Below are 129844 nucleotides of genomic sequence, written 5' to 3'. Positions count from 1 at the left end.
AGGCAGAAGCAAGTTGAACTCTCTGAGTTCAAGGTCAGCCTGGTCTATAATGAGAGTCCCAGGACAGCCAGGGATACACAGAGAAATTCTGTCTCAAAAATAAATAAATAAATAAATAACTACAAAGACAAAAAAAGAACAAAACAAAAAAACAGAGAAGCAAAGCTAACTGAAAAAAGCAAAGCTAGAAGGAAGTAAGGTCTTTCTAATCAAGAATTTATAATCTCCAAGAAATTATCCAATTACTTGTGCCCTTAAATAATCAGACCAAAGCCTGATGGTCACTCATCAAAGCTTTTGTGGAAAAGGAAGATTCTACGGAGATGCTGAAACTAATTGGGAGTATTCTATAGTGACCTATGAGCCTGTCTGCACAAGAAAGTATTTCTGGGGTAACTTGAAAGCTAAGTTAAAGATAAAGGTGAACATAGAGTTGCATTCATGAATTGGCAAATTTTTATTAGCATGTATTTATTATACAAAATAATGGGTCTCATCTTGATGCTTTTAAAAGCATTTATTTATTATTTTATGTAAATGAGTGCTCTGCTTTTATGCACACCAGAAGAGAGAATCAGATCCCATTACAGATGGTTGTGAACCACCATGTGTTTGCTGGGATTTGAACTCAGGACCTCTGGAAAAACAGTCAGTGTTCTTAACCACTGAGCCATCTCTCCAACTCATATCTTGATATTTTTTATGCATCTACATCACCTCCTTGATCATGCTCTCTCTTCCCCATTGTTGCTAGTTCCTCCCTCTTCCAAATAGTCCCCTTGATACTTTCATGCCATTTTTAAAAAAATTTAGATTCCTCATCTGAGAGAAATTATACAATGTTTGTCTGAATCTGGCTTACTTTTCTTAGCATCATCCAGTTCTATTCATTTTCCTGAAAATGCTATGATTTCATTCTTTTTTATGGATAAGTATATATTATCTACGCATACGCACACACACATCACATTTCATTATCCACATAACCTCTGATGGACACCTAGGGTGACTCCATAACTCACGTATTATGAATACTGAAGTAAACATGCATGTGCAGATAGTTTTGTTGTACATTGAATTAGGCTCTATCAGGAATTTAGACAGAAGTGATACTGCTGGCTTCATTTGTAGACAAGAATATTAGTGATTTTTCACCGGGTAGAGATGTTGTCAGTTGGGACAGTGAAGTCGCTCTCCGTGGTTCTGAAATATCAACCAGTTAGTTGGCCTAACTTGGTGACTTTATTCTCTAAGAATTGATGCTAAGAGTAATTATCTGAAAAAAGGGATAGATGATCTGAAGAGCTTAAAATCAAAACAATGAACCAGGGAGATTTCTTAAAATTAAGTATCTTATGACTGGAAAGAATTTCAGGACATATCCAGAATAACTCCTTAATTCTGCAACTGAGGAAACCAAAACAAATGAAGCCAACTCACTAGTTCTATGTAATAGAGATTCAGAACCCACTGGATGCGAAACAATGAGGAAGAGCTAGTTCAGTAGGCCTAATCTTAACACTGCCAACACAACAAATGTCCACCAGGTGAGTGTGGCCTTATTTGTGGCACCAGTGAAAGGACATCCACAAAACATTTTCTGGCTTGTCTAGAAATGTACCTCTACTTCCCCGGATTTACTCTAAACACCTGCAGTCAAGATCTCATGCCCTTGTGTGGAACAGAGAGCCCAAATAGAAGCTCAGAGAAACTTCCCAGGCTCTGCAGATGATTTCTCCTGCTTCTTAATGAGATGGTGAATCTAACTGGTCTGCCATGGTTTCTAAAGCTGGAATTTGAGAGAATGTATGGAATTTGAATGTATGTTCAAACATTGCCTTTCTCTTCCATGGCTGACTATGCTTAGTGGGACTGTAGATCTATCATTTGGTGACAGCTAGTGACACTGCTGAACAGGAGAAAGGACAGATGGGTGAAGCACCAAGGAAACGCATCCCGCAGAGGTTCACTGAAGCAAGGGTTCATCAACCAATTCATTATCTGAAGCAAGGGGTCATCAACCAATTCATCACTAGGTTAAAAAGGGAAATAAAATAAAAAGACAAGAATTTGCTGATACAGGTAGTTACACTGGTCAAACATTGGGGAGGGTTGTTTGTTTTGTTGTGGTGGTTTTGCTTTTGTTTTGGTCTGGTATAATTTAGATAAAGATATATCTAAGAGATAAGATTTGCATAATAAAGAAGCTACTTTAAATCTTCTTTTTGATTTTTATGAAATTTTGTGTGTGTGTGTGTGTGTGTGTGTGTGTGTGTGTGTGTAACACCAGGCACTCAGAGACATTAGTAACTAGTGAATTGCAACTGAGATACAATAAAGCTGACTGTGAGACAGAAACCAGGGAAGTTCCTGTTTGCCTTGCAGAGGCTCACTGAAACCTCAGGGCTCAGATGGAGGCCACTCAGCTGCTCCCAGAGCCAATGTCATTGGGCCTCAGGGCTCCAGAGCCAAGAGCAGGTGTAGGCTACTTGCCCGCTCTCCCCAGAGGCTACTGAGAGTTCTGCTGAGACTCACACTGTGAACAAAGGCCAGGGAAACAGGACTCTTTGGGATGTTTTGCTAGCCTGTGTCAGAGATGGAGACTCAAACACAAACAGAAAGACTACTGGTTCTTCGGCCACTCCTTCTTGCCTGTGCTCATGGCATGTCAGACCCAGAGATGCTGAGAGTGTCTTCAGTTCTGCCTTGGGGTCCTTTCTGAAATTTTTGCAAATTGCTGAAAGCTTCTACCATAGCTGCTCTTTCTACCACACAAGAAGAGCATACATTTATCTGTCTGTGCATTATCAATCACCTATCTATCTATCTATCTACTATCTATCTATCTACTATCTATCTATCTATCTATCTATCCTCTATTTCTATCATCTATTTATCTATCATCTATATATTTATCTTCTATTTCTATCATCTATCTATCATTTATGATCTATGTATCTCTCCATTCTGAATTGTTGTTTTCCACTTGAGCTAATGTATCATTTCTTGCAGTTGTAGAACATTCTTTCCTGCTGATTTCTTCCCTGACAAATGGAACATCCTGCCAAAGACCACGGCTTTAATCTCTCTCTGTTGAGAGAGAATCTAGGAGCCCAGGTTTGCCCCCCAAGAATGGCTATAATTAAGAGAGCACTAGTGCTGCCAAAACGACTCTACCCACTGAGCTCAGATTTCTTGAACTGGGGTGCGTCTGACACCTGGGAAGTTTGAGGAGACTAAATAAAGGGTTGGGGGTGGGGTCCGAAAGGTTCCCCAAGGGCTGAGCCATGTTCCTGAAAGGCCCTCCGGAGGCTACAGCAGCACCGGATCCTAAGCTGCAGGCTGAAGCCGATTTAATTGCTAGTAATTAAGGCCGGATCTATCTATCTGGGCATGCCCTGTGGGGGAGGGGCTGTGTTCCTAGCCTCCGGTGAGCTGCGGGGAAGCAATCACTGCTTCACGGAGCTTGCAGCTCCACAGCACTTGGCAGGGCCTGTTGCTGGGCGATTTTCAGCAAGACCGCTGCTCGGCTGCTCGTAAGGCTGCGTTTTGAGGGTAGACACTTGTCTTTTCAAAGGAAATCCAGATAGAGTAGAAACAGTTAATCCTATGCAGCATTTACTAAAGGTCTGGCATTGTGGTAAGCACGTTTAATTCTCAAAAGATGGTGGTGGGTGAATTTTTAATTGATGATGATAAGATTAGATAATTCAGTCAAGATCTACAGTTGGCACAGAATTAAAATCTAACTAATTGGATTCCAGAACCCCAGCTGTTAGGCACCGTGGTCTTCAGCAGAGACCGAAAACTGCAAACTTTATAAGTCTTTGAGGTGTATAGATTCGAGAATCCCACAGTCTTTTCTCTTCTTTTGACTGCCACAAATTGTTTTTTAGGTATGAATTTTCACAAGCATTACCCACATCCTATGGTTCTTTCTGAGAGCTTTAACCATTGCCCCAGTGAGGGTAACCTGGAAGACTTTCTATCTGAAATCTTTATCCACCCAGTAAGAACTCGAGACTCAAAGCCCCACTGTGGGGTCCAGATCAAGGGCAGACTGAAGAGTTCCAGCAAACTAGCTGCTTAACACCATGGTTGAAAGAAAAAGATGATGTCCTGGGTTTCGGCACCAATGTTAGGAGAAGGATGTAAAGAGTGGGGGACATATGGCCCATGGAGGTGCGGCGAGGCCTGAGGGCAAGGGAGATGCCTCTGGGGGTCCATGTTGGGAATCCCTTCCCTGAGGGACCAGCCACACAACGGTATAGTACAGAATAGTTTATTCAGGTCATGGGAAAGTTAAGAGGGTGGTAGAGGCAGAAAGAGAGAGAGAGAGAGAGAGAGAGAGAGAGAGAGAGAGAGAGAGAGAGGAATAGAGAAGTAGAGGCCGGCCATGAGCATGTGGAGGGAGAGGGGGGAAGGGAAGGGATGAGGAGGGCTAGGGGTGGAGAGAAAGGCTGCAAGAGCACAAGAGCAAGAGAGAGAAGGGGTCAAGCAGCTCCTTTTATAGTGTCAGGTCACTGGGGCGGAGCATACCTGGTTACTGCTGGGTAATTGAGGGGTGGGGGTATACTGGCTGTTGCTAGGTAACTGAGGGGTGGGGTTTATAGAATCCCAACAAGGATAGACAGGTTTGCCCTAAGATGCTCTTTTAAGAACTGGGAGTTTGCAGCCACCAGGGCTGCATGCCTTTATTCAGCACAGTGGGGAGGACAGTGCAGAGAGCTGGCTGTATTGCCAGCAGTGGACCCTCAGAAAGCACGTCACTGTAGGCTGCCTGGCTCTTGGACGTACTTGTGTGCATCCATTTCAGTTCACCTGATGGCTGCCCTTGATGGAAAGGAATTTCCCACAATCCCTTTAGTGACTCTACTTACATTACTTTAAAATAAGGAAATGCCCAACAAATGTTCAGATTTCTGGTGTTCATGGGGGGTTGGGGGGGACAACAACACCCCTGCCAATAATACAGGCCTGTCAGGAATGAGCTGGGTCTGAGGAGCCATGCCCTTCTCTGGAGGTAGTATCTAGCTTTTCCTGCTTGTACCACTCCTTCATCTAAAAGCTAGCCTATCTCCCGCCTTCCTTGGCCTGCTCAGATTGTGGCACATGTTCCCATTAAGCACAGTATAGTAAAAGCATGAGTGAGGGTTAGAATAAGGAGGTGGGGTCGCGAGGCTCAGACACATCAGCAGCAAGGGTGACTGCATTCAAAGAGGAAAAGCCCGATGCTGAGTCTAATTTGTCCCAGTCTCATTGCTAAGCTCACAGATAAGCAAAGACAAGCTGGCTCGGGGTGGGATGAGAGTCAGAGGAATCTCAAGATGGCCGCCCCAGACCTCGCGTCTCTCCTCATCTGCTTTTAAGAGATTACTTTTCAGAAGCCTTGGCCATAAGCTCTGCTTTATCATTCCTGCCGGAGCTTCTGACTGGAGAGACACTGCAAACTAAAAGCTTACAGAGAAGGACGTTTGGCTGCCTGCAGCTGGCCAGCTTCCCCAGCCTGCTTGCTTCTCGGTAACCAAGTTGGAAACGCTCGTTCGTGCTTTGAGTGTCTTGCAATTTCTGTCTACTCCTGGTACTGGGAAGGTTCAGGTTCATTCCTGCAGAGCCACAACTTCCCCCCATTAAAAGTCTCTGGAGACCTGGTAAGAAGAGTCCATCAAAGGCAAGGACTATGACAATTTGGGGGATGCTGAGGTACAGATTGTGACATATATTAAGGAAGCAAGAACAATCCCATCAATACTTCCTAAGAAGCAGAAGGTCACATCTAATCACCCTCCCCCCAATTTCCACCAGACTCCAAAAGGCTTTGTCTTAGAGTACAGCCTTCTACACACTGGAAGGACAGTGAAGCCTGGCACTATCGGCGACAAGACTTTTCTCTGGTGACCTGGAGGGCAGCTGACATGGTCATACTTGCCTAGCTGCAATAGTCTAGCTAATGCACATGCTCCTTTCCCTCTCCTACGGATTAGCTCAGATAAAACTGCCTTTTCCTCAGCACACTCCTCAAAGCTTCCCGGAGAATGAGCCCAGATGATGTAGCAGGGTTGCCATGGTTGGGATATAAAACCTCTCCCATGGGAGGTTCTGAACACTCCAGGTGGGACCTAACTGCAGGAAACAGGTCACTAGGAGCAGGGCCTTGGGGCAGTGGGGAAGGGGGTCTTGTCCCTGGTTTCTTCTTGTCTCTCTCTGATTTCTCCCCACTTTGAGGTGAGCAGCTGCCCTCTGCCATACAGTCCCACAATGATGTTCTTCTGCCTGCATATATTGAGCCAAGGGACAAGTCTGAACCCTCTGAGTCTGTGAGTCACTTTAGCCTACGTGAAGTGGTTGCCTCCTGACTTTTCTTTGCATTTCCCTAAAAGCTAATGCTGAGTATCTTTTCATGTACTTACCAACTGTTAATGTCTTCTTTGGAGAATATATACACAAATCTTTTACTTGTCTTAAATTCATGCAATTTGTCCTTTTAACTGAGGTGCGAGAGGTATCGTTTTTATTGATTCCTTGTGAGTTTTACATCATGCACCCCAGTCCTGCCCATCTCCCCATCCTTCATATCTTCCCTCTGGCCTTGCAGCCTCCCATTGAAAAGAAAATAAAAAGCAAATAAAGCAAGCATACAAAATAGACAAAACAGAAAACATCTCATCCTGGAAACTGCGGTGTGTCACAGCGTGTCCCAGTGTGTTCCACAGCGTGTCCCACAGTGTAATCCTTTTGTCCATACATCACTACGCTTGCAGATGGTCATGCAGTGAGTCACTGGTCTGGTTTGAGGCTTCTGGCTTCTCTCTCTCACCAGTGCTGGGTCCTCACCAGGACTCCTCCTCTCCTTCATCCTGACGATGCTGTGTCATGGAACCCTACGGCTTTGGGTCAGCAGGACCTGCTCTTTCACAGGCTCTCACAGTTCACAGATGGGGTAGATGTTGGGGTGGACCAACTCAAAGCCCTGGATCTGGGTGGCAGCTGAACTGCTCGGCCCACCACCTCTCCAGCACCCACAGCGCCAGGGCCAGCTCTCCAGCACCGCCCCTGGCTAGCCCACCCAATGCCCACATTGGCAGGGGCAGGGACGGGCCAGCCCTCCCAGTCTCTTGCCTTCACAATTATGGCTAACTCCACTGTGTTGCTCAGGCAAGGTGCAGTGTCCTCTCTCCCGAGTGCTGCCACCAGTGACGTCACACCCGGGATTGAGGTGTGATATGTAGGCCACGACACCTCAATGGCAGACGAGTGCCGGGGGCCAGTTCTCCCTCACCTCTGAGACCGCACCACCGCTCACACCACACAAAAAGTGGCTGACTCACCCTCTCATACCTTAGGGGCCAGCTTGCCCCTCCCCCCAACCAGGGCCAGCTCACTGCTGCCCCTGTGCACCCACCCGGGCCAATCACTGGAGTGCCACAGTTGGTGAGAGGTAGGGCCAGCTCCCAGGGTACCTCAAGCCAGTGAGAGGTGGGGCCGGTTCTGAACTTCTCAGCAGGCTGTTCCTTTCCATCTTCCCGTCCAGAGTTCCATCCTTCTTCGTAAAGCTCAAACTGTTCCGCGTCTCTTTCTCTCCCATCTGTCCACCACATACTTGCACGTTGTAGTGGCTCTGCCCGGGAGCAGCCACACAGTTGTCTCTGCCTGCACCTGCTAGTGAGGCAGCAAATAGGCCTCTAGGCGTCTATAGCCCGCCTGAGTGACATGGTGGTGGGAGGGTCTGAGGACATTTCCCCTTCCAGCAGCTGTGCTTCGTGGTAGTAGGTGGGTCTCTGTGTGTCTTCGGCCCACTGGTTCTGTGTGATAACAAGCAGTTCTCCGGGCGCCCAGGCATCCAGGTTACATTCTTAAAGTGCTAATTTTGCAACTCCATGGAGGATCAAGGTCCAGGGCAGCAGCCTCCCCTCCCAGTGGCGGGTCCCAGCATTCCTTAGCCCTGCTGTGCCCTGAAATCCTGCGAAATGTCTGAGAGTTTCTTAATATATTCTAGATGTAAGTGTCATATCTGATACGTGGTTATACTTGAGTGCTGAAGAGAGACTGTTGCATGTTTGTAAACTTTTAAGTATCGATAGAAGTTTTCGAGTCAACTCTCTGTTTGGGAAGATAACATTTCGACTTAATTATGAAATCCCCCCTCCCCCCACCCGGGCCAGGCTCCTGTCTTGAGTGCTGATAGGGCTTTGAGGGAGGTACTGGAAACGTTAGGAGGTGGGACCTCACTGGGGGGAGATCATTGAGACATTAACGTCCCAGACCCAAGCCTGTCACTCCGCCTGCATCCTGCCTGCTGTGAGGATGGCTTTGTGCTCCGGCCATCAAGACACCACATAACCATGAACAGAACCCGCTGAACCTGACAGCCAAAGCAAGCCTGTCCTTCCTCGGGCTCTGGGGTCACATCTTTTTTCACAGCAACAAGGAGAGTGGTTAAAAACAACACCACGCTTTGTGAACAGACAATCAGCAGCAAATGGGCTCTGAGCTAAAGCTGCGCTGGGGAGCTGAGGGGCAGTCCTGAGGAGGCACACTGGAGGACAGAATGAATTCTGGTCCACATTCAAACACGGAAGGCACATGTCATCCTGCTTGGGCTAGATGTTAGTCCATTTCTAGCACAGACCGACCATTCACGTGTTCGGAGAGGTCTCCCTGCCTAGGTGGACTGTAACTCCCGCTCCCTCTCCGTTTCCCACACCTAGTAGAGGTGGACTGGGCTCCATGGCTGTGATGAAGCTGGAGTTGGAATTCAGAGCTTCCTGGCAGGGACCAATCTGTCTCTTCATCCTGGCTCTCAGCACCGTTTAGCGGGTGGCGTCCTCATCCTTTCAGTTGTTGATCTATTGACAGTCCAGGAGAGCCTGGTGGTGACAACAGCTGAGCAAGTGACTGGGGACTGAGAAGGAGCAGGAGGCCCAGCTCAAGGTCGTCTAGGGGGCAAGCACCCGGCTGATCAGGGATTAGCATAGATGTTGGGCTGCTAAGCCCACAGAACCTAGTTTATTTAAAAGGGAGGTTTATAGCCATTTAAGGGGCAGGGGGGAATGGACTAGGTGTGTGTGTGTGTGTGTGTGTGTGTGTGTGTGTGTGCATGTGTGTGTGTGTGTGTGTGTGTGTGTGTTGGGGGGGGCAAACACATTTTTAAGAGAAGGTAACCACTAAAAAAAAAATAAAGCTAAAGAAAAGAAAGTGTTTGTGACCCCAGTAACCCTGGGACCCTCTAACATCTACTGTCCAGAGACAGAAGCAATAACCTCAATCCAGCATGGATGTTTCGTTGGCATTTCTGTTCTATTTGATTTATCATTTAATGTATTTGTTCATTTAGGCCATGACTCATTGCTTCTCAAAATTCTGTTTTTAGCTCTTGCTTCTCAGTGGGATTTTTCCACATATCAGATGATCAACCCTGTGTCTAAGGGACAGTGTCTGCCTTTGGGCTGGAAGACTGACCATCCAGTTTTATTGGATTGTAAAATGTTGTTCTAAAATGTCTTTTCCTAAATCTTCCAAGATTGTGATGTCACACTAATGTTTTTAATCTCAGTATTCGAGAGGCAGAGAAAAGGCAAGTCTATAAGTTCGAGGTTAGCCTGGTCTATAAAGTGAATTCCAGGCCAGTCAGGGTTATAGAGTGAGACAATATTTCCAAAAGAGTAGGGAGGGCATTGGGATGAGATGGAAATCATTTAAAGTGTGTCATGGATAATTCCAAAGTGCCCAGAGGGAGAGAGAATAATCCACTTATATGCTGCAGTCTAATATTGGAACATGTGACTTCTGACTCCATTCTCAGAAAGAACGTGAGCAGAGAGATGATGGAAAGCCAACGGGGCTGTTGACCTTGGAGAAAACCAGGGAGTTCTACGGAACAGCAGAATGCCTCAGACTCCAGGGAAGGTCAGGCAAGCAGGTCAGGGAACACAGTTGAGGAACAGAAGCAGAGAAAAGGAATCTCAGATGAGCTCCAACCCAAACAAGATTAACAATGTGACAGACAGCATGGTTGTTGAGACAAAGCCATTTGCTATCTTTCCTGCTTCCCAAGTTTGTAAGCGATATTTGCATATGCCATAGGCAAGTGCTTGGGTGCATTCTGGAATGATGTGCCAGACTGGTAAGTTCTGGAAGAGGGAAGGCAAATTAGAAGTGGTAAACGAGAAATGGGTGCTTTTTATTGTAAATGCTGCAGTGCTGTCTGATTGTTCTAAATAAGAAAGCAGTGCACTAATTAAAAATTTATGTAATTAAAGAGAACAAAATGCAAGGTTGTAGGTTTGATCTCTAGCACTGAGGAGGGGGAGGGAAGGAGAGAGAGAGAACAAACATGGAAGAGAAAACACAGAAGACAGTGCAGGGTGGGGAGGGCTGTAAGAGTGCACATCGACTATAAACGAAATAGAATAAAATTCGAAGCATACGACTAGAAGAAAAACCACCTGCATTCATGCTTTAGGACAGTACAGAGGCACCTGCAGGAGGAGAACCAGAACTGGATACCATACCAACAAGACTGGGGAACCAGAGACCAGAACCAAAGCTTTGGTGAGGTTTCAACAGGTGAAGCCATCTGCTAAGCCAGCATATGGGCGAATAATGCAGTCTGGCTGTACATCAGAGACCGGGAAATAGGGAGAATAGCACCAGCAATCAGGACTTCAGGGCTGAGGAACAGCTGACAGTTACCTATCCGTAAGACTGTTCTGAGCCCATAGTAATGAGTACCATCGGCAAGAGGACTCGAGTCTGCGTCTTGATAAGACTGGCTCCTGAGACAACAGCCTGAGTTAAGATCACCTACCATGAAGACTTCCCTTGAATCTCAGTTAAAAATGAGCCTGCAGACAGCTTCTAAACAGGGGAGACTATGGCCTGAGAGAGCCGTCTTAAGGAAGGGAAGAGAGGTTTGTGATAGGAAGAGGTGGCTCAGGAAGTCTGAAAGAGTCCAGAGGCACTGGGGACACTTGGTGTCATTAGGCAGCACAGTGCTCTGGGACAGCCTGGGAAATGCAGGAGGTTGGTGCTTCTGGCCTTTTACAACATCCACTTCTGCTCTAATCAAATGGCCAAAGCCATCACCACTATGTCCTCAGAACTCATCTTTGTTCATCTAATGCCTGAATAAGAGGAGGGGGACTACACCCCTTCCTCCAGATCTCTTCAGCTGCAGGGACATGGGACCATGGCTCCAAACTGACTCTCATGTCTGAGCCACGTACAGTGTGGTGAATTGGGGTACAGTGGGGTGAATTTGGAAGGGTCTGAACACAGAAGGAAGGGCATGGAGCCAAGAGGTAGAAATGTTGGCGAAAGCCAGCTCACCCTTGAGTGTAATAAGACCACTTTAAGTTTATCCCTGACTAGTTTACAAGTAAATGGGGTTCAGACTATGGTCATTTTGGTTGGTTTTGACAGTTACTGGAGAGGTAATCCCTAGCCTGCTCTTCTAACTGCTGGCCTGGCTACCTCCCCAGCAGTGTACCCCAGATGCTTGCTGTTCCTCCTGGCCTTGTCCTCATGGTTTGTGTCCCCTCAGAGTAGCTTCCTCTTCTTCTCTAGTTCTTTTTCTTCTCCCCTTTGTCTCTCGTCTTCCAATGAGGTCATTCCAAACAAACCTACCTCTAATCCCTCCAGTAATTGGCTGTAGCCAGTTTTATTTAACCAACAGTTATAATCAAGGAACAAGGTTTACACAACAAAAACTTTTAAACATGAAAAGTCACTCAGAGGTCTAGGATTTAGCATCACAATACCTAGCAGTAGACCAAACCTCTAAACTTCAGCCTTCTTTAGAGGGAGCCAGTGCCAAATCCAGCATGTCCTTGGTAGGGACAGAATGACATGGTTTCTGTTCCTGGGACAAGGCCAGAAGGCATAGGCCTCCGTGAATGTTGATGGCTGCGGTGAGTGTAAGGCTTGTTTGTATAAAGATGTGCAAGTGTTCTCATTCCTCTGAGGAATGTGCTCCTTGATAATGTTGATGACTCCATTGATAATCAGAGACAGTATGAATTCAGGAGGCAAAGGTGTGGCTAATGTCTCAGCAAAATCTTAAATACTGCAACCTAGGTGCAGGTCAGCCTTTAAGGCTGTGGGAAAGAACTCTAAAGTCAAGATGTCAAAAATATATAATTTCTCAACTGTGCAAAAATATAAGGACACAGTATGACTTGTATGAGGGGCTTCACAGATCTAAAGGAACAGCAGGGGCTACAGTCTGAGCCGGTTTGTCAGAAAGACACACAGACAGGCAGTTAAAAATGCAGGCAGATTCTTGAGCTCAAGGTCAGTTTGGGACAAAGCCAATTTAGGACCAAGTGTGGTCAGAATTGTAATCTCAGGACAAGGTCCCACCAAGCTAGCTTATTGTCTTTACTTTACAGAGGCAGGCAGATCTCTGAATTCTTTGTTCAGTGTTAATATATGTGGGGCAATTGCTGGGCAGTGAAGAGGACCCTGGTTCTCAGTTGCCTCAGGAACATTAAGTGAGACGGTAAAAGCTTCCAGTCTCCCAAGAATCAGGCATTTTCACACCACCATAAGCACTGCACTGCCCCTTGGGGTGTCGGCCATGCCCCAAGTCCTTCCTCCGAAGGTAAGACGTGACCATAGGTCACATAAGCTCCAGGTAGAAACAGGACCACACCCCCAAATACATAGACAAGGTCTTCCCAAGCCTTCAAGCCAAGCCAATAGCAAGTACCAGTTGTCAGACTCTGAACCATTTCAAAACTTTATGGGGCTTTTACTGAAGAGTAAAGGTGTGCAAGAATCATTCCTTTGTCTGAGAGCTTTCTCACCTGAAGATCCTTGCACCCCATGCAGGAGCCTTCCACTGGACCCAGCAGCGGCAGAAGACACTCCCATCTGTGTGGGGCTTTTGGCACCCAGCCTGGCCCAAAGTCCCACAAATGTATAATATATTATATATTATATAATAAATACAGTGCTTACTGTCTCCTAAGAATCAATCAGCTGGGGTCATAGGATGCTGATTTGTAGGATAATCAAAAGGGAACCTACAATGAATAACTAAAGTTGATATGTAAATAAAAAATTGAGCTTTTAGTCTTCATGAGATGAGCTAGCAAAAAGCAATCGCAGATCTTCTTTAGAATCTTTCTCTAGCAATAGCTTAGCTGTCTGGAGAGCAAAACCAGATCTTCAAGATTTTTTTTTTCAACAGGATTTCTGTTATGGCCAGAAAATCTATGGAGAGTGAACGCAGCTCTTTTGAAAAATTTCATAGCTCTTTTAGAAGTTTATCTAGCAGGACTTTTGCCCTTAGTCAGTCAGAAATACCAAGAATTACTGAGAGAGCTAACAGCTTTTAGAACTCTCTTTAGCAGCTATCCAGAGAAGACTGTCTGAAGAGCGAATACAGCTCTTTTACAATTATTTTTCTGGCTTTCTAAATTTGATTGAAAAAAACCAATCATCATTTTTTTTTGAGTTTTTCTACCAGGATTTTTTACTTGGTTGAAAGATCCAAAGTGTGTGTGTGTGTGTGTGTGTGTGTGTGTGTGTGTGTGTGTCAGTTTTTCTGACTTTGTTCAAAAAACCCATGAGCCATCCATAGAGCTTTTAAAATTTTTACTAGCAGAGAGTTCTCTTGAGCAGAAAGCTAGTGGTCTCACCAGAGAGGCTTTAGAATGGCAAGAAAAAGTTGTCTAGAGCAGAGCAGAAGGGGGAGGAGAGGGAGGGGGAGGAAAGGGAGGGGAGGGAGAGGGGAGAGAGAGAGAAAGCTAGGGCAGTCTGGAAACCCATCTCAGCAGAGCCCAGGTCACCATCTTGGACCCATGGTATGACTTCTAGTTGTTTCTTTTCAATACTCCCAGACACCCCCTCACTCAGAAACCTGGACCTAGCTGAAGCTGGCCCTTGGCAAACTAGACAGTTCTGCATCACTGTGAGCGGAAGCAGGAGCCACGTGGCAGCCCCGACAGAGAGCCTGCGTCACACCACCAGCTATAGAATGAGACTCCTGTGGCAGTCCCGTGGCTTCAGGACTGCAGCTCACGATCTCATGCATTTTGAAGGAGGGTAAAGAAAGCCAGGAGTCCGTTCCACTCCAAACCTAGGAAGAAATGTGTTCTTAACCCACCACAGCACTGAGCACCTGTCAGTACAATGACCCCCTGGCTCAGGATCCCTGCAGACTTTCAGCCAGCAACTGTTCACAGGGGGATGATACATCGAGATCAGCCAATAAGCCTTGGTTCTATTTTTAGATGCCGGTCTTCAGACATCTCCAGTATGGCACCGAAATACAGTCTTAAGTCTGCCTCCTGTTTAAAGAGGGAAATATGTGCTTGCTGGGTTTGCTCACATCCCTTTTCGTAAACGGGTTAATTTCTTGGGAATTCCTAGACAGGCATTTTCTGTCCCACACAAAAACAAAGAGCAACAGCTGGAAAAGGTTTTTGGTTTTGCTTTGTTTTCGAAGTTTGTGAGAAACACGGCACTCTCGTCGAACATGGCAGATTACAGATTCAGAGACCAGAACTGTGATAAAACGCTTGGCCGGCACATAAGAGAACTTGGCTTTGACCCCAATGCCACACACAGATACAGGGCAGGGCCTTGGAAGAACAGCACATGTCTTGCTTTTGGAGAAGGCTGAGGTAAATATGGAAGAGTCTCTCCATTTTCTCCCTTCAAGCAGAGACTAAGCACCTTGGCAAGGGTAGGCGGGACAATCTTATTTCTTCATCCTGTCAGTTTTAAATGAAGCCTTCCTCCATCAGCTCAGATACCCATGACAACAGCAGCCTGCGAACTTTGTGAATGGTAGGCTGGCATTCCATCATAAACAACCCTTCCCCGGAAGGATCTTATTTAAATTCACAGTAGCTCAGTGAGGAGGGCACTGCTTCATTTTCTCCAGAGCACTCTGATACTTTCTCAGTGAGAGGGAGCAAAGGCAAGCAAATGTCTTTCGCCTTGCTGGGAGATCCCAGAGAACATAGCGGGAGCAAGAGATAAACACAAGGCCTGGCTCATTGTGAAGCTAAGGTAGGAGCTAACACGTTTTCCAATAACCCTGTGGGGAGGATCATAGGGCAGTTTTAGTAGCTGGTGTTGAGCTCGCATAAGTCCTCTGAGTGGACAGGAAAGAACTGGTCTCTGTGGCTGGTCCCTTCCTCCCTCTGCTTAGTCAGCATCTTCTCCCTGTGAGGAGAGCAGCTGGGCTTCATGAGCCGGAACCCAAGCAGATCAATGGCATGAACACGTGAAGGCGTCGTTAGCAGAGCATCAACGTTCACTGCACATACATCCAGGGTGCCAGTCACTGAGCAAAGATTAAGTAGAGCCGGTCTAACATCAGATGATTCATTGTACTGGAACATCGGACATTTTCCTGCCTCACTTAATATAGCTACAGTGAAGGGGAACTCTGTATTGCTTTTTAGTATATGTGTAATGTTTGCATAAGTAATAAAAATACTACCTGTGTGTATATACATGTACAAGTATATACTAAACATATATAATAGATGTTGACAGATATAGATAGATGATAGATAAATAGATAATAGATAGATGATAGAGGATAGATAGATAAATAGATAGATAATAGATAGATGATAGATAGATAAATAGATAATAGATAGATGATAGATAGATAAATAGACAGATAGATAGATAGTGTGTCTACTAATTACATTGTGTGAAAAACGAAAACTGAACTTGGCTTTTGTTGCACTAAAACACAGTGTGAGGCAGCCAGATGCCAAGTTCTTTGACAAATGACATTGGTCCATACTCACTCACATGATTTGCAAAACCAATTCCCTGCATTTTTTTGAGATTATTTACCACTGTACTTTTTTTCTTAAATAAAGGCACACAATGTAGTGAATAGTTTCTTTTAATCTAAGCATGCTGGAAAGCCCTTGCTGATGTTTTCCTGTCTGCCCGTGTGCAGGCACAGCCCCACCTTGGTAGGAGACCTAGACCATGGTGTCACTTCCTTCTTGACACTCACCACATTCCTTCCCTACATTGTGATGAGAGGCAGGGTTTTTTAACTCAAGGTTAAAAAAACCAACAACAAAACCCCCTGTATCCCTTTAAGAGATCTAAGGCAGGGGCGGACACACCCAGTGAGTTGGGGGAGGGGGATAGATGCGTTTATTTTTCCTGGTAATAAAGTCTCCAGAACGCCTCTCTTCAAAATTAGATCGATCGAGTGAAATTTGACTGAGGTCATGCATGCAAAACTATTAGCTATAGCAAAGGCTAAGGGGCTTGTGTCTCCCACAGGATCTCACATTTTCTCAAACACTTCTGCACAGATGCAACCCAGACAGAGACATTTCGTCAGATGTCTACCCACCCAGGGAACACTGCCCTGCTTGTCACGTTTCTCACCTACCATCCTATCGGGAGAAAAAGGAACCACACCTTCCTGTTGCCCTAAGCATTCCTAGGCCCTGAAGGGGTAATGCCTTAAGGAAATGGAAATCCTTTCCAAGAGGACACACAATGATTGATCTGCCACCATTTGCAAAGATGAAAACTACCAGGCTAGCACAGGACAAAATGCATTTTGTCTGAATCCTGATAAGCTAGAAGGCTGGAGTCAGGAAGATACCAGCCTTTAAAACAAGCCCTCAGATCTGGACTCCTTGCTTACATGTTCAAGGGGAAGTGCTTTGTGTGGCTAAAATTCGTGGGCATCTGTCTTCTGTGCTGCTTACATAAGTAGGTGGAGCCACGGCCACTGTGGGCTACTTATTTATGAAATCACTATCTTTCTGGGGCATGGTTGACCAAAGGTGGACTAGGCTCTATTTGTCTTGTTATATTGGCCATCTGCTGGATTCATTTAAAACAGCTTCTTAAATAAATTATAAAGGCCTCCAGACACCTCTAAACTGTGGCTGTGCACATAAACATTTAGGGACAGTGAGGGCGTAAATACATAGTGCTTCTAAGTCTTTCACAAATACATGCAGAAGGGCTTGGTGCACAATGACGGACTTTTTCAAATGAGAAAGACAGTACTCTCTAGTCATCGCTGTTATCACTAAAGGGGCTGGTGCCTGGAGATGATGAGCTCAGAGACTGGGGCTTGGGAAGAAGTGGAAGGCACTGGCTAGTTACTACGCAGCAGGAAGACTCTCCTTGCATGGTTCACACTGAAGCCAAAGTGTTTGAGCTAAATCAAACAAAGTAGGAAACAGCTCAAGCAGATTCACCCTGATGGAGCTGGCAGTGTGTGTGTGTGTGTGTGTGTGTGTGTGTGTGTGTGTGTGTGTGGTGTGCTGTGGTGTGTGTGTATGTGTGTGTGTGTGTGGTATGTGTGGTGTGTGTGGTGTATGTGTGCGTATGTGTGTGTGTATGTGTGGTGTGTGTGTGTGTATGTGTGTGTATGTGTGTATGTATGTGTGTGTTTATGTGGTGTGTGTGTGTGTGTGTGTGTGTCTTCAAAATCCAGGCAACCCAGAGCCCACAAAGCTTTACCCCAATAGTTTTTCTGTTTTCTGTGGACCTGGATGTGATGTTTTCTGTGGAGCATTAATCTCGTCAGCCCTAGGAGAAGCAGCTATAGAAGAGCCAGGGCAACCTCAAACTCCTGCTTTCGTGCCTCAGGAGGTCTTTAAGAAGTCCAACAGGACCTTTCCCTTTCAGATCCAGTGCTGTGCTGACCCCAAGGTAAGATGCCCGTCCTCCATCACAGCACTGAATGCATCTTTACCATGATGTGGGAAGAAAAATGGCTAGGAACCTTTCTCAGCAGAAGAATCTTATAACTCAACATCAAGTCTAAGTGTGCTGGCATGTGTGTATAATCCCAGCACCCTGGGAGGCTGGAGCAGGAAGGTTCTAGGCTCCAGAATGAGACCTTGTCTCAAAAAAACAAAACAAAACAAAACAAACAAACAAACAAAAAAACCAAATAAGGCACCAGACAGCCTAGCAGTTAAGAGTTCTTACTGCTCTTGGAGAAGACTCAAGCTCTGTGCCCGGTACCCATATCAGCGGCTCCTAACAGCCTGTAGCTACAAACGCTGAGGGACCTGATGCCTCTGGTTTCTGCAGGCACCCACGCACACCTACTCTCACACAGGCATCATTAAAAATAATAGAAACAAAATATTAAACAAGCGATACAAAAATAAGCACGTGGCAGCACACGCCTGTGATCCCATACTTTGTAACACACACAAATAGATTTTAAAAATAATAATAATCTGACTGAAAGTCATCCGTAGTCTCATTAGAGATATATGGTTCTTTAAGTATTTTCTAGGAACTGTTCTTCCATAGAGTTGCTCTGGCAGATAATAGATGACTCTACGTCAGACGAGCTGAAAATCGAGGGGTTGGAAAGGCATCACCGTACAAAGGGCAAGAAGCAAGTCATAAAATCCCATAAAAATGTGAAGTGTTGTTTAGGTTTATGCGTTTTCCTGTAGTTATGTTTTTTTTTCAAATCAAGATGATTTATTCATATTATTTCATTGAACCTAATGGATTCTTTAACCTACTGTTGTCACCTTCCCATGACCTTGGTTTTATGATAGGATAACTGTGTCGATTACCGCCTCATTGGACACAAATCAGCTCTGGGCTAGCTGGCTTGACAGTGTGGTAGAAGCGACAGATAACAGGGACAGCTGAATTATTAGATGCACAGGGGTTGGGGACTCACACTGGAGTGACAGTGTGCAGGATGGGGGATAATCTTCCCAAGACCCAGCAGGAAGGAACCACCCTGAGTTTGGAATAAAACAAAGCAAGAACAACCCATGATCTGACCTGCTCCCAAGACAACTCTGCTTCCTTCTCAACCCTGGTCTTAGCGCATCCTTTGTGCTATGTGGCACTGTGCACCTCACAGGTGTTCACTCCCTCATTCCATCCTCCCAGTCAGGTGAGCTGTTGGTCTATCCCTTTTGAATGAGAAGTCTGAGAATCAAAGATTGGCTAGGACACAAATTAAGGTTTATTAATGCTGTGCCAAGCAGAATACAGAGTGTTTTTTTTCCCCTTCCTTGATTTCTTTTTTATGCCCAAGGTTAAACTGCCTCAGTCTTTAGGCCCACTGCCTTTAACTTTCGGGGGCTGGTGTTCGCATTCTTGTGGAGAAAATCCTGGCTTGAACTTCAGCTTTATGCTGTCATCTGGGGGTCAGCCATCTTTGTCAGCAGCAGTGTTGGGGGTGTTGGGAAAAGGCTGTACCATGAAAGAAATGCATCGTTTCCAGGTTCTGCGTGAGATATTGCTGACAGCCACTGAAATGCAAGGGCATTTAGAAGAGACCAAGGTCTTTGGGGGCCTCTTTGAAGCCCAAAATGTCTGAGTTGTTTGCAGCTCCCAGCCAGCGGATCCATTTCCACCCACAGCCTAGAACGTTGAGAACCTTCTGCGGTGGCTCCTGGGTGACTATTTATAACCCTGTCCAGTTATTGATGAGCTGAGAAGTCTTTTCTTATCCACCGACACTCACCTTTAGCTATTTACTTAGGTACATAGGATATTGTAAGAAACCAAACTTCACCCTCACAACACCCAAGAGGACCAAGAATAAAAGCTCTGCCTCTTTCCCTGGGAGAGTTCCCTTAAGAAATCGGGCAGCAGAAGCAAGAAGAAACCAGCCATGGTGTCAGGATCTGAAAGGTGATGCTCAGAGGCTCCATGTAATATGTGGCTTTTCCACAAAGCACAGGCTCCCCCTACCCTGAAGGGCTAAGGAGCTGTAAACACATCCTGTGCCTCATCAAACCTCCACCCAGGCAGGAGGATGGCCAAGAGTCACTTCCTGAGCTCAGCCCTAACCCCTGCCATCATAAAGTGAAGGTGGATAGCTGGAGTGGGGAAGGAGGAGCTATTCACTACACAAAACAGAAAGCCAACTTGGAGTCCAACTGGCCTTCTCTCGCCAGAACCTCTTATGAGAGACCAAAGGGAGGGATCCAGGAAGCAAAGTCTCCTTTCCAAAGATCAAGATGCCATACCCTGAAGTTTTGCTTCCGTTAGTTGTGCAACAGGAGAACCATGTTTCAAGGGGAAGTCGAGATGGAACCCTGCCCACAGTTTATTTTTCTAAGGACAAGCTGAGAGAGTATGTGAAAACATCTGACTTCTTCTACACGAGAAATCAGGTTCAAATTGTATTCAAGAAATAGCAACATTTCTTTGGGTGGCAATTAATTATACTTTGGGTTTTTATTTGCTTTTAGAGTAAGTCATATGGTAATTTGAGTCAAGATCCCATAAAGAGCATGGCTCGCTGGGAAACAAACTCGAAGCCTGCTTATGAGTGAGCATGTCCCAGATTTTACAGCATATCTTGAAAATGTTTGGATGCTGATACCCGAAAAGCCTTCTCACTTTGCCGTCATATGGTTGTCCATTAACTTAATGGACTACTGCTCTTTTTTTATGCCATCTTCTAATGTTGAAAAATAACTTCTTGTTTGGTTATCCAAATCTGACTACAAAGATCAGTTGAGGATTTTTTTTTTAAAATACTTGAGCTAGGTTCTCTATCCACAGTACTTTAATAAATACCTCAGCTTGAATGAAAAATGTCCTTCATAGTCTGTGGTATTTAATGCTTTGTCCCAGTTGGTGGTACTGTGGGAGTAGGTTTAGGGGTGTGGTCTCAGTAAAGGAAGTATGTCACTGGGGGAGCACATGATGGTTGAGTTTTGATTTTCCACTTGACTACAGTTAACTAACTGTCAAGCGTCTGGGCATAATTGTGAGGCATTTTTCTTGATCAGTTCATCTGAGGTTGGAAGTCCTTCTGGTGGCAGACACACACACACACACACACACACACACACACACACACAAAGATGTGGAAGACGGAAGTTTTTGCTTTTTGCCGGCTTGCCTTCACTCTCATTGGCAAGTTCATGTATCCTGTTTCTGAGACCTGCCTTCCCTGGTGTTTGTTAGAAGCTATTTCTTGAGGAATCCACCGTGGAATGAAAATTGGCAACTCTCTAGTTCCCTGGGACTCCCACACTTGATTGGGACTGCTGAGACATCTAAGCTCATAGACAAAACAACTACTGGATCCTTGGCCTTTTCACTAGGAGACAGATACTGGTGGACTACTCAGATTTCAGCCTGTCAGCTACTCCAGCCTGTCAGCTACTCCAGCCTGTCAGCTACTCCAGCCTGTCAGCTACTCCAATGAACTGTCAGTTCCTTTTGAGAATGCTCACCAAGACATTGTGCTTTGAGAGTTTAAAGATGACACCATTTCTGTTTTGAGGTGTGATCTCTCAGCTCTCGCCACTGTGTCTGCTGCCACATTGTCTATCCCTACCAATATGGACCCTTATCTGGAACTGTAAAGCTAGATAAACTCTTTCTTCCATATCTGCCTTAGTCATTATGTTTGTCACCATCGAAATGGAAAAATAGCTAATATACTTGGAGACAGGGTTCTAGAAGGTTCTTTTTGAGCCATGATACTATCATCTGAGAACTGGATCTCCAGAATCTTACATCTACATGAGCCACTGGGAAGTTGCTAAAAAGAATTCTATCTTTATGGAATTTTTTAGAAAGCATGAAAATTTTAATAATTAGAATTTATTATAGCTTAAACGTGTATCTACATATGCTTAAATGGGATTGTGCTGGCGTTGTCTTTCAAAGCAGTGAGCAAACACATTAAAACAGAAAACACGTTGTCATTGCTCTGTGCTGCTACTGAGTTTCACTGCGTACAGTTCCCTTTGCCTTACACACAAGCACTAGCAAGTGACTAAATGCCTCCAACTTGGTGATTAACCTTAAAGAACATTCAAGCTATGTTTAATTATAATCCTCAAATCCGTTCTCCCCATTTTTGGAATTACATTATCCATATCATTGTCATGATGACATCTATTTTTGATAGTGCTCAGCACTGAGTTCCATCAGCCATACTGCAGAAGAGAGGCTCTTGGAGCATGTGCTTTAGTGAATACAGAAAAGGTTTGAATGCAGCAAGTGGTGGCAGACAGAGCCTCTTGCTGGAGAGCTGGTCTTCCAGGGAAGCTTCTGGGCAGGTCCTCAGCTGAAGCTAGCTGAATGCGGATGCTCCGCAGCTCTCTTTTCTGCCCTATGAACTCACAGGCCATTGGGAGATACCAACCCTTGGGCTTCTTTCTGTTATCAATAAGGTTTCTTCCATGCCATGCTATATGCCAACCTTTGGTTGCAAAAATAGAATAGTTCTAGTTTATTCAGGGGTCACCAGCCTGAAGGAAGCAAGAACCCCAGACTTCCAAATCTAGCTCCCAGTGGCTAGGACTTAAAGGTATTTATGGAGTAAAACCAGGGCGGTCTCAAGAGTAGAAAACATTGGTCTCTGGGATAAGCTGAAGTAATCAGCAGTCTGAGCTTGTGCAAACTCTACAGGTCATCAGAGGGCATGTGCTTAGATTCTAAAAGGAGTCAGTGTGATCTGAGGGTGGAAAGGAACACTCAGCAGACTGCTGCCCAAAGGCAAATTAAATAAGTGAAGGAAGGGACGAACGAGAGAGAGAGAGAGAGAGAGAGAGAGAGAGAGAGAGAGAGAGGGAGGGAGGGAGGGAGGGAGGGAGGGAAGGAGGGAGGGAGGGAGGGAGGGGGAGAGGGGAAGAGAGGGAGGTAATGAGGGAGAGAGAAGGGAAGGAGGGAGAAATGAGATGGTTTGAGATAGAGAAGACCTTCTGGCTTCTTCCTCCAGCCAGCCCTCGTTTCCATGGTGACCATACATTGGAGGTATTCTGGGTAGCAGAACTAATAAGGCATGCAGACTAGCTGGAGCACGGCTGAGCCTATGAAAGCAGGTGATAAAGCTGGAGGCTTTCTTCCAGTTTCCCCGCCCCACCTATTTGCTGCATTCCTGTTTGGACGGGGACTTGAGCTGGTCTTTCAACCTCCTCAGTTGTTTCTTATGCCCTGGATACAGCTAGAGGGGAACAAAATAACGTTGCATTTCTGAACCCACAATATGCTGAAGTCATTTCCTAGTCACTGTCAGTATAGTTTTAATGTTCCTAATAACAAAAATACAGGAACATGTACCCAAAAAATAGAAAACAGCCCTGTTAGAGCTTTGTGATAAAGTTCAGTCACAACTGAGTATGTGCCTCAAGAATACTAGCATGGGCCAAAAGCCCTGTGCTCAGACTCTTAGTTCCGTACTTGGTGACTGGTACTGGCCCCTCGTGGAATTTAAGCAAAGACCTAGCACCACTTTAGACCTTGAAGTGTCTTCAGGAAAAGAGTTAGAAAGAGCAAGCACTTGGGACGGGGACAGGCTTACGACTGAACGCTGTCAATCATCGATGCACCATCACCATCTCCTTCATCATGACTGGAGCAAAAGCTAAGGGGAGGAGCATGCACAAAGGCCGGGAGATCACAGTAGACTTGAGCTTCGTAAGGCTGTGAGAGACTGCCGGAGACACTGACCTAGAGCCAGGGCGGGAACAGGGCTTAGATGGAGGCCTCTTGAGTCACTGCTGTGGTTTGAATGTGAAATCTCCCTCCTGGTATCACGAGTTTGAATAGTTGGCTCCTGTGGATGAAGGCTGTGCAACCTTTTGGGAACGGGCCTGGGTTGGCAGACTCAGGACCAGAAGTGAGGCTTGAGTGTTAATGGGCCAGCTGAATTTCTGATCCAGACTCTCTGCTTCCTGCTCTTTCACAACAGGAAGAGTCCCGCTGACCAGAACAATAATCGACACCCATGCTAACCAAGTTGGACTTTGTCCCGAGGGGTTGCTGGTCATCTGTCAATGTCCTCAGCTAGCCTGCACTTACACTCTCTTGTGACTTCTGTTAAGATATATTTGTCCTCTCTCCCTTCCTGCCCTCTACCATCCGCTAGCCAGAGTGGTCACTTAGCATATGTCTGTCCTTCAAGCCATTTCATACTCTAAAACCTTCATGGCTACCCACTGTGTGCAGGATTCGGCCAGTTTTCTCTGTGTGGCCAAGAAACATCGAGGTCTCTGACCTTCATCCTGCCTGCCTAGGGGTCTCCTCACTCTACTCCTTGGGACACGGCATCACAGTACCCAGGGCCTGGGACCACTTGTTTGCAAATCTTATAGTGCTTTCTCTGACCTCTTTGAGCTCGTCAGCTCAGAGCCTTGTCAGTCCCGCCTCTTCCCGGAAGCCACTTTCAAACCCACATTAGGTTGACCTTCTTGTCTCAGAGCCTCCATCTTGTATTTGCTACAAGCTGCACTTGTTCCTGGAACCCACAAATCCGCCTCTCCGCTCAGTAGCCTCTCTGAAGTTGGGGATATGTCTTCCTCTCTTTCTAATTTTATAGTAAGTGCCGCAGACCCGTGTGGTGGTGATGCTCATATAATGATAAATTGCAGTCACTTGTGATAAAACAGAGCTACTTAAAAGGCATTTCAAAAAACTAGGACATCTGGGCTCCTCCCACACTTCAGCTCTACCCTGGAAGAGGCATTTTCTCCCCACACGGAAGGGCACCCTGTGTTCTAAGAGATACCGAGAGCATCCTCCACACTCTTGACATCAACGAGAGAAATCTTCCTTTCGTGAGGACCTATTGAACATGGGTGCCCCTTACAATATACTCCAGGGAGGACAACAGGAAAGAGTGGGGACCAAGCCCCAAGGTGGGTTTCCCCCATCCCCTCCCTCTTGGGTTTTGTTTGCTTTCTGATGGGAGGAGCCTGGCAGGCCTTGGAGGAGAAAGCCAAAGGGCTGAATGGTCAGGGCAGTTCCTGTTCATCTGGCCTGTCACTGAGCCCAGGAAATGGGTAGCTGAGCCGTTTCAGTGTAATCAAATGATGCCCAGCACTGAAGCAATGGGCTGCGGATAAGAGGGTGAGGACCGAATGGGATAACTCCAAGGCTGGAAGCAAATCAAATCATTCCCTTCCTGTCCTTGCCCCACCCCCTCCCGTTACTTTCTTTTTCTTTCTCCAGAAAAAAGCTGGCCTCTGCCAGGTGGTTAAAAACCTTTGGCCCAGAGCCTGCAGGCTCACAGACTTTACACATTCACAGGTTTGCCGCGTTCCTAAGCTTAATTACTGTTATCGACTTTCTAGATTTTCATAAATTCAACTCACTGAGTAATGAGGTTAATAAAACCGGTGAACGCCTTGGCCGTGTACACAGACTATTTCTATAAAAATGCCAAGGCTGTGATTAGCTCAGATTTAATCATCTTTTCTACCATCTTATAAATGTTTCTAATGAACCGATTGGCTTTCCAACGGGGGCTCTGCTTAGCCTGTGTTAGGTTTTTATTCCTCTGGGTTTGATTAGTGTCTGTGTATTTATAGCTTCTAACATTTCTGCAGTGAATTATTTCCCCAGTGAGTATGTATCTGAAATTCAACAAATCAGATGGGCTAGAAGTCATGACAGGAGGAAGAATTAGCTCTGGCTGACCCAGTGCCTGGAATTCACTGCTCCTCTGGACAACAACTTAACTTCATTTACAAATGTTTCTTGTCCTGTCTTAGGTAACAGGGTCCCCAGAGCCCTAAATAATGCAACGTATCAGAGTGCAGGAATTGATTTTATTAATTTTTTAAATTTTGTTTTCTTTTTTGTTTGTTTGTTTGTTTGTTTTTCAAAACAGGGATTTTCTGTGTAGTCCTGGCTGCCCTGGAACTCACTCTGTAGACTAGGCTGGTCTCAAATTCAGAGATCTGCCAGCATCTGCCTCCATCTGGAAATAAAGGTATGTGCCTGACAGGGGGTTTTGTTTGCTTGTTTGTTTGTGGTTTTTGTTTGTTTTTTAGTAAAGAACTAGCCTTTAAATCTTTACATATTCATTCAATAAACATAACTTGACTCACACAAACTTAAACTGCACACAAACAGTAGAGACACGAAAGGGATCAGACAGATACTGTTGTGGGACCCATTGGCCTTCTTAACTTACACACTCACAGGACAGGCAGACCTCAGACCTTTAATTTTTGTTTGTTTCAAATAAGGTCTTGATAGTTAGCCCAGGCTGTTCTTGAACTCTTGATCCTATCTGAGTCTCCTATTGGGTTCCAAGGCTAAAAAGTCTTTTGACTTGTTTTCAGTCACACATAATAGTTAGTAATTGATTAGCTTATTTTTGACAGACAAAATAAATAGGCTCCATCATATTTTAATGCCTGTTTGTTTGTTTTATTTTAAATGAAAGTAAGCTGTGGTCATAGATGATACTGTTTGCTTTTAGGTGTGGAAACTGTACTAAAATGTAGCAAATATTTTTGATATCAAATTTCTGTACTGTTAAAAAGCTTGTTAAAAATCAAGAAAAACCACTGTAGGTCTAAAAGAACAAAAAACAAACAAACAAAAAACAGGAATGGAACAAGATGGAGCGGGGATAAATGAGGATTACTTCAAGGGTAAAATATGTGATTACTGGGAATAGGACGTTTAATAAAACGCCACATATGGAAGTTGCAAGAAACCTAAGGTGGTTTCAAATTGATCGCATAGGTCAGGCTCCGATGAACTGAGACGGCACAGAGGCCGCTTATGCCGCAGCTGCAGAGCTGGGGGACGTGGTTCTTGGCATACTCTTCCTGTAACCTAGCTTACAGACGGCTCCTGAGTGTGGAACAGTGCTGGAGAAAGTCCGAGGATGCCTCGCCTTGACGGACATTCTGAGATAACCCTGTAAAGTTATGCTGGAGACTGGTCACACTAGGCACCGGACCTATGGAAACAGACCCACCCAGGAGGCATCAGCTCCCCCGACTCCCTGTTCTAAGCACCTCAGCTGTTTTTGTTGACTTGTGTTTGTTCGCTTGCTTTGTACCTTTCAATAGTCATTTGAGCAAGCACTACTTTCACTTTAAGAGCAGAAAATTACGGCGCACACAAGTTCAGCTCTTCCGCTGTTGACTCCAAGAAGCAGCGCACACTAGGAACCCCAATTTGTAGCCTTGGTTGCAGGGGTGACCGGTGTCTTAAGAAGATCATTGTTTCCATGCTGGGACCAAGAGGAATGTCTTGTCTACTAAGAGATTTCCTCTCATTAGGTCATCATGGAGTTTGGAGAAGCAAGTAAGAGAGTCTCGGTTCATTCATCCTCTGGAAGAGTCAGTATTAGAGAGTCTGGGGCCAGGGAGAAGCTTTAATGGCAGTAAAATAAGAATAAAAACACTTCCAGAAAAGCAATATTTGGGAGCCAGGTTCCAAAGAGCAGGAAGGTCCGTTCCCAGGACAGCAGGATCCGGGAGAGGCTCAGTGGAGAGGTGATGTGTACCAGCTGTAGAAATCATGGAACCACTGGGTAATGGTGAGAAAATGTGTGTTCAGGACCAGAACAAGGAAGAAATAAGTGTGGGGAGAGCCTTCAGAGGATGCTCCCTGGATGCAAGAGGTACCAGGAGAAAGGGTCCTGAATACCTAGTGCCCAAGAGAGATGGATGCTTCAGCCAAGACTGGGGTTGGGTTTCTCAGGTTGCCACCTTAGTCTGTTCCATCCCCCGCTCCCAGAATGGGAGCCTTACACCAAGCCATGTCACTGGGAGTATGTGGGGTTTAGGTAAAGGGGGTAGTATCTTAGTTAGGGCCTCTATTGCTGTGAAGAGACTCTATGATCACAGCAACTCTTAAGAAAGATAACAGTTCATTGAGGCTGGCTCACAGTTCAGAGGTATAGTCCACTACTGGGAAGCATGGCTGCACTCAGGCCGATGTCCTGCTGGAGAGGAGTTGAGAGTTCTAGATCTGGATTGGCAGGCAGCAGGAAGAGAGTGAACTGGGCCTGGATTGAGTATCTGAAACCTCAAGGCCCACCCCCAGTGACACACTTCCTCCAACAAAGCCACACCCACTCCAATCAGGCCACACCCACTCCAACCAGGCCACACCCACTCTAACCAGGCCATGCCTTCTAAAAGTGTCACTTTCTATGGGCCTATGGGGGGGGGTCGTTTTTATTTAAACCACCATAAGTAGAAATGCTATCTTCTATCAAGACTAATTGCTGTGGTAGGTAATTCACCCCCCAAATATGTCCTTGGACACACTGAGCACTCACAGTGGTAGAGGGAGGGAGATGAGAACTGAGCAGAAACAGGAAACCTAAGTTCCAGCTATAAGAAAAATTGTTCTGAGCTTCCTTCCCCACATTATAACCTATGTAGTGAAAACTGTTTCTAAAAGGGGGTGGGTCCCTTGGAAAGCTCTACGAGTAGCAATGTGGGAGGTAGAGATATAAAATTCATATTCTGAAGGTGACCCTCCATGGGGAGGTGGGGTAAGAGGACAGGAACGCTGACAGGCCTCCTGCAGGCATGAGCTGCTCATATCAGTGTCTGAACCCAATGGATGGAGAACAGACTAAAACCAGGATTTTAGCCATTTCACCCCCAGTCAGGGTGCCAAGTACCAGATTAGGTAGGGTCATCATAACGAAGAGTAGGAGGCAGCCGCACTGTGGAGGGTCTTCTAGGCGAGGCTTGGTCTGTTGGGAGATGGGCGACAGCAGAGAATGGGGGTGGGTGGTATACATGATGTAAGCTTAAAGAGGTACCAACCTCTTCTTAGACAGGGATGAAACCATGGTATACGTGTTGTTTATAGCTCATCTTCCAGAAGAAGCAGGCTTTGTGAGGTACCATCGAAGTCACATTATCTTGGGATTTCCTTGGCTGCAGAGATCATGTGGGTGACTACATGTAGTTGCCCCATTCTGGTAGCACATGGCCTGTGAATTGTTGAATATGGGTGCATAAGCAAATATTATATACCTTTTCAGTTACTCCCCAGAGAGGCCGAAACACAGAAAGATGAAGGTCAACGGTTTCTAAGCAGGCTCACCTGCACAAAAGCTGAGGCAGCCTGAGCTTGCTCCCCATGGCTGCTCAGCTGCTTTCTTACAGAACCCAGGACCACCAGCCCAGGGATGGCACCACCCACAGTGGGCTGGGCCCTTCCCCCATCAATCACTGATTAAGAAAATGCTTTACATCAGGATCTCATGGAGATAGTTTCTCAGTTGAAGTTTCCTGCTTTCAGATAACTCTAGCTTGTGTCAAGGTGACATAAGATCAGCCAGCATGAATGGCATGCTGAAGGGAAAGGTGAGGACATCAAGGTTCCAAAGGAAAACCCCCAGCTTAATATGAACACTGGTTATTTGCAGGGGGAAAGTTTGTGGTGGATTAGGTTGTACTGACTGCACAGACATGTCAATGAAGAAGCACATATGTATAACAAGGGTTGGAAGCTGACCCTGGTCTTAAGTATATAGAGTATTGATGTGTTGGAAAAGGTTTTTATCTCACTGAAATAGGCTTTTGTAAGGATCAATGAAGACCACCGCTCAGGCACATCACCTGCTAAGCTGAAAGTCTGCATAGGGGGTGCTTGGCTACTCTGTCTTCCACATCATCTGTTCTGCCTTTACTGGCTCCTGAGAACCATGAAAAACAAAAACAATAGGTACGTAGAAGGTGAAATGTCATTTCTTATTTTTTAAAGATTAATTAATTTATTATATATAAGTGCATTGTAGCTATCTTCAGACACACCAGAGGAGGGCATCCTTATTACAGATGCTTGTGAGCCACCATGTTGTTGGTGGGATTTGAACTCAGGACATCTGGAGGAGAGGTCAGAGCTCTCAGTCACTGAGCCATCTCTCCAGCCCTCATTTCTTCTTTTAAGGCATTTGCCAAAATCAAAATTAAAGCAGCCAACATCAGAGCAAATAAAACTATCCTTAAACTAACATCCATTATGGATCTGTGGACATTGTCACCTGTATAGTCAAGTACATTTAAAAATATTAAATAACCCACCAGGTAGTTAAATAGGCTGTGTCCTCAGTAACAGTCCCCACGTCTGACACCCCAAGGGTATACAGCCAATGCTTAATGAATGATTGAATTGTGGGCATAGAGATGATGTCATTTCTTTGTTGTTTAGGTCAGGATGCTGGCACAGAGGAAGCTAAAGGAAATTGTCCTACCACTAAATGGATGAGATTGGATTAAAAAATGAGAAGCCTGCTTGATAACTGCGCTGGCTGGTTCTGTGTCAACTTGACAGCTGGAGTTATCACAGAGAAAGGAGCCTCAGTTGAAGAAATGCCTCCATGAGATCCAGCTGTAAGGCATTTTCTCAACTAGTGATCAAGGGAAGAGGGCTTAGTCCATTGTGGGTGGTGCCATCCCTGGGCTGGTAGACCTGGGTTCTATAAGAAAGCAGGCTGAGCAAGCCAGGGGAAGCAAGCCAGTAAGTAACATCCCTCCATGGCCTCTGCATCAGCTCCTGCTTCCTGACCTGCTTGAGTTCCTGTCCTGACTTCCTCTGGTGATGAACAGCAATGTGGAAGTGTAAGCTGAATAAACCCTTTCCTCCCCAACTTGCTTCTTGGTCATGATGTTTATGCAAGAATACAAACCCTGACTAAGACAATAACCTCACCCTGAAACTGATGAGCTATTACACCATGCTGTAACATATGCTAGAGACATCTTTGGGGATTATTTAGATGTTGGGAGGGTGATATTTTTCTTATCAAAATACTGATTGAATATTTGAACCTTATTTTGTAGGGTGGTAAAGAGTCAGATACATAAATATTTATCTAATGTCATCACTATCATTAATACCTTCTTGGCATGTATGTCCTGCTTGGTGATAGTGGGGAAAGGAATGGATAAATGCTTAGAAGAGAGCATGTGTGACCCAAGACACACAGTGGCCCTGGGTTCAGCCCTGTCACTTTTGAGGGTTTTATTCATCTACCCGTCATTACTATTGAAGCCATGTACTGTTCCCAGTCAGAGTCAAGCCTTTCTTTACCATTAGTCTTTACTGAGGCTATGCTTGGCCCTGGGTGTCTTTAATTCCATCACTTAGAAGGCAGAGGCAGGAGGATCTCTGTGAGTTTGGGGCCAGCCTGGTCTACATTGTGAGTTCCAAAAGAGCCACAGAGAAATCCTATTTCAATGAAGCCAAAACAAAATGAAGTTGCTCTGTGTTGCTTGGTCTTGTTTGTTTGCAGTCATTCTGATTATCAATCATCTTTTGAAGTTGGATATAGTTTAAAAGTGGGCAGTTTTCCTGTCTGTCAGGAGAGTATAGTGTTTCAAAGGTTGAACAAGGACACTTTCGTCCCGATTTCTGGAGATGTAATGCTACCTGCTGTCAATAGTGCTGGTCACCTTGCTGTACTTGTTTCATGGTTTTGGAGTTGAGAGTTGGTCTTCAGAGGTGCTGAGAAGGCAGTTCGGCAGCCTAGCCCCCAGGGCTTCAAGGAGCCCAGTCATAATTCCACATGCATGCACACACAGACATGCACATGCATGCATACATGCAGACACATAGATGCACACATGTGAAAGCTCCCTATATGATGTAACGTGTGGTGATGCCTATGGTAAGTAATCTGATGGTGATAATAGTTTTATGCTGTGTGAATCAAACCATCACATTATACACACTAAATATGTATTTGTCAATTTGACCTCAAAGTTGGGAGAGAGTAGAATCTTTAAAATACCCATTTCACCATTTTTTTCCTGTTTCCTATACCTATTTGTTTTCTGTTGGTACAAATATGTTTTTGCTCATTATCTCTCATAGGACACACACAGTATTGGCACTTGACATGGTAGATGCTTATTAATGATGTTAATTCAAGAATGTGTGAGTGGCCAGACAAGTAACTGTTTTTTTTTTCCCTACTATCACAACCAGAAAACTGTTTCATCTGGCCATCTAAATATGGTTTCCTGTTTTTTCATCATTTTTTAAAAAGTAAATACACCCCCTCACACACACATCCACTCACCACCACCACCCATACACAGTTCATCAGGGAAGTAACTAACCCACAAATAACAAGTCTTACAGAACAACATCTACTGGGAAACCAGATACGTAGTGACCATGGATTTGGGCAATGCCACCCCGTCTTCAACTGGACAACATTGATTGTGTCACTGTTCACAGCAGTCTAAGGAACTCGCATTGAACTTCGTACTGTGCAGAGGGTGGATGGATGCCTAGTTCCCTGACCACTCACGAAAGGAGCTCAAGGATGAGAAATGGCAACCTATACTGCCCCAGACCCAGGCTGCAGGGTGTGCAGGTTTAGCAGAGCTGGCCAGAATCCCGGACTACAGGAGGGCATTTCAGACACAGCCATGTGAAGTCTAAGTGTCTAACTCACTCCATTAGAACCCTGCTGCTGTGTAACAAGTTACGGCAAGCATGATGACGTAGAAGACCTATTCTGAAACAGTTCTGGAGATCTGAAGGCCTGTATCTGGGTGTCAGCATGGTTTTGTATCTTCTGGGGCCACAGGGGGAGAATCCATTTCCAGAGCTTGCCCAGTACCCAGAAGCTACCTACACTCTCCACTTATCCCTCCCTCCCCATCTTCGGATCTCAGTCTTGTCTCTCCCTCTTCTTTCCTTCCCCTCCCCCAACCTCCTGTCCTCTCTTCCATGGTCACATCTTCTCTGACTCTGACACTGAGTCTCTCTTACAATAATCCTGTGACCTGATCACCATACCCCAGAATCCTTCATTCAATCACAGTTGCAGAGGTCCTTACTATTAAAACAGCAGTTCTCAACATGTGGAGCATGACCCCTTTGACAAACCTCTCTCTCAAAAAATGTTGACATTATGATTCGTAACCATAGCAAAATTACACGTATAGAGTAGCAATGAAAATCACTTTATGGTTGGGTGTCAGTACAGCACGAGGAACTGTCGTAAAGGGTGGCGGTATTGGGAAGGCTGAGAAGCAGTGCATTAAAACGACACATACAGGCACAGGTATTAGGGCAGGGCATTAATCTGTCTACTTTCCTCCCAAATCCCACCTGCATTGTTCCAAACAGCTTTTGAAAATGGCCTTCTGACCCTCGGCTCTGGTGGTTTCCAGAAGCTGTGTCCCTTCCTTCTTAACTTTCCTGGTCTCCTCAGCTGAGTGTAGTTGCTTCTTCCTTCACACTTTTTTATACTCCGGATCTGCCTCCTTTTCTGGGCCAGACGCCATGTTTCTGGGTGTCTGTTACTTTCTTGAGAAAGTCAGATGCAACTGTGTTCCCTCACTCCTACCAAGCAGGCACTGGGAACAACAGGGTGGATGACAGGTGCTGTTGCTGTGTTAGTGCTCATCAGGTGACATTAGCCTGGCCTAGTGCCACCTAGATGTTGCCCCTAGAGTCTCAAGGCACACCTGTTACGTCATTCAGGATTTCTCAGTTAGCCAGAGATAGCCATCCTAATCGTGAGCTGGGAGGACTGTCCCCAGTGGCCACGGTACCCTGGGAAGGAAGCCTACCATTGCACCTGCAGCTTTGCTGGCTCTGGCTCTGCTGTGGGCTGGGTGGCTGCTCATCTACACTGCCAGCTGATAAGCCATCTTCAGGCAGGCTTGGCTATTTCCAACACGATTCTTTCTTTTGGCATGTGGTCCTTTGGTCAGGATGACTCACTTGGCATTTGGACTCTGTGAGAGCCAGAGTTTAATGAAAAGGCACTGGACGAGAACTTCCCAGCCTCATTTAAGTTCTCCCTCTCAGGCCTCATCTCAATTCAGGTGCAATATTCCCTCCCCCAGCAGTGGAGAGCGGCCAAGTCTCAGATGCCTGGTGGCTGACACCTGAAGACACTTGGGCTGGGGTTGAAGTGGGCAGAAGGCAACTGGGGGGCTAAAAGCATAAAACCGAAGAACCCACTCTCATAGATTTTAAAATCAATTGAGGAGAAAGTTCAGGCACCAAATCATTACATCATGCTGTAAAATCTTGCATCAGCAAAGTGCTAAGGAACTTAGGAACTGATAAGTAATAGATCTCAGTCTACATCTGGATAAATCCAACGCATTAAATATTTAAGTCTTCAAAGCACTGGACAAAACCCAGGGAAATTCTTCTTGCATAACCTAATAATTGCAAGGCCATTTTAAGACCCAGGTACAATAGAGGAGCCAGAAGCCAGAAATGAAACAGCTGCATAATGATATTCCCCAGGGCAAGATCTGCAAAAGTCAGAAGGACAGATGCCAGCCTGAGGAAACAATATTTGCAAGTCATACCATAAAAAATGGCTAATTCCCTTCATATAGAAAGAGCACACACAAATCAATAAGCAAACCGTGACTCATCCATCAAAATGTATGTAGAGGACAAAGCATATAGATCCCTGAAAACACAGGAGGATCCACTCATCCTCCCTTATAAGATCATACAGACAATATAGATATTATAGAGATAATAATAAAGATAGCATACAGAGATGGCTGTGGATGACAAAGACCTGAGCTCCGATCCCAAGAACACATGGAAGAAGCCTAGTATGGTGGTGCATGCTCATAATCCCCATTGAGGCAGTAAGGGCTTAGACAAGCGAACCGTCGAAGCCCCAGCTAATCTAATGAAATGGACGAACTTCAAGTTCAGTGAGAGACCGTCTCAAAAATGGAAGTGGAAAGTGATCCAATAAAGCCACCAGGAGTTACCCCCCAGGCCTTGCGAATCCTCCATGCACATCTGCATTGTGAATCTGGAAGCACATGTACACCTACAACCAGCCAACACACACACACACACACACACACACACACACACACACACACACACAGCAAGTAAAATCATAGACATACTATTCACTATCTGTAACACAGGAACAAATAAGGTTTAAAACTTCTTGCACGTTGAGAAGCAGCCCAGTTGTCTGCTACTGGCAGAGTACACACTGACACAAAAATGTTAGGAGTCAAGTTTTCAGCATCTTTCCATATTCCACATGTGCTTCCCTTGACTCAGCAATTTCTAAAGCATAGCCCCCCCCACCTGCAGAGAAATGCCATAACTACGGTGTTGTTTGCACTGTCTGATTTGTTCTTAACGACAACACTGCTATTTTAGATTGAGAGTCATCAAGACAGCCACGATGCAGTAAGATTTGCACACACACACTATGCATTGGTCAAAGGAAACAGGGATGCCTGCCCCTCATGGTGAGGATGAGGTGTGTGGAGAAGCACCCTAGAAAGGTGAAGGACAGGTTCAGCTCACCATCAGTTCTTCCTGCACAAAAGAAAGCAGGAGACCACTTTTTTCAGGGGTGAGCTCAGTGTGTTCCTGCTGGCTGGTTTTGCACACTCTGTCCCTTCGTGGGGGTTGTCCTCTTTCTATGCCTGATACAAAAACAAAGAAACAAACAAACAAACATACCCAAACCATTCTTCTAGGGCAATTTTAAATATTTCTTCCTGATACTGTCTTAATTGAACATGTCTGTAAAATTATTAGAGTGTTAAGGTTTGGGGGAAAACATATCCTAGTAACTCATAAATAACTTTCTTCCTTATTAGGTTGGTTGAACTGGGAAGGTCAACAGGGTCAAAAATGGACTAAAACACAAAATCCAACACAGAGAGGAGATATTTGCAACACATGCCAGTGACAGCTTCTTTGTCCAGATATCCCTGCAACCAAACCAATAGTTCAACCAAGCATCTTCTGCTACTTAGCAAGTTCTAGGCCATCCTGGGTTGCATCAAATCCTATCTCAAAAAAAAAAGACAAAACAAGCCAGCCAGATGTCTCAGCAGGCAGAGGCACATACTGCCAAACCTAATGATCTGAGTTCAATACCCAGCACCCACATGGTGGGAGAAAAAAAAAAAAAACACCTCTGGAAAGTGTGGACCATGGCAGCCTCCTAGTCATATACATACACACATGTAAAATTTAAGAAATTATCAAAAACAAGACAACAATAACAACACAAGAAGCCAGCAATCCGAAAGGAAAAAAGAGAGAGAAAAACACATATTTCAGAACATGTGTTTAATTGATAAAAGGGAAGGACTGTGATTTAAAAGATTCATGGGTGAGGGCAAATTAAAACTTAAGATTTTTTTTCTAAGTATATTTATCTGTCGTGAGGGAAACCCTTCGAGATTCAAACTGTGGTTTGGGAGAAGAGGAGGTGATGTGGGGGGGCTCAGCAGCTGGCCTCCCTCGAGAGTCTCTAGAAGGAGGAGGCAGCCCATGCTACAATGAGGTAGTACATTTAGCTTATGTGTTCTACTCCAGCCATCTGTGCCCGGAAAGCTGAACACACAGAGACACGTGGCCATTGCCACATCAGTTAGAATAAAGCAAAGATCTGCTCAGGACTACAGATGGGGAAGAGCGAATAAACGGCAGACAAACCAGACTCTGGGTTCCTGTGCATGAGGTTCAAAAGCGAGGTTGCTTCATGCATCTGTAGAGAGCTTCAAAGAAGAGGAATGTTATTTAAAGAACCATATGTAAAATATTATTGACTTGGGGAGGAGCTGTGTCTATATGTGTATAAATATGCATGTGTGTGCGCACATGTTTATATACATGTGAGTATACATATATAAGTGCATGTGTGTATGTAAACATGCATAAACACACACATAGAAACCGAGCTCTATCCAGCTGTAGGGTTTTATGTGGTCCATTCATTTGCTGTTGGAAGAATGATGGGAGGGACCAGCTCATGTAACTGAAAGGGGTTTTACACAGTTGCCTCCTGAGGCCATATCTTCTCCCCCCTCACCATTTTACCAAAAGAAGAGGCAATTTCTCAGGCAAGCATAATTAAATATAAGTGAGTGTAACCTCTGTGGCTGAGGTTACGAGCTCTGGATTTACAGAAATGCCCTGTAGAAATATTGCAAATGACCCGCAGAGAACAGTAGCCCTGCTCACTGCACGTAATAAATTTAAATTGTCTCTAATAGCTCATACATTATAAATCACTTCCCTAATTTCTTGTTTCTTCCCAAATTTTGCTGTTTTCTGTAGCAGGCGTATAATTTGGGAAGGCAAGGAAAATTAATGCTGAGTAAACACAGGCTCTATCCTCATTGATAAAAGTGCTCTTGACTTATACTCTAGAACCGTTCCAAATTTAAATGTTTCTATTTATTCTTTAAGAATTTCATCTAACGTATTTTGATAATATTCTTTTCCTTTTTCTCAACTCTTTCCTCTACCTTCCTACCCACCCAGCTTTGTATTTATTCCTTCTTAAAAACACAACAACAAAACCCCCCGCATTATCAAGTGCTTGGCATGTTGGTGGGAATTAACTCAAGGCCATGCCAACTTTCTGCACAGTGAAGCAACCCACAGATGCCACCATTTTGTCACCAGATAAGCTTTCTAGCTACTAATCGTATACAGACCCTACTTGGGGCACTGGGAACGTTAAGTGAGCTGGTATGTATGCACATGCGTGCGTGCATTTTGCACGAGCGGTCTGGAAGTAAAAAACATAGCCTTAGAGAGCACACATACAGTCTATGGAAAAGAGAGATTTTAGAAATCACGTATATAGATGATAAATTAAGTACTGCAGATAACGGAGGCCTGGTGATCCAAGTGCATATAAAAAGGTTAGTTGGAGATGCCTCCCCACCGAAGGTAGTTTGCATTAGGTTTATTGTTTGTTTGTTTGTTTTGGTCTTAGGGTATTGAGACAAGAGAGTAATGCAAGCTTTGCCAAGGAACTACACTCTCAGCCCTGTATTTAGATTTTAAAATAACCTCAGGCAGCCAGGGTGGGGTGTGTGGGAGGGTAGGTGGGGTGGGTAGACAGGTAGAGTGCTTCTAAGGAAAGTCAGGGCTCATGGTAGAGGGAATATGAGTAGAGACTGAAGTCATCTGGATACAAATTGTCTTATAAATTTGACCTTGAAACCATACATTTATAATTATAAAGCAAAATTAAATTTAAAATTCATCTCAGAAATACTGCAAATGAAACCAATGAATCTATGTATTGAGTTAATGGCATCACCCTATAAAAAGGAATTAATTAATTAGACTGCATAAAACCGTATGCCTCGGGGAGATAGCTATTGAAAAAGGAAATTGCCAGAAGAAATTGCAAGCTGCTTTCGGTAATCCTGTTGATATTGGTACTGTCCCAACAGGGCCGGGTTCACAGTGACGGAACGCACGAAGGGGCGACATTCCGGTGTCTGATGACCAAGGGTTTTGGTTTTCTAGTTTGATACGTGCTAAAAACTGCAGAAATACCTAAATGGTCTTTCAGTAACCATACAGTTGCCAAAAGAGTAGCGTTTTAGAATCTATAGCTTCTGTGAGTATAAGGCAGAGAGAAGGAGATGCTCTCTGCTCTAATGCTGTGCTCGCTGTCTTTGAGAACTGGAATTCCTGGTGTAGGATAAAGATGAAGGACAAGCAGACACCCCTGTGGCCTTGATCTGTGTTAGTGTCAACCCTTAGTGTCTTTCATCTTAAAGAAAAAAAAAATCCCTTATATATGTCCACTGAAAATGATGGTCAAGATTATCATCTCTAAGTCCTATTTTTAATTAAGTAGTGTGGGCTTCTTAGACAGACAAATCCAGGTTCTGAGGACAATACAAGGTAAAGGGGAAGTATTCTGTATACTGCTGGGCAAGAGGGGGAAATGAATATTAGTAAGAATAACAGCTCTATGGTATGTTTTAATTAATTAATTAATTAATTAATTTTACTTATTCAATTTACATCCTGCTCACTGCACCCTCCCAGCTACCCTCTCTCACAATTTGTCCCCCTCCCCTCTCCTACAACTTCTCTTCTGAGCTGGTGGGAGACCGCTGTATATCTCCCAACCCTAGTCTCTGGGAGGCTAAGCACTTTCTCTTCCAGCAAGGCCAGACAAGTCAGCCCAGCTAGTAGAATATATCCCACATGCAGGCAACTGCTTTTGATAGCTCTCAGTTCCAGTTGTTTGGGACCCACATGAAGACCAAGCTACACATCTGCTACATATGTGCGGGAGGCTTAGGTTCAGCAGTGTATGGTCTTTGGTTGGTGGTTCAGTCCCAGGGAGCCCCAAGGATCCAGGTTAGCTGACTCTGTTGGTCTTCCTGTGGTGTTTCCTATGCCCGTAGGGGCTGTAATCCTTTCTCCTATTCTTCCATGAGTCCCCAAGCTCCACCCTCTGTTTAGCTGTGGGGTATGCCTTTGGCTGATGGTCACATTAGTGGATGTGACCTCTTAGAGGACAGCCATGCTATACTCCTGTCTTCAAGCACAACAAAGTATCATTAATAGTGTTAGGGATTGGTGCTCATGGATGGGTCTCAGGTTGACCCAGTTATCGATTGACCATCCTCTCAGTCTCTGCTCCATCTCCCATCCCTGCATTTCTTGTAGGCAGAATGATCTTTGGGTCAAAAGTTTTGTGGATGGGTTGGTGTCCCTGTTGCTCCACTAGGGTTCCTGCCTGGCCACAGTTGGCAGCTTCCCCAGGTTTCTAATGTAGATTTTAATGATAGAAAAATATCAGTCACTTTGGGAGAATGGTATAGAATAAACAATGTTGAAAATTAGTAAATAAAGAGCCATGTGTTTGTCCTTTGTCTTTTTTTATTCTATATAAACTGTATCTTAGGCTAACCGACTGACACGGTAAGGATTCTCCTAATTAATGTCTTCTTGCTGTCAAATAAGTGTCAGTACATTACAGACCTCCAACTTATCGCCAACATGTCTGGATTTGGGAGACTTTTACTCCAAAACTCTTTTAAAAAACAAAAACAAAACAAAACACTATATATAGTACCTCTCATAATAGCAAGGGCTGTGATAATTGAAGAGAAGTAGATGGTGGAGGAGACATCTAGAAGGTGAAGGTGAAACTCACCAGACTCCATGTAGCGCTGACTGTACATGCAGTGCTGGCTTCCCTTGCAGCTAAGGTCCAGGGAAGGATTCCAGATATCTGTGGGATAGATGGCACTACTGTTCAATGGAACAGACCTGCAAGATTAGCTCTAGAGGGTAAGGATGATTGGGGCCTGGAGCCTATCTAGTTTATAGAGCCTTTGGGACACGCAGGTGTAGTCACTGAATAGCTGGTGATATAGGCAGGCTTCATTATGGGCTCATTTTCTCTTTCTTTAAACTGTCTCCTTTGTCTTGGGAGTGGGGACTTTTCTAATCAAAGAGTGGCTGACCATGTTAAGTTTCGATTTTTTGTTTTTCTCCCAGAGGTGTTCGTGGAGGGGTCACCTGTACATTGTGTAAGGCTACTTTTACTCAGTTGTCTAAGGAAATGGGGGTGGGGTGTCATGTAATCAGCCATGTCTTGATTGCCTCGGTTGATCCCTGCACTGGGTTACATGCCTCTGAAGCCTCTGTCCTTTACTCTTCCCGTACACAGTCACAAAGATCCAATTCTTCCTGCTTCTAAACAAAGGGACCGAGTATAAAAAGAGCCAAATTAGTTGGCTTTGTGTAAAGTAGCCATTGCTAGTCTGTGTCCTGCCATGATGTCTCTGGATGGAGGGTAGGTGAACAATGGGGTGGTTCCTAGTCAGGGCTTTCTTGGACAGAGCGCCACAGTGAAGAACTTCTTTCTTCTATTGCATTTTTTAAACTAATTAACTCATGTGTGTGGAGGTCAGAGGCCAATCTATAGTAGTCTGTTCTCTCCTCTCACTGTGTGGGTCCTGGGATTGAACTTAGTAGGTCCCCAGGCTTGGCAGCAAGTACCTTTACCTACCAAGTCATCTCATTTGGCTTCTTGCACCTTTTATTCAACAATCTATTGCAAGATATGGAACAATTCGGTTAGGTATTAGGATATTTTGACACAAACCTTGTTTTTTATCCTAGACAGTATATACCTCAGGCTCAGCCTTGAGCATTTAGTAACACTATGTAGCAGAAATTTGACCATCTTATTTTCATTCCGTTTATTTTCAGGGCAACCTCCTACTTATTTGTGATATGTGTTCCCATGAACACAAACACGTGGACTTTTGTTCCAAAATAAATTTGGCAAGATAAAAGAACACTGATATCAACTTGACTTTTAACTTGATTGGGTTGAGAGACATCTAGGTTGTTAGTAAAGCACGTCTGGGTATGTCTGTTGGGGTGTTTCCAGATTAGCTAATGGGATAAGACCTACCCTGGATATGGGCAGCAGCATCTCACAGACTGTGCCCAGATGGAATAAAGGGAAGTATCATTACTTCCTGGCAGTGAGGAGGGGTGCAGCTCTTCCACTGCATTGTCCCTTCACCAAAATGTTCTACCCTACCTCAGGCCCAAAGAAATGAAGGCGACAGACCATGGTCTGAAATTTAGGAAGCTCTAAGCAGAAATCTCTCACAGGAATTTGTGACATAAAGCAACACAGACACCCGTACACACACAGGCGTGATGGTGGTTTGGAGAAATGGAGGAAATCACTAGATAGAGCCACTCTGAAGGCTGACTTCCAGAAAGATGGCTTTTCCTCCTCACCTCCACCACCAATCATCCCATGGCCCTTCCCCAAGAGTAACTGGATGTCCTATTTAAACTTGTTGTGACCAAGTCTCTGCAGCAAGCTTATTGCAGACCCCTACTGTCATAGGTCAGACATTACCTTTAGTCACCATTGATCAGACTAGTGTAGTCTTCGGCTGCTCATGGAGAATCGCCTATCCAGGTTTCAAGAAAGAAACGGGGCAAAAAGGCCTACGACAAGTCAATCATGGCAGTCAACACCTAAGACACTGGGTTACTGTGAAAGTCTCACGATAGGTTGGTTCTGTTTTAAGCAAGGTCTTATGTATCCAGGCTGATCTTAAACTCATCAGCTAAGAACGACCTCGAACTTCTGATCCTCCCTGTCTATACTGCCTGGGTGCTGGGACTACACTGCTTAGTGCTTACAGTGCTGACTGGCATGGGCATGAAATCTTCCGGCTGAGCTACAGCACCTCCAGTTGGTATTTTAAAACTAGCACATACTCCAATGTTAAAGGTATATTGACTACTAAACTATTATTTAGTATGTTACATTTAGTATAAATTAAAACTAGTATATGCTCTAATATTAGTTATATTAGATGAAGATTGAGGGCTATTTTTCTCCCCTAAAACAATCCCCAGTTTTTATGATGATGAAGTGTTTGCCCTCCTCTTCTGCCTTAATACAGAAATGTATTCATTAGATTTGTGAGAAATGAATGTTTACGAAGGCCTTTAGAAACATTATTATGGATTCTTCTAAATATAGACAAAGGCAATAAGAACTCCCAAAGCTACATGTATCTTAAAAGGCACCATTGTCACACAAAATGATTTTGCTTGTGTATTCCCCAAGGAACTGAAAAGCACATTATAGTCACTGTAGTCCTGCTGGGCAGAGACAGTGTCTGCTCTATTCTTTGTTACGCCTGATGGTATCTGTTCAGCATATTAAGAAAAGAAATCTGTATCTAGCATAATATGTCTGCCTCTTCTCATTCATTTCCCATGAGCACCAAAGGCCAGTTCTTTTTTCAGCCTTACTCCTTCCAGACTAGACTCCAAAGTCTGAACAAATTAGGCTTAGTTCTTGCAAAGTCTCTTTTAAGCGAAGGAGATAAATATTCCTGTTTTTTTTTGTTTTTTGTTTTTAATGGACAAATAGGCCTTTCTATATCTACAAGGTCAAAAAGACAGGTTTGTGTTCTTGGGTGGGGTACCCCCAACCCAGCGTCTACTGTGACTGCCAAAGCTACTCAAATTCTGACTTCACGTGGATGGGGCACAGGCACAGGCACAGGCCTGAAGATGTGCAATCAGAATCAGGACATACTCCGGCTCGAAACAGGAAGTCATCCCCACTCCCCGGTACAGCCAAGTTGATGCTTTGGGGCAAGGTAGGCGGGTGTATGTAAGAGTGGTGGTGCAGATCCCCCTTGGGGCTGCAGCAGAGTTCTTTGGGTCCACCAGAGCCTGGCTCCTGGCCCTGCCCAGACCATTGTCCACACACCTCGTCCTTCCAGCTTCCGGGCCGCCGGCGAAATGATTTGCTGCAGATGACATCAGCCCTAGGCTAAGGGCTGGAGGAGTGGAGGCAGCCACCACGAGGACGTGCCGGGTGGTCCTTTCCTCCTCCTCTTCCTCCCAGGCTCCTAGCCTAGTCTCCATATAAACGGCACCGCCTCCCCGGCCTCTCACTCCCCGTTCCTCTCTTCCGCGCACGGAGAGGGCGGAGGGGAGGCGACGCGCGCCGGGAGGAGGGGGGACGCAGGGGGCGGAGCTGAGACAGCACCTTCGGAGATAATCCTTTCTCCTGCCGCAGAGCAGAGGAGCGGCGGGAGAGGAACACTTCTCCCAGGCTTTATCAGAGCCGGCAGGATGGCGACCGTGGTGGTGGAAGCCACCGAGCCGGAGCCATCGGGCAGCATCGGCAACCCGGCGGCGTCCACCTCGCCCAGCCTGTCGCACCGCTTCCTAGACAGCAAGTTCTACTTGCTGGTGGTGGTCGGCGAGACGGTGACCGAAGAGCACCTGAGGCGTGCCATCGGCAACATCGAGCTGGGTAAGCCGTCCCGAGGCCCCCCAGGGGCGCGAGTGGGGAGACGCGCCAACACGACCCCACCCAGGGCGCGACGGCCACCTTGTTCTCCCGCACGCCCCGCACCCACGCCTCTCCGGGCCACCTCCCACACTTCATCTGGACTCCTTTTCTGATATGATTTCTAAATTATTCTATTTGAGACCCAGATAGAGGGATCTTTATACTAACCCTGAGGGATGGGTCACCTGGCTGGGTCCGTGGCCACCGCCGATTTGTTCGCCTCCTCTCCTGCACGGTGAAATGCAGGTGTCAGCGGAGCGGAGGCCATAATAAAACCGCAACCACAGGCGGAGAAAGGGTGGGGTGAACCTAGCAAAACCTCTTAAGCTCTGCTCTCACCCTAGCCAAAGGCTAGGACCCACCTCCCCTTACCCGAAATCCTGGGGTCAAAATACCATGTGCGAAGGCCCACATGGGAATCGTCTTTATCATAGTCACCTCGTGCTCCTCGTCCTCGTCCTCGTCCCGGACACACACACACACACACACACACACACACACCCCTATGAGAATGGAGAATATCTTTTCTGACTTAAAACTTCCCGATCCTTTCTTTCCTGGGAATGACTAGGCTAGTCCTAGGGCCACGCCCGGTCCCCCCTCCCCCAGCCCCCGAGGGTACAGGCATGGAACCCGTCTGCACTGTGTTTCTAGACGAAGCCCGGCCTCGCTCCTGCCCCTGAGGTCCTAGCTGCAGCTTTCAGAAAGGACAATGGGACCAAAGGTTGCGGGGATGGGCTTCTTTGAAAAGTCTCAGCTTCAGGAGCCATAGCTTGAATGGGAGGAGGGGTGGCAGTGTAGGGCCAGCTCCAGGGCTGCTGCGCGCACCAGGAACGGGCTCTGCGGTAGCGGAATAGCGGTTCCCGGGGAGCCCTGGGCGGGGCTGGGAGGGTCCGGGAGGGCACAGTCTTGGGGACTGGCAACGATCGGCCCGCCCTTCAGCCTCACCGGGCCTGCCGCAGTGCCCGCGTCGGTCAGCCACACCTGCCCCCGCACTGCGGCGCCCCCGGCTGGCACGGAGCTCGCTCTGCCCGAGCCCTTGCGCCCACCTTTGGCTGTGAGCGGGTTTGTTGCGCTCCCACCCCACCCCACCCCACCCAGCTCTAGCCTCTGCCTTATTCCGCCCACCTCGGCATCCCTCCCTTCACTTCATCCCTGGCAGAATTCCCCTGGTCCGGGTACAGCTCCAGCCTGAGCGCTCTATTCTCTTGGGGTGGTGCTGAAACGTTTCTGCCAGGAGACACCGGCTGGTGGGCGTGGTGCAGTCCGCACTGCGGTCTCTACGGCAGCCCGAGGCGGACAAAGGGCGTTCACGCAGCCCTCCTTTCCCTCTCCCTCTCTCACCAATAAAAGATGGATGAAATGATTTTGGTTTAGATGAATAAATAAATAAACAAAAGATTGTCACCTGCCTCTGCATTTGGAAATGGCCACTTGTCCCCAGAACAAAAGGCTTCAGGGTGGGGACTGGAGTTGCAGACCCGGTTCTTTTGTTTAACTTTAAAGCACGGATTTTCCCTTTCAGCTTAAACGGGGAAAAAAAAAAAAAAAAGAAAAAAAAGAAAGAGCAGAAAGCCAGTCGTGATTTTTCTTCCAGGGAATTAAGGGAATATCAACAATTAGAGATTTCCGAAGTGAAATGCTTTTTCTGAACGCTCAGTAATCATTTTCAGACTATGGGCTTTTTGATCTGTTTCTCAAACTTAGTTTATTTGCACATTTTTCCTCCTTGGAAAAACTCACAAGTACCGACACTGGGCGTGGCTATTGTGGGAATTAATGGCTAGGTGTTTTTAAGTCGTTTTTTTACTTTTTATTTCTGGGAAATAATCCATTAAGAAGTACTTTTTCATTTCCAGAATTTTCAGATTCACCCATTGTGGTGTCAGGAAAAGAATCATCACGCCCATTTTTAGAGGTTGTGGACGGATGCGAGGGAGGAAGAATGAGGGACAGACTCAAGGTCACAGAGCAAAGCAGTGACCGGAGGACGGGTACCGCAGTGTCACTACTTCCGTGACCTGGTCTAGATGTGAATGCGAGCAGGCTAACATTACTAATTCTGCAGGCACTTTTCCGACCTTGTCTTTGGACAGCGGTCCACTTGTAGGCACCTCTTGGTGCAGGGAGGCGGCTCAGCCATCACCTGGGACCACATTTATCTTCCTGCTTTGTTACTGGGTTTGATCATTCCTTATGTGTTCCATTCCAGGGTTTACTCAGCCCCTTTCTCTTAGAGGAGAAAATAGATGCAGCCAAGGAGTTCTGTGATGTACATCCTGGCTTTATTAGCATTTAGCCCTAAAAATCCATATTTGTCTTCTTAACACTAGGAGGGAAGGAAGGAAGGAAGGAAGGAGGGAAGGAAGGAGAAAGTATTCACAAGAGAGGAAACAAAGCACAAACCGTAAAGGAACCGTCCACAGAATTTTCAGGAAGTGAGCAAACCTGTGTTGTCCTTTACTAGAATCCCAGAAGTCACCCCACCCACCAACCCTCATGTTCATTTTGCAATCACTATGCTTTTCTGCTTTTTAATTCCCTAATTTGATCTTTTTTTTTTCTTTCTCTCTCTCTCTCTCTCTTTTGCGTGAATTTCTGAAATGGTTATATCGATCTTCTTAAGAATCAACCAAGTGTGTGAGCAGAGCCATTTCCTCCAGGGTAGTAACAGATGTTGCTAATCCTCTAGAGTGTGCTCTCCTAGGCCCCAGGGTCTCCAATGCAGCTCGCACTGCCCAGGTTTTCAAGACTAAGTGAAAACTGAGTCCCCAGCTTTTCAGACAGTCTGAGATGACTTAGCAACAGGGTGGGCAGTCTGTTTCCTTGGCACACTGCTGCTTCAGCAGGCAGATCTCAGCTGGACCTCCTCCAGAGGTCACTATGGTGCCACAGCTATTGTTGCTGGTGCCTGCAGGCGATGCTGTGTGAAGTAAGAAGTTGCTCCCCGGGGCTCAAACTCTGTGAGCTCCCTGAGGGCTGGGAAAACAGCCTCTCTATCTGTTAACCTTTCTTATTTCCTCTTCCTTTCCCATCCAAACCGAGGCACTGGAGACCCTGGAGTCTGGCATATTTGCCATCTGATTGATTACCCAGAGCACCCTGGAAAGGCAATAAAGAAAGAAAGAAATCTAGACCACCGAACAGAGATGGTAGCTAATGCAGCAAATCGACAGGCCCGAAACGCCCCAGTGTGGATGCTGAGTGCTTCTTGAGACCAAGGAAGAAAAACGGTCACTCTAATTTGCTCGGTTGTGTTTCAAAAGCACAGTCAGGGTTTGTCATTTCTCCTCCAGAGCGTCAAACAATGGTGCCCACTTGCACTAATCCAGCTAAACTGATGTAGTTATACAGGGCTTGATTCCAAACTACAGTGGCCACCACCAACTGATTCATTTGCCCCTCCCTAATTATCCTCAATGTGAAGGTGGCCTGGTATCCTTACTCTTGGCACAGTGCTGGCATCTGGGTATATTTTAATACCTAGGATCTATACAATACCTATTAAACTGAAATTTAAAGCATGATACATGAGCGTTCATCAGTTTGTGCCATCCTTTTTAAAGAAACCAAGCCACTAACAAGTGTTATGCATCAGTCCGATGCTTCCAATTATGATTAGAAGGCAACTGTCCCTCTGGGTGACATGGGGAACAAGCAAGATGTGCTTGTGAGAAGATAGATAAGTGTAATGCCCATCGCCTTGGGTCTTTAGGTGTGGAGTTAAGCTGGTTACATGGTAATAGTCTGATGCCTTAGCTCCATATGTTCTATCCAAAATTGTAGGCAAGAAAATGAAGAAAGGCTTTGGGATTTAATTTTCATTTTTTTTTCCCTAGCAAGGAGCAAAACAAGTGAAAACCATATAAGGTAGGAGTCAAAGAGATGCTAGAATGTGTGACATTTATTATATTCGCCTTCACACTTCCAAAGTCAGGAGGCAGATGGATTTTTGCTTGTGCTGCCTAATTGGTGTTAGCACTAGGGGCTCTGTGAACCTAGCTGAAAGACAAGCTAGTCAGTCCTCAAATGGAAGGTCATTAAACCAATGCTTTATTCTAAGTCTTCCCTAAGGCTTGCTTTAAAAAGTAATTTCTAACTTTTAGATTTGGAAACACATTCTTACAGATAACTATTTGCTTCTATTCTAAGATGTTATCTAAGACTTAAATCTTTTTTTTTTAATTGCCAATGCTTTGAAATGCCGTGCTGTCCATGTAAGATGTCGTTTGTATTACATACGAATATGTAACAGACATCAAATTACTGGCTTTGTAAAGAGAAAAGCAAACCAAAGGTTAGGTCAAAGGAAAGCTGGGAACTCCTTTCTCTGAAACACCTCTTAGCTTTTTCTGTTTAGCTGCTTCTCTAGTTTATGCTTCTATCCTGGGTTCAAGTTACCTCCTGGTGTCGTTTATCAAACAGAATCATAGGATTATAGGCTGACCATTCAGGTATTTACAAGAAACACTCAAAAACCCGCCTCTTAAAGGACACAATGAAATTGGACCCATTGAGGAAAATAACTTGTCAAAGGCCCAAGTAGCTGTGACGTGCGTGGAATGTCAGAACATCAGTGTGCACGGTGTGGTCCATTCATTTTCCTCTCTTTGGTCTGCTGCTTCTGTTAGAAATGAGCAGTTCTCATCCAGTAGAGAAGAGGCACTTTTTAGTTTTATTAAGCCAAAGGTTCCTACAAGATTAGGGTAAGCTTCGCATAACCCAGCAGGAAGACACAAGACATGAGGCTGTATCTTCCTTCCTCACTCCCGACTAGCTCCAGAATGCCCTTCCCCTTCTTCTCCCTCTGTTAAAAACCACATGCACACCAGCTTCTTTGTGCATCGCTACCACATGGGGTGAGAGAAATGGAAGGACGTCTGATGTCTCCTGTCCAACTGGGATAAACATAGGCCAGTGTTTGCCTCCCAGAGCGGAGCCAGGATCCCGGAGCAGCCCGGAGCATTCTCTAGTGCCCGATGCTCCTCGAACCTAGCCAGGTATTTGAAACTCACAGATTTACTACCCCCAGCTGCTCTAGTTGTTAGCCCCTGGGTAATCCAGTAAGGACAAAAATCAAAGCCTCAATCAAGAGCTTGCTCTAAGAAATACAGGATAGTCAGGGGGGAAAAAGGGGGGAGGGTGAAGAATATAGCATGTTTTCCCTGCTTCAGAATCTGTTTCAAAAACTCTTAATGCCACCCAGGTATCCCCTCTCTGGCTGCAGAGTCCAGAGGGAGAATACAGAAAGGGTTTATCAAAATCAGAGCCTCCAGCTTTGGCTCCAGTTAGGCATAAAGGGGAGCTATGGAGACAGTCAAAGGCAGTCTTCATTGAGAATGCCTGTCGTTACTAGTCATATCCAGCATAAGGGACCAACTCCTTACTAAGTGTTTCATTTCTAAAGCCAATAAGGCTCCGAGGTGCTCATCCCCAACTACAGTAGCCAGGGAGTCTATCTTTTCTTTGTTTTGTAAACTACAGCACCAACTGTACATCCCTGAAAAATATTTTGACTGGAAATTGCTCTCTTAGAAAGAGAAAACCTTGAATTTTTTTTCTTTTATTGGCAGTTTACACACCGGAAGTTATTTTTACCAACTGTCTACTGGTCTGATTTAAAAAAAAAAAAATCAACTCAATGGATCTTTTTTTTAATTGACCATTTTTCTATTGTCAAATTATAAATGTAAAAAGACACAAATGGATATAAAATGAACGGTTCCCCACTGGCGTCGTGACAAGGGGGACAAGGGGGAATGACAAACACTTAGGCAAGAGGGAGTGGGTGCCTAACCCCAGACCAAGTCATTCAAAAAATGCAGTCATTTAGGCGTTACTCAGAACAAAGGTGAAAAATAGTATGAATTTAATTGAAATACATAGGCCTTATTATTAACTTATTGACATGGCTTGACAAGCCAGAAGACAAAATGGAGCTCTGTCCGCAGTTCCGATTAAGCCACTCCGACATCAATGGCTTTGCGCACAAGGCTGGTATAGAGTGTATATGTTGAAGTGAAATATTCTAATGAATTCAGACCTCTCAACCTGTCAAGCTCTGTGGGGAACAAAAAGAAGCCATTTATCATTTCTCCACTAAAAGGACCCACAAACTCTTAGCATGCCTTTCTTGTTAAAATTTAAATATTCCATTAGCACAAATGCAAACTGAGGCCATTTAATGTTTCCAGGGAGACTCATAAAATTTCCCCTTATAATTTAGCCTCTCCTTAGGAATGTTAACTCTTTCTTATCTGAATTTTTCCCGATACCCCTATGAGAAATTCTCCCTCAGTCTCAGGGGCACACAGCTGTTTGAGAAGGTTCCTCCGATGGAAAAGGTTCTTTGTCCACCAATCTATACACCCAGGCATCAGAGTTACAATTTCAAGGCCACCTGAACAAGTTAGAACAAGTTCTAGGCTGGTTTGGTCATTGTAGTAAGACCTTGTCTCAAAAATAAATAAATAAATAATAAAAATGAGAGAAAATGAATTTGAAGATATCTTTAAATGTATAGTGAACTAAGCTCTACAATCTTTTAAAAGATCTATAGCTAATATATCTTCAATCGAGATGTTGCATATAATTCAGATAGGTGTTATACATATTTATTATGTACAATGCACATGATTAGCTCTAAGACAAGAACATAATGGTGGCAAGTGGAGGTATGCATCACGAAGGCATGCATTAAGAGGTGGGTTTCATGCACTGCCATGTAAACCCTCTATACTGATGGCTCAAATACTAATCAATCATTCGATGAGTGGATCACTGGCCTTTTGGTTCTAGATACATACATGTGAACACACACAGATGTTGTCTAGGCTTCTGTGGCTTACAGCTTTCCTGGCTTCTGTGCAGAGTTCTTAGAACTTGATGTTCTCTGTGCCCCCTCTGAGACATCCCCTTTGGGTTGAGGAGAGGGAGGGCAGAGTAAAGAAGAAACCGAAGAGGAAACCATAATCATTCTGATTCTGACTGTCCGTTACTCTGACCCTTGATTGCTCCTTCCAGGCTAATACAGAGGAGCTCATGCCCACTCCCAAACTACCAGAGTTTTATCAAGTATAACAAGTTCTCCTGGATTAAAAAAAAAAATCAGTATAACTCAACAATTGAGAATGAAAAGCACTCCCTGACAAGATAACTAAAAATAAATGACTGATAGGACTCCTAGTCCAAACCTTGAGTTCCACCTGCTTATCAAAGATCACACAATTTGGGATTGATATGGGTGGGGCGGAAGATTAAGAAACCAAGGTCGAAAACAAGTAAATGGGAGAAATCACACATGCACACTGCAAGAGCATCCTTTGGAAAGCAGAGACCAAAGCTTGAATGGCAGCTGCCCATCTCACCTGCATCTGACACTGGCCACTTAGTAGTGGAGCCTGAAGGAGTTATTGGTAGTCTGAACTGTCATCTTCTGTGTCTCCCTTCCTCCCTCGAGTCTGCCATTTCCTAATAACTCTAGCCCTGCTGCATTTATATTTTCTGAGAGGCAGAACTTCAGTCTCACAGTTATTCTCCCTCGCTTGGGTCCCAGTGGAAGGGCCTTCCCTTTTCCATTTGTGGGCATCCACTGCTAGCCAAGGAACCCTCCAGAAAAAGGGCTGAGAAGCATTCATGGGATGCTTTCCAAACCACTCTGAGATGACTCATGGGAAGCCTGCTAACCTTTTTCCTTTTACCCCCACAGGGATCCGATCATGGGACACAAACCTGATCGAGTGCAACTTGGACCAAGAACTCAAACTTTTCGTATCTCGACACTCTGCACGATTCTCTCCTGAAGTTCCAGGTGAGGCTTCTTCTGTTCAGGCATCCTGACAGGATGAGGAAAGAGACCATTGGCTGGGAGAGCTTTGCCTGGCATGTAAAGAAAAAAATCTCCTCTCGTTGCCAGAAGGTTCTTTGTATTTGTTTGAGTCAATGGCTTTAGCCAGCAGTCACAACCTGAAAAAAGTATAATTTAAGTGATCACCATGTGGGTTATTTATGGTGTGGGTTCTTATGAGAGGCTAAAGTCCAGGTTATTTTCCCTTTTGGTTTCAATGTACTCTGACCTCAAGGAATTATAGACTACTTCAACTTTAATTTTACTCAAAGCTCTGAGTAGATTGGGTGTTCCTATGATCCTCCGACTCCCTTCTCTAGAAAGAAAAAAAAAAAGACGCATGGTGTTTCAGACACAAAAGATGTCTTTCAGCTCCTTAGTATGAGGGAAGAACCTGATGTTCTAAGCCGCTGTGGAAACAGCCTTTCTTTCAGAATTAGAGAATCAAAGGTAAGGATACAAACATTGGTCATGTATAAAGTTGTTCTGTCCCTGAGGATGTGCTCTGCCCACGTCTCTGGGCTTCGACGATGGTTTATACAGATTCATCTCTTCCTCCTTCGTGAGCTCTGCATTTCTCCCATCTGGTTCCACTTGGGCACAATAGAGCAGTTTCTGGCTCCTGAATGCTCCAAACCCAGGTGTGTCTCTCAAAAGAGTTGCCATTGAAATGATGCTACATTTTATTTCTTGACTATCATTTGAATCTTATGTGGAATCAAGATTTCCTGGCTATATGCTTCTCTCCTCTGAGTTCTCATTGGCATTGACAGAATCAGGCAGAAGGTTGGAGTCTCTTACGTGACTAGATCAGATTCCAGTACCCATGCGCACTGAGAGTCAAAGCCATTTGTGCAGAACGTAAATGCCCTCGGGACTCACTCTTAATTTGGTAATTTGGGCATGGCACCTCCCCCCGCCTTTTCCTTTTGAATTTGAGAATAGATTAATGTCCATCCAGTTCAGTGACCCTCCACTGTAGCTTTTCTGCAGAGAACTGAGTGTGTTCATAAAAAACAGAAAAGATGGTGGATGAGGTGGGTGGAGATTGGGGTGGGTGGATTATCTAGGGACCATCAGCAAGTAACTTGCTAAAGGCTAGGGACAGCTTGAGGTGTTTGCTCCGGTCACTATTGTATTTTATTTTTATGTCTCACAAATCTCTGTAACCATCTCATAGAAGATAAGTGCCCTTTGCCAACTAGTGTGTTTGTTTCAACAAGTAAATGCCAAGTTTCTGTCAACTCCTCTGTAGGTCGTTCTGGCTTTCTGTTTTCTAAGACTTTTTTTTTTCTTTTATACACATGTGACTTTCATTGTACACATTTTCATATTTGGATTGCCTCCCTATGATGACAAATGTGTATTGCAAAATGAAAAGGTTGGAGATAAAACTGCAGAAGAATTAACTCTTTCTAGCCTAAAGGCCTAGCTTGGACTACTCTTGGAGACTAGAAAGAGAAATCTCTCTAAATTTCCCTGTTAACCTGATAGGCCCTGTCCCCCTCCTTCTTGCTGTCACTGGCTTGAAGAGTGGCTCACCCAGCTAGTAAGGCCAGTGCAGCGCTCAGTGCTGGGTTTGGGGACTGACTGGCTTCTGCATATACAGCATCCTTTGCATTAGCCAGCCACAGAGTGGGTTAATGTGAGGACTGTCCCTTCCGGGCTGTGCAGGGCCCTCCAAGGTGGCGGTGCCTCCTGTGGAGTCAGTAAGTTTTCCAAGCAAGACTGTGCTATGGGCTGAGTATTCCTTATCTAAAATGTTTGAGACCAGAAAATTTTTGGATTTTGGAGATTTAGGGTTTGGGACATTTGCACCTTTAACCCCCAAATCTAAAAAATTTAAATTCAGAATCTTAAATTCAGAATCTAAAGTCTGTTGCTAACCAAACCTTCGACCTGTCATTGAGAACAGCACAATTCAGAGGTTAAAGGGCAAAAGGATTGGGGTGCGTGGAGATTGTGAGACAATCCTTCGGTGAAGTTTCTGGAACACACCAGAGTCCAATTTGAAATGTGTTCAAGTCTAGAGGTCTCTTCCCCACTTGGTCAAAATCAGTTAAAAAAAAAAACAAAACAAAACAAAAACAAAAAAACACCATGTTGTATCTCTCACACTGTTCACAGTGGAACCAGCTGAGCCTCCTCATTTAGAGTTTCAAGAATCTAAGTCTACTAAGAGAGAAGGAATAAAATGAGCAATGGAGTCCATAAAAACAAAAAGGAAAAAAAAACATTCAATCACTTTAAAACTATTGAAATAGAAGCTAGCACATGCCACACACTGCAGATGAACTGAATAATAGAACAGGCGTGACCTTTGTCACACTTCTGTTCTTGGAAGGCGTAAAGTCCTGCACCCTAGGCATCAAACCACCCTCCCCCCCTTCATTGGTTGATTGATTTGGTCTCTAAGTTTACAGCTAATAGCATTACAGTAGACTATTGATCATCTTCCAAGACTGGGAAGACAAATCAGATGTGCTGTACAGTCATGTTGGTTATTTCTTTTGCTATTTTTAGGAATCAGAGGTCATATAGGAAGACTTGGTGGTTCTGAAATTGCAAAGGTCAGTCTCATACTAGTTTAGACTTTGTACGGAGGCTTTGGAGTGAGGAGGCGAATCAGGTCTCACTGTAGATCACCCTGAATAGCCATTCGGGACCTGGAATGTAGGTTGTGTTCTGTACATAGGGAGGTTGGCACGGTGGGAGTGCTTTAAAGTGTTGGTCCAGAGATCTTGAAGTCCTGTAGAGTGCTGACTGTGATTTTTAGATTGATTGGTCAGTCACTGAAGTCTATGCTGGTATCTCAAATCTGCCTCGCATGGACTGCCTTTCCCAACCAGTCAGAACACTCCTGCTGTGTAGCAAAGCCAAAGCCATTCACTGTGGATTTTCTCTTATTGAAGCTTTCTGGCCACGTGAGAGTTGGCCCAATAGGCACAGTGGTCCTGAAAGAACAGCCCACTCTTTCACTCGAGAGAGCTCTGCAGCTGAGTCTTTGTGACATAGAACGCTATCTTATATGCCTTCTATTTCTGAATTCACACCGCATCATAAAGCTTTTGTATGTGTATGTGATTTTTGTGCCTTAATGATGTTGGGCTTGAGTCACTGTTGCAGGTCTCCAGGAGTAAGAATCTACAAAACTTTCTATGGAAGTTCAAGTCAGCCATGATGCGTAGAATTTGACTCACTTTCATTTCTGTTGTTTCTTTCAAGGTTTAACTGTAAATCTTGGTGTAAATATAGTTACAGGGGACTTACCTTCTGAGAGCATAGATGGTATCCCATAATTCCCTGTATTGGTGAGAAGCCTTCTCATACTAAGAAAGGAAAGAAGGAAGGAAGGAAGGAAGGAAAGAAGGAAAGAAGAAGAATAAGAAAAAGAAATTCCATAAAGAAAAAACATGTTTCAATCCTCTTTTTTTTTTTTTTTTTTTTTTTACCTTGCCATTTTTTATCTGTTGTTTAAAACGGTTAACATTTTTGGTAACTCAGTTCCTTGCCAGCAATACAGATTCCAATTTACAGATTGTAATTTACAATTACAATACAGTTACAGATTCTGGAGCCAGTCCCCACATTTGGTCTTAGCCCTGTCGTGGGTTTTTCTGAATGACCTCGGACACTTAAATATTTCATGTCTCGGTTTCCTTGTTTGTTACTTGGAATGCTTCTCCTTCATAGTGTTGTGAGGAGCAGTTGAATTAATGTGCACAAACGCATTGCAACATACCTTCTGGGGAACTAAATATAAATGAGTAACCATCTCCCATCTTTACAAGGAATATCTGTGTGACTTGTATGTGTGGTGATTATTATTGTCTGCTGGAAATACTGAGTCCAGATGTATGGCTGGCTTCCTTCTCGTAATAATTTTTAATTTATATTAAAGATGATCCTCAGAAGCAGGTGCCATTGGCATTCACAGAAGGCACATAGCTGCTCCTTTTGTCCAGAGGTGACAAGAATCTTCGAGTTCAGTCATGGGTATATTTTCAGCACTGCTCTCAGTTCTTTGGGCAAAATGAAGACAGTGCTAGAGCAGGTTAGACCATTTGCAACATAGCTCACCATGCTGGAAACAGGGATGGTGATACTGGGTGATAGCCCACACGTCTCCTGTTCTGTGATGACCCAGTCCCTCCAAACCTCACCCTCTCCATCCACCGCCGTTTCCTCTTCTCTCTTCAACCCACCAGTGACTATAGTGTCTGCCAATTTTAAGAGACTCACACTTCCTGTGGTTTACTCTCTTAGTCAGCTGAATAAATAGTACCACTTTGGCATATTTACAATCGTTTTATCGCTTACTAGCTACTAGATCACATTCACAAAAGCCTTCTTTTGTCTGTGATTGATTTTGAAACGTGTACATGGGTGGTTCTGCTTAGGAACTCGTGCCTTTCCTGTAGAGGACGAAAGATAAACAAACCGCAGGCGAGCATCTTTAGGTTTGGGCTGAGTGACTGCTAAAATTATCCTTTCCGGAGATTGGTTTAGGTTAGAGAATTAAAATCGGTCTTTTACATTTCAGTCACGTGAGTCTTTTTCTTCCTTTCACGTTAATGAGTCGAGGTCTCGTGTCCACATTGGAAGAAAAATTCGACAATGATCCAAGGTTTTGTTTGTCATATGTCTGTGTCTTGGCCTGTATATTTAGCCATCACCTAGAACTATGACTTAGTCGTGTAAGCTTAGAACATATCCACTGCTCTACACTGAGAGTCATGGATGGATTTTCAGCCTTGCTCTCAGCCTTTAAACAATAAAGCTCATCAACGCGTCTCCCCGTTGCATTCAAGGGACCGATGTGTCATTCAGGGAACATGTGATCACAGGTTAGGCAAGGCTTTGTCCTGCTGACTCTTCTGTCCTACATCCATACTCAGGGTGGGGTCCCTGTCCACATGGCCACACAGCTCCTTTATCCTCTTTCATTATGTCATTGTCCAAGATGACAGGAGGAACGCTGTTGTTAAAATGACAAGCCTTTAGTTTTCATAAAATAACCAGACTCATTGAGGTAAATGGTGCTTGCCCGGGAAGAGTTATTTTATCAAAAACCCCTAGCCTCCCAGCGGCCTCCTTCTCAAGCCTGCTTAGCCTGCTTGCTGTGAGAATAGCAATCTCTTGCCATCTTTTGGCCCTACCTCCTCCTGACCTATTGTCCCCTTTCAACTGCGGTCCAGACCACCACATGTAGCCTGCCATTTTCAAAACAGTCCAAAGCACACCAGTCAGAGTCCTGTGGTGTCTGTAGGCTTGATACCTGCGAGATTGAAATTTCAGAGTCTCTTTATATTCACACCCTAACACAATCACACAAGACGGTTCCCCTCCTTTGGCACAGGTGTGGTTAACATAAAGGAAAAAAACACCATGTCATTGCTACGTTCAGGCAACTTCATCCCCCAGGGAGTTAATGACTGCTTGTTCACACCACCTAGAAATAACTATTCATCTCACTTTTTTTTTTTTTTAAACCTGAGTAGAAAGGGTGTTTTAGTCTGCTGACAGTAATGACTTTCAAGCCAGTAATGACTCTCAAGCCGTTCCTAATGGGCACTGTGGAACTACTCCATACAGACCAGTGTAGGCAGGACCGAGGCAGGAAGTGGGCTGCCTGGGATCAGGGACCATGTTAGGGAATGCCAATAACCATCCATTAAGTGCAGCTAAGTGCAATCCGGAGCAGCTGCTGTCACTGCTCAGCAAGGGGACATCTCAGGTGGTCTCCATGCATTTTTCTTTCTTTCAGGGACTAAAATGCCTGTGATTTTACTCAGGGTCTAAAAACACACAATAGTAGTGAACCACCAGGCCTGCAGACCCACACTTGCTTACGGCCACCTTTTTGGGTCTTTGTGGTTCATTTCCTGCATCTGTGGTAATGTGCTAGAGAGACTAGCAGATGAGCGATAGATTAAACACAAACTGAGATATTGCTTCTTGAATTTCAGGCACAGGGATGGTATTGAGTATCTATCAATAAGCAAAGAGGGGAGAAGGGAAATATGAGCGAAGATATCCCTCCCTCCTGTTCATAATTTAGATGAAAAAAGACATCATTAATTCCTTTAAAACTCACTGCTATTTTACAAAGGAAGCACTTCCTAAATTTACAAAGTGTGTTTTTGTGTGTCTGAGTGTGTCTGTGTCTGCGTGAGTGTGAGAAAGACAGAGACAGACACAGAGATAGACAGAGAAGTGGTTTTTTTAAAAAACTCTATTCCTAAAGACCAGGAATGAAATGGGAAACCTAACGAGCTCTATGTTTTGATTGTTCCAACCCTTGATAACAAAGGTTGCCCAGGTACCAGTACTCCGCCCTCAGCAGCAACCCAAGACTAATTAAACGCTGCCTCGGCAACGAACAAGTATCTCCAAACATCATACTCCAAGACTCACTGGTTTTGTTTTCTCACTGCAGTCTGAGGATGATCACTATTGTGTGTGAAGTTATATTTCCTTGACCCTGGAGTCATGAGAGAAAGTAAGGAGTACTTCCCCCAGGGAAGCACCTTAAAAATGAGCCGCAGGGCCTGGGCAGCTAACACATACAAAACAAAAATAATGTGACTTTAATAAAGTCTTCTAGGACTTAAAGGACTGCCTGCCCTTAGAATTGGTGAGAAGGATGCTCACAGAAAATAAAGCAAGAGAGACAGTGTGAGATTTAAGAGAAGTATGTGATTCGAAGCCCAGAGTGCACCACACCTCAGTCTAAAAGATTCAAATGAAATTTGCTGCTGACAGTTGCCACAGGATTTGCAAGGACTGAGATGAAACCCAGCATCCTAAGAACTGCCCTCATTGGCATGGAGGAGTGCCTTTAGCTCGTAAGCTGGTCTTTCCGTAGTGAAATGAGATTTCACCAAGTGTCAGGATAGACAACTGCTGAGTGTCTAGCCCAAATGCTAGATTCCTGGAGGAACCTAACAGGGCTGGTGTAGGGTGGAGTAGTTAGTTACTACTAAGTGTTCAGCACACAAAGGATCAAAGACAGGCTATCCACTGCTGCCTAGGGGAATGATCCTGAAACAGTGATGCTGTTCGCAACTCTGCAGCCATATTGTGGAGTCTTTCCAGCATTTCCAAGCTCTCTGCTGGGAGACTGTGCAAGCGGCCCGTTAACTGCACTGGACGGATGCATGGGGTGCTTATTGAGATTTCAGGGTGACTATTCTCCAACTAGAACTCCAAGGGGTTTCTCAGTGCAGCATTCAGAATGTTGGTGGTACAGTTCAGTGGGAAAGGATGTGTGTGTGTGTGTGTGTGTGTGTGAGAGAGAGAGAGAGAGAGAGAGAGAGAGGGAGGGAGAGAGGGAGAGAGAGAGAGGGGGGGGGGGAAGGAGAGGGAGAGGGAGAGAGAGAGAGTTTTATTCTGATCCAGTGAAAAGGAGACAGTCTCCTTGCTTTGTGTAGTATGTCTCTTGAGACAGTGCTATTGTCATTTGAAACATATGTAGCAAGCACAGTTCAGTTAGGAACTCTGCTGGAGTAAGATAGCTTGCTGGTGAATCCTCCAAGTTGACTATGATTATTTTTTATAAACAAGACAGCTAAGCTTACAGTATGGGCAGATCAGAACTTTGCAAGGGAGACCTGTCAATTGCTTTCATTGAAGACATGCTAAGATATTTTTTAATGTGCATAGAATATGCTCCAAAATATATGATCTATGCTATTTGGGACATTGAGGTTGAAATCTCTTTGTGGCCTGGGAAATTTTGAATCCAAACTCAAGTATTTTCTAGTTTGAAATTTGTCGTAGAGTTAAGTCCTTCAGTCCATTGATGGAAATAGCCATTTTAAGGATTCATGACTTTGGGAAGGATGTGAGAGAAAACTCTGGCTGGATGTAGATACCTCATTTCCAAACTGTCTTTGTTCTGAGTCCTGAAGAAACGATAGAACGGGAGACACCAGAGGTGATCACTAAAGAGCGGAGTCCCATGACGTCAGTGTGAAATAGCTGGTTCGCTGCCCTCAGGCTAACGTGGATGTTGGAAAAGGCCGGCCTTCTTCAGAGGGTTCCGAATCAAAAGTGCAGCCCTGGCTGCATCGGAGCCTGTTGTCAGCCGTGGAGCTTCCCTGGTCTTACTTTTGTAGCAGCATGAGCCACTCTGCATAAACTGCTTCAGTTTTACTGACTGATCATAAATTTGACCAGTCCCGTCCCCTGCGGATGGGCTTCTGCAGAACAGTCTGTAGAAGGGTGGAGCTTATTGCTGAGCCCACTTCCGGGTTCTGTAACCCAGGACACCAAGAGCGATACCACAGCCCCAGTGCGGAAATGCAGACAGGCTTGTCCTTCATTACGCTTAGTGTTTTGTTATTGTTGTTTTGTTTGGCTGCTTTGACTGATTGCTTTTTTGGTTTTTCAAAACAGGGTTTCTCTGTATAGCTCTGGCTGTCCTGGAATTTGCTCTGTAGACCAGGCTGGACTTGAACGCACAGAGATCCACCTGCTTCTTCCCCACCCCCACTCCAACCCCGAGTGCAGGGATTAACGGCATGTGCTGCTATGCTTGACCCAGTTTAACACATTTTAATTAATTAATTAATTATTTAATTTATGTTTTTTGTTTTTCGTTTTTCCAAGAGCAGAATTCTCTATGTAGGCCAGGCTCTCTAGAACTCAAGGCTGACCTTGAACTCACAGATCCACCTTCCCCTGTCTCCCAAATACTGGGATCAAAGGAGTGTGCATGCAAGCATTCTCAGTTCTTTCTTTTTAAAGAATATTTTATTTACTTATTATATGCATTGGTGTTTTGCCTGAATGTGTGTGTGTGTGTGTGTGTGTGAGAGAGAGAGAGAGAGAGAGAGAGAGAGAGAGAGAGAGAGGGAGAGAGAGAGAGCCTGGAACTGGAGTTACATAGACGGTTATGAGCTATCATGTGACTGCTGGGAACTGAACCCTTTGGAAGAACAGCCAATACTCTTAACCCCTTGAGCCATCTTTTCAACCCCTTAACACATTTTTTAAAACCAGGTTTAAAACGTCTATAAAAGAAACTTTATTTGGAAAGTCTGCCTGTACTAGGACTTTCACCCAGGAAAGAGTCACAACCTTAAGATTCTCAGGGTATTGACTTCCCAGTACGGGGACCCTTGGCCCTTGCCTTTTCCTATCTCCCCCTGTAGAAAGTGTGACCCAGACAAAGCTTAATTGTATTTGTCCAACAGTAGACACCTGTGTGGAAAGTATTTCAAAAGTCAGATCTGTGGGTGTTTTTATCTACACAGTGCCAAATAGGAAATAATGTCATTGTCCTTTCCCATTCAGACTAGAATGTGCACGTTGGCGTGTGGTGCTGCCTGATGCCTCAGACTCAGTACTTATGTACGAGTGTCTGGGAGGAGGCCGAAGGATTTCGGCCTATAAATTCGGGGATTAAGTGTAGTGTGAGTGTGTTAAAAGTCCCAGGCACATCGTTTGGAGCACATAATTGAGAATGGCCTGCATTTTAATTAATGAGCATGGCCAACTATGCATATCTTGTCATGTGAGCCATCAATTAGCACGGCATAATTTAACAAGTCAGTACACGCAGATATAAATACCCTTGGGGAGCTACGATCAAATCAGATTATTACCAACAATGCGTGTGCAGGTGATTGTTACCAGAAAGCCACGCTATCCAGATGGAAAAGTGGTTTTTATGATAATGTGGTTTCTGATTGGCTATTGCCATCTGAGACTTATTCATTCATCCATTATCTATGCATTTATGTATCTATTGATTCGTTTATCTGTTCATTTTGGTTTTTCAAGACAGTGTTTCCTTGTTTTGTTCTGGCTGTCCTGGAACTCCCCCTATAGGCCGAGTTGGCCTTAAACTCTGAGATTTGCCTGCCTCTGCCTCTGTGTGTGCCAAAGCTGCCTGGCTTATATATGAGCCTTTGAGGCAATGGCTCAATTTATCCCAACTCTAATTTGATTGTTGTTTTTTTTTTCTAAAAGCTTATTTTTAGCTTACTTATTTAACCCTATATATCATTGTTGTGTGTTCATAGAAAACCATACAGAGCATGCTGAAACTTGAAAGAAATGACTTATGTATATAATAGCACCATTGGTGATAATGTGTGTTGAAAACAGTATGGTGGTCAGTCACTCAAAGCTTCTGTTGATAACTCTTTGTGGAGTTATTCCTCTTCAAGTCTTACAATTCGATAATACAGTTTTTTTTTTAAAGGCAAATATCTCAGAATTCACTTAGAATCTCTAAGTTCATTTTAAATATCAACCTAAGATATAGTTAAACCATTTGTAGTAAATATGGGTTTGGAAATGTATTCTTCCTTCTCCTTTTGAGAGTGATATCTTTAGAGTTAACAGAGAGGAGAAAGACAAGATGAAATGTCTTTATCTTTCTCCTTTCTTTTTAATATAGAAAAGACTTTATTCAGGGCATGGGGGGAGTTGAGGGAGTAGAGACAGAGAAAGGCAGAGAGAGAGAGAGAGAGAGAGAGAGAGGAGAGGAGAACTAAAGGCCGGCCATGGACATGTGGAGAGAGAGGGGGAAGGGAATGGAGTGGGGGGCAGGGTAAGGGAGCAAGAGCAAAGTTCTCTTTTCTAGTTCACCCTGTGAGCAAGCATCACCGTCATTTATTAGATGCACAGGCCCGCAGGCAGCATCACTAAAGGGACCACAGAGCCCCAGCCACATCCTCCTTTCTTCTTGTGTGTGTTGAGAGCTGAGAGCCTTAATACAGTTCCTCATGTTGTGGTGACTCCCAACCATAAAATTATTTTCATTGCCACTTCATAACTGTGATTTTGCCACTGTTACAAATCATAATGTACAGATCTAATAGGCAGTAGATCTCGTATCGACCCCTGTGAAAAGGGTGTTTCACCTAAAAGGGGTCATGACCCACAAGTTGAGAACCACTGACCTAAAAGGAATGAAAAGTGAAATAGTTTTTTAAAAAGCTTGCTCCTCAAAATATCTTTAAATTTTATGAATTTTTAATGGTACATTTTGGAGCCACTTATATTTCCACTTATATTCATTGTGTGTGTACATGTGTGTGTATGTGTAGTGTGTGTGAGTGTGTATGGGGTGTGTGTGTGTGTGTGACTGTGTGTGGAGGGGTATATGTGTGTGGTGTGTGAGTATGTGTGTTTGTGTGTGTGTGGGTGTGTGAGTGTGTCTGTGGGGGATATATCACTTCGCTTTTAAATTATAGTTGTGCATCATAGGAGCATAAGCAACTATATAAGCTCCTAATGGATCTGAGAAATACTTTTTTGAAGAAATGCCGTAGCATCACGGTGAAACATAATGTGTTTCCAGCCATGCTGATGAAAACCCCTTTGCACTGTGTGAAAGTGTAGCACATGCTACCATGACAGTACATCGTGGTTGATAATGATAACCAACTATCACTGATCAATGTGTTTGCTAAAATATACTCCTTATTGTGATTCAGAATATACTCCAACGTAGAGAAAAATTATTCCTGTTGAAGTGTGCCACGTGTTTCCCTTCAGACTGTCACTTGCTCTTGCTTTGGGCCTTTGTGCGTATCATTCATTCACACGCTACCCACATGCCATCTCTTCTCTCTCACGTTCATATTTCTATTTCATTTTTTAAATAGCATGTCTTCCTACTCCCTGGTCACCGTCATGTTTTCTACAAGCCATGTTGGTTTGGGTTATTTTTAGCCATGAGGTCAGTGTTTTGTTTTTTAAATAAGCCTCACACCATAGTCAGTTATGCTATGATGTCCTGTCTGCTTTTTGTTTTATTGTTTTATACATAGAACAGAGATTATTTTGTGCCTCTGGGATATTGTTCCATATATAAATACAAATGAGATAATATGTCAAATTAAGTCACTCCATGGGGTCCTGGAGAAATCGGATTCTATCCTTAGACACTGTTGCTGGCAACCTAGCAAACTTTACCCAGCAAATGGATTCTCTATGCCTGGTAAACAGACTCCTCACAAATCTGAAACTAGTTAGGGACAAAAACAACAGAAGTCCCAATTTACTATTCAGAAAGAAAACAGTAAAGGAAATAAACAAAAACATGCTCTGAGTAAGACCTCAAATGAATCACAGAGCAGATTTCAGAATGCAACCTTCCAGGGTTTTTTCAGACCCCTGCTCTTTTCCCAGTTGCAACAAACTTGTGAGAAAGAAGGAATGTGGTTATCTCCTAACCACAGAGACAAAGAGGCTTTAAGTTAAAGAGCCTTAGAGGGTCATGCCAGGACCTAGGCTGACAAGGTCAAGACTCATGAGGAGTCACTGGCTCAAGAAACTAGAACCACTTTCCAGAGTGGAAAATAAACCATGATATAAAAATGGGCTGGAGAGATGGCTCAGTGGTTAAGAGCACCGACTGCTTCCAGAGGTCCTGAGTTCAATTCCCAGCAACCACATGGTGGCTCACAACCATCTGTAATGGGATCCGATGCCCTCTTCTGGTGCGTTTGAAGACAGCAACAGTGTACTTGTATAAATAAAACAAATAAGTCTTAAAGCAAAAGAAAAGAAAAATGGAAATGTGCAGTCATTAAATACAGTATCAGCGGTTTCTTTGTTTTAGATTTTTTTAAATGTGAAGGTGTTAGATATTTATTTACAAATTATTAACTTTCAGAGACTTGACAAAAACAAGCGGCCAAGAGCCAGCTTCTGAGAACTATGGGCAAAGCCCTCCACAGGTGGGCTTGGGACGGAGAATCTGGGCTTTAATCACCTCTGCTAAGCAGATGTGTGCTCTTGTGGGTCATTCTCGAACTTCAGTGTTTTCTAAACTTCTTCTCTAAGACTCCTTTTATACTTAATATTCTGCTAATTTTTGATAATACCAACCCATAGTAAAAATTATGTCGCTCATATATTGGTAAGATGGCTTATATGCAAAGGTAGCCATAACTGTTAACTATGAACATAGCAATGAGTCAAAGCAGGATGTGTTTGTATGAAGTTCTTTAGCATTCAGAATAGAACAGAAGAACATGCTAGGGCGAATCAAAAATTAACTCTGTACACCCACCCGTTCACTGTCCCTGATGTGTATAGCTTGTCTGGGAGTCTGGGGCTCTGTCACATATGAGGGTTAATAGCAATGCGATAAATTAATAAATGGGTTTGTTCCCACACAACCTCCTGTGGTTGGAACTAACTGTCCACCAAGACACAGAGGTCACACAAGTATGAATCTCAAACTGCTAAGGAGAGTGTAGTGCTGTCTAGCATGTGGTAGAGAAGCAGATTCACCAAGGATAACAAGGGAAGGGCTGGCACAGGTGAAATTCACCAAAAGTCTTTTGTGTGTGTGTGTGTGTGTGTGTGTGTGTGTGTGTGTGTGTGTGTTCATATTTCCTAAGTTAGCAGTTTTAAATACCTAGCATAACAGGTTGTAGAGTACGTACGGTTGTTTTGTTTTGTTGTAGACTTTGTGTGGATCGCTGACAGTTTACAATCCTCTGTTGCCTAGGGATCAGGAATAAGGAAGTAGAAATGATTTAAGATTTCTCTATAATAAACATGTTGATATTTCTCATAAGGCTTTTACACTCTTCTGCTGAGATGTAGGGAAACAGAGCTAGAGGCTGACACACGTTTCCCCTGACCACTTAGAGACACGTGGTTGGTGACAAGTGGTTGGAAGCAGCAGGAACTCCAGGGACCAGAGAAAGAAACCGGAGCAAACCAAGGGTATCAGAACTCAGGGGCTCTGCTGCAATGGGACCACAGTGTTGTGAGAGGTCCTAGAGCTTCTTTCTTCCCTGCATCCTCTTGCCTGCCTTTGCTTACAGGACTCAGCATCAGTGGGCCAGTCACAGGCCATCGTGGTGCTACGTCCTTGTATGATGGCTTACTCTACTTCCAACGGCTCTCTACCATTTCTTAGAGAATGTGTCTACATTATTTTAGGGGATACCATTAATTCCCTGGACTCTACTTTCTTCCTTTAAGAAAGATATAATTTTCCACCAACACTCAGGCCAGAGTACTCATTTTTTCTTGTGCTGTAGACTTCTTTTTTTAAAGGTCCCGTTTTGAGTTCTGTTTGTTTTCTCCCTGGACCTGGAAATGTTCATCCAGGCTCAGCATCTGTCAACAGGCAATATTGGATAGCCTCCTTAGGGAATCTCAGGATCCCCCTGGAGTCCTGGTGTGTTTTACCCAAATGCTGACTCCCCTTACAGGGACTTTCCCTGAACTATTATCCAGCCCAGGTTGTTGACCACAGAGGCCTCCTCTACACTCAGCTCTCTTTGGTTCTTAAGAGGAGGAAGCCACAAGAAACGAGACCAGTTTCTCCAGAAGTATGTCTTGCAGCTTAGAATTATGGACAGGTATGAAGGACTGACTTGGAGCCTCTGCAGCCTTCCTGAGTCTGACAGAGCAGTTAAGACTCTGCATGGAACAGCTGAGACCTGAGCACACAGTTTCAAGTACAAGCTCCCTGTCATACGTTACTTCTCTGTGCCTCAGTTTCCCTGTTCTACACACAGTGGATTTATGAATATTCAGGGGCTACGGGCTATGTGAGGTATGGAAATAGTGAGGCCCTATTAAATGTTGTTATTAATATGCCGCTTCCTTCCTCGGGTGAAGCATGCTAAAATGTGTGCCTTGATTGCTTTATATGCATTTCTTTACCTGTGAGGCCTCTCCCTCGACTTACCTTTTCGCCTGGCCCCGGCTTACTTTAAATCACCACGGCCATGTTTGTTGTCGTTAGTGGTGGTTCTAGTGTCTTTTCATGAGTTCAAAGACTCATGAGTCTGGAAAAGAGCATATTTGGTCAGGTCAACCTACCTCTTACCTCAGCCCCGGTTGAGGCAGTCGCTGTACGATCGACTCTCTGTGGGGATCTGCCCGTGGGACGATCTTCGAGAGCATTCAAAAGCCTTATTTTCAAGAGGGAGTTGCGTGCTCATTTTCACGCATCTCGTGTATTTTCATGGATTTAAAAGTACTCCAGTGAGATTGACTTGTTCCCAAGCAACTAGCAGAACATCTTATTGTCTGTTACTGTTCGCTTGAGGCGAGTCTTACTGGGCTGGCCTGTAACTTAACTTCCTGGGCTGGCCTGTTACTTCCTGGGCTGGCCTGTAACTTCCTGGGCTGGCCTGTAACTTACAGGGATCCCCCTCCTTACCTTCTCCAGTGCAGTGACGTCACACATGCAGAGCACTGAGCTCTTGCATAGAGCCTTTCTCCTAAGTAATACGCAGATATTTTGAACTATCAGCCAGTATTTCACCAAGAATGTTTATCTTCTGCTTTTCAGGTTTCCAGATACATGTTCTTTAAAAGGGAGATACCCGTAGTGGTGAGGAGAGCTTCCAACCCTTCGGGAAATGCTAACAGGTGTTAGGAAAGCTTGGACCTCGGCTGCGCCCTGGCTCTGTCCAAACGATCGTGCCATTGGCCATTGTGCAGTGGTGTGCGTCTTCGCTCACAAAGGGGTTGCGTTGAGCTTCTAATTTTCTTACAATATTAGCCCCAAGTTTCCTGGAGTGAAGGTTTTGTTGTTGTTGTTATTTCTTTTTGTCTAATCAAGGCCCTTTACCTTTTGAAACTGATTGGGAATCTGCCTTAATGATACAGTTCGGGGGGGGGGGGGGGTTGGCTCTTCCAATAGCCTGGACACCAAAGGAGCCTCACAAGAATTCTTCACAGCCCTCTAGAAGGTGCTATTTATGAATTGCTTGAAAATGCATGAATTTGGACAAGGCATATTAGACTGTTTGAGTATGCCTCGATGACAGTCCACTGGCTTCTTCAGTCCTGTCCGATGGAGGCATTCTGTAAAGTCCTGTCCGATGGAGGCATTCTGTAAAGGCTAGAGATGTGCTAGCTCCTGTCCTGTCATTTCTGATATGCCTCAAAACGTGTTTTGAAAAGGGACTTACGAATGTTATTTTTACCCCACCCCTTCAAAAAAGTCCACTGGTGAGATTAGTCACCTTCATGTAAATCAATCCATTATCCACATGCCCGGCACTGTGTGGACATTTGGTGTTGTGAGTGTGTGGTGTAGCAGTGCTTTTAAAGATGCGCTTTGCCGTTTGTGCTTGTTTGTGAGGTTTTGTATTGTATACGGCCATGTTGTCTTTTGAGACTCTGCAGTTCATTGGGGCTCAATAGGGGGAAATGTGGTTTTACTTCAGTGGTCTCTAAGAGATGGTTTTGTATCAGAAAATGAAGGCTGGCCAGTGTAGTCCTTTGATTTCTGCTCCTTTTGGTATTGCAACAGCAAGACCCCACACTGCATTACTGTGTCCCATTGTATTCCTCCCCACCCCCAGCCCCACAGGCCCGCTGGAGCTCACATCCACCTCCCTGATCCTGCATAGTAAGCCCTGTAATTACAGCAGACATTACATTGTCTCCTGTCCACACCCACCCTCCTCCCCAAAGGATGATGTCATTGCATGTCAAACAGGGGATTAGCATGAAGAGAGAAATTCTACCGGCTTTTTGTTTTCCCACTAAGAAGAATTTGGTCCTGATAAATTTTGCTACTGGTAACTGCGGTCTTACTTCCCAGGAGAAGTTTTTAAAAGAAGAGAAAACCCTTGAAGGCACAGAAACACACACACACACACATACACACACACACACTCACTGACCACAGGGACAGAGGCAGGCACCCCAGCCCTGTCCATCAATTACTCAAAGCACAGGGACACAAAGCGTGCCTGAGAAATCGTCTCCTTGCCTTACAAAAGCAGAGGAGTATCATTCTTCTCAAAGCCCACAGTGGCCCTGGGCCCTGCTGCAGAAAATGGCTCTAAGAACAAAAGCAGGGGGAGGGCGCACAGCCAGGGGATTTAGATCCTATCCATCTCTGAAATGTCTGGCTTTTCCATGATGCTGTGGATGAAGGATGTTCGATTTGGTACGTTCCAGGATACTGCTCTTGTCATCCCAGACAGCAAAATAAGGCGGGGCCCAAGGTGGAAGCCAGGTGCCATAGAGTTTCTGAGCCCGGATTGGAGTTCATCAACCTTTTTCAGTTCTTTCAACAAATGTAAACATAGACTTGGATATAAAGAAATAAAGTCAATAATTTAAAAAAAAATAAGGAAATCCTTTCCTGTATGGGCAGGGGGAGTTGTTTTGATGTTTGGAGCAATCTGAGAGCTCTGAGGTGGAAGAGTTAACGTAGGGCCAGTCAACCGCCGTGCTTAGCTGTGGTACCCTGGACATCTCACCATGAGGCCCAGAGGCTCCGCCTGCTCTCATGTACAACAGTGAAGTCTGGCTAGTATCAGTCTTTTCACTGCTAGGATCAGAAAACAGGCTAGTGTTCTGATAGTAAGACACTATCCTAAACGACAAAGCCTCTCTCCCCATTTCTCTATGGCTTTTACAGAATCAGGCAAGGAAACTAACTCCAACCTGTCTAGCCCCTTTCCTTGTGGGACTATGAGATCCAGAGCCACCTGCATTAGAGGGCCTTCGAAATTGCCTGGAGGCGGTGGGAGGAGGTGTTGGTCTGTTTGGAAATTGAAGTGTTTAAACCATTTTTTGTTGTTGTTGTTTTTTGTTTTGTTTTGTTTTTCTGTTTTTTTTTTTTTTTTCAGTGCACTTGGGCTTCTGAGACCCTCCTTAGCATTTAGTTTCTTCGGGTCCAGACCATATCTTCTTGTCAGGAATGACATTGCACATACTCCATCTTCCCTTGCTCTGCCTGGGAGAGTAGCTGGTGGTCTGCTTTTCTCCCACTCCCTTTTTTCCAGAGGGTTGGTGTGGAGGTTTTAAAACAAGATTTCTTTCTATAGCCCTGGCTGTCCTGGAACTCCCTTTGTAGACCAAGCTGGCCTCAAATTCACAGAGATACACCTGTCTCCCAAGTGCTAGGGACAAAGGCATGCACCCACCACACCCAGCTTTTTGTTTGCTCTTCAGGTCTTTAGCTCGGATTTGTTTAGTTGAGTGGTGTTTTAGGGGTAAGATTTCTGAACGCTAGTAATTTGACCAAAAGTCTTCAGTTGCAGTTCTGGGCTGGCTGTGTAGTTGGAGGACCCTGGGATGTGTTTGAGGGTTCTAGAAAGGCTATAATGTCAAGGTCAGCTGCCCTGTTGCCCCTGTTTAGAGTGGGAAGAAGGGAGATGTCATGACTATGTACTGACTCTGGACTCTGATCCATGAAGAGTCAGGGGGCTTCATCATATATGACTTCCGATATGGGCTCTCAGCTCAGTTTCTCTGGAACTTTCTTCTTGATTGATGGATGTTTCCTCCAATTGACAGTACTCCTTGGTTCGCTTGGAATGCCAATAGCTCTCCTACCTTATCATCATGGTAAGGCTGTTGAGGAAGGCTGCCATTACTTGCTCTAGAGAGCTGGGATTACTGTTTGGAGATGGCCACGTCCTCCTCTCCCAGGATGCTGTAGGGACATTAGGGTCATCTTCCCCATTACCCCACTTGTGGCCCCTCTAAGCTCTCAGCATGGCTGTCATCTGGCTCATCTGTGGCTTGGGTTTCTGGGAGAAGGTTGAATCTGCCTCCTGCCTCCTTCCTCCTAGGACCTCGTTGCCTGGGTGCTGGGGAGAAGTAAATGGCCGTGGTTGTTCATTTCACCATCACCATCTGCCAGGCCCTGCTCTCAGCCAACCTGGCTGAAGTTTTGTTCCATTTGCTCAGTTGCTGGCCAGACGCTCTTCTGGATCGGGGTGTGTCCGGCTTGGTTTCCAGCCTCTTTTTCTGTTGTTACTTTTTGCCTTTGGGACAATGTCTTGCTATGTTGCCCAGGCTAGCCTTGCTCTCCCCATGTCTGCCTCTACCTTCTGAGGCTGGGATTATTACAGTATCGCCACATATGGTTCTTCACAAACCCCAGACCCCCCATTCATTTTTACAGAATAAACTATGATCCTAAAATTTTATTCCTCATTGTTCAAGCTAACAAACCTTATAGGGAAAATCTGATCCGGAAGTTGCTATTCCACCCCCCCTCCTCCGCCCCAAACCCACACAACCAAACAAAATCAGCTGTTTTGAGTGTTGAGGGTTCCGTGCACTGCAGGGGCCACTGAGCTACCCTCTCAAGCACTTGCTTGCATTCATTTTATTGTTAAAAATATATGTGCCTGGGTCAGAGTATTTGCGTCTTCTCGTTAAGGTTGTAGAAAGATTCCTATTTGCACATCCTCTGGGACCTGAAGATCGACTTACCTCCCCTGGCACTAAGCAGACGGGATTCCTGCAATGGCTTACCTTTGGTTTGCATCAGAACTCCCAGGGGCTGAATAATAATTCACATCCCCCAAAGATCAGTTCAGAGCACTTCCAAGCACAACATCCTACAGTATAGAGTGGCTACTCAATTGCTGTCTGTCTGGACAGGTCAGTGAGCGCCATGGTGTTTGGCTATGGACCTGCAAGTGTTGGAGTACCATCGGTGACCATTGGTCCACTTACTGTATTCAGCTGGTGTTTCTGCATTGTCTTTGAACACACTGCCTCTCCTCCATCTGTCCCCATGGGAGACTGGCACCAGTAAACACAAGCCACAGCTCCTTTTACGTGAGCCCCGAGCTAAGTTTCACCTTCTGATTGAGTTCCATGAAACCCTTTCGATCTTCAGCTGGTCGGACCCATCTTCACCAGAATTTGCCCCAACCTCTCCTTAACTACCTGCAAGCATTGGCTTTAAAAAAAAAATCTCCTTTGGAGACGTTTCTAATAAAAATAAATACCGAAGGCACCTTTATTCATTTATCTTACAAAAAATTTAAAATTCAAATTACTATGATTCCTTTTAACAGGGCTCACATACCTATGACCAATATTTACTCTAGAAGTAGTTATGCTAGGAATTAGAACTCAACATTTCCCTTTGTGTCTGGCATGCTGAAGCCTGTTCATCTCCCACCCAACTTAAATACTCTTAATATGTGAATGTGATCGAAGATCTGTCGTCATAAGATCCACTCGTACTTCCAGAATGTCATCAAAACCTCTAATCAGTCGATCATCTTCTATATCTAGCATTAAAGTAATTGGCGTGAGAAAAGCACCAACACACTTACTACCCTGGCCTTCTGAGGTCTACCAACTCTGCTGCTGTCTGCCAGCCGATGGCATGACTCAAGGCACTCACCATACAATTCAAAGTGATTCTGAAAGGATTTGCCCCGAATTTCATAGTCAAAAATTTTAATTTCCCTATTTTATAAAAAGCTCCTACAAATACCTAAGTAAAGCCGAAAAAATGGGCATATGGCAGAAACATTCTGTTTATACACACACAAGCGATTGGCAGAGAGAGACACATATATACACCATTGTGCACCTCTGAAAACCACACAGCCTCTGCAGATGAAGCAGTGTGAGTGATATAAGAAGATGCAGCTTTGTCTGCGAACCACTCGGCTTTGAGAATAGTTCTACACAGTGTTGGCGAAGAGCGCAGGCCAAGTGCTTCCTGTTCTACTGCTGGTTACAAATGACCTTTCTGACACGGTAATAAAAGCACATAAGCATTTTCGACTTAGTAGATCTATACATTGAGTCTATGGAAATAAGCAGAGATGTGCATGAAATTTGATTAAAAATGGATTGCTGTCTTATTATGTATATATGTGAAAAACCCAGAAAGAAAAGCCCTGAAATTCTTGGCAGTGAATGGTTTAACGAATGATGACTAAGCAAGAGGATGCAGGGCTTGGCCCACATTACAAATCATGCATCACTGGACATGTGGTGGCCGTGAGTAAAAGGGCAAAGGTCATTAAGGTTTTTTACAGTTCGCTCTCAATTTAGTAAGCAAAACAGTGTCTTTTGCAAAATGCACCAGACTTAAATGTGGGTGGTCACCAGGTATTTCCGTCTGTATTTTCTCTGTACTTTGTGTGTTTTGTGCAGCAGTCAGGTGACACTGTACAATCAGGAAAAGCCATAAGCATTTTTAAAAATGATAAGCCTAGCATTTGAGACATGAGTCACTCCCCTCGTTGTTTGTCTCATGGAAACTCGATTCAGTAGTGAGCTCTGTGTCTAGGGGGAAACGGAGCACATTCGAGTCAGAGGTTTGAAGAGCTCTTCAGACCCTAACCTCAGAAACCTCAGACTTATGTAATGATACACCAAGAAAAGCCGAGATGTCAGCCTGAGTTAAGAAGGTTCGAGCAGATTCGTAAAACAGCTCTGAGAGAAAAACGGGCTCTGAGATCTTGTGTCCTCGGGGCTGGGCAGCCTCTTTACTGAATCTGTATCAAAGTAGATGATGCTGGGCCTGGTACCAGGAGCCCAGGCTCCTGCTCTGGATGCGTGTAGTGCATTTTGTACTTGACATTGAGCATGTCACCAAAGTGTCTGTACTCTGAGTTTTCTCCCAGTTATGGATAATTATTTTTGTTTGAAATTTGGCATTCTGATCGTGTTTCTAGCTCTACACAGTGAGGTGTGAGTCTGAAGATGACTGGCCAGTGTGGAGGCAGAGGAAACCTCCTTCCCAATCACACTCTTGGATCCAGTGTGTCTGAAGTTGTACGGTCACCTGTGTCTCTGTGTCTCTGTCGCTCTCCCTGTCTCTCTTTCTCTCTCTCTCTCTGTCTCTCTTTCTGTCTCTCTATCTCTCTCTCTCTCTGTCTCTCTCTGTCTCTCTCTCTCTCTCTCTCTGTCTCTCTCTTTCTCTCTCTCACTTGCTCTCCCTCTCTCTCTCCTGTAAGCCTGTGTAGTTCTGGCAGACCTGGAACTGGATATGTAAATGAGGCTGTTCTCAGGTTCACAGAGCCCCACCTGGTCAGACTACTGGGGCTGAAGTTAAGTGCCACCACACCTAATGTCCCAGGCCTTTTTGATGAATAAACATCCGGACATGATTTTTGGAAGGACCGTAGTTGACATCAAGAAAGGCTGTTTAATACTCTCTTGGGGATCGATCACAAGATGAAAGCAGAGCGTGGAAGAATATGGGCAAGCCTGACGTGTGCTTTAACGATGGTTTTGGTTTATAGAGCTCAGGCTAATTTGCATCTCATCTCTGAGGAAGGTGTTTTTAAAATTGAGACTTCATAGTTAGCAGATCTTCATTTATTCATTGTAGCTGGTCCGTTAAAAGGGCTCTCTGTTCAGGGGATCTTTTTTTACCTTAAAAATAAACATTCATAGGCCAGGAAGTGGTGGCACACCTTTAATTCTGGCACTCTTAAGTTTGAGGTCAGCCTGATCTATAAAACAAGTTCCGGGACACCCAAGGCTATACAGAAAAACCCTGTCTCAAAACAAACAAACAAACATAAACAAAAGGACAACTGAGAAAAATGTTACATAGGAATGTCTTACAAACTTTTCTTTTACCTTGGCCCCATTATACGAATCACATGATGACTCATACTTACATAAACCGAGGCAAACGTTTAAACATTGGCAGCGCCTGTTCCTGCACCATGCATTGTTATTGGCTGTCAATATTATTTTAGCCTATCAGGCTTGCTGCAGGTTTGATCCATTGGGTCTGTCCGTGCTATGCTGAAGTATTGCAGTACTCATTTTTGAAAGACCACTGGCATTGAGACTTTGGAAAAGCTAGAGGATGGAGAGACCCCACCCTCACCCCCACCCCACCCTCACCCCAAGCCTATACATTAGGACAACCTTTAAATAGTACTTACAAGTCTATTGCAGAGAATCAGAAATCGGTTGAGAAGAAGAGGCGTTGGCAGATGTGTGAGACAAGATCCCGAGGAAGTAGAACAGGCCACGGCAGGAGTGAAGTTTGGGGTACAAGATCCTGCACCCTAAGTGCCCTGCCCCGTGCTGTGGAAGTGACAGACAGACATCAGACAAGGCGTGCCTAGTCCTTTGAACATGGCATGGTGCTGGGCACCTGCACTCACCCAGTGGCTTTGTGAGAGCAGCCACACAGGTTCCAACAGTGAATGACTGCATTCCCGAATCCACCCAGGGCCACCTGCCTGGGGCTGAGTTCCTTACTCATACCCTTTGTCCCCAGTGACTCCTGTGCTGGGACTGTGATCAACTTGGAACAGGAAAGCCCAAGATAGACACTCAGAACAAAACCACAACCTCTCAAATCTCAGCTTTTATTTTTTTTTTTTCTGTGTGGCCAAAGTTGATGGCAATTTCTTTCCTCTGCATGGTGGTGGTGGTGGTGGTGGTGGTGGTGGTAGTGGTGTATATTTGCTTCCAGAAGTACAATTTCACCTTCTCTTGGAGGCATCGGCATTATTTTTATTTGAAAATATTGAGTTTATCTTTTTAGGTCTTGGGCATTGAGCCCAAGGCTTCATGAATGCTAAGTAAGTGCTCTACCCCCAGTCCCTCATACCTGCTCTCTTAACACAAGTCCTTTTATTTTTGCTTTCCTTTCTGCTTTTGGTTGGTTGGTTGTGAGGTTTTGTTTAATCTTGTTGACACATGTTGTCTTTTGTGACACTGCATTTTGATTTGGTTCAATGGAAAAAAAAGAGATGCAATTTTCTTTCCATGGCCTCTTTTGTCTGTTAATTGCTGTGACACCTTGGTCACCTCTCTCAGCACGGCTGGTGGGCTAAGAAATAATCACTGGGGCTCCGGAAGGTAAGTGGCTATTGGTCCTTGAGCAGGACTTGGTAGCTCTTCAGCTCTTCAGCAGGGGTGTAATGGCCTCTGTTCCTCAGTTAGATGTAGGCTTCAAAGCCACCATTTGGAGTCTTTTCCTGGGTTCTGGGAAGTTCTTCAAAATTTATGACCTTCCCCCAGGGACTAGCAGATCATGACCTTTCCTGCTATTGACCTGTTGTGGCTCTGAGAAGCCAGATGCAGCCCTACGTGAGCCACCAGGTCTGTTCCCATGTCGTAGTCAGACACTCTGACCAAGCCCCAGGACTTCCTTCACTGGCCTCAAGAAACGCTCAGAATTCATCTGTTTGGAAACGCCTTATATGGAGAGGATCTGAGACAGTTTTTGTGTTTGGTTTGTAAGAAGATTACATTTTTAAAAAGAGAGGAAAGCAAGAAAAGCCTACAGTAGGTAGTGCCGTGTTACTAAGAGGCTTAGATAAAGAAGAAAATACTCTGCCTTCCCACCCTGAGTCTGCATTAAGGTGGCAGATTTCCATCCATCTGCTGCTGCTTGGACTGACGGTCCTCTGTGCCTTGTGTCTGAGGATCAAGGCCCCTCTGTCAGAGACCTGCCTGTGTCCCAGCACAGCCCTGCAGGGAGCCTGCAATACCAGGATGCCTCGCCATGTGCTTCCGTAATGGCTGCTTCTTGTTATCTCTGGTGGTCCTCCCCACCTCGGCTCTGTGCCCAGCTCAACTGTCTGGAGGGGCCAAGTGGCAGCAGCAGTGATGGGCTTACAGGTGGGCTGCTCTGCCTGCATGACCCCATGACCCTTCCACCTTCTAAGGGGTAGCAAACATAAGTTTGAATTAAAAAAAAAAAAAAGGATTAACTGGAGCCATTGAGATGACTTAGCAGGAAAAGCTACCAGCTTTTTAGGTACAAGCCTAATGATCTGAGTTCAGTCCTAGGACCCATATTGGGTTGTCATCTGACCACCACACATGTGCCATGACATACTCCCTTCTAGCAAGTGTGCGTGTGCATATGTGTGTGTGTGTGTGTGTGTTATTCTAGGGGGCTGGATTGAAAGCTCAGAGGTTAGGAACACTGTCTTATCTTCCAAAGGACCTGGGTTAGATTCCTGACATCCACATGGTGCCTTATAACTGCCTTTAAGGCCAGTTCCAAGGGATCTGATGCTCACTCTGGTCTCTATAGACACCAGGCATGCAAGTGCCTCAAACTCATGTCCATTTTCTAGCCTCAGCTTCCTGAAGTGCCGGGGTTCTAAGTATGTGCCACTGTAGCCAGCTACCTGTTTTCTCTCTTACTAGATGGGAGGAAGGTTGAGGTAAAGCAGTTGTAAGTGATTTGAGGACAACTTATAATCATTCTAAGTCCAACTTCCTAGTTCACCCACCGGAAATAAGGTTCTTTTGAAGATGAAATCCGCAGTGGACTATAGACGGCTGTGGTCTTGATAGATGCAAATACTAGCAGATGATTCATGGTGGTGTTCTTAGGGTATGTGGTGAGGAGCTAAAAGGTTATTGGTAAAGTGTAGAGAAATCTTTTACAGAAAATCAGTATGACTTGCTTGGGATCCCTCCCTCCCTCAAAAAAAAAAAAAAAAAAGATGAAAGTTTAGTCTCAAGGATTTAGTAATAATGGAATTTACTGCCCCATTGAGAAGCCAAGTATCAGAGTGTTCGGTGCACAGCGAGACAAAAACAAGCACATTTCCTTTTTAGGAGAATGATGGAGATGGCCCAGGGATGCCCTACTTGAATACTGTGCACCGAAGCCAGCCTCTCAACCACCAACTTAATGTCATCTTTATGAACGCTGTGGCCACTGGATGATGTCATTACGTCACCAGCGGACTTACTGGCTTGCCACCAGACAGATTGACCCCAGATCTGGTTCTTTAATTCATTTGTCTTTCGAAAACACAATCCCTCCTGGCTCCCCCTGGTAACCACATTGCAGAAGTTTCTCTCTGAACTTTCTCCATCTGCCGTAACTAAATGTCACAAACCAGGTGGCTTACAAGGACAGGAAGTTCATGCCCTGGGTTCCTGAGGCTGAAAGTCCAAGACAAGGTGTTGGTGAAGCTGGTTTCCTCTAGGGCTCTGAGGGAGACTGCTCCTACCCTCATCTGATAGGTGGTCTCGTTGTCTCTTTGGTTGTACAACAGTCCCCTCCAGGGCAAGTTGTTCTCAACCTTGCTAATGCTATAACCCTCTAATACAGTTCCTCATGTTGTAGTGACCACAACCATAACTTACTTCCATTGCTACTTCGTAGCTCTAATTTTGCTCCTGTTATGAATTATAATGTAAACATCTGTATTTCCCTGATGCTCTTTTGAGGGTTACAACCCACAGGTTGAGAAACACTGCTCTAGTGTCTGCCTCTGGTGCCATATGCCATCTCCTCCCTGTGTGTGCCTGTTCTCTCTCATTTTTTAAAGGACTCGTTATTAGTTATGTGTGTGTGTGTGTGTGTGTGTGTGTGTGTGTGTGTGTGAGAGAGTGGGGGCACCCATGGAGCCTGAAAGAGGATGTCAGACCTCCCAGACCTGGAAGTGGCAGGTGTGAGCACTTCCCAGAACCCCCTATGTGGGTTCTGGGAACTGAACTCAGATCCTCTGGAAGTGCAAGAAGCTCTGTTAATCACTGAGCTAGCTCTCAAGTTCCCTAGTGTTTTCTTCACATAAGCACACTGGCCATTGCTTTAGGGCTCCATCTAGTCTTATATGATCTCCTACTAACAACAGAGGTCACATGTTGAAGATCCAGGTAGATGTGACTTTGGGGAAAGGCCAGTCAGTTCAGTGCATGTTTCTTCTATGCCCCTCTGTTGAGTCTGCAGTAGACCACAGAGGCTTGAGTCTGCAGTAGACCACAATACCAAGTAGCTGACTCAGCTTGTAAGGACTATTGACTAAAGGAGCAGAAAAGAGAGCTGGAGTTGAGTTCTGTGTTGAGCTGCAAGGGGTCTCTCTGGCATGAAGTCCTTGAATGTCACATACTTTGGCTGGATGGGTTCTACACTGGCCTGCTCCAAGCCTTCACCCTGTCACATGATTTAATAACTCAATCCTACATTGAGTTTCTTACATCTGAAGCGGCTAGATAGTTTCTGGCCCCCTGAGCATCAGGCTTGGTTCTTTCACACTGAGGGCTTGTGGTTGCTCGGGGAAAATCTGAGCTGCATGATGCTCTGAGAGTTAATCTGGGCCCTAACTGGGCTATGTAGGGGAGGTGCTAGAATAGGTCTCTTCTTCTGGGTAGGACACAGATCCTTCTCTTCTCTTGCTAATGGAGCTGCCAGAGACTGTTGATGTTTGTGCATTGGTGCTGAAGGGTCTGTCCCTGCCTATCTCTGATGCTTCCTGTGAATTATATTCTGTTTGGGTGAAAGTCACCCTCAGTACAGCTGGGGGTGTGTGACTCTTTGGCATAAATTCCCTTCTCAGTTTAATTTCTTAGTGTTTTTTTTTTTTTTTTTTTTTTTTTTTTTTTTTTTTTTGAGAAATTACTTTTGTGCAGACTAAGCTCCCAGTCTATTGCAAGGGTGACTTTGGCCTCTAAAGAAAGCCATAGACACCCCAGTGAGAAGTGTTTACCACCCTTGTAGGCAATTATAGAAAGATCTCAGAGTGTCGGCTGTCTAGCATCAACTTTTGTATTTCTCTGCTGAAAGAAAATACTAAGTGTTGGAGGCGCACAAAAGGAATGGTACTAAATACAGAATGATTTTAATCTTTAGCATCTGCCCACGTACCAAAAAAAAAAAAAAAAAAAAAAAAAAAAAGAAGCTGCTTCCATTGTCAATGCACCTGTCATGTCTCTGAATGATCTGAATGAGATCTTTTGCTCTCTTGATGGATGATGACCTTAAGAGTTTGCTGGTGTCATTAGTGATGTGGCAGTGCTAATGTGCTATCATTCTGACAGAGCACAATACACAAATCAGGCTAATTATTCAGTGTTTGCACAATCAGCAAGATTTTGAAGGGAAATGTTGCACAACTCAGAAGTGGTCTCACGTCACCTGACATGATTCCATTCAGATTCCAGGCATCTCCTCTCTGAGGAGCAAGGGAGAACCAGCATTCGCTGCAGGCAGTGTTGGTGGGAAATTGCATGGTCCTGAATCATTCGCTAATTAGGGGGTGCCTGGGGTCCCCACAGAGGGTCTAGATCTTGGATTATATCCATTCCTATTGTTTCAGAAATGTCATTGATTTCTTATGCAGGAAGTGTATGGTTCCTCCTGGGTCCAGTACCGACCCACAAACCACATCCATTAGGCTATGTTCAGGAGCCTAGGAGACCTTGAAAGGGAAGTGTAGGAAGGGACACCTCACCTTAAATAGAGATCTACCAAAAGAGGAACTCACAACCAGGGACGTGGGAAGAGCTTCCTGCACTAAGTCCACACTCTCTCTCACAAAAAAGCAGTTTGTCCATTTGAGCTACTGGAACTTAGGGGAGCCAGTTGTAAGGAGGGAGACTGAATTTTTTATTAGTGCATATAAACCAGTTTCTTTCAGCCCAGCATAATAACCAAGTCAGGAATCTATCTGAATAGGACCCCGGGGCTGGAGCACAGTTACACAGCTCACCTAATTTAAAGTAGATTGCCTTTTTCATTAAATCTAAAAATAATTTCAGGCAGGCCATCTTTCTAGGGATTTCTGGGAGAGGACCATATTCTGGGGGAGAGGTTCTGTTTTTTCTCAGATAGTGCTGGTACTGTGAAATTTTGGTCGTTCCTTTGCTCCCTGAGGAAGACAGCCTTCAGAAGGCATTTGAGGATCTTTGTCTCCATGTGCAGCCCAGAGTGGCCCATAATTCCCAATCCTCCTATCTGCCTCAGCCCTACCCACTGGTGGGATTAGAAGCCCATGTCAACACCTTTGCTTTTTGAGCTTTTGGGAGTTTGTTTGTTTGCTTGTTTGTTTTAGAGAGGCTCTTATGTGTAGCCCAGGCTAACATGGAGCTTAATGTGTGCCTTGAACTCTTTCTCGATCCTTCATCACCACTACCACCATCACCACCACTGCCACCGCTACAACCAAACACTACCACCATCACCACCATCACCACCACCACTACAACCAAACACTACCACCATCACCACAATCACCACCACCACTACAACCAAACACCACCACCATCGCCACCACCACTACCACCACAATCACTATCACCAATCACCACTACCACCACTACAACCAAACACTACCACCATCACCACCATCACCACCACCACTACAACCAAACACTACCACCATCACCACCACCACTACCACCACCATCATCACCACCACCTCTATTTTATGATTACAGATGTAAGCCACTACATCAAGTTGATTGGCTGAGTATCAAATCCAGGCCGTGGTAATCAAGTGTTCTGACTGAACTGTGTCCTCTTCCTTGATTGCTGGGAGCTAGAACAAAACTGTAACTTTCACCAAGTGCTCAGAAGATGTGGGTGTCCCTGACTGAGGAGCCTATGACACAGAGTGTTTCAGTAGCAGGTCTAAGGTCACACGATTAAGAAGTTGCAGAGACGAAGTTTAGACTCTGGAGATCTCAATCCCAAAGCCCCTCCGTAACCTCTGGGAAGGTCTTTAATAGGGAACTCCTGTTAGGTGTGGTGGTTCACATCTGTAATCCCAGTCCCAACATTGAGAGACCAAGGTAGGAGGACTGCGGATTGCTGCAAGTTCAAGGCCAGCCTAGGCTATGTACAGTTTGTATCTCTGTCTCAACATCCCCCACATCCAAACTTACACCAAAGCAGCCAGTACTACTTTTGGTAAAGCTGCACTGGAAGACATGGTTTTGTTGGCGAGCTAAACATCTCAAAGTTTGCCTGTTCCTCGCTCTCTGTGTTCCAGTGACCTCTCTTCCAGAAACAGGACTTCCAGAGCCAGTCACTTTCACTGGGAAGAGAGGAGGGAAGTAGCTGCGAATGACCACCACCAGCTCTTGGCAAGCCTCTGAAGGCCAAAGCACAGGGCTGGCAGAGGGCACAGGCAGCAGTGCCCCACTCTGTCTGTCCCTGTCCACTTTTTCCTCCACCCACAGGTAGCAGATTCGTGGTGCTCTGGTGGCAGGGTGGGAAGGTGGGACTCACGAGTCATGTCAGGGGAGGACGCTGGGGCTACTCCATGTCGCTGCTGAAAAGCCGGCTGACAACAGGATGGGCTCACCAGATGAGGCTTCTGCTTGCAGCCATCTCTGGCAGCCACGCACGCTGGAGACAAGGCCTCTAGCCAGCTCCAGTAAAATCTTAGCGTGAGATTCCTCTGGTATCTGCAGAGCAGAGTTTTTTGGTGTCCAGAAGTCCCTTTTCTTACAGAGGAGGGAAAACTACCCAAATCCGAAGACCCATAAGTCTACATGCAAGGGCAGTTGGCTATAAATGTGTTTATAGCAAAGATTTATATGCTATTTATAGCAAAGATTCCACATTAATTCGCTAAACTTTAGAGGAGTTAAAGGAAAATGAAGATTTTACAATGGGACTCCTATTCATGTATTTCATAAAGCTATCTAGTTCATTTAAGATTCTTCAGAACTTTATCCCATGGAGTTTCTCGTCTCACTCTGAGACTACATGGCACTCTAGAATTCTTGCTCCTCCCTGTCTGCCCAGAGCTTAGGAGACAACCCCTCAAGTCTTGAGGCTCCTGGCACCCACCGTAGGCCATGCGTAGGGAGCGAGGTCTTTGTTAATGCTGTCTAAGGTGTTATCCGGATAGCTCTGAATTTTCTTTTAAAATCAACAGCAGAACACCCGGGACAGCTCAAGCGTGTGTCAGAACCATGTGGCAGGGCAGAGGGGCAGTTAGCTCTGTAAGGATACAAAGTTTCTGTGTCAGCACTGGAGCCAGGAATCTGCATTTGTAACAGGCTCACTGTCAGCCGACTTTTCTGGTTTAAGTCTCAAGCATCACTGTGGCTTCAAGCTACCTTGGATGCTGGGGATGTCCCTGTGAGATGACAAGACAGGGATGAGGAGAAGGCAAGTAGGAAGGTGTGGCAGGGGCGGTGGAGGAAAAAGTTCTGACGAGCAGTACATAGTGTGGTGTACCCAGACAGAGTCAGGACTCCTGGTCCACGCATCTGACAGTCTCAAAATGGGACCATTTAGAAATGGTACCTGAGGGTGTTACCCTGGTTCTAACAGACCTAAGGACTCTTAGGAGCGCCCCGATATTTTCAGAGATTCCCACACACTATGTGTGACTATCTGATTATCACATCTCCCTCGACTGGGATGGAGACTGCGTCTAGTTCGATACCAGCATCCACCACAGTGCTTGGCACTGAGAAAGAAGATGCTCATCACATAAACCTTGCCTTTTGGTTGAATTCTCTGGAAATCCAAGCATTGTTTGTTCACAGTGCTACAAGGTTGGGAGCGTAACTGCTGAAGTCCCGAGAATCACTGTTTCTTCAAAAATAACTTGCAAAGAAATATTCTGTTTTTAACCAACCGATTTATCCCCTCTTGGGGAAAAAGAAAAATATGTTAGTTAGGACTGTTGAGAGCTTGGAGGGGTGGCATGTGAAAGCTCTCAGATTTTTCCCTTTTCTAAAACAGTCATTTGCTTTTGTGGCATACTCTCCGTGCCTGTCTGGAGAGCCATACTCTCCGTGCCTGTCTGGAGAGCCCCGAGTTTCACAGGAAGTGGTGAGTGATTATTTGGCAAGAATGTTTTCTCTTTAGTGAGATTCTGGTCCAGGGTTCTGATTGGAGAACTTGGTCTTCCAGCTAGATTGCTGCTATGTCTCCAGGGAGCTGGCATTAGAATCCTCTGACCCAGTGGAGCTACATGGGTTCCCCCAAGGACTTGGTTTGGAACCATGGGGACAGTGGGGTGTTTGGACTAGAATGCAGAGTCGGGGAGGGGCACGGTATGGGTACATGTTGTAGGCCAAGCAGGAAGTGAGACAATGTGGTTCAAGTACAAACTGAAATTTATTCCTGGAAGCTTAGCTCTTTGAGTTTAGCTTTTCTTTCTAAATATTGATGCTACCACTTAAACCTAAATATTAAGTTCATAAGGTTGGCATCAGAATTTGGCTGTGTGTGTGTGTGTGTGTGTGTGTGTGTGTGTCTGTGTGTGTCTGTGTGTCTCATTTCTCTCTTTCCACAATAAGAACTGGGTCTTAGGGCATTTGCATCTTTTATGTATCTAGCTTTTCAGCTATTCTCCTGGAGTTGGGCTGTGACATACTCCACTTACCTTTAAGCATGCATGCTGACTTAGTGCCAGTGTCAACAGACTGTCTTGTGTAGGACAACATCATGGCTGCCCAGGACTCCATGCGTCTCACTGTTGTTATTATATATTAGTTACTGATGCAAGATTCATTCAACATTTTTACACCAGTATTAATGAAAACTGCTTTCAGTTTGTTCTCCAGTTGTCTAACCTTTTCTCTGGTGCTGATGTGTATTTTATATTAAGTGTCCCCAACTAACTGTCAGCTTTGTGGAGTGGCATGTCCTGCCTGTTTACCAATGAGAGGTAACTTAAGCCCAGAGAAAAGTAGACACAGGGAGGCTTTATCCCTCCGGCTATCTCTGTGGTAATAATGTGGCATCGTAACTCTGTCTTAACCATGTGACAGTTGGCACTGGGTTAGGTCAGGTGTGGCGGAATGGAGCTTGGGAGAGCAGAGAGGCACCTGTGAAGAAAGTGCAGAATTAATCCAGGGACGTCACTTACCAGAGAAATTAGGTGAAGAAATAAGACCCCGAAGATGTGGGTGCCTGCTGTGTGAAAACTTCCCCTTGTGGAGAAGTGATGGCTCTGGTCAAAGATGGGTAAAGACTGCTCCTGGGTAAGTGGCCAGACACCCGCCACAGCTGTTGTTTCATCTGTGACACCCTAAATGTTCTTAGTGGGTGCACATGAAGTTTTAAAAAGTTTAAAGGAAACTTCTTAGCTGTGAGACTGAAACAAATGTGTATCAAACTAGCAGCGCTCAGTGGGTGAAACCCAGGATCCAACAACTTCTGTCTCTGTGTTTTTTGTAATTCTCCCTGCTTCGTTCTACTGTTATTGTTGTTGTTACTACTACTACTACTACTATTTAGACAATAAGTAGCTATCAGTATGTGATTGTGTAACTGATCACTTTTGACACTTCAGGTGGACTTTTTTTAACATCTTGGTTTTGTGTAATTTTAAACTTAAAGACAGCTGTAGTGACAGTTTTCTCGAAAACTGTCTTCTCTGCCTACTGTGGCTTTTGGCTCTGCTATGCTGCTGCTTGTTAAAGAAATCAGCCTTCATAGAATGTTCTTAAAGTGTCAGTTTTTCCAGCTTTGTCCATGAAATTCTCTTAGGCCACTGCAGAGTCCCACATGGCATTTGGATTATGGCTCTTAAAGGTACATACAAATCAAGACACGCTGTGTCGATTACTCTATGCCCGGCTATTGCATCTGCATAAAGAATTCTTGGTTTCCTCTGGGACTGGAGCCCCTCCTGAATGAGGCAAGCATTCTCCTGTATCTGGAAACGCTGTTCCCTCTTCTACAGACTCAAGACTTAGATCTTGTTTCTTTCCTTCCATACCCTGGAGCCTTATGTTGGCCAGTGGCAGGTCCGGGAGGGACACGTTTCTAACGTTAGTGAGAAGTGACATTTCGAGTGAAGACAGCATCCACCATCTATCGCCGTTGGAGACAGGGTGGGCTCTGTGTCCCCTTTGCCTCCCACTTACAACTTGCTGATCTTGCTGGAACAGGAAGTGGGGAACATGGTTCTATCAAGGGAACCACAAGGAAACCAAGGCCGTCTAAAATCTGAGAAGAAAGCTTGTCTAAGGCCCCAGGAGTGAATGTAAGAAAGCAAAACATAGTCAGGAAATTGTACTGAGGATGTCTGTTGTCTGGTTCTGAGGAGTTTGACCAGACCATAGCCGAAGATTTGCTGAGCCTCCTCCTGTTTGCTCTCCATCTGTGTTTGCTGAGGTCTTTTTGCACAGATTTGTCTTTCTTTTCCTTGCCATTTACAAACATGAGGTAACATGCTAGCTGTGCTCTGTTACCTAGCAACAGGCTGTGTTGCTTGCCTGACCAGAGTTCTCACAGGAGAGCCCGACAGTGAGGGTACGGATTTGCCAAGCTCATGTCATCCTCCCTGCAGGGAACTGTGTCACAGATCTACAGGGACCACATTGAACTTGATTAGAATCCTTTACTGACTCATATCCAGGTGTGAGGGTTTTTTCGTTGGCTAAAGTTTACAGCTGGTTTGATTGTTTTGGTCAGTATCTGTGGATACCAATCTTCATGATAATCTTACCCAAAGCTAATCAGCCACAAGTGATGGAGTTCTAGAGTCACGAGGGTCTATTTATAAGAACACAATGGAATGGAACTCTGAGAGGACCACACACAGCAGTGTTCCCCGGCCAATGGCTGCAGATGGGACAGAGAGAGCTCCACCTGCTTTATGTTCCCTGGGTCACTTCTGTTGGCCTTTGGTCAAGGAGATAAAGAAAATCCCTTGGGGAAAATGAGAGAAAGTCCCCCTCTGAGTTGGGGTCCTCGCTCCCAGCACTTCCCAGAGACACTTTGCTCACATAATTTAGTCTTTAGGATGCCCAGTGAAACAACAGAAAGAAATAATAATACCTTTCCCACATACGCTGACAAGATGACGTTCAATGCATGTTTTTTCAACAGTAATAAATAACCCAGCCTAGTGGCTTACTTCTGGGATCTCATCCTGGGCTACAGAGTAAAAATCTGTCTTAATAACTAAAAAATACCCCATAATGCCTTAATTTTTAAAAAAACTTAAAAAATGAAAACATTTCTAACCACAGTTTTCAGGTTAGAACTTCTATATGGTTTATCAACATGCTTTAAAAAAAAACCACTAGAATATTGAACTAAAACAAAAACAGAATTGTTTGTGTAAAATTTCCTCGCCTTTTTGTTTTGCCTCGAGCTCTGGGGAATTCATTTACTACATCTCTGTCCCTGTCCCCAGCCTCATTTCCTCCCTCCGTCTCATGCAAGTACAGCATACACCATCAAACTTCTAGAACTGTGCATGTGAAGTGTTTTCAGGACCAAAGGGAACATGAGTCAGGTCCAGGGAATTGGGATGGTCCCAGGGCCCACGTACAATGCTTGGAGGCATTCCTCCAAGAGATGTTAGCCTGACATGTTTTTGGACCAATTGAGTGTTTTGGTTTTGGTCCTCTTCCAGTGTGCTGTTAACAACTTCATCTATTTATAAACAGACACAGAGGTAGTGTCTCCACAACAAGAAGGGGCATTTCACAAGTTGTAGTTAATTTGGTCAGTACAGATGGCCAGGAGCGTAGTGCTGGAAGAATCGAGATTATCATTCTGCCGCACCCAGCACCCTGCCTGGCTGAGCCCACGAACTCTGTCAGCCAGGGATTCCACAGGTACACAAGGAGGTCTCCAGCCAGACAGTGAAGAGTTAGTGGTGGGGTGGAGGGAACCTTTGGGCTTGACGGTCAGAGCAACTCTCGGAGCCTGGGCTCTGATATTCTGGATCGTTCACCGGGGCCCCTCCGCCTCCAGATCTGCTAGCCCTGGAGACTTCACTAGAACGGACCTGTTTCATTCGTTCCAATTGGAGCAACCTTTCCTATGCTTTACCAAGCCACCTACCAACTCCCACCGAGGGCTGCCCTCTGACAGGTGTCCTTTGTCGGGAAACCCAAGTTGAATTTGACAGGTATCTCCAGAAAGACACAACCAGTCAGGGAGGGCCATGAAGCTCTACATATCTGTGGACATAGTCGCGTGCTATGAGAGGAAGTTGACTCATAAGATGGTGGAAGTAGTTCCACACCAAGCTGGGGACACTGGGAAGGTTATGGATTAACCTTGGAACTAGAGACTCTGACAGAAAGTTCTTACTCCAAGGCAGAAAGTTTAACACCTAGAAGCCACTGGTGGTGTCCTAGAGTTCAAAGGGTTAGAAAGAATCAGGAGAAATGGCTCAGTGATGAGAGATCACTGGATGCTTTTCTAGAGGAGCTGAGTTCGACTCCCAGCATCTACATGGCAGCTCACAGCCCTATATAATTTCACTGCTATGGTATCTGGCACCCTGTAAGCAGTTGCTGTGACCCTTCAATACAGTTTTCCACCCTGTGCTGACCCCCAGCATGAAGTTATCTCAATGGTACTTTGTAACTACAATGTTGCTACTGCTATGAATCATAAAATAAAGACCTGTGTTTTCTGATGGTCTTAGATGACCCTTGTGAAAGGGTTGTTTGACCCCAAAGGGGGTTGTGACCCACAGGTTGAAAATCGTCTGTCTTCTGAGAGCACTAGAAATGCCTGCAGTGGACAGACTTAAAATTCAGGCAAAACACACATCCACATGCAATTAAATTAAATTAAAAAGACAGAAAACCAGGGCAGGAGAAGAATATCCCAATCCAGGGATCAAAAATTCACCTTTTCTCTGTGAAGACCCCCAGCTAACAGGATGGTGCCGCCCACACTGGCAGGCCTTCCTCACTCTGTCCACTGGACACACACTCCAGCCTGTTTAGGACACCCTCGGGCACACCTGTTCCTCCGATTAGTCCTTAACCCAGTCAAGTTCACATTTTAGGTTGATCATGACACAGAGGCACTGTGCTGTTTGGAAGTATCAGCATTGCCCTGCAAAGAGCAGATCTATTTCTATATCTGTGTATTGCTATATAGCTATAGTGTAAGTAGAACAGCTAAGTTGGAAGTTGTCATGAAGACAATGATAGCTACTCAAGGAAACCTGAACATTCTGATGACTAGAGGTGTATCCCCACTGTGTGCCACTTGAAGTGTATCTCTTCACTGGCGCAGTGCTTGGCTGTGTAGTGACGTATGCTGTTTCCTAACTAGTTCATACACATCATCTGACCTCACAGACTTCCTTGGTTAAACTCAAGAGTCACAACGCCATGTTTGTTTGTTTGCCTTTACATTTTGCTCCTAGGAACTTCCAAGACGAGGAAAGTTTATGCTGAGAAGCATGGCTTTGCTCCAGGGAGCTAGAGTACCATTGGAGGCACGTAGTGTGGCGTGACTTAACCACAGTGACTGACAGTGTGACTTGGCAAGGCTGTGGTTTGGTGCGTCCCTGTCCTGGGAAAGTACATGGTGGTTACCCTAAAAACAAACAAAGTCTCTCTGTAAATAGGGCAGAGTATTCATCTCTATATACAGTGTGTGTGTGTGTGTGTGGTGTGTCTGTGTATATGGGTTGTGGTGTGTGTGTGTGGTTTATGTGTGTGTGTGTGTGTAGGTTGTGGTGTGTGTGGTTTGTGGTGTGTGTGTGTGTGTGTGTGTGTGTGTGTGTGTGTGTAGATTGTGGTGTGTGTGGTTTGTGTGGTGTGTGTGTGTAGTGTGTGTGTGTGTGTGTGTGTGTGTGTGTGTGTGTGTGTGTGTGTAACCCTACAGATATCATTTGGGTCTCCCTATATCACATTCCCTGCAGCAGCATTTGGAATGGGTGTGAAGTTCAGATGTACCCACAATGCACAGTTAGAAATATAAAGCAGTTCATTTACTTTTCCAACAGCCTTTTCGTAGCCTTCAGTCCCAGTTAATGGGCAGTGTTCAAGGGGCTGTTGAAGGTTCTCATCTTAGACATGTCTGCCTTGATGAGGTTCTACCCCAGCACTTTTATCCCTTGCTTTGTCCTTCCTCCGTTTCTGAAACACTAGTGGTTCTTCGTCCTTTGCACAATACTAAAAGCAGCAGGAGAGTCCCATGACACAGGGCAGAGGTGGCCTGTGACACACCTGTTCTTCAGCCTCAGCTCTCGGCTCCTTCCGTGCCAAAGTTTTTCAACCATCTCTTGAAAAAAAAAAAAAAAACAGATTTTTAAAAATTATTATTGTTCAATGATGCATTGCTTGTGGTCCAAAAGGTCTCAGTTGAAGGAGGTTAAGACATTTCTAAATGTTATCCTCTCAAAGGAAGAAAAAACAACCCAACGATCAAACAGCAGTCCTCTAAGACAGTAACTGTGAATGGAACAGAATGGCCCACAGTAGAGCCATTGGACATTAACTGGCACTAAAACCAGAAACCTGGGAACCAGAGTGGTTAAGAGCTCAGTGGTTAAGAACACTTGATATTCTTGTGGTTGTGTGATATGGAAAGGCCCAAATGAGGCTACCTGAGCCTCACATTATGTCTGCAGGATTTACACACACACACACACACACACACACACACACACACGAGCACAGAGCAAAGCCAGAGGTCCCCCTTTCAGAGGATTTAGTTTAGTTCTTAGCACCCACATGGTGACTCCCAACATCTGTAACTCCATTTCAAACTCTGTTTGAGACCTCTTCTGACTTCCAGGAGTACCAGGCACACATGTAGTGCACATGCATACATGCAGGAGAAACACATATGCACATAAGATAAATAAATCCTTTTTTTCCCTCTCTTTTATGACATAAATCTGATAGAGGTACTTGGAGGCCTCGGAAAGACAACCTGTGGACATTTGATCCTAAGGAGTCTGTTAAATCTCAGGATGTTAGTAATAGCTCACATCTGTATGATGCAATGGGAGTTTTGTAGGTTATCTCATTTAAATCTCATCTACTTAGATAAGAACTGACCCAATTCCCATTTGAATAATAAATAAAAAAAGCCTTGGATTCCATTGCACAGTAAGGGTGTGGCACTTTCTCTAACGTACGAGGGAGCACGGAGCAAGACCAGACGACCCCTGCAGCTTCTGTTGAGTATCAAGGCCTGAAAGAGACGCTCAGAGCAGCCAGCCCAAACTTTTGTCTCATCTTCTTACCCTCTTTTCAGACGAGAGGGCAAATCTATGAAAGAGACTTCATCAGTCACAAGACAGAGGCGGCATGTTGTGGGTCAGACCTCAGGCTCTTCTCCACCATACCGCTGCCGGTTTAACTGTAGAAAGAAATGTATTTTGAATCAGCTCCCTTCAAAATAACCCAATGGGTTGGGACCAGCACTTAGCCAGTCCGTAGTAAACCGTGTGTTAAACAGATGGATGGATGGTTGCCTGACTTAAATTGAAGCTGTATGCAAATAAACACATTTCCCTTTCATTGTCTTGACCCACTTTCCTACCCAAAGATGTTTTCATTCAGTTTGGAAATCCCAGATTAGACAATTGTCCACGGGTTCTCTGAGTCTACGAGGGGCCAGCGGCTTTCTTATCGTGTGGTGGATTATTCAAAGGCTTCGTTGTTGCTGTGAACACGGATCTCCAATTTTATTTTTGCACCCGTTGCTTGTAATACGCTTGTTTGGGATGCAAATAGCAGCAAGACACAGGTCAGCAGCTGTAGTGGTGGGTGCTGCGTGGGAGCCAAGAGACGAGAGGGAAATAGAGTGCTGGGGACAGCCAGCTGATGTCTGGAGGATAGGGATGCCTTCCACTACAGGGGAGTGGCTCTCTCTGACAAGTGAGCAGCAGAACTAAGAGGAAGTATTGATCCTGGTCCCTTGAGAATGGGGAATGAGTAGCCAGCCTCGCCTTCCCAATAAAAATTATTGGTCCCTTCAAATGGAGAATGGTGACTAGCCACCCTCACCTTAAGATTCATAGCCATCCCTTAATGAGTTCCATAAAAGCAATTCCCATTTTCCTGTAACTGCTTCTAGGTGAGTGGAGAATGAATGGTAGTGAAAGAAATAACATGTGCAAAACACCTTCAACGCTGCCTTGCATACTGGAAGCAGTTGGTAAACGCTAGGTCTTCCTCACCTCTCTGCCTGTAGCCTTTACAGTCCTAGTAATGGATGGATTAGTAAGAAAGAGGTGGGGGGATCTCCCAACGATGCAAACCGAAACCAGCTTTAGCCTTCTGTCTTGTCCTCACGATGCGCAACTGCGCAGGCTGTTAAAACAGCGGGAGAATGACAGGAGTGTGTGGGCAGTGTGGCTGGATCCCTTAGGAACAGAAGCAGGAGACAACACACGGGAGCTGCCACGTGGCTGAATGAACAAGGCTTTCAGTGATGACTTGGAGGGTGAGGACTTCAGAAAGGACTGTGGCTGTGTGGACTGGAAAGGTAAGAGCAGCTTGGAATTGGGGTGATTGCCAAACGAGATACAAAACTGGTGCTGAGTGGAAACGAACTGGTACAACCCAGGCAAGGAGAAGCCGCTGCTGATTTTGGTCCATCACTCTGGCTGGTGCAACAGGTTAGAAGTCAATGATCATAGGTGAGAGACTAGTGTGTGGTGTGCTAGTAATGATGGAGCCTGCCTGAAGGAGGAGACAGGAGTGGGGTCCAAGGAAGTTCTTCTTAAACATCTGTCTGTCTGTCTGTCTGTCTATCTATCCCTTCTTCTCCATCTGTCTGTCTGTCTATCTATCTCTATTCATTTATTGTGGGTATATATGTGTACATGTGCAAGAGGCCAGAGGATGATTTTTAGGACTCAGTTCTGTCTTTCTACTGAGTGATCAAACTCAGGTCATCAGACTTGGTGGGAGGTACTTTTACCTACTGAGCCATCCTGCCAGCACCAGTCAATTAAGTCATATAAAAAAATGTATAGTTGGGATTTGAAGTCCTCGTTTCTCGAGAAAGCGATTGGGGCACTACACACAGGTCTCGTTATCACAGCCTTTGGAGCTGATTCATAGTATGGAGTCTATGTGCCAGACTCCTTACGGAGATTTGATCCCCTCAGCAGCCCTAGAAAGTGATACTATTACCATTGACCAGTGAAGACTCCAAGGGCCAGGACGATGAAATAACCCAAGGTCATAGCTAGCAAGTTTAACACTGAGATCTGAGCTGAGAGCAGCCAGTTTCCAAAGATGATTTCAATCCTGTTAGGAACCTTCTTGGCAAAAGACCACAGAGAAGTGAACTTTCTTTCAAGAGAGTTTAGGGACTAGTCAGAATGGAGTTTGCTGGTCATTTGTGCCTGCATTCTTCTTTAGAGTCCTTTGAAGCCTCTTTGGACTCTAGAAAGAACAAAACCATCCAGGATCCAGCGGATGATCTAATGATGACCTAATGATCTAGGTCATCATTAGATCATCATTAGATCGGCCATCTTTGTTTCTGGGTTGTGTGTGTACACACGGTCTGTTGGCACTGACCGTCTACTGTTATATTGCTGGTAAGCTCCATTATATCACGTGACTTAACTTGGGCCCCGGAGAAAAGTGCCTTCTCATTTTCTTAATGGCCAGGAAAAGCTGCCATCAGTGGATTTTAGAAGAAGCTTCCAACACATCAGGTGATGGAAATAAAGAAGGAAACCTTTGTAAAAATTCAACAGGAACTTCAGGGAATTAAAGTGTTCGTATTAAATTCACATTGGAGTCTAGTTATGAGGAGATCACTTTTCTGGGACTAAAAAAAAGATGAGATCTGGGACGTACTCATGATTTTTAACTTGAGATGTGGGAAGGATTCTGTTGCACAGAACCTCTGTCCACAAGGAACAGTTTCAGCTGAGAGAGGGTGGAGCTCCTTCAGAATTAAATCCAACTGGTGCGTTAGCCTTCATCTGCCTTTAGCCAGTGTCTTTTATAATATAACAGTGTAAGGTTGTTTTTTTTTTTTTTTTTTTTTTTGGAAGATTTGCTTATTTATTTTATGTATATGAATGCTCTACCTTCATGTATAGTTACACACCAGAAGAGGGCATCACAGCTCATTACAGATGGTCACGAACCACTGTATGGTTGCTGGGAATTGAACTCAGGACCTCTGGGAACAGCAGTGATTTTTAACTGCTGAGCCATCTCTCCAGCCTCAAGTTTGGGGATTTTTATGGGTGGCAGCAAAATGTGCCTTTGAATTGAATAAGGGAAGGACTTTTAACTATTTCTCCACCTCCCCCTCTCTCTGTTTCGATTTCCAGTTCCGGCATAAATGGGACTCTGCAAACAGTTGGAAAGATTTTCTTATTGTGGATTAGGGATGGGGCATAAGGGGAGGTTCTCGGTGTGTGTTCGGAACTAAATAAATCCTCCCTAGCCCAAACAATCCCTGTAGCCACTTCCTGGCTATTTTTGAAAAGACATAAAAGCAAATAACATCTTTAATCAAGAGCAGTGGTAGCATTAGGTCTTTTCCTACATGTTATGTTTTTCTGGAAGCCTATACTTATTTGCCTAGCTAGAAATAGCTGAAGTTATTTAAACAGTCATGACTATTATATAAACAACGAGTGTAGGATGGGAATAGACTCCCTGATTACACTCTTTAGAAACAGACATTATATTTTTTTTTTTATTTGCACTCTTGAGGTTGGGAGAGTTCGTAAATGTCCCTGTGATTGCTCCTTGTATCCATGTAGTAGTCTAAAGATTTAATCATTTTATTCTGCATCATTGTAAGCCTTTAGTAGAGTGAATAGGGCCAGTCCTATTCCTTGAGATAAATATAGAGAGTTTCAAAGCCTTGTCAAACTGAGTGTGGTGCTGCTGCTGTGGTCCCAACACTGAAGGCTAAGGGAGGGTGGTTGCTATGGATTCAGGGTCTGTTGAGGCTGCACAAGAACCCTGTGTCAGTGCTCCTCACCCCAAAATGACCTGGGAAAACTCTTAGCGCTCTGGAAGCAAAGAATAGGGCAAACAGCAGGACTCCTGCCCTTTCTACTACAAGGGATCCTGGTGTGCCTTGGGAGAGTCTGCCTCTCATCTTAAAGAGAAAACCAGACTCACCATGAAGATCAGGGAAGACTCACTTGTCCTGGGCCTCACAGTGTCGCCTAAAGGAGCAGGTCTAGCCTTGGCCCAGAGGGACATGGGAGATTTTGTTTTTAAGTCAGAAAAACCCGGAGCATAGTTCCCATTGGCTTTACTACTAAACACTATGTCATACAACTGTTGAGAGATGCCTTTGGGCCTGGGCAACACATGGCCCTATAGGGGAGCCTATAGCTTTCCCTAAAGTGTTGAGACTTCATATTTAAGAACCCTAGTTCTGGAGACAGAGAAGAGCCAACCCTGTGTCAGCCAAAGCATTTGGCCCAGTGTTACTCTGTGTGCCTCAGGAAAGGTACACTTCGATGGCAGGTTTGCCAATCACTCAATTTCCCTGTACCTCACTTTCTCCATCAATACAATGGCGCTCCAGTAGAAGTTTAGAGCTGATGTTACAATACACAGAGAATAATAAACTGTCAGGAAACGGCCGCTGTCGTGGTGGCCCTTAGAAACATTACCTACCTACAGCAGACTGAACAGGAAGAGAACAGGAAGGAGGCACGGGATGTCCTTACCTCTAAGCCCTCCCTTTTCTGTCCTCAGCTCACATTGATCCTGTTAGCAGTGTAAAAGAAGATGTGGGAGGGGTGTTGGGAAAAAAATCAGAATTGAGATGGAGACAAACTGGTGCTCCCAAGCAGAGGGCTCAGGACTGAGGCACTGTGGGAAGCTTGCCCTGTTCTCTGAGGCACCAAGTTTGGCACTGGAGTGCTAACAGCCTGCCATCAGGAATGCTGAAGGCCACTTAGCCAAGCTGTGTGGAGGAGAAGGACAAGTTAGTGGCAGCAATTTTTCCCTGTGGAAAGCATTGTTAATGTGACAATTTAAAGACTTTTTAAAAAATTCTCTCAGAGCTACTTTCAAAAGAACTAACTTGAAAAACCTCTGAAGTAAGTGTGCTCAGAGCCTTGGATGGCTCTTTTCTTTCTCTCTAACTCTTCAGAGGAGAGTTTAACATAAAATGAGTTTAAGAGGAAGAAATGCTGGAAAACAAGCTTACCCTCCAAACCAAAAACAAACAAACAATAAAAGCTCTTTAGAAATACCTACAGGCAGCACTGCATCACTCTAGAGTGTGATGCTGAAGTATTTCTAAGGAAATACAATTTTGTTTATAGAATTTTTGCTTTGTCATGTCAGTCCTCGGGTATTTCCTGCTTGCTTGCAGGGTGAGTGATCTGACTCATAGCCACGAAAAATCCCTTCCCTTTCCACGTAGGGCCCTTTACATGTTATGCATGCACGTGAGTAGGATATTAATTACGGCACAGTGAGGGGAGATTATCACCTAGCTCCAAGCCCTCTGTGTGCTGAGTGCGACTTTCATCCATCTGATGCAAATTGTCACAAGGAGTCTCTGAAAACCGGAACCAAAGCATGGAGCGTCCCAGAAAAGATACTAAAAGTTGCTTATTAAGATCTCTGTTTAAAGATCTATTTTTTTATATGTATAAAATAGCGCCGTGCGTGTATCTATGTCTTTGCACCACAAGCATGTTCGGGACCCTTGGAGGCCAAGAGAGGCTGCTGGATCTTCTGGAACCGGGGTTACAGACGGTTGTGAGCTGCCTAACATGGATGCCGGGAACCAAACTCTGTTCCCCCGCACGACCAATTAGAGCTCTTAGCTGCTGAGTCATTTCTTCAGCCCCTTGAGATAGTTTCAAAAGTAAGCAGTTATGTTTTCTAGCTGTTCCTTGTCCAAAAGAAAGGCCAGATAAGTGGCCAGCTCTAAAGCCAACAGCTTTGGCCAAGTGGATGAGAGCCAATGTTTTTACCATCCCGACCCAAACCAATGACCTACGAGTTGAACTGGAACTACTCTTGCAGCCCAGCGGTGGCTTCCAGGGAGCAATTGGAGAAAAATCTAGATTAAGAATCAAAGACATCTTTCATGCGGCCTGAGGTGCTCTCTCTAATTGAATGCTCCCATTACCATCCGCTAGAAGGCAGGGGGAGGAGGGAGGTGAACCATCACAGAAGGTGGAAGTTTCCAGGTCTTGTAAAAGAGACCTTAGCTTCTGCAGTGGCTGTGCTAGACACCGTGGGGGGTCTGGACACACACTCCTGACCTCAGTGTGCCATTATCCTACAGCAGGCCACTGCAGAGCCAGCCTTTCTGAACCTTGGTGTCGCCTTCTGTTGTAAACTGAATTATTTCTAATATAAGTAGTAGATTAATCTAACAGCTGTATTTCTTTACTTTGCTAGTCCCCAATAACCACATAGAAAAATCAAGATTTATTTCAAGCTGTACCTCAATACCGGGCAGTTAAATGAGCTATAATAACCCTATATGCTAATTTGACTACCTCCCAGGCACAAACCCATGAGAGTTGCTATTATTGGTATGGCTTTGAGGGTTTCAGGTGTTCTTTCTCTTGGTATCTTCTTGGACCCTCTCCCCCTGGTGATCTGAAACGCCACCGCTCCCACCCCACCCCTGGCTGGGGGAAGCCTAGCTCTGTTCTTTCTTCTGCCCAGACATTTGGTGATCCACAAGGCAGAGAATAAATGGTAAGAACTGTTTCCACAAACTTGAGACAGGAGATTCTTGGTATCAGCATTCCAATGCTGTGTCCAAATTAAAAACAATATATAAGGGCAGAGAAATTAGAGGTTGAATAAGAATAAACTCTACACAGTGCACACAAACATTATGCCTACAGTCTGTAAAGCAGAATCTGTTCTTCCAGAACCCTATTTCTTGAGTGATAAGCTGCAGGAATTCTGCTTGAACTGCCAAACTTCAGCCCAAAGGATGCTTTAAAGGGTCTGTAGCTTGGTCACTTGCTTCTTACCTTTACTATCCTCTATCTCTAAGCCATCTTACTCAGAAAGCTTTCCTAAGTCCTTCTCCCACTGAGGTTCTCTTCTGTCCTTAAGAACTTCATGTCCCCCCCCCCCCAGTGTGCATGTGCCAGAAGGTAGTGGCCATCTTGAGTTTTACTCCCCAGCATTGAAAGGCAGCTCTTTCATTATTTAGTGGGTTCGATGCCACACTCAACAGGAAGTACAAGGAAGCCTCCCACCCAGCTGTTGTATTAACCTGTGTTCCTTTCCTTTTTATTTTATTTTATGCATTTTTATTTTTGCCCCCCCCCCATCTTCCCTGGTTTTCTCTTAGCCTGAGGTCTTTTCTTGTCTCACTTTGGAGAGCTATTTTGTTCTTATTTTTGTCTTACAATTGTCTCATGCTACAAGTCTGAGACGTATATTAATAGGTTACATCTTTTGTTTGAATAAAGGCAAACTTGAAGCTTCAATTTGAAAAGGCAGGTTTTCATGCCACCAGCCCTCCGTGACATCTGACAACTTTTACGACACAGGCCCTCATTTTGCCAAGCCCCTCATACCCAAGGCAGGGCATGAGGTCACAATGGGCAGGTTGAGATCTGGTCCAGCAATATGTCATTATGAGGCAGTTCTGTGTCCAGGACCAGGCCCCATTCTGAGTTTTTTGGCTGGTAGATTACTAAATCTGGGTTTCAAATCCATCTGGATGAGGAGACCTCCCTCATAAGATGTCTAACCCATTTCATCTATAAAACATTCTCAGCCCATCAGGTTTAAAAACATTTGAGGTTGCTAGGTATGATGTTATGTTCCTTTAATCCCAGCAGAGGTAGGCAGATTTCTATGAGTTTTCGGCCAGGCTCATCTACATAGTGAATTCCAGGACAGCCGAAACTTAATAGATTTTGTCTCAAAAAATTTTTCTTTTGAGGTAAAACCTAGCAATTTATTTGATATCTAAATTAAACTATATTTCTATGTTTAACAACATCCTCAAGTATTTATAAATAAGTAGCTTACATAAATAATTTTGTGTAGGATGTGTTTGTGTGGTTATTGAACAATACAGACTATAGGAGCTGGAGGGATGACTCGCTGGTTAAGAGTGTTAATATTTTTCAGAGGACCAGAGTTCAGAACCCAGCACACACACACACACACACACACACGCCACACACACTTATACAATACTAACTATAATTTTCAGTCTAAATCACTCTTATCTAGGAACCTCTTTGAGAAGCCTCTTTTCTACTTGACCACATCCATGTGTTTGCTGTAACCTTTTAGCATGCCAGCTTTTTACTTAGGCACCTGTGAGTTGAACTTAGTGAGTTATTTGCACAGGTCCCTGGAGCTTGACCTTGAACTTACGAGGTCTGGTTGCAAAGCTGAACTCTTGACCACAAGTTAACTTCACATATAGAAAGATTGTTTTGGTAGAGCTTATAGACTGGTTTGGCTACCCTGGAGACAAGAAGATGGGTAGAAGGCATTTCACAGTTCACGTAAAGGCAGTGCTAAGCAAAGGTGGGGTTATGACAAAAGTGTCTTTATCTGTTCTTTGAAGTTCAGAGTGTGCATTGCTGGTAGAGTCTTTGGAATATCTTGAATGACACTCATTTTCCTGTTGTTCTGGGTCTCTTCCTGAAGTTGGAAGGGCACTGGTCATGATCTGGGTGGGGACCATTTTCTTGGTGCTACTGCCTCCTTGGTTCTTTGCTGGGTGCCAACTCTCTTGTCTAAGTCAGACCTCATTCCTGACAAGAAATGAACGAGAGAGAGAGAGAGAGAGAGAGAGAGAGAGAGAGGGAGGAAGGGAGGGAGGGAGAGAGAGAGAGAGAGAGAGAGAGAGAGAGAGAGAGAGAGAGAGAGAGAGAGAGAGAGAGAGAGAGATGTGGGGGCTGGAGAGCTGGAAAGATGGATCAGAGGTTAAGAGCACATATTGCTCTTGCAGAGGACCTGAGTTTTATTGTTCACAATCACCTATAACCCTAGCTTTAGGGTGATTCAACAGCTCTGTCTTCCACGAACCCTTACACTCACAGGCATGATGCACACTGCCAACAGAGCATGTTGGAAGAAAAGGTAGCAACGTATGCCAAGAAGTACCATAGGGGGAAGGTTTTTAAAAAACTAGACACCGTGGACCTGGGCAGAAGAAATCATGATGTTGAAATCTTTTCCATAGCTCTGATGTTCTCCCAGCTCTTCGAAACAGGCATTATTATGGTCGCTAGTCATTTGGCTTAGGATCACTTGTTCCAAGGCTTAAGGTTCACACAACTGGCAAACAGAACTTAAACTTAGGTTTTCTGGCTGCAGTTCCAGGCTCTAAAATTCTAAACCATAACAACCTAACCATGGCTGAACAAGTACAAGAAAAGCTATACCATGTAATGTTATGTCTCAGAACATTAAACCTCACTGAGTTTCATCCTCTACACCACAGTCTAGGAAGATAAGAGAAGCACTCAGACCGCTCTATAGCTCTGATAGTTATGGGCAAGAAGAATATTCCAGAACTTTATATATGACAGGCATGTGTCTGTAAAATTGCATATGACTTTTGGCCCAAAACATATTGCATGCACTGTTCTCTCTCTTTCAACTGGACCTGCTTCTGCTGATACCCAGTGCTGTGTAAGCCTTAGAAAGGATGACGCTGTTGCCTCTCTAAACACTAAACATCCTTTCCCTCATGCCTTTATCATCTAAAGGTGACAAGACCTGGTGATAACATAAGGCCCAAGGAGTCCTTCCCCAGAAACCCCACCCCTCCCCCAGAAGGCTAGCAATCATCCAGCTTGTCTTTATGACTGTTCTCAGATTACGTGTAAAGGGAAATTTGAGCCCCCCACCCTGCAGCCCTGGGGAAGCAGTAGCTGGCCCTGTTCCAGACCCAAAACTGAATTAAAACCTCATTAAGTACTTAGCAAGGAAGGCCTTGTAGTGGTTGGCTGGGGAACTGAAAAGCAGAGGAAGAGAAGGGGTGGGCATCTCCAGTTGGCAAATGCCAGGCTGTAAGCTGGGCGGGGCAGGCCAGGAAGCAAGACAAAACAGGGCCTCTGCAATGCCATGCAGACATGTCTGTGAGTCTGCCAGATTGGTGCAGCCACATAATGTATGCTAATTGCTAGATTTCCTTTTTTTTTTTTTTCTTTCCTACGAGAAATGCTCAGTATGAAAGCTCCAAAACCAAAGGCGAAGCAGAAACGCCAACAGAGTTTAGTGCACAGAGAACAAAGGGAACAGGGATCTGGGTTTGCAAGATGGCGTCCGTTTGTTCTGTTCAGCTTCCTGCAACCCTGGCTGCTGGCCCCTCTGTGTGCTGTTGCTTTCATAACAGTGGGTCCAGCATTTGGGATTCGGGAATAGAATTGTTTTAAAACTAAAATGAGCAGACCTAGGGTGAAAAAAAATCCAGAGATATTTGGCTATTAAATACCAGGCTGGATTTAGTTGGGCAGAGAGAGCTAGTGGATTTGGTTGGAGAAGTTGTTGCATTGGATTTCACTCTCTGTGTCCATTAAGAAAGACTTCGTACTTGGGGCTGAACATTTCCTGTGTCTGAATTTTTGAAGACTCAATAAGAACAGTTAACTTGTGAGTTTGTTGTGTGGTCTTCTTTAGCGTTTGATAGAGGGCTTCAGAGACCTTGAATGTCTGTCTCCCAGCCTTGGATTTAAAGAGCACACATCTTAAAATGGAAGGAACCCCTGGGATTCACTCAGACCCACCTCACATAAGTTGGTAATCAAGTTGCAGCTAATCAATGCCTAGAGTTTTGGTTTCCCTAGACAGAGAGTACAGTTCAGTGTAAAGAACTGAAGAGCCCACCAGTATGACAACTGTGCAGGAGAGGGAAGACCACGGTCAGCGAGAATGGGTGTACTTTTCTGGATAGCTAAGCATCCAGCCATCACCTAAGAATGCAGGTACCACGTGGGTGGGAAAGCAGGTGCTGGACTTGCCTACATGGACAAGTGAGCTATCCTACCTCCAAACAAACAACAAAAGCTACAAGTCCCTAGAGGTAGACTGAGACTGTGTATGAAGTATCTGTAGGGATGGCAGATTTCATAAGTTCTCAACCTTCCCAGTGCTGCAGCTCTTTAATACAGCTAGCTCCTCATCCTCTAGTGACCCTCCCACCATAAAATTGTTTTCTTTGCTACTTCATAGCTGCAATGTTTCTTACAGTTATGAATCGGCATGTAAATAGTCATGTTTCCCAATGGTCTTAGGCAACCCCATGAAAGAGTAATCTGAGGCTCCCAAAGGGGTCTCGACCCACAGATTGAGAACCGCCATCTTGGCTGGGCCTGAGCCGCCTGTACTTGCTGCGGATAGTAATAACTGGGGCCTCACTTCAGTTGGGGAAAGGTCTCCAGTCTTTTGACTCTCATCCTCTTAGGTTAAGATCATGAACTTAAGAAGTCTCTTCCTGATGGGCCACTAGGTCGGTCATTGCCATTGCGGGTAGTTTTATCCACTTGACCTTTGCTAGGGAAAAATCTGGCTCTTGAAGCTGGTGATATGGGTTATTTGGTAGAGAGATTACCTGATATGCACAAAGCCCAGGATTTCATCTCCAGCACTGTATTAATCATTTACGTGTGTGTGTGTGTGTGTGTGTGTGTGTGTGTGTGTGTGTGTGTGTGTGGTGGGGGGCTAGCACTTGGAATATAGAGGCAGGAGTAACAAGAGTTCAAATTCAGCTACACAGTGACCTTGACCTTATCGGGGGAGACTTTAAATCCTAACCCAAAACAAAACCAAAACAAGCAAACCAAATGCAGTTCATGCTATTTTTCCATGGTCGAAGACCAAAAGACTGGCCCAGAATGGGACAATTGTTTTAATTGATTCTATGTGTAATGTGTGTTCTGTCCTCTATTGGTATTTTTTTTTCTTTTTTCCTCTTCAATACACAGACACTAAAAAAGGGACTAACACAGTTTTTACTTTGTAGGCAAGATGGCTTTGGCGATGAGTAATAGCTGTTAATTTTGTTCTGAGAGGAGCAGGGCGTGATTTTTCAAAGGTCAGCCGTTTCCTTGGATTTAATCAATGGTTGGAGTTTTGGGTTGCAAATTAGACATCCAATAAACATGATAGTGGATTCTGGGAATCAATAGGTAGTAGGAAGTGTTAGTTGAGCCTTTAATGATCATCTTTTGTCCCCAGGTAAATAATTCTAGCGTTCTGTGGACAAGTGACACAGGAGAACAATGTAGAGATGATGTTAGTGAGGCCACTCACTGTGTCCTTCCTGATTATTGGAGCAGTCATTGTCACACTGTCTTGTTTCCTAAGGAAAACTCAGAGCCATCTGAATCACCTAGGAGACTGCAGAAGCACAGAGCCCCAGGCCCTCTAGACCTCCTCAGTCAGGATGTCCAAGGGAGGTCCAAGGATAGGAGAATTTTATGAAGCGTGTTGGTGGCTGGCCCACTTTTGTCAGGCCTTTTTATTAACATATCAAAGTTTCTGTGGGGATCAAAGCAAGAGGGTTTGAAATTGAATTTGAACATCAGCTCTCATGAGGTTACTTGATATCTGGAATATTCTGCCTCAATTCTGTGCAGAGGTGGTTAGAGTTCAGCGTTAGAACAGGCTGCAGTGACAGGTTACTTTGTGTGGGGTGCAACTGCGCAGAAGAGGTTGGGAGTTCATCTCCCTTTGTTTTCTCCAGCATCTCCATCAGCCTTTTCCTGTCTTTGCTTGCCCTTTAATTATGGGCATTTCTCTAGACTGTAATCAGAGAGAAGCACTCTCCAACAGCATCAACTAAAAATAGACCCTGATCTGGCTCAATCTATGACCCAAGCTTCTGATCCATGTTTCTACCTACGGCTGGGCATAGCTACCTGAGCAGTCCATGGGGATGTTAAATGCAGTACAACCCACGTAACTCACTGTTATCAGTCTGTCTTTGCTATCCCCCCCCCAACTCTCCTTATTCCTCCCCAACCTAATACCTTAATTATGGTGCCTCGAAGTTGAGCTTGGTGGCTCTGCCTGTAATCTCAAGCACTCGGGAGACTAATCATGTAGGAGGATGGAGGACATAAGGATGAACTGGTTAACAACAAGCCTGAGGTTAGCCTGAGCTATCTATAGCGAGAACCAGTCTTGAAAAAAATCAAATGAAATAATAAAATAAGATGGTGTTCCAGTACCTGACCTGACTCTATAGACTGACCACTGACTCTGGTCCCCAGAGTCACAGCCCTGGGCTTCAAACTTTCTCATCTTTTTTTTTTTTTTTTTTTTTTTTTTGAGATTTATTTATTTATACAAGTACACTGTAGCTGTCTTCAGATATACCAGAAGAGGGCATCAGATTCCATTAAAGAGGGTTATGAGCCACCATGTGGTTGCTGGGAATTGAACTCTGAAAAAACAGTCAGTGTTGCTGGGAATTGAACTCTGAAAGAACAGTCAGTCAGTGCTCTTAACCACTGAGCCTTCTCTCCAGCCCAAGTTCCTAGTCGTTATCTGTAAAATGTCTTCCCAGCAGGTCTCAGGTGCACATTAATCAATATGATGGACCTTAAGAACTTAGGTCAATGTTGACCTAGGACAGATATTCAACATGTCATAACCATTCTGATTATTTATCCTTTTATTATATATTGATTGAACTCCTGCTGAATTTCAGAGTTAGGTTTCCTGACTTAGAAGATCTCCTTGTTGAACTACATTCCCTTCCGGACAGAGGCAGTGTCCGCTCATATTTTAACTCCAGAGCTGATCCCGCTAATCTGCTTGAAACCCCAGAAAATCTGTCCTCTGTATGCAGTTGGCATTACCTGCACAAATAGCAAATGCTCCTTTTTACAATGGCAGCAGGGCTTCTAAGATAAATTAAAAAAAAAAAAAAAAAAAAAAAAACCTCTCTCTCTGAAACTTTATTCCCAAGAAAGTCTAGCTGGGTCTAGTGGCCCAGACCTCAAAGCTACTCAAAAGACTGAAGCAAGAGGGTACCACAAGCTTAAGGCCTGGTCAACTTACTGAGAACTTTTCTCAAAATAACAAATTTAACCAGGGCCAGGGTGTGGCTCATAAGTAGAGTTCTTGCTTAGCATGTTTAAGCCTTAGTTCTTTCAATCTCAGCACCACAAAACAAACAAACAATTCTCCCAGAATCAACAATCACAAAAGCAAAGACGGTTACATCTAATTGTGAAAACCTAAGAAAGCGTAATATTAAGATGAAATTGCTAGTATCAGTAATCTACAGGTTCTGCCTCACTCTTCTCAAAGACAAGTAGCAGGTAGTTTTCAAAATCAAAGGCCCCAATATTATTTATCAGAGATTGAAATTATTCTTCAATAGAATAAGAAAATATTCTCACATCAACTTCTCTCTATATAAATATATATATTTACATATTTTTTTCCAGGTAGAGTTTTTCTTTATAGCCCTGGCTGGCCTGAAACTCAGAGATCTACCTGCCTCTGCGTCTCTAGCACTGAGATTAAAGGTGTGTAGCACACCCAGATAGAAATCTAATTTTTTTTTAATTTAAGTAAAGCCCTGCAGGGTGGGAGTGTAGCTCAGAAGTAGAACCCTGGGCTCATTCCTCAGCAAAAGAAAAGAAAATTAATGTAGTTTTAAAATCTTAGGACATTCTAAGAAGCAGACAGTCTGGTGACAGGAATGAGAGGCAGGAACCAGATGGGCTGGATTGGACACCTGGCTGAACAGCACGCTTAATCTGTGTGATTCAGATAGCTAGCTCCTAAACTGAAGTCCCCTCAGCTTCAACTTCTCTGCCTCTAAAAGAGGGGAGATTGCAATGATATATTTTCATGATATGTATGCAGAAAACCCAACAGGGAAATACATGAAAATGATGGTCTAATGCATCACAAATGCAAAGTGGTACTAGTGTTTGGTACAGAACCCCAGGAGAACTGTCCCCAGTATCCATAGGAAATCCTTTGGCATCTATAAGCTAGGGTCTATAGAGCCATGCGAGTCTGCCTTTCCTTGAAGCTTTCTTCTCTGTATAAGATTATTTAGAATGTGCCCTGGATTTGTGTATGGTGGGATTTGATATTTTAATTTTCTTGAAAACTGAATGGCCAGGATTTGAAGAACAATGTGGTTTTCAGGGATGTGCCCCAGAGCTGAAACATCAGAAACAAGAAGTTATTTTCAACAGGAACGAAATCTGATTTCTGGAACTATGGGGGTGGGGAGTAATGGATGAGAACTTGGCTGACCATTCAGCAGAAACAACCCTATAGGAGGGTTGACCACCCCGTCCAGCAGACTTTGGATGACTGTCAGCTGCCCCACACTGTGTGTTAACCTCTTACAAAGGGAAATGTTGGCATTCCAATCAAGCAAATTTATTTTGGGTGAGTGGCTCAGGAGAAAGAGTGAAAGGGATACTATCACATCCCTGACCTTGGCCATGCAAAGTCGGACGAATCATTAGATCTCAGGGTTGTGGTCCGTGAAGAGAGAATACTGGTAGTCAGGTTGTCCTAGGAGTGTTTAGGAGACTTAAACACAGTCTCCACCTGCAAAGCCAAATGCTTAGCTATCCTAAATCACTCTTCACATTGATTGCTGTGTGGCTGGGATGGGCGTTCAGCCTTGGGAGATAGTTCATGATCCAAGTAGACTGACACCGCCCACATGGAAGGTTCTCTTACACAGCGATACCCATAAAGTCCTCCTGTCCATTGGATTATGCTTGGGCTGCCTTTTACCTGAGGTCCCGTTGCCTCAGATACCAGGCTAGAAGTTCCTTTCCCAAGCCTACAGTTAAACAGGTAACTCAGAAGAGAAGAACAAGTTGAGTTGATGACAGGGGCCCTTGGAGAAATCAAACTCCCCATAGGGTGAGAGGCTTTGTCTCCACAGAGGGAAGCCGTATCACTTCCTGATAAACAGTTGGCTTTCTGTTTTCTGTGCTGACGCCAAGGCTGGTCTTTGGGGATCCTAGCAAGCAGGAGATACCAAGTCCCCCAGCACCTTTGTTTTCCCCAACCTTCTCAGTGCCAGCCTTAAAGGATTTCATGTCTGCCTTACCTTGTGGTCATGTCTCTCTAGGCTGAGGACATTGCTCTAGGGAACATGAAGGTGGCTTTATTTGCTCCCAGGCTTATTCTGCCCCTCTTCTAGTTGCTTCTTTTCATTTCTAAACCTGAGTGTAATAGGGGGTAGGGGCTTAGGTAGGAGAGGGGATCTGCTAATTGTGGTCTCTCAGAAGCTCTGTTACCTGATAAGCTATATTCACCCACACTCTCTGGTTTTCCTGTTTAGAACCACAGATGGGGCAGATGCTCACAGGAGACCAATCACCTTGGGCCCTTCTTAGATTCCTCACTTGCTGGTGTTACCTCTCCCCCGTGAGGGGACTTTGGCCACAGTTCCTGCTTGAGCAGCGATTACTCTCCTCCCAGAGTTATTTCCATAGCAGCTCTGTTCCTCTCTGTACTGACCACACATCTGCCCTGCAGATTATGTGGGTTCCTAGAGTAAGGAGACCTGGTTATGGTTTTAGATGAAATGATGTTATTGAAAGCTGCCTAGAGACCTGTGAGTAATCACCGGGTGCAGGGCTGTGATTTCCACGGCTCTGAGGCACAGCTCTTGAGTCTTGCTCTTATCCATTTAGCTAAACTTCACCCAGCGGAGATTTTGAGAGCAAAGGTTTGAGGTGAGAGGTTCTCCCTGCCTCCCTCCCTGCTGTAATATCCAGGGTGTTCATAGTCCTTGATTGATCGCACCTTATGTTCAATTAATCAGCCTCGAGCTGTCTTTAGCCCAAGCATTCACCAGCTCAACCTTAGGACGTTCCTTAATCTTCACAATGGGGTCTATCTAGTGTTGGCTCACAGGACCAGGTGCACAAAGTTACTCTATGTTCAGCTAGCAAAAACTGGAGGGAGGGGACAAACAACGGCACCACACCAGTGGGACCTGGGGATAGGGTAGTTAGGACTTGTGGGATCCCCATGACCGTCATCTTGGCTGTCTATAATTTAGGTCCTGATTCATCTTCTCCCTGTCATACAATTTACTAAACTGAAGTTGTTTAAATGAAGTTCTGGCTTGTAATCACTGAAAGGGAATTCAAGATGGGTGTTGTGCTTGTAAGAACAACGTAGAAGCTTTTAGCAGTTCTGGGTTCATCGGAGGCTGTTCAGCTTCCTTGATGCTTTGGTCTGGACCAAGGATGCTCTGGTCCCAGCAAGGATGGTTCAGTCTTCCATTTACTCATTATAGGCTCTTTGTGTGGGAGAGAAGACGTATGCATGTGTAAAAGAAGGTTCTAGATCTTTTCTTGAGACAGGGTCTTGTGTAGTTCAGACTGACTTTGAATTGGATGATCTTGAACTTCTGTTTCTCAAGCCTCCAAGTCCAAAGTGGTGAGGCTGCAGGCATGCACCAAGACCAATTTACACAGTACTGGAGATCAAACCTAGGCCTTAGTGTATGCCAGACAAGCATTCTACCTACTGAGCTATACCCCAGCCCGGGTTCTGCATTGCTGTGAACTGTGCCTGCATTTAGCCACAGTCAACCTCTGAAACTCAGGAGGGTGGCTATGTTTTGTGTGCCACACCCATGCTGAGAGGAAAATCTTAAACTCCCTGAAGAGATCCATAACTATCCTGGAAGCAGGAAAACACCATTTTTATTTTTAACCTTAAAGGTTTTCGGAAATCACCTAGATGTGATATGAACATAAACCAACAACCCAACCTCAAAAGACATGTAGATCCAATTAAATAAGATTTTTTAAAATAGGAAAGAAGAATCCTACCAATAACTGCAAAGTATAGACCATTTGAATTTCAAATACAGCCCTAGGAGACCACCGACAAAAGCCCCATTGTCTGAAGGGCCCTGCTGCTTCAAGGGCTCCTCATTCTCTTTTGATTCTGAAGTGGAGCAGACCCTTTGTCCCACAGCAGCCTCTCTGTTGCCCCCACCTCACCAGACTGAGCCCCCCAACTATGTGAAAAGTTTTAAGGAAGACTTCAAAGACTTCTTTTTTTTTAATATGGAAACCGACACAACTCCATCACTCCCTTGTCTAGGCTCTGCAGGGCTAAGGAGGGCTAGCTATTCATAGGGTGCCCCTTGGTTTCTTCGTGAGGTATCTATGGGGAGGGCAGACCAGAGGGTGAGGAGAGAGGCTGGGAACTTCTTTCCTGAAGCAACTGAATGGGACCTTTACAGGCAAGGGTGGTGGCTTCTCCCTGGGAATGCCTGGCCCTCTTCCCAGTGTGAAACACTCCCCAAATACGCAGCTTTGTGAGTGTCCCAGCTGCCTGAGCAGACAGCCGCCTGCTGCCAGAGAGTGGGTACCCTCAGATGCTGGGAGTGGGACTGACAGGCCCCTTCTCGCCTTGCCAGATGCTAGAGAGGCTCCACCTTCGGTTCCAGGTTTTGTGTTGAATTTGGACAATATTCCAGCCAAGAGAAGAGCTGGAAGCTGTCTCTGACTGTCTTTACATTCCTTCCTCCATTGAAACCAACCCTACAGAAAGGCATCTTGGTGAACGTGTGTTGTCAGTGGCCTCCCTCCGAGTACTTACAAAGATGGACAGGGCGTCGTTAGCTGGATTTCTGGGCAGCCCACTCTGAACTGTGACTGAGGAGGTGTGGAGGTGACCAGCAGCTGTCACTTGGCATTTGTTCTGTTTTGCCACAGAGGAAGCCAAGGAGGAAGAGAATGTCTGGTGGACGGATGGTAAGAAGCCCCTGGCAGAGAGCAGCTGGAGACCTTTCTGGGGAGGAGTGTGCAGACAGGAGTGGCTGTGGTGTCTGTTGTCTTTTTGGAAGGGTGCAGTCAGCAGAGCAGCAGAGAAAGGGCTCCATTAGGGACTCTTTTCTGCAAACCTTGCTTTGGTTTGCTTCTGTGATTCTTACAGGGCAGTTAATGACAATAGTGGTACCCAGTGTCATACCCAGTCTCACACTGTCTGGTGCTCTGGGTGCTCCCATCAAAGCTATGATGAAGAAATAGCTATTCCTTTATTGCCTTTAAATGGCAGCTTCACGTTGCCTCATGCTCATGACTTCGGAGAGCTCAAAGTCTTTGTTCCGAGGCCACGCATGGAAGGACCACCTGATTGAGTGTGGATCTGTGTAACTTTGCACTGTATCAACCGCTTATTTGAATTGTGTTTGCTTTGGCTTTAAGTGTGTATGGTTGTCAAAGGGGAGAGCAATCAAAAGCCAAATGGCAAATTTTTAAATTGATTATAAAATACCACATTCATAATAAATGAACATGGTTTGGCATCTTTTTCCTAAGCCCCTAAGCTTGCCAAAGCAGTTAACCCGGCTCCAATTTGGACCTTCTTCTTGACTGTCCATTTGCAGCAGGACATTTCATGTTTCTATTTAACTTAACTTTGCTGCGTATAGGTGCTGAGCCTCGCCTGACCACCCGGTATTCTCTGCTGACATCTTTAAGCCCATCTCTTGCTTTAGTCTATTGGTCTTTCCCCTAATTCTTTTTCAGCATCTGGTGTCTGTTTTTCTGAAAGCCAAGTTCTGATAACTAGCATCATCGGAAGGGTTCTAGAGCTGAGCACCCTGGGGCCAGACCCTGGCCTGACCACTTACTTGTTATTGGGTCGTGAGCTACTTGATGGCTTCTGTCAACTCTATCTTCAGCCGTGAGCCGTGTTCATGGTACCACACGTGAGAGCCTTTAGGGGGATTCGGTGAAATTGGATAGGTCCCAGAACAGGGGTTGGCACCTGTGTTACTTAGTTTGGGCTGCTCCTCTGCCTCCCTAGAGTTTACTGATAAATATTGCTGTAAGGAAAAGCAAGAATGATCGATTCTGGTGACGTGGTAAGAATGTCACCATGCAGCTGCTTCTCTTTCCTCTGATCCTTGGCAATGCAAAGGGGAAATCTCTAACAGAACCATGCCTGGAACTACCTTCTTTCTAACGGCTTTACTGAGACAGTGTATATACATGTGCCACGCACGAATGTGAGGTGTTTTCTTCAGGGATTACTTGTCTGTCACATTGATTCTTCATCTTGTGGTAAAATATGTATAAAGAAAAATTAGCCATTTTAACTATATTCTTAAATGTACAACTCAGGAGTGACCATTACATCTACAGGGCTGTACATCACTTATATTTTCAAAATGTTTTCATTATCCCAAACATGGAATAGTAACCATTAAGCAATAGCTCCCCAATTCCCCCCCCCCCTTTCCTCTGGGAATTACGATTATGAATTTACCTATTCTGGGTATTTCATAGGCATGAAATGCTATTTTATTTACCTGTTTGTGTCAGCATTTTTTCTTACTGTGGTGTGTTCTAGTTTATCTTAGTAACATTAGTAGAGCATGATTTTTTCTTTCTATGCCTGACTAGTATTCCATTGTGGGTAGACCACATCTAACCCAGACACTTGGGTTACTAGACCCCAGCTAACCCAAATTCTTGGGTTAGTTTACCTTTTGGCTATTAAAATAATGCTGTAATTAACATTAGCATAAAATATTTGTTCAAGTTTCTGCTTACAATTTGTACCAACCAATCAAATTGCAGTGCAATACAGGATTCTGTTTTAGCTTTTTGAAGCTATTTTCCTTCCATTTCTCTTTGTTGGTATCTCCCTCAAACGCTCCTCTGCTTCTTCCTGTCTTCCAAGCTTCATTGTACTTCCAAACATAGGCAGGCTGTCCCTCCAGATCACGTGGCTTCCTCCCACATTTCCGAGGGAACGCCCCTCTCTGTCCCTTGTTCGCTGGTAAATCACGCATCATCGACTCTGGCCACGTTCACTACATGGCTTCCATCCCCTTGTCAAGGCAGGGTGATGTTTGTAGAAGGCAATCCATAGGTCTCTGCTGACTGAAGCGCAAGGCTGAGCAGACACAGGATGGTCCTCTAAGGAGGGCATCAAGGGCCCTGCAGAGCGTCCCATCCCAAACCACACCTTACTTGGTTATTTCTCCCTCAGTTTTGTCTTGTGGGGCGGTTTGGCCACCCTGTCCTGTGGGAGGGTTGTGCCCTCCACTTCTCTTTTGCCCACAGTTTCTTCACTTTCCTACAAGCAGGTGAATTAATTGATGAATACCCCGACAGACCGTAAGCCTGCCTCAGACAGCCATTCTGGCTGCTGGGTTAATTGTTAGCCGGGGGTTTCTGGCCGTCATTCAGTTCACAATGAGGCTCCTAATTAATCTCCCGCACAGTTCTCACCAGAAGAAAGGCGGTTGGGGAGAAACATCCCCAATTTCCATGAGAAAGGAAATGTCAAGAGCCCCGTTGAGTTTTCCTGGCTTCCCTCCCTGGTCTCTGATGAAAACGGGGCCATTGGGTCAGGAGGCTGCCTAGCTGTGAAAGACCCAGTGTAAGAGCCTGGGGCCCCCCGGGCTACACCAGCTCCTGTTCAGCCTGCTGTGTGCACACTCTTTTGCTCCCTAGCATCCACTGTGTTTCTCAGTTTCCAGGGCCACATCTGAGTTGGAAATTTCTCTGCTGTCTCAGAATTATGGGAGCCATTTTCATCTGGAAAAGCTAAAGTTTTCTGTGGTGTTTTTTTTTTTTTTGTTTTTTTTTTTTTTTTTTTTTGTGCCTGCAGGACAAAAGATTCTTCATCACAGAAGTGACGTCTTAGAAACAGTTGTTCTGATCAACCCTTCGGATGAAGCAGTCAGCACTGAGGTGAGTATTCAGTTCTGGGAGGTCTTAGAGCCTGGAAGGATGGAGACTTCGCTGATCAGAGTGGGTTAGATAGGTGGGGGAGTTGGGATGTACAAGGAGAAGTCTCAGGTCCCAGGCATCCTCAATGCCCAGAGCCTGCTTCTCTACATCTAGTAGCATAGCGCCAGCTCACCAAAAGCCTCCTTTACATAAGGACATGGTGGTCAGTGCCAGCTGGAAGCACATTTGAGGAAGGGTGTAGAACAGAGTTATGTACTGGGTATGTTGTTGCCTGGATGCAGAGCAAGAATGTAGCAGAGGAAATAGACAGCAAGCCCCAGGCTGGCACAAACAGAGGTGAAACTCAGAGAAGAGGTGTATCCCAGTAGCATCGCTGTTCAGAGTAATCCAGGCCAGCACTAGCTACCCTTGGGAGGCGAGCCAGCACCAGCATCAGAGACAGGGTCTCTAGCCCAGGTCAAATCACTGGGCTCCACCACCCCAGGCCTGCCGCTGATGGGCTGCTGGCCTTGGCCGAGTTATCTTACTGCTTCTGTTTGCCCAGTAAACATGTAAAGTTTCTACTTAATGCTCTCGGAAGTGCTCAGGGCTTAGAACAGACTGTGGCGCGCAGTGGCTAAGATGTACATGTTGGCCATTACTGCTGTGTTATTACATGGGGATGCTACTAGGGAGAATGACAGGAATGTCAGGACCCACCCTGACGTCGTAAGAATACGGTGGGAGCCAGGACAATCCTGGTCCCTCGGGCCAAGCGCTGATAGAGCTCCTCTCCCACCTCCTTGGAGATGGTGTTGCTTCCTGGCATTAAAGTAGCCAAAGACCCTGGCAGGATCCTTGCCTAGGGTATCATCTGCCTGTTCTTCAGCAACTCTGACTATACGGGTTTACGGATTCGGATATAATTCATAAACCATAGACCCCATCCACTGAAAGTATGTAATTTGGTGATTATTTCTTTTAAAGAATGTTTATTAACTTGAACAGATAGCGTCACAGTTTAACATCCAAACATGCCCGTCGCTCCCCCAAATTTCCTAAACCCATTAGCAGTCACTCTATTATCCCTTAGCTTCGGGCAACCCCTATTTTCTCTCTCCAGATTCTTCTATTTTAGACGTTTCATACAAATGGCATCATACAACACGTGCCCCCCCCTTTTTTTCTGGAGCTTAACTTAGCTTAGTGGCTTCATGATCTAGTCATATATCAGCGTGTCGGTCCTACACTCCTTCCGACGGTTGTGGGGCATCCTTTTACGTAGCTCCCCACATCTGATTATTTTTTTCTTAGTTGCTGGGCCCTTACGTTGCTTTTAGTGTGGGGCTGTTTTGACCTACTTCTGCCTGAAAAAGCTCTGACAATCCAATAAGTCATGAAGTCACAGAAAACACCAGGATGGCACTTCCTGTCACCCAAAAGCTGGAGGGCTAGTACGTGCCCAGGTAGTCTGCCTAGCTGTGAAGTATGAAGCTAGTGTGTAGACCTCGTGAGCCTGAGACAACTGCTTAAGTGTGCACGCTTTTCCATGAGTGGCCTGTGGGGTTCTGGGGTAGGGGTCATGGCCTGTTTAGTTTCGAATTTTTCCTGGTGCAGAACATGATATAGGGCATGTAGGTCGTGTGGGCTAAACATTCACAAACTGGGTTCAGAACCTTGGCGCCTGAGGGTGGTGCTCCTTCAGAGAAGGGCTGGCCCCCAGCCACTGAAAATTCAGCAAAGGTTCTTTAGCACAAGTTAGGCTCAATTTGGTTTCCCAGATTGCCCTTCGGGGGTCGCCTTTTCTTTTGCTCAGTGTCCATCTTGGCTGTGAGAGCTGCAGTCTGCATTTGTCATGGCGTGCTTGCTCTGGAAGGACTGGAAGGAAGGAATCCTGAGTAGGAACTTGGAAATGTCTTTTCTGAGGCTGTCTGGGGGACCTGGAGTGGCATAGCCACAGTCTCTCCTGGCCTCGGAAGCTGCTAGTCGATACTTTACAACAGCTGTGGAACAAATGCTCGCCAGCTGTGAAGACCACTTTGAAAAGAGGAGGGCGCCCAGGGAACAAAGTCAGCAACCACTGCTGTTTGGGTTGAATCAAACTCTAACATGGTATTCACGGACACACAAATAACCCGAACGGTTATTTAATTTTATTAAAAAAAAAAAAAAAAAAACTCCTACAGAGAGGGCTCTGTCCAACACTCCCTGCCTCCCACTCCCAGCTGAAGTAATTAGACACTTGGAAAGAATGTGTCTGGTTGGTAGCAAGCTTCTGGCTCCTGCTCCACACCCTCACCTAGTCTGTGTCTGCGCTGTATTTCAGGTGCGTTTGATGATCACTGATGCCGCCCGCCATAAACTGCTGGTGCTCACCGGACAGTGCTTCGAGAACACTGGAGAGCTCATCCTCCAGTCTGGCTCTTTCTCCTTCCAGAACTTCATAGAGATTTTCACCGACCAAGAGGTGGGTTCTGCGCAGCGTGTCTACTATTGTTTGGATGCATGGGGAAGGCAGTAGGAGGGACCCCTTTGAAATAAGCAAAGCTGTGGTCCAAAATGACTTAGGCCTGGGTTAGATCGCTATCATGATCGATGGAGGATTAGAATCTCGGACGTTTTGCTGGGGGAGACATTGGTGTGCAGAGGAATGGAATGGTCAACGTTTAGGGACGGCAGAGGTACTGGGGACGCTACAATCTACCAAACCCCCAGGAGAAGCTCAGCTTTCCTATCTTCTCAGAGATTTCTCCACAGATCCTGCTTTAGCAGGATGCCTCTGCCTTGTTCTCTGTCAGGACTTTGCCACTTTCCCTGGGTTGATTATTTCTAATTTTTCTTACTTCTGGTGAGGGGACCCTGTGTTTAGAGAGGAGCTGAGGCTGGGTTCGGAGTGGACTGAGGGACAGCTTCTGGGAGTTACTACAGCCATTGAGATCTGTCTCCCTGAGATGGCAGCCTGGGTGTCTCGTGTGCTGGGAAGGGCCATGTGTCTCCCAGCATTCAGTCTTCCTCAGCCCCACACTTCACAGACAGGTCTCTGGCTTGGCCTCTCAGCAAACTGCCCAGCTTCATTTGGTTTCACCTAGAGGCCTCAGGAACACCCTGGAGAGATAGCACAATGGTTTTCCCTCTCCACACACAGGTCAGGGAGTGTGAAAAGGAAGTGTGTGGAACCCCGGTTCTGTCAGGGGGTATGAGGTCATCTGTACCTGGAGGAACCTAGCACCAGCCCACCAGGGTGAGAAAGGCCCCTGCCTGGCAAATGGCTCCTTGCTAGGAGGCCTCTGGGCTCACTCACAGCTGGCCCGTCTTGCCACTCGAAGGTGGAGGCTTTGCCTGTGTCTTCCTCCTGAGCTGAGCCAAATGTCCTACTGTGTCATGGCCACCGTGCTTGCTCAATTGCCCTGAAATGTCAGAGAAAGAGCTATGATTTTTCCCTGTTTGGACTACTGGGACACTTTCAAATAGTCAGTCTAATACCAGCTTTTTCAAGATCTGTTTGTAGATAATGTGCAATACAGGTACTTGGGCCCTTGTCTGGCCTTTCAGATGTCAGCATCTTGTCCCGGGGCCGGGGATCTGGTTGTAGGAGCCAGTGTCCTGTTGGGAGGTCAAGCGTTATGGCTGGTAAGATCAGCTGAGCCCTCTGCTCAGTTGCATAGATACGGGCAGCTTCTTGCATTCCTGTACAAGTTATACGGCTCCTTTCTGGAGTTTTCTTTCTCGCCACATCATAGGTTTGTGTCTTTGCCATGAAACCAAACAAAGGAAATGTGTAAGAAAAAGCATTGTATCATCACCAAGCGTTTACATAAGGAGGTATCACATGCCATTTATCCGGGCCCCAAGTAATCTTCTCTTTGAGAATGAGGAATGGTTTTATGAAGTTGCCGTTTAAATCACTTTTTAAAGTCCTGGCAATGGAGATTTTGTCCAGTGGGCTGTGCACATGCTCAACCTTACCATTAATTATGAAGAAAAAGAAAGCCTAGGGGCTGGAGAGGCTGCTCAGTGGTTAAGAGCACCAGCTATTCGCTCAGAGACCCAGCTTTGATTCCTAGCATCATAACTTTCTGTGATTTCAGTGTCAGGGATCCAACAACTTCTTCTTGCCTCCAAGGGCACTGGATGCATGCACTACACAGAAAGACAGATAGACATGCACTACACAGAAAGACAGACATGGCTATTCATGTCTGGAACTATTATTGCCGGCTGTTGACTTGGAAAAAGGCTTGCAGAATGACTCGTTTAAGGCCATCTGATGTCCCTTCTTGCTCCATTTGTCCAACCCTTGAAACACACCAATCAACTAAAAAAAGAATCAGAAAACATAACGTTAGCAAAAACAAACATTTCTAAGAACATTTTCCAACCTTTCCACGGAAAAGACTTTTCTTTCTGTTTCATTCTATCTTTAAGAAGGAACTTTAACCCTGAGTTCACCTACAGCATCCTTTCCACCCAGCCCCTAGAGCAAGTATCTTCTGTTATATTCTTAGCTATCTATAAAATGCAAAAGACCCTGTGTGTTCCCTGTCACAGTAGGTATGGGGAATATCCAAGCTTTCAGAACTTGGCATTCTTCAACACCTTGGAATTATCAAACAGGTGGATCTTTGAACCCAGAGATAAAAGACTTTGAGTTGTTGAGAGATACTCATTTGTAATCTGTTACATAGTGTGGGTATTTGAAGCCCAGAAGAAGACAAATGCTTTACTCTAGAGAGAAAGTATTAAGACAAAGTCTAGAGGTTAAAGTCAAAGAAAAAGGTCCAGCAAGCTGCCTTGTTTCTGGAGCTTTGTTTAAATGTGTTTCTCTAAAAATGTCACAATTCCAGTTGGAGATGACTTAGCTTAATGTTAGAGTCCTTGCCTGGCATTCCCAAGACCTTGAGTTTGACAACCAGCATCAACACACACACACACACACACACACACACACACACACAGAGAGAGAGAGAGAGAGAGAGAGAATACAAACAAATGAATACAACTTTCTAGATGTCCTGACCTAAACTGGACCCCATTTTCCAGAAATCTGACCAGATTAGTGTCACCAGAGTCAGCAATGTGAGCAGTTCACAGTCCAGTTAATAAATAAGTCTAAAAGCTTCAAATTTTCTCCAAGCATGATTAGGTGTCAGTGGAGAAGAAATACAGGCCTTGAGGCATTCTGCAAATTAACATGTGGGGGGAAAAAGAAAACCTATTCTTAATAAACCTCTTAAGTATGTTACTTCAAGAGAGGACCAAGCCAGTAAGGGACCTTGAAGCTTAAGCTTCTTTGGTTTCATATAAATCCATTTGACTGTCAACTAAAATCCCTGAGGTTTTCCATGGATATTGTAAGCTGCGCCTTGCAAGCCCATCCTTATTTACTGGCTGTTGAACCTTAACGTTTATCTCTTTAGAATACCACCCGTCGACAATCGCCTTGCCATTATGTCCTAAGTCTAAAGCTTTCCTAAACACCTGAGCTCTACTGTCCCACACTCCCTCAGGCCTCTCTTTCTGAAGCCAGGCACAGCTTTGACAAGCATGTCTGTTCCAACTTCATCCCAGTTGATACTCAGCAGCGGAGAAATGAACTTGGAGCAGCCAACCGCAGATCATCCTCCGGTTGGCACTCAGGAGCACCACTGCCTACAATTCCACACAATTCTGCTATCACACAGTTCCAAGACACTGTGACATGTCTTGCCAGAGCCCAGAGACAGACTTCAGCATTTCCTCTTCAGCTAAGCAGGTCATTCCATCACAAAAGGAAATGTAGTTAGAAGTCCAAGGTTTAGAAATTACAATTTGTTTTGTTGATCTCCAGTAAAGCCACTTATTTCTGTATCTTCCTTCTTCTTTCAGTGTGCCCACGTTTAATCAGGAAAGGCAATTAGCAGAAAAGATACTCTTATCCCAAAGCAGTGCTAAGCCTACTCATGTTTGTCATTCCATCTCTGTAAGAACCATGGTGACAGTCTCTGCTTGAAAAGGCAGGCACTTGTCACAGCTGCAGGAAGACAGCATGTGTTGAATTGACCAAATCCAGTGCAGTGTAACCCAGTGTTCTAAGTCTGGTTATACACTGGGGCAAAGCTAAGGTAAATCATATCCTAATCCCCAAACTTCTGTTTCAGAAAATCTCTCACATCAGCTCAGAGGTTCAAGTGACAAGGGGCCTGAGTCCTGACGAAAATGATTCTGGGCCAAAACAAATGGCCATTCCTGAGCCATCTGCTCTGAACTCTTACCCTTGGTTTCTTGTGTCATTGAATTCCAGAATACTTCATTCCAAGGCTATGGCTGTGAGGGTGTGTATGCAAAGACAGTGTACAGAACCCACACTTTCCTATAGTAGATTGCAGGGGAACAGCCATTTTTGTTCTGTTAGACCATCCAGCATAAACTGATGTCACAAAATACCAAGGTAACAATGCTATGTGCTATTTTCCTCTGACTTAATCATCTTCCATAAACCAGTTGAATGTCAACTCTTGATCTGAGAACTAAAAAAAAAAAAAAAAACTAAAACAGCAAATGATAAACATCCATGGGAGTAAAGGGAATCACCGAATAAAGTATTTCTTATAATCATCGTCAGGACTCGGGCCCTTTGTCACTTGAACCTCTGAGCTGATGTGAGAGATTTTCTGAAACAGAAGTTTGGGGCTTAGGACATGATTTACCTTAGCGGAGTCAAGACCTATTAAAAAACACACAGATTGATATTGAAAAGGAAAACTTTGTGTAAACCATATTTGTTTTGGTCCTGATTCAGTTTTCCATATTCTCTTCCTTGTGAAACACTGAATAGCATATTGAAAAAAGTATTTATGCCAAATGAGATCTGATTCAGTCGCAACCAGTTTGTTCCCAGCCCATTGAGATCATGTAGAGAGCTAAGAGGCTCGCCTTGGAATTCTTTAGAGTTGAGCTGACACAGAGGAGTGAAGTTGGCCACTGGTTCGCACAACTGCTTGGTCACTTTGTCATCAAGGCTTCATGAGGAGCATTTGTATTTGCAAAGGGTCTGCTAGAGCAGTCACATAATGGGTGTGGGTGCCAGGATCTAGTAATTGGTTGTAGCAGTGGGCAGTCGGTAACTTCCTGCCTCCCAGAGGGGAAAAGACAAAAGAAAAGAAACCCATACTCCCCACCCCCCCAGTCTACTGAATTCCGAAAGAAGAAAGACTATTACCTGGTACAAAGTCCAGTGCACTAAGAGAAGCAAAGGCATTATGTTTTTTATTAGTTCTTTGAGAATTTTGCTCAATGTATTTTGACCATATTTCACCCCCTCCCATAACTCCTCCCAGATCTGTCCCCTTTCCCTACCAATGAACCTCATGTTTTCTTTTTCACTTAAACAAACAAACAAATCCACTTTTTCCAGTTTGTGCTGCCCATATATTCTTGGGTGTGTGTCCTTCCACTGGGAGTGGTCAATTCAGTAAGGGGCCACACCCTTTCCGTGAGCTAGCCAGTAGTGGTATAGTTAGTGTTGAGACTTCACATCCACCTTCTCAGTGCTGGCCTTTTGCCTGACTTGGGCTAAAGGAAAGGATTCTCCATGTGGAAATGATGGATGCTTTTCTCTGTGATTGCCTAGTGTTTGTTAAAGGGCATCTTTGCATGGCAAACGCCCAGACCTGATAGTCAAGTTCTTTTATAACTGCTGTGCTATGAACACCAGTCACTCAGATGGTCTTCAGTTTGGGAACTGGAGCAGAATTCTGGGGCAAGGAGGACATACAAAGAGAGAATCCTAGAGCAGCGGCCTCAAAGTAGCAGAGAGTCTATATATACATATACATATACATATACATATACATATACATATACATATACATATACATATACATATACACATATACATATACACATATACATATATATATATATATATATATATATATATATATATATAGAGAGAGAGAGAGAGAGAGAGAGAGAGAGAGAGAGAGAGAGAGAGATAGACTCAGAACAGAGACTGTCTACCTTTAAGTTTACCAATATTTCAATCACAGGATCAAGGCCAAGTGATGGGCATGTTTTTATTTGTTTTTGTTTGTTTGTTTGTTTATGAGACTGGGTTTTTCTGTGTAGCCCTGGCTGTCTTGAAACTTGCTCTGTGGACCAGATTGGCCTCAAATTAAATTGGCCCCGAGTGCTGGGATCAAGTTCCTTGGTGACACTAGCCCTAGGTAAAGTCACCGATGGAGATGACGAGCCAGTGATGACATCACTTAACTCCTTTCCCCTTTCTTTCTGTTCGCAAACCCAGATTGGGGAGCTCCTGAGCACCACCCACCCTGCCAACAAAGCCAGCCTCACCCTCTTCTGCCCTGAGGAAGGAGACTGGAAGAACTCCAACCTTGACAGACACAATCTTCAAGACTTCATCAACATTAAGCTCAACTCAGCTTCTATCTTGCCAGAAATGGAGGGACTTTCTGAGTTCACCGAGTATCTCTCAGAGTCTGTCGAAGTCCCCTCTCCCTTTGACATCCTAGAACCCCCGACCTCAGGCGGATTTCTGAAGCTCTCCAAGCCTTGCTGTTACATTTTTCCAGGGGGCCGTGGGGACTCTGCCCTGTTTGCAGTGAACGGATTCAATATGCTCATTAACGGAGGATCAGAAAGAAAATCTTGCTTCTGGAAGCTCATTCGGCACTTGGACCGTGTGGACTCCATCCTGCTCACCCACATTGGGGATGACAATTTGCCGGGGATCAATAGCATGCTGCAGCGAAAGATTGCAGAGCTAGAAGAGGAGCGGTCCCAGGGCTCCACCAGCAACAGTGACTGGATGAAAAACCTCATCTCCCCTGACTTGGGGGTTGTGTTTCTCAATGTACCTGAAAATCTGAAAAACCCAGAACCCAACATCAAGATGAAGAGGAGCCTAGAAGAAGCATGCTTCACCCTCCAGTATCTAAACAAACTGTCCATGAAACCAGAGCCTTTATTTAGAAGTGTAGGCAATACCATTGAGCCTGTCATCCTGTTCCAAAAAATGGGAGTGGGTAAACTTGAGATGTACGTGCTCAACCCAGTCAAGAGCAGCAAGGAAATGCAGTATTTTATGCAGCAGTGGACTGGTACCAACAAAGACAAGGCCGAACTAATCCTGCCCAATGGTCAAGAAGTAGACATCCCGATTTCCTACCTGACTTCAGTCTCATCTTTGATTGTGTGGCATCCAGCCAACCCTGCTGAGAAAATCATTCGGGTTCTGTTTCCTGGAAACAGCACACAGTACAATATTCTAGAGGGACTGGAAAAACTCAAACATCTAGACTTCCTAAAGCAGCCACTGGCTACCCAAAAAGATCTCACTGGCCAAGTGCCCACCCCCCCAGTGAAACAGGTCAAGTTGAAACAGCGGGCTGACAGCCGAGAGAGTCTGAAGCCAGCCACAAAACCACTTTCTAGTAAATCAGTGAAGAAGGAGTCCAAAGAGGAAGCCCCCGAAGTCACAAAATCTAGTCAAGTGGAAAAAACACCCAAAGTTGAAAGCAAAGAGAAAGTGATAGTGAAAAAAGATAAGCCGGTAAAGACAGAAAGTAAGCCTTCAGTGACAGAAAAGGAGGTGTCCAGCAAAGAGGAGCAGTCCCCAGTGAAAGCTGAGGTGGCTGAGAAGCAAGCCACTGAGAGCAAACCCAAAGTCACCAAAGAGAAAGTGGTAAAAAAAGAAACAAAGACAAAACCTGAAGAAAAGAAAGAGGAGAAGCCCAAGAAAGAAGTGGCTAAAAAGGAGGACAAAACGCCCCTGAAGAAAGACGAGAAGCCAAAAAAGGAAGAGGTGAAAAAGGAGATCAAGAAAGAAATCAAAAAAGAAGAGAAAAAGGAACTGAAGAAAGAGGTGAAGAAGGAAACGCCCCTGAAGGATGCCAAGAAGGAGGTGAAGAAAGACGAAAAGAAAGAAGTTAAAAAGGAAGAGAAAGAGCCCAAAAAGGAAATTAAGAAGATCTCCAAGGACGTAAAGAAATCGACTCCTCTATCCGACACAAAGAAACCAACTGCATTAAAACCAAAAGTGGCAAAGAAAGAAGAGCCCACCAAGAAGGAGCCTATTGCTGCTGGAAAACTCAAGGACAAGGCGAAGGTCAAAGTCATTAAAAAGGAAGGCAAGACCACAGAAGCTGCTGCCACAGCTGTTGGCACCGCTGCCACCACAGTGGCTGCAGTGGCGGCAGCTGGAATAGCGGCCAGTGGTCCGGCCAAAGAACTTGAAGCAGAGAGGTCCCTCATGTCATCCCCTGAGGATCTAACCAAGGACTTTGAGGAGCTAAAGGCTGAGGAGATTGATGTAGCCAAGGACATCAAGCCTCAGCTGGGGCTCATTGAGGATGAAGAGAAATTGAAGGAAACAGAGGCAGGAGAAGCCTACGTCATCCAGAAAGAGACAGAAGTCAGCAAAGGCTCTGCTGAATCACCTGACGAAGGGATCACCACCACTGAGGGAGAGGGAGAGTGTGAGCAAACCCCTGAGGAGCTGGAGCCAGTTGAGAAGCAGGGCGTGGATGACATTGAGAAGTTTGAAGACGAAGGAGCTGGTTTTGAAGAATCCTCAGAGACTGGAGACTATGAAGAAAAGGCGGAAACGGAGGAAGCGGAGGAGCCCGAAGAGGATGGGGAAGACAACGTGAGCGGGAGTGCCTCTAAGCACAGCCCCACCGAAGATGACGAATGTGCAAAGGCTGAGGCGGATGTGCACATCAAGGAGAAGAGGGAGTCTGTGGCCAGCGGTGACGACCGGGCAGAAGAAGACATGGATGAAGTGCTTGAGAAAGGAGAAGCTGAACAATCTGAGGAGGAGGGTGAAGAGGAGGACAAAGCAGAGGATGCCAGAGAGGAAGACTATGAGCCCGACAAAGCTGAGGCTGAAGATTATGTGATGGCCGTGGTTGACAAGGCTGCGGAGGCTGGAGTCACTGAGGAGCAGTATGGATTCCTGAGTACATCAGCCAAGCAGCTTGGAGTCCAGTCCCCCGGCCGAGAACCTGCATCTTCAATTCATGACGAGACCCTACCTGGAGGCTCCGAGAGTGAGGCCACTGCTTCAGATGAGGAGAATCGAGAAGACCAGCCTGAGGAATTCACCGCCACCTCTGGATACACTCAGTCTACCATTGAGATATCTAGTGAGCCTACCCCAATGGATGAGATGTCTACTCCTCGTGATGTGATGAGCGACGAAACCAACAATGAGGAGACAGAGTCCCCATCTCAGGAGTTCGTAAACATTACCAAATATGAGTCTTCGCTGTATTCTCAGGACTACTCCAAGCCTGTCGTTGCATCCTTCAATGGATTGTCAGAAGGGTCAAAAACAGATGCCACCGATGGCAAGGACTACAACGCTTCTGCCTCTACCATATCACCACCTTCATCCATGGAAGAAGACAAATTCAGCAAGTCTGCTCTTCGTGATGCTTACTGCTCTGAAGAGAAAGAAGTGAAAGGCAGTGCCCAGTTGGACATCAAAGATGTTTCAGATGAGAGACTTAGCCCAGCCAAGAGTTCATCACCGAGTCCTTCTCCACTGTCTCCCACAGAGAAGACTCCTCTGGGTGAACGTAGCGTGAATTTCTCTCTGACACCCAATGAGATTAAAGTCTCTGCAGAGGGAGAGGCAACGTCAGTGTCCCCTGGAGTGACCCAAGCAGTAGTTGAAGAACATTGTGCCAGTCCCGAGGAGAAGACCCTGGAAGTATTGTCACCATCTCAGTCTGTGACAGGCAGTGCTGGCCACACACCTTACTATCAATCTCCCACTGATGAAAAGTCCAGTCACCTACCTTCAGAAGTCACTGAGAAGCCACAGGCAGTTCCAGTGAGCTTTGAATTCAGTGAGGCCAAAGACGAGAACGAGAGAACGTCCACAAGCCCCATGGATGAACCTGTGCCTGACTCAGAGTCTCCTATCGAGAAAGTTCTGTCTCCTTTAAGGAGCCCTCCCCTTATTGGATCTGAGTCCCCATATGAAGACTTCCTAAGTGCTGATGTCAAGGCTCTTGGCAGATGTTCCGAAAGCCCCTTTGAAGGGAAGAATGGAAAGCAAGGCTTCCCAGACAAAGAAAGCCCAGTTTCTGACCTGACTTCCACTGGCCTTTACGAAGACAAACAGGAAGAGAAAAGCACAGGCTTCATACCCATAAAGGAAGACTTCGGTCCAGAAAAGAAAACCAATGATGTTGAGATCATGAGTTCTCAATCAGCTCTGGCTTTGGATGAAAGGAAATTGGGAGGAGATGCATCTCCGACACAAATAGACATCAGTCAGTTTGGCTCTTTCAAAGAAGACACTAAGATGTCCATTTCAGAAGGCACTGTCTCAGACAAGTCAGCCACGCCTGTGGATGAGGGTGTGGCAGAAGACACCTACTCTCACATGGAGGGTGTGGCCTCAGTCTCTACTGCCTCTGTGGCTACAAGCTCTTTTCCAGAGCCAACCACAGATGATGTGTCTCCTTCTCTACATGCTGAGGTGGGTTCTCCACATTCCACAGAGGTTGACGACTCCCTCTCGGTGTCTGTGGTGCAAACACCTACCACATTCCAGGAAACAGAAATGTCTCCATCTAAAGAAGAGTGCCCAAGACCAATGTCGATTTCTCCTCCAGACTTCTCCCCTAAGACAGCCAAATCCAGAACACCCATTCAAGATCACCGATCCGAACAGTCTTCAATGTCAATGGAGTTTGGCCAGGAATCCCCTGAACATTCTCTTGCTATGGACTTTAGTCGGCAGTCTCCAGATCACCCTACTGTGGGTGCTAGTATGCTTCACATCACTGAGAATGGCCCAACTGAAGTGGACTATAGTCCCTCTGACATCCAGGACTCTAGTTTGTCACATAAGATCCCGCCCATGGAAGAGCCATCCTACACCCAGGATAATGATCTGTCTGAGCTCATCTCTGTGTCTCAGGTGGAGGCTTCCCCATCCACCTCTTCTGCTCACACTCCTTCTCAGATAGCCTCTCCTCTTCAGGAAGACACTCTCTCTGATGTCGGTCCTCCCAGAGATATGTCGTTATATGCCTCACTTGCATCCGAGAAAGTGCAAAGCCTGGAAGGAGAGAAACTCTCTCCAAAATCTGATATTTCTCCACTCACCCCACGAGAGTCCTCACCTTTATATTCACCTGGCTTTTCAGATTCTACCTCTGCGGCTAAAGAGGGTGCAGCAGCTCACCAAACCTCCTCCTCTCCACCAACAGATGCGGCAACAGCAGAGCCCTACGGCTTCCGCTCCTCAATGTTATTTGATACAATGCAGCATCATCTGGCCTTGAATAGAGATTTGACCACATCTAGTGTGGAGAAGGACAGTGGAGGGAAGACTCCCGGTGACTTTAACTATGACTATCAAAAGCCTGAGGACACCACTGGATCCCCAGATGAAGAAGATTATGACTATGACTCTCATGATAAAACCATCCGGACCCATGATGTGGGTGATTACTACTACGAGAAGACAGAGAGAACCATAAAATCTACGTGTGACAGTGGGTACTCCTATGAGACCATTGAGAAGACCACCAAGACCCCAGAAGATGGTGGCTACACCTGTGAAATTACCGAGAAAACCACTCGGACCCCTGAAGAGGGTGGGTATTCATATGAGATCAGTGAGAAGACCACTCGGACCCCTGAAGTAAGTGGCTACACCTATGAAAAGACCGAGAAGTCCAGAAGGCTCCTGGATGACATTAGCAATGGCTACGATGACACCGAGGATGGCGGCCACACACTTGGCGACTGTAGCTACTCCTACGAAACTACTGAGAAAATTACCAGTTTTCCTGAGTCTGAAAGCTATTCCTATGAGACAACTACCAAAACAACACGGAGTCCAGACACCTCTGCATACTGTTATGAGACCGTGGAGAAGATCACCAAGACCCCACAGGCATCCACATACTCCTATGAGACCTCAGACAGATGCTACACTACAGAAAAGAAGTCCCCCTCAGAGGCACGCCAGGATGTTGATTTATGTCTGGTGTCCTCCTGTGAATTCAAGCATCCCAAGACGGAGCTCTCACCTTCCTTCATTAATCCAAATCCTCTCGAGTGGTTTGCTGGTGAAGAGCCCACTGAAGAATCCGAAAAGCCCCTCACTCAGTCCGGAGGTGCTCCCCCACCTTCAGGAGGAAAGCAACAGGGCAGGCAGTGTGATGAAACTCCACCCACCTCAGTCAGTGAGTCAGCTCCATCCCAGACAGACTCTGATGTTCCCCCAGAGACAGAAGAGTGCCCCTCTATCACAGCCGATGCCAATATTGACTCTGAAGATGAGTCAGAAACTATCCCCACAGACAAAACTGTCACATACAGACACATGGACCCACCTCCAGCCCCCATGCAAGACCGAAGTCCTTCTCCTCGCCACCCTGATGTGTCCATGGTGGACCCAGAAGCCTTGGCTATTGAGCAGAACCTAGGTAAGGCTCTGAAGAAGGATCTGAAGGAGAAGACCAAGACCAAGAAGCCGGGCACGAAGACCAAGTCCTCTTCACCTGTCAAAAAGGGTGACGGGAAGTCCAAGCCTTCAGCGGCTTCCCCCAAACCAGGAGCCTTGAAGGAATCCTCTGACAAGGTGTCCAGAGTGGCTTCTCCTAAGAAGAAAGAGTCCATGGAAAAAGCTACGAAGACCACCACCACTCCTGAGGTCAAAGCCACACGAGGGGAAGAGAAGGACAAGGACACTAAGAATGCAGCCAATGCCTCCGCATCCAAGTCAGTGAAGACCGCAACAGCAGGTAGGTGGGGTCACATTACAGATCAGAGAGGTTTTCACTAGAAAGTCTGTCTACTTCTCTATTTGTCTTGTTGCTGGGAAGATCAGAAAGCCTGGACCGATGCTTTATCTTCCCTCCGTCTTCCTCTTCCGCTTCAAAGTTCGCCTCCTGGCCCAGTGTGGCTTAGAGTTGGCAGAGTATATGGCCCAGTGCTGCAGGAATCTGTCTGGTGTGATTGCTGGGTTGGTGTCATTCTGGACAGCAGCTGTAGGCCTGTCGCAAACCTTCAGAAGTAAGGATGTGTGTCTCCGGCTGCTCTGGGAAGGTTCAGGCAAGCTGACCTTAAAAATCATATCGGGGATAGATCAGGAGCTCCCAAAGGCCTATGACAAACCAGAGGTTTCCTGGCAAACCTGAGATTTTTTTGTCTAAGCCCAATATTTATTTCTTCTGTAAAAGTTAAAATGTAAAATTATAAAAATCGACACATTTTAAAAAGAAAAAAATTAGGCAAAGTGTGCCCATTGAAATATCGGCTGTATTTTTTTACCTGCTCATGAACAGTGAGATTCCAGTTGGCCAATCACTATCAAGTAGCAAAAGAGGGAAACGTTAAAACTGTTTTCTTCTTCCTACCCATGGCCTCACTAGCACAGTGATTTGTCAGACTCAGTAGAAATGTCTGACGTTCCACTTTGCCACAGATACCCAGCGATCTCTATTCCTTAGCAATGACTTAAGGCTCTTTTTTTTTTGTTGTTGTTGTTTTGTTTTGTTTTGTGAGATAGTTTCTTGCCATTTCAGAAACTATTGGAAATTATTTCCCAGCTCCAACCCCAAATTTTTTTAAACATCTTTCCTCTGAAGTTCAAGTCATTAACTCAAATAGCAGCATTTTATTTTTAAATCAAACATTCTAGCATGAGCCAATCCAAAGATACACTAGCTCGATACTTACATGCTGACGCAGTGCTTGAAAACCATGAGAAGTCTTTGTTTCCGTAACTTAACTCTTCTGCACCTACAAGAACAGTGTGTTTCAGACGCCATCTGTGGCATTGCACAGCAGGAGAGCAAGCTCAGTGTGCAGCAGGCGTGGAACCAGAGCCAGGGTGCGTGCCATGCTGCAAGCACGGCCAGAAACCCCATGCGTCCTTGTGTCTGATTTTAAACTTGGTTCAATGGGTGATCAGAAATTTCTTACTGTTGAAAAATATAATTGGTCCATTTATGTTCAGTTGTTCAGTTTCATATGGCATCGGGATCCATAGGTTGAGCTTCCATCTTGCAAAGCTTTTCAAACTAAAATACACATTATTAAATAGTTTGGATGGAGAGTACTATTATTTAATTCCTTTTTTCCATTAATTCCTTTTTTTTTTTAAAGGCCCAGGAAACTTTTTACTTTCTAATGGGTTGTCTGCAAAGGAAAGCCAAGTGTCATTTTCAGTTTCTCCTACTGAGGTGATGAATAAGTATGGTATAATCTCCAATTCCTAGTGTTTGAGATCCTATACAAGGTGCCAGGGAACTGGGCCTCCTACCATCCTTTCCCTGTCCCGGGGGAACCCAAGTGGGGTTCTGTGGATGTGTCTGTATCTTCACACTGCTATGACCCTTGCTTTGTCTTTGTTACCAAAGGACCAGGAACCACTAAGACGGCCAAGTCGTCCACCGTGCCTCCAGGCCTCCCTGTGTATTTGGACCTGTGCTATATTCCCAACCACAGCAACAGTAAGAATGTCGATGTTGAGTTTTTCAAGAGAGTGAGGTCATCTTACTACGTGGTGAGTGGAAACGACCCTGCCGCGGAGGAGCCCAGCCGGGCTGTCCTGGATGCCTTGTTGGAAGGGAAGGCTCAATGGGGAAGCAACATGCAGGTAAGAACATGAGGCCCTTGTCTGAGCTGCATTTGAGCTAGTTCTAGGGGCAAAGAGAAGTGTCTTAGTTAGGGTTTACTTCTGTGAACAGACACCATGACCACAGCAAGTCTTATAACATTCAGTTGGGGCTGCTTATGGGTTCAGAGGTTCAGTCCATTATCGTCAACGTGGGAGCATGGCAGCATCCAGGCAGGCATGGTGCAGGAGGAGCTGAGAGTTCTACATCTTCATCTGAAGGCTGCTACTGGAAGACTGGCTTCTAGGTAGCTAGGAGTAGGGTCTTAAAGCCCACACCCACAGTGACACACCCACTCCAACAAGGCCACACCTCCAAATTGTGCCAAGTAGATACAAACCATCACAAGGAGGAACCATGCTTAAACAGGCATCTTTATGATTGCTGATCCACACGTGGTACCTCCTGACTGTTGCATGTGAAATATGCCAGTGAAGTTTTCAAGTGACATTTTTCCAGGAACCACAACCAAGCTGTAAAAAATTAAAAAAAGGTTTTGTTTTCATTGAGGGGAGGAGTTGTAGCCTAGAATATAAATCAGCTAGGAACTTGCAGTTCACATAAAAGTTCACATAAAAGGTCAGTTTAGCAGACAGAAGATAGGCCAAAGTGGCATTCTTGACAGTCTCACTTTCAATGGCATTGGAGGAGAACCACCTTACCTAAGACAGAGTCCATGCACTGATAAGATGACCGGAAATGAATTGCTGTCCCACCCCTACCTCTGGCCCCCATGCTGAGTACTGTATGTGTGAGCCATAGTTGTCCTGAGTCTGTGGAATTCCTGCCAAGGAATTGTCATCACTCATTTGTGTTTCACCAGCAGACTAAAGCTAGAAATATGGCGACTGGGTGAGGGAGGTATGTGGGGGTCAAGTCTCCAGGTGAAATTCGATTGCCTCTCAGGCCCTTAGGGCTGGCTGTAAACCGTCCAGTTTCCATGTTCCTATTGGGCTCTGATCACTGGTTATCTGATTTGTGGCTTAGCAAATAATCACCTAGCAGTCTGTGCTCATGTCTTCAATAAGCTTGCTCTCGAATGCTTCCATGGTATTCACATGAGGAGTACTCCACTCCTATAACCCACAGTCTGATATCAGGTGGGCTTCTGAGGGTTTGAGCTACGATATAAAACTTCCTGCGTTAAGTACAGAGTATGGTCTGTACAACATTTGCCCCATGGTTGTGGTTCCTGGAAAACATCATTTGAGGACTTCATTGGCATTTTTTGGGGGGAGGAAACAACATTCTTCTTTTGTCCCCTTCTGCTAGTGAGCCAACAGATACCGTATTCTGTTTTTATTCCTGGCATCTAACCCTGCTTCCCTTTAAATATCTTCTTTCCTCCTCCTCTGTAGGTGACTCTGATCCCAACACATGACTCCGAGGTGATGAGGGAGTGGTACCAGGAGACCCATGAGAAGCAGCAAGACCTTAACATCATGGTCTTAGCGAGCAGTAGTACGGTGGTCATGCAAGACGAATCCTTCCCTGCATGCAAGATAGAACTGTAGAAGCCCGAGCCGGCCACACCACAGGATTTGAACTGTGTTTCCAGAGATTCCTGAATTTGAAACTACCTTTTCTAAAACGTCCATTCATCTAACTAAGTCACTGAACAGATGCTATACTGTGTCGTGGTGATGCAAGTCACTGGTATTTCTCAATTTTTGCCGACTGCTAAGGGAAGTAACCATATTCCCACAATAGATTTCAAGTTACTGCAAAATTACCTACCCCTGTTCATCTCTGCTGAACATGTGGAAACCATGCACTCGCTCACCCAACTGACTTCTGCTAGGTATTGGCATTTATCTTAGAGAGAGAAAGAGAGAGGGAAAGAGAGTCAGCGGGAGGGGAGGGAGAGGGGCGGGAGAGAGGGACAAAGAGACTGCAAGAGAGAGAAAGAGAGAGAGTGAGAGAGGAAGAATCAGAAAGAAAAAGAATGCAAGAGAAAGAGGTGGAGAGTTCTGATGAGATGCCCAGGGAGAAAGAGTGGGCAGGATTGGGGGTTAGAGAAGACACCAGCAACCTGGTCTGCATTTTCTCAGAGCACAGCTATTCCGTGGTCTACACAGGCAGAGTTTTCCATTTTCATCAGCGTCATCAGAAAGAGTCTTAATCTCTTAAAGCATGTTCCTAAAGAACAGAAAGGATGAAGCCTGTTACGAGAGCATGAGATTTTTCACGCCTTAATTAGATGCCTTTGCTATAAAGGCGCACGGCATAATGTAGCAGGTGTAGACTGGGTAAG

General features: G+C 45.1%; 1 protein-coding gene across 1 annotated transcript; it reads left to right on the top strand.

Moving 5' to 3' along the window:
* The first annotated feature begins 43089 nt into the window (after positions 1–43089).
* MAP1B (microtubule associated protein 1B) lies at positions 43090–129416 on the top strand. The gene is made up of 7 exons (XM_080925014.1): positions 43090–43303; positions 51051–51152; positions 110877–110959; positions 113265–113405; positions 119223–125712; positions 127333–127571; positions 128949–129416. Exons 1-7 carry the CDS (start codon positions 43120–43122, stop codon positions 129102–129104), a joined length of 7395 nt encoding a protein of 2464 aa, XP_080781140.1. The 5' UTR covers positions 43090–43119; the 3' UTR covers positions 129105–129416.
* The last annotated feature ends 428 nt before the right edge of the window (positions 129417–129844 follow it).

Source organism: Micromys minutus (genome assembly GCF_963924665.1).
Source record: "Micromys minutus genome assembly, chromosome: 11".
NCBI classification, from domain to species: Eukaryota; Metazoa; Chordata; class Mammalia; order Rodentia; family Muridae; genus Micromys; species Micromys minutus.
Note: the sequence above shows the minus strand (reverse complement) of the source record. Positions and strands in the feature narration are given on the sequence as shown.

Bases quoted from the DNA above. Each gene is read 5' to 3' on its own strand.
- MAP1B (XM_080925014.1), top strand. From the start codon at position 43,120: ATGGCGACCGTGGTGGTGGAAGCCACCGAGCCGGAGCCATCGGGCAGC. The intron at 43,304-51,050 runs GTAAGCCGTCCC...TTACCCCCACAG, and splicing joins CATCGGCAACATCGAGCTGG to GGATCCGATCATGGGACACA. The intron at 110,960-113,264 runs GTGAGTATTCAG...GCTGTATTTCAG, and splicing joins ATGAAGCAGTCAGCACTGAG to GTGCGTTTGATGATCACTGA.